The 127,170-nt window shown below is 44.2% G+C and overlaps 1 protein-coding gene, 1 long non-coding RNA gene and 1 pseudogene across 3 annotated transcripts; 1 reads left to right on the top strand and 2 right to left on the bottom strand.

Annotated features, from left to right (window-relative positions):
* Positions 1 to 20,600: 20,600 nt before the first annotated feature.
* LOC144378998 (uncharacterized) lies at positions 20,601 to 119,470 on the bottom strand. Of its 2 annotated transcripts, XR_013440964.1 has the most exons (4): positions 119,122 to 119,470; positions 67,866 to 67,926; positions 23,989 to 24,201; positions 20,601 to 20,772 (listed from the first exon to the last, which is right to left on the bottom strand). It is a non-coding gene; the product is annotated as an uncharacterized LOC144378998 (long non-coding RNA). The 2 variants fall into 2 exon arrangements; XR_013440963.1 differs by lacking the exon at positions 20,601 to 20,772 and having other exon boundaries at positions 23,726 to 24,201.
* Positions 25,348 to 28,254, bottom strand: LOC118551513 (gamma-soluble NSF attachment protein pseudogene; annotated as a pseudogene).
* MUC21 (mucin 21, cell surface associated) lies at positions 29,034 to 40,003 on the top strand. Its single transcript, XM_078055851.1, has 5 exons — positions 29,034 to 29,658; positions 29,919 to 30,209; positions 38,474 to 39,235; positions 39,281 to 39,465; positions 39,815 to 40,003. Exons 1-5 carry the CDS (start codon positions 29,094 to 29,096, stop codon positions 40,001 to 40,003), a joined length of 1,992 nt encoding a protein of 663 aa, XP_077911977.1. The 5' UTR covers positions 29,034 to 29,093.
* Positions 119,471 to 127,170: the final 7,700 nt, after the last annotated feature.

Here is a 127,170-nt window from a genome sequence, read left to right as displayed (position 1 = left end):
GTTTCTTCCCAAACCCAGGTGTCCTGCTCCCCCAGGCACAGTGGTTTTCTAGGTGAGAGATCTGGGTAAGGGGGAACTTTCAACTTTGAATGTTGTGTTTTAGTTGTTCTAAAGCAACCTATCTATTCAGGTGGAGACACAAGTTTCATCAAATATCCTCCCACCCCCTGCCTTATTCACAGTCATCCTCCCAATCAACAGCTGTACACACAGGCACCTCGAATGACGAAACCAAGGACAGATATGGAGAGAGAGTTTGGAGCCCATCTAGTTTACCCTCTTACAAATTAGGAAACCAAAGCCCAGAGAGGCCATATGACTCACTAAGGTCACACAGCAGGTCAGTAGCAGAGAGATTAGAACCCATCCCTCACTATGCCAGACACAGGGACAAGCGCAACAGATTGACACACTCATCACATAAACTCCCCAGAACACACAGAACACATGCCCTTTGTCCTCCTACTTGCATGACTGTGTATTATCGCCCTCCTCCCTCGAAAACCAGTGGGCCCAAGCACAGAGGGATGGAAGCAGTGAGACCACTGGGCGGACTCAAGGAGAGAAGCCAAAAGCAAAAGCAAGGAAATAGATGGAGGGAGACACTGCCTACACCCATAAAAATAAATCAAGTGAGGCATTCAAGGACTCGCAGACTTGCACAAGAGAGCAGGCAGACAAGAATGGAAAGAATAAATGGACAGAAAGATCAGCAGGCAGGGGAGGTATGAGCCGGGGGTAGAAAGCAGGAGCACAGACAGATGCTTTGGGGCATCTGAGTCTTCTTAAGAGGCGAGTGGGGGCACCCTTATGTCTTTCCCAGCTGGTGCCCCCAACTCTTTCTATATAGTCATGGCTGACGCTGCTGTTTGCTAGGAACATTAGAACCCTTATTTCCTTTGATGCTTGTAACGACCCTTTGAAGTAAGTACTAGATCACCCCATTTTAGGGGTGAAGAAACGAAGACTTCGGGCACATGATTTGCCTGAGATTGCAGAGGTTGGGAGTAGTGGATTCAGCGCAGTCTGGCTTCAGAGCTAGGTTTTGAACTTCTGCATTGCACTGTTCCGGAACATGATTCATGTCTTCCCTGGTGCCCCTCTTCTCCCCTTGCCCCTTCTCTGCCAAAGGAATGGAAAGCTTTGTGGGCCACAGCCAGCTAGGTGAGAGATGGCTCAGGTGTTTGCCCTGCCCTGAGGTCTCCCAAAGGTCAGATGCAGGCCCCAGGCTTTGACATTCTCCACCTCCACCCAGCTCCCAAAATCTGCTTCCTCAAGGGACCTGTGTATCCTCACCCCCCCCAGTGGTTGTACTTCTAGGAGCAAGAGCACTCTGGGAGAGGACACCCTTCCTTTGAGGAAGGTCTGGGCTGGAGATTGACTTGGGCATGGGAGATTGGTCCCAAGTCTGGGAAGAGCCTGAGGGCCAGGTAAGGGAGTCCTCAGCCTCTCTCACTCACTCTCCCCCTCACCCAGTGTTTCCTGGGATCAGGCTGGGATAGGTTAATCCCCCGGGGACAACTTGGTGATCTCTCCCTGGGGATGGAGATCCTGGGGTTGATGGAGGCCCGGACACACCTGGCTCTCCTGAGACTTGTAATCAGCCTGAGAGCCTTTAAAGAGCCAGGGAGATGGATCTGGAAAGGCACCATGGATGCTACACTGGTGCTGTTTCTGGGCCTGCAGGAACACCAACCTTCGAAAAGGGGTGTTGGGGTGAAGATGTGGGCTCTGGACCCAGGGACATGGCCAACTCTTCTAACCCCATCACTTCATTTTTCTTCTTCTTCCAACAGCTCAGCTGAGCTTATCGGGAAACACAGTATCCGGATGCATCCTGACTACCTCTGAGAGTCCCTCAGGCTCTCAAGATACCTCTGCCAATCTCCTAACTATTTCTGAGGAGATCTCTGCTGGTCTCCTCACTGTCTCTGCTGGTCTCCCCACCATCTCTGGGAAGATCTCTGCCAGTCTCCCCACTCTGTCGGTCTCCCTGTCATCTCTGCTGGTCTCCCCACCATCTCTGAGGAGATCTCTGCCAGTCTCCCCACTTTGTCTACCAGTCTCCCCACCCTCTGCCGGTCTCCCCACTGTCTCTGCCAGTCTCCCCAGCATGTCCGGGGAGATCTCCGCCAGTCTCCCTACTTTGTCTACCAGTCTCCCCACCATCTCTGCCGGTCCCCCCACTGTCTCTGCTGGTCTCCCCAGCATGTCTGGGGAGATCTCCGCCAGTCTCCCCACTTTTGTCTACCAGTCTCCCCACCATCTCTGCTGGTCTCCCCACTGTCTCCGCCGGTCTCCCCAGCATGTCTGGGGAGATCTCCGCCAGTCTCCCCACCATCTCTGCCGGTCTCCCCACCATCTCTGCTGGTCTCCACACTGTCTCTGCCGGTCTCCCCAGCATGTCTGGGGAGATCTCCGCCAGTCTCCCCACTGTGTCTACCAGTCTCCGCACCATCTCTGCCGGTCTCCCCACTGTCTCTGCTGGTCTCCCACCATCTCTGGAGAGATCTCTGACAGTCTCTGCACCGTCTTTGTGAGTTTCTCAACAGGTGCTTCAACTTCTGGGGGTTTTCCCAGTAGTCCTCAGACTTCAGCTACCACCATTTCTGGGAGCACTGCAGTAACAGTCTTGGTGTCACCAGGTGATATTTCTGTTGCTCAATCCATCTCTGAAGGGCTCTTTAGCTTGGCCTGTGGCTCAGGGCGGGGGCTTCCGGTGCTTGGCCACGGGTAAGTCGACAGTTCCCCAGAAGCTCACCGAAGCAGTGCCCTGGCCTTGGTGGCTATACAAAGGCCCCCCTTCTGCTTTTCAATTCACAAAGTGTTTCTCTTGTAGTTAGTGCCTTTTGTATCCTGCCTAAGACTTTTTTTTGCCTACGTCAAAGTAAAAAAAATATTCTCCTATATATTCTTCTGGAAGCTTTATTATTTAGGCTCTGAAATTTAAGCCTATGATCTATCTTCGATTAATTTCTGTGTATGGGGTGAGGTATAGGTCAGTTCATTTTCTCCCCTTATGGGTAACCAGTTGTCCCAGAACCATTTATTTCAAAGACCCTCCCTCTCTGCCCACCATTGAATTGTGTGAGTACCTTTATCCAAAGTCAAGTGAGCATATATGTGGGGGTCTATTTCTGGACTCTATTCTGTTCTTCTGTGTCTATTCTTATGTCAGTGCCGCAGTACTTAATGACCGCAGTTTTGTACCAAAGTTTCAAGATCTGGTAGGATAAGTCTTCTACTTCCGTTTTGCTTTAAGATTTTTTGGCCATTCGCAGTCTTCATTTTCATAGAGTCAGTTCATTAACTTATACCAACAACTTGCTGGGATTTTGACTGAGGGTGCACTGGATGTAATTTCTGCTTCTGCTCTCACTTTGATCTCTTCTGGCCATTTTCTCTCTCTGCCCTTCTAGGATCTGTCTCCCTCACAGCAGCCCCAGGAACTGTTCCCACTGTGCCTGGCCTTCCACACGCAGCATGGCTGTCTCAGGAGTTTCCACTCCCATAATGGCTAGAGCGGCCGCCACATGCCATGAGCTCAGCCTCCACACCAGTAAGGTGCTCTTATTTGCATTGAGCCATTTAACAGTAAAGGTGTTGGTTGGACCCATTCTCTCTTATTCTTCTGCAGCCAGCCCTCACTCTTGGAGGGAGTGTAGGAACAGGCATTTAGTGCCTGCCTTCAGCTGTGTTTTGAGTATGTCTGAGGACGTCCACAATTCTTAAAGGGGTTTTGGTGCTTCTGGTCACACCAACAGCCAGATGTCTCTTACCTGACTGCTTCCTTAAAAAGTTTCCAACTTCCTTCCTCATGGCCTGATCTGTCTTTCTGGTGCAAGAAGCATCCCCTCCAAGGATCCTATTCCCCCTCCTCCCTCTGTTTCCTCCTCTTCTGCCCTCCATTCCCAGCAGGGGAGTCATGGGCAGCCTCCCCCCAGGTAGCTGAGGACAGAAAATGAGGGGAGGGAAGACAGAACAACAGGCTCTAGCTCCCCTTGATAACTAGCATCAGGCCAGGGGGGTGAGAAGGACTGGGGTTCAGAAGAAGGAGAGAGGCATGCCTGGGCATCCTCATAGCAGACACATCGCAGATTGAGAGAGACATAGACAACAGAGCCGGAGATACTGGAAGAAGGTTCAGAAAGACGGAAAGATGTGGATGTCAGTGAAGAGTTTAGAGACCGACAGACATACGTCCACAGGTGTCGGGGAAGAGGTGGCTGTGGCTTCGATGGAAGCCCTTAAAAAACCCCCTCCACTGAGATTCTGTTCTCAAGATGCGGAGAGAACTCCACAGAGAGGTGTGGTCTTTGAGCTGCATAGACATCAGAGTCACAGAAGGAAAGATGGAAAGCATGGAGGACAGTGGGGAGCTGGGGGTTGAGGTCCCTCCTGCCTTGATCACTGTTCCTCTCTGCTCCTCAGGCCCGAAGCCTCAGGAGAAGAATTCCGTCCGGGACTGGGCCATCGTGCCAATCACTCTCACTGTGGTGGCCGCAGTGGCCAGCCTACTATATGGTATCAAGAAGGTGAGTGAAGCTGTGGCCCAAATGTGTGGGTCCCCAGGCCAGTGGAGCTGGGACCTGGCATTCCAGGACTCTGAGAGGAACAGGGGCTTCAGGGAGGAGGATGACAGCCTGCCACACTTAGGGAGAGGTGAGGGGGAAAGGAAACCTTGTCTGGGTGGCTGAAACACTGACCAGGCAGGGATGGGGACTTGGGGCCACTGAAAGAGAGGCTGGGGAGGGCTGGAGGCTGACCAGCCCAGGGAGACACTAAATTTAGCAGTAGGCAGTGAAGAGCTGTCTGCTCTGTGGATCACGTTAACCTGGGTGTTGAATCCTAGCTCTACTATTATAGCTATATGACCTTGTGCAAGTTACTTAACCTCTCTGTGCTCCAGATTTCTCATTAATAATAATAACTAATACTTCAATAGCATGTATTATATGCCAGGGGCTATATGTACATACATACCCATGTACCTGTGATGTAGGTGATTTTATTACACCTCATTTCATAAATGAATGCTGGATAAAATGAGAATGATAGCATCCATTTCCAAGGGCTGTTGGAGAATGAAATGAGCTATACATGTAAAGCCCTTAGGTGCTTGGCATTAGTAAGTGCTCAGTAAATTAGTCTTATTGATCATTATTATTGGTTTGCTTGGAAAGGAATGCTGAGAACCTGAGTTGTCAAAAAGAGGCAACAGTGCCTGGGGAGAGCAGAGGGCTAGACAGCAGGCTCCTGGGGCCCTCAGTTAACCCAACCTATCCATCCCTCGTCTCCCAGGCCTGTCGGTTCCAGAAGGAAATGAGTGTGGAGTGTGGCTGTGGCTCTGTGAGCTCTTAGAGCTGCCCCCAAGAGGACACCAGCCAGAGCTACCCTGTCAGATGAAAGGGCAGGACCAGGATGGTTGAGTATCCTTCCCCCTTTCTCTCTAAAATAGACTCATCCCCAGTCTCAGCTTCCCATTCAGCTAGCTGGGGCCATTCCCTACAGTAGATTCCTGGGGCTACTGGCCCAGCCAGGTCTCCTCCACCAACATTGTAAGGGGAAGTCCATGGTCAGTCACCAAGTAGGAGGCTGAGATTCCAGTCCCAGTCGTGCCACCAGCCTGCCATCTGGCACCTAACTTCTCTGATGCAGTTTTCTCATCTGCAGAAGGAAGGACCGGAGCTACATTGTCTCCAGGGGTCTTCCAGCCTTCATGGAATCTAGGTCTGGATGGCTGGAACCTTTGCCCCTCACCCTTTCTTCCCATCCCACCCTCTTCCTCAGAGAAGCTCATTAGCTTTGGGCCTCCCATGTTCAGGATGGGCAATTCTCCCTTCACAGCTCCTTTCATATGGAGCCCCTTTGGGCTGGCTCCTCGCCCTCCCAAGACCCCCAATTCTCTCACTTTCTCACCAATTTCTCCTCACAGCCTCCCTCAGGCGGTTCTGTGATGCCCCCTTAGACCACTCTGAGTGGATGAAGGACACAATTCTTGCTAAATAAAACACTAGCCCCTCCACTCATCTCCTAGCCACTGTGTATTTGTCAAAGCACGTGGGCTTTGCCATTGGGCAGGCACTGGCTGAGTCTGGTCTCCTGTTTACCAGGTGTGTGACCTTGAGCAAGTCACTTTCCTGACCTGAGGTTGTTTATTCTCATCAGTAAAAATGAGGCTGACATTGCTAACCTCATAGGTCGTAACAAGGTAAGGTGCTTAGCGCATTCTTTGGTACACAAGAAATGCTCAAACACTAGAAGCCAGTAGGGTTGTTTTGTGACCGGCCCCTCAGCCTCTGGCTCGGACACAACACACTGTACTAAGAAATCAGCTTGAGCCTCTACTGACCCCCCAACTCCTCTAACTCAGACGTGTGGGTGCTCTGGGGCAAGTTGTGGCTAAAAGAGAAGGGAGGATGTTTATTTACCCAACCCGAACAGAGACTGCCAATCTCAGCACTGCTGACATATTGGGCTGGAGGGTTCCTTGTTGGGGGGACCGTCCTGTGCATTATGTATTATGTTGAGCAGCATCTCTGGCCTCTAGCCACTAGATGCTAGTAGCATCCTCCGAGTTGTGACAAGTTGTGACAAGAATATCTCCAGACTTAGCCAGATGTTCGTTGGGGGAGTAAATCTGTCCTTCTCTGTTGAGAAGCACTTTCCTAGAAGCCTGGGTGAGGCTGGGGACTACCGGAAAAAGGGTTGTCAGTCACTCTGATTCCAGATGGAGTTGCAGCGGATGACGTGTTGCGGCTTTAGGTGCCCCGTCTTGCAGGGTGCATTGCTTGGGAGGCAGGCCGCCTAGTTCTGACGTCAGCCTTTGGCCTGACTCCATGCAGCCTCATCAACCTCCCATTAGTCACATTAATGAGCAGTTGGCCTATTCTCCTCTTCTCACTCATTCCAGCCCTGCCTCGGGCTTAGGGACAAGTCACACCAAGTGATGAGAGAAATTCACATGTCCAGTCTGCTGGTCCTCCCATGAGCCCCACTGCCCTGAGGCCCTGGCTTCTTGCCCTTTAGATCTTGACCTTCTCCTCTGCCTCTGCCTACTCTGCTGCCTGCAGAAAGGCATTTGGTGGCCCAGGTACCCCCTCCAGACAGCCGAACAGTAAGTGCTTACTGACTGTCTACTGTGTCCCAGGCGCTGCCTCAGGTGATGGGGAAGCAGCAGAGGTCAAGGCAAAGACCTCACCTGCAGGGTGCTTACTTTCCATGAGAGGAGGCCCATCGTGAGCAGATCAACTGTCATAGCGGAGTGGTGACTCGGACACCTGGACTCATGACTTTCTCTCTCCTTGACCTCGGTAGTTTGTCCCCCACTGCAACTCCAGCCCCAGACACTGTCATTTTGGGAGTCCAGGGAATTAATTTTGACAGTCTTCTGAACTAATGCTTGCTCTAGACAAGGAATCAGGAGAAAGGAAAGATGGAGACTCCAGGAGATCCTAGAAATGAGGTGTCTGCATTTCTGTATAGGGGTGGATGGGGACTTGAGGCAAAGAGATGGCCACTGGGCTGATAGGGGAGAGGAGGGGAGGGTGGGCTGAAGGCCGAGCCCTTGTATACCGGGCACCTCCACCAAAGATAAATCTCAGCCTCTGTGTCCCGTCTGAATCCCTGGTGAGGTGTGCGCTGTCAGGTCCCGGGCTTCTGTATCTGTCTTGTTGCTTGTCCCTGTCACTGCCCTCACTGTCTCCACGTCTTCTTGTGTCATCTCTGAACATCTGGAAGCACCTGTCTCTGCAGTAGTGAGCCATGTGAGGGCTTTCCTCTTCTTTGCTCTTTCACCTGATACTCATGGATGACTCCACCCAGGACAGAAAGACTGACCATGTGTGAGTAAGGGGTGTGGAAAGCAGGGCTGACGTGAGAGAGGCAGGAAGGCAAATGTGAAGCTGGAGAAGAACCAGAATTTGAATCTCTTCCCATAATCTGAGCACCCAATCATCCCCCTCTCCGCTCCACCCATCAGAGCTCAGTCCTTCTAGAGTCCAGCCATTTGCTCCCTACCCCCCCAGAGCCCTGGAGGCCACCCCCACCCAGCCCCCACTCCCTCTGCTGGGGCTGGGTCAGGAGTCTGCCCCCTCTATGTTCCTTTTCTCAGATCCCACCCATTCGGCAGACACCCAGGGGCCTGGCTCCATGACGCAGCAGCTGTGGTCTCCCGTTATCAGGGCACCGCTGTGGGGTGGGGCGGTTCCATTTGCTTAAGGTTTAGGCCTGAGGGGCCCCAGCCCCCATGACGTCAAATATGGACCCATTTAAGCTGAGGGGACCACAGCCCATGGCCCCAAGCAGCTGTCCAACCCCGACATGGCCCAGCCAGCCCACTGCGTTCGCTCCACCTTTGGCCTCCAGTGCTGCCTCCTCATCCTTCGAGCTTCTTGGGAGGCAGGTAAGATGCCCTCAGAGGCAAAGGGGTCACCATAGCACAGGGAGACAGAAGGCTGAGAGGGGTTGTTTCTTAGCACTTATGGGGTTGAATGACCAATGAAAGAAATGAACAGCAGGTGACCGTGCAGTGGGAAGGGGTGTGGGTAAATTGCCTAGGCTAGTCACTGCTCGTTTGCTGGCTAACGGGCAGGTAGGAGATGAAATCCGGCCTGTGCTTTGCTTCTCAAGACATGGCCGGCAAGGCTGCGCCCGCCCGGAGCGGGGCTCCCTCCGGTTTTCAGAGAGACACCGTACAGGCTGCTAGAGCAGGGGCCTGACGTTCGCTAAGTCTGCTGTGTGCAAGGAGCTCACAGGGGCTCACAGTACTTCGTCTCATTTTAGCTCCTCAAATCCCCTAAGGTGGTTAACAATATCCCACTTCATAGTTAGGAGAGTGTGACCCAGAGAGGTAAAGGGACTTGGCCTACTCTCCTCGTGCAGCTAGAGCGTAGCAAACAGGGATTCTGACACTCCACATTGCCTGCTTCCCTCCAGAGGCGTGGGGTGCATTTCTCTCCCAAAAACCCTGTTCTAGTAGATCTTGGTTCTACTCTGGAGTGTGGCCCATTTAATTAGTCTGGACTTCCCCACACCTGGCCAATACCAGCAGATGATGCTTACTGAGCACTTGCTGTGTGCTAGGCATTGTTCTAGGCACTTCATCCACGTTTACTTATTTAACCCTTAGAGCAACTCGATAAGGTATGTGTGGTTTTGTCCCCCTATGTTACGGTTGGGAAACATGCCAGGGCTTCGGTGAGAAAATATATATGGAAAAGTTTAATGAGCAAAACAGAACCTACAAGTTGAAGTGAAATCACCAAATTAGTTCACTTAGTTAAGAAAGAGTTCTGTGACTGACCCCAGGGAGTAGAGGCCAAACACAGGGGCAGCTGGGAGGGGACCTGGGTGATTTGAAGGAGGGTCTTCATAAGGCAGACATACACAAATAGATTCAGAAAGACTCTCTAGGTACTGAATAGGGTTATTCATGGCAACGATGTTGATGATTGCAAACCAGGGCCCAGAAAGTTGTGAGTCTGGATGCTCCAGACAGTATTTGGGGCAGGGAGGGTAGAAGCTTCTCCCTCTAATAGTGCTTGACTGAGGGTGATATTGGAGGAAGTTTCTCCTTCCCTGAGCTCAGGTCATGTTGGGGCCAGAAGGGATGGGGGCAAGGGGACCAAGTGTATGGTGGATGGTAGGGGCAGGGGCTGAGGAATCTTCAAGCTGCCTCTGCTAGGTCTCAGCAGTGCATTCTGTTTGTGCCCTGACTTGATGTCCTTCCACCTACCTCGAGGGTCTGGGGACAGAGGTACCAGAGCCATCCTCAGCCTCCCGACCTCCAGTCACTTCTCTCCGCCTTCCTGTCAGGCCGCTACCCCACCTGCTGCTCTCCACCGCCTTCTGTTGTGCTGTTGCCCAGGAAGAGGGATCTGTAGGTACAGAGCAGAAGGGCATGAGTCAGCAATCAACATGCACATTCACTTTTGAGGGAGATTTGCTCTAGGACACAGACAGGTGCAGGGCAGACTTGAGATCCAAATTCTAGAACAGGACACTCTGGGCTCTGTGTGTATTGTCTGGGGAGACGGCCACTAGAACTTGCCTGGGTGGGATGGAGGGGAGGGCTGAGGGAAGGGCCAGGGCAGTGGACACTCAGATCCTGTAGAGAAGAGCAAGTGGATGATAGGTGGGGAGGGCTTGAGACTGGGATAAGGTTGGGATGGGGTCAGGTTGGAGCTGGACTGTGGGGCCGGCTGGGCACATGACTATGTCCAGCAGGGAGTGAGGCCAGGGTAGAGAGGGAAGAGTGATGACTGGGATGGATGAAGACCTTAGCCCACAGTTCCGGCCCTTCTCCCCCATCATTTATCCACAGGACTAGTCAATACCCAGACTCAGATAACTGGATCTTAGAAACCCAGAGTCTGTGTCATGCAGCCACAGAATCAGAGGTGCAGAAACTAGATTAAATCATCTATGAGGGGAGCACAAGTGGGGCTGAGGTCCTGGAGAGAATCTAAAAAGGATGTTTTCCTATAATAAATGTTATTTAATTTATATGACAGAAATAATATATGCTCATTATAGAAACTGGAAAATTGAAAAAATGAGACAGAAAAATAAAATATCTCCTAATACTCCCCAGTTACCCACCGAGGCAACCATTTGAGTATATTTCTCTTTAGTCTTTTTATTCTGAGTTTTAGGTCACATATTGAGCTTATGTTCTATAGACATTTCAAGCATTTACCCATATTATTACAAATGGAGTAAGCCATTTTCTAGGGGCAGGACACCAAGAAACACCAGATACGCTCCTTTGGGTGAGGCTGCCCTGACAGAGACCCTACATCATGAGTCACCTAGCAGGATGCCCACCTTCTTTTCAAATAAGAGAATGAAACAGATTGAACAGACCTTTGGAACTGCACATAGTTTTGATGTTGTGGATTTGTTTTCATTCTTTAATCCAGGCTGAGCATCCACCTCCAGTGTCTTGTGCTAAATCCAGATTTTCCTCTCTGCCTATCAGTGACCAAAAAAGTTACTTTCAGGCCATTATTATAGTCAGTGAAATGAATATCTCATGGTGAAAACTTCCTAGGGAACTAAAACTGCTATCAATGGTAGATTTACTGGGGAGAAGAGATGGTCATCTCATAGCAGGTGGGGGGGGGGGACGGTGTTAGGCATTGATTTGCTTCATGGCTGAACTCAGAACCAAGGAATTCTTTGAGTTTGACTCCAGATTTTATAATCGATGGTTCCACAATTATGTGATGTAGATCTGGAATTCTAAGATCTAGTTATCTGAGCCTAGTTATTAATTATGTGGCCCCTGGGGTTAAATGACAGCCAGTATCCCAGAACTGGTGTGCTGCAGGACTTCTTTTAACATCTCAGGGGCTTGGGGCACCTGGGTGGCTCAGTTGGTTAAGCATCTGCCTTTGGCTTCGGTCATGATCTCAGGGTCCTGGGATTGAGCCCCACGTCGGGCTCCCTGCTCAGTGGGGAGCCTGCTTCTCCCTCTCCCTCTGCTGCTCCCTCTGTTTGTGCTCTCTCTCACTCTCTCTCAATCTCTTAAATAAATTAATAAAATTTAAACTTAATAAAATAAAACAAATTAAAAAAATAAAAAAAGAACATCTCAGGGGCTCAATTATTTCACAGGGCAGAAATTACCCTTTGGTTTTCCAACCTTTGGAGGTCACAGTTATGTTTGCTTTTTTACTTAATGTGCGTAAGGAAAGGTTGTTGGTCCTGTTTCTGAAGAGTTTTCATCAGTCTTAAAATATTCTCTCAATCACCCATTCAACAAATATGTATAAAGTGCTTCCTCTAGGCTGGGGACCTAGCAATGAATAAAACAAATAAAAATCCCTGCCATTGTGGGAAATATTCATTATATACTAGAGAATGATGAGTGTCATATTGATAAAACACAGCAGGGGAAGTGGCCCAGGAATGCAGGCTGCCCTTTGGAAGAGGTGGTCAAGGCCTCAGAGGTATATGGAGTAGGTGGGTCAGGAGAGATAGCAGGGGCTGCAGAAGGCCATGGGCTCAGGCTCCGCTTACTACCAGGAGAACAGGGCAAAGTATGAGACTCTTTCAAAGACTACAATGTGGATTTAATAAACTCTTTAAAGAATCTTCTATGCTCAAGCTGGTGCCGTCGACATCATTGTTATTTACAGTCGAGGATGTGGAGCTTTTGAACATTTAAGTGACCTAAGCAAGGATGCAAAGCTAGTGAGGGACAAAGTCTGAACCCTAATCCTGTCCTCTGATTCTTTAAGGCCAGTGGAATTTGCCACTGTACCGCTGCTGCTCATTTATTTACTCTATGTGTATTTATTCATCCCTTATCACATTTTAAAGCATCTGGGATAGGGATTTCCTGGGTGGCTCAGTCAGTTAAGCGTCCGACTCTTGATTTCAGCTCAGGTCATGATCGCAGGGTCGTGAGATTGAGCCCTGTGTCAGGCTCCGTGCTGAGTGTGAAGCCTGCTTCAGATTCTCTCTCTCCCTCTGCCCTCCCAACTCTCTCTCTAAAAAAAATTAAAAAGTAAAAAAAGTAAAAGCATCTGGGGTGTAGTGAGAAGCCTGACTTTGCCAATTATTTAATCTCTTTGAACTTCCTTTCCTTACCTATAAAATAGTAAGATCATATATTTGTCTCACAGGTTTGTGGTGAAGATTAAATAAACAAATGTAGAGACAGCATTCTTTAGGGGTTCCACAAATGCCAGTATTCTTCCTTTCCCAACAGCTGGGCTGACCTATAGTTTGTGTAATGTAGTCTTAACCAGTAGGAGCCTGGGCCTGGGAACCCAGAATGTGTGTTCAAACTCTGGCTCAACTTCTTACTTGGGGAGTGTCCTTGGGGAGGTTACTTAACCTCTCTGAACCTTGTTTGCTCATCTATAAAAAGGGGAGAATAGTGAATAGTTCTCAACTTCAAAGGGCTGTTGTGAGAAGTAAATGAGTTAATACATGTCCTCATTCATAAGACCTGCCTGTCTCACAGTAAGTGTGCAAGAAAGCTTGGCCACGGCTATTGCTGTGGGATTGTGTGCAAGTCACCATTCCTCCAGGGTGAAACTTGAAACTCAAGTTTCTTGGCTGTAAGATAGGGAGGCTGACAGCTTCTAAGGCACCTTTTGGGGGAGCTGTGAGATCAGTCACCCTAGAAGAAAATCCAGGAAGAGAATGTCTATGAGGCAACCACCTGAGCTCTTGGCCCAGAGAATGTGGCCAGTGAACAGCGGCTATCATTGGGAATGCTGCTGAGGGAATCAAAGAATGGAACTAACATAGTGGAGTGAGGGCCTGAAAATTCAGCCCTCCTTTCTCTCCCTAATCTCGAATCCCTTCAGAGACTTGGGCTTCTCTAGTACCCTCACCCTCTTCTTTTCCCACCCATATTTCTTTCAAGGAGTTCCCCAGCCCCTTACTCTCGTTGGCAGCAGGGAGGTGGGTGGATTGTGGTTTTCTATGATTGGGAATGGGTCCAGGTTCTGGTTGCCGCCTTGAGCTAACAGACTGGAAATCTCAGTTATGTAACAACGCTATCTCTCTCACTCTTTGGCGATCTCCTGGCTAGGTATCAGAGACATCTCCTCTGTCCCCATTGGTTGTTTTTCCATGTAATTAAGGTCCATATCTGTTCACTGATAGAGGTTTTTTTCTCTCACACCCTGTTCTTAAACATGGTCAGTCCCTTCCAGAATTCAGCTGCCTCGTTCACTCCTTTCAGGACCCCCAACCAGATATCTTTTTCTTTCAGGAGGGTGACCTTCATCTATCCCAGATGGCTTTAGGTGTGTGAAGGGGTGGGGGAGTCATTGGGGAACCATAAGGATTGAGTCATCTCATCTATTTCTCTGCATCCAGACCAAACTTTAACACCAAAATGGAAGTTTCCCATCTCCCTTTTCTATCCACCCTCCTTTCCTCTTCTTACCTTTCTCTCATTCATCATCTATGTCTACTTATTAATCCCTATGGGAAGTTCTGCCAGAAATCTTACCTCAGTCTCTCACACAGTTACATTTGGGATGGAGCTGGAATGTTATGGGAAGATGGAGATTCTGATATTTGTTCCCTTTCCTCTCAGCTCTGTCATGGGAAGGGAACTTCATCCCATAAGTATACAAACTCTAAAGGAGCATTTGTGGGGCAAAATGCCAGTCAATATCTGATCTCAAAATCTTATGATTTGATAGGCATGGCAGGAGGTAGAGGTTGACAGGCACACAAATAACTGTAATGTCAAGTTGAAGGGTATTAACAAATAATTTTTTGAGCACTGAGATGAAGCTAGATCTTATCTGCTTGGAAGGATCTGGAAAGATGCCATAAATCCAGAAAGGTCTGAAACTGAGAACTGAAGAGTAGAGGTGGAAAAGAGGTGAGGTGGCTACTTGCTGAAGGCACAGCCTGAAGAAAGGTCCAGAGACTAGAGGAGAAAGTGGGGATTATATATCATAGTATTCTGAGGATACTGGCTGGGGAGATATATCTAGGGTAATAAAGGGATCCCTAGAAACAGAAGTGGACAGAGAAGCAAGGAAGAACATAATGGAAATTTTTATTTGCTTTTCTTCCTTCACAGGTGCTATCACATTTCAAGTACTTCAGAAAACTGGTGATTCCCCAGCATCTGATCATTTGTTCCCACCTACTTCAGGCCTTGTTTATAGTACACCCTCTGATCATATTGCTCTCCATTCAGGCCACAGCCCTCTAGACCTCAGTAAATCTACAGAAACCCATAAGCTAAAACACCATTGCAATACTACACACCGTTTCAAGCCAACTTACAATCCTATAGATAATTCCCAAAACTCTACAAGTCATCAGGAAGTTCCTCCTACTTCTGAGAAAAACCCCAGCAATCAAGGAAAAGACCCAAATGTCCAGAATGAACACTCTGTTGATCCTACTGACTCTACTAACACACATAAAGGATGGTCTGGTACAAAACATTCAATCACAGCACCCAAGACCAAAACAGCTTGCACTAAGACCAACAAAAACAAAACAGGTCCAGGAAACCAACATAAAACTGTAACACCTTCAGGAAACATCAACACACGTGCTCACTTCGGCAGCACATATACTAAAATAGGAAACATCAACACTACTTTAGACAGTAAAAGCATTACTTCACACAAGACCATAAGTCCTGTCCACAATGCGGTCAGTCTAGAGAGCAATAAAATACTTACACCCTCCTCAGGCAAAAGCATAACAGCCACAGATGTATCATATGAGGCTACAAGAACCCCAGAAATGTCAAAAAGAGCTGAAGATCATAAAACAGTTGCTAGTTCCAGAAATACAGTTGCCTCAGGCAAGACTGTGATGAAGACTACAGAACACATAAACAGGACCACATCAGCCATTGAAAAGACCACACAAATGCCAGCCACACTTACAATAAACAGACATAAGACCACATCAGCTCATATAAATATCACAAGATCACTAGGAAACCCAGTGGAAAATGGAAAAGTGGCCACATTGCCTTATAAGAAGAACCCAGGAGTTCCAGCAGAGCCTACAAAACATGGAGAAGAGACTAAATCAACCGATGAGAAGACCACAACAACCAAAGAAAAGTCCAAGAAACATGGACAGAACAGCACTCCCTCCAGCAGGAAGACCACGAGAGCCTCAGAAGAGTCCAAGGACCATGGGGGGAAGACCACCAGAGCCCCAGAAGGGTCCAAGGACCATGGGGAGAAGACCACCCTAGCCAATGGGAAGACCACCAGAGCCCCAGAAGGGTCCAAGGACCATGGGGAGAAGACCACAGGAGCCCTAGAAGGGTCCAAGGACCATGGGGGGAAGACCACCAGAGCCCCAGAAGGGTCCAAGGACCATGGGGAGAAGACCACCCTAGCCAATGGGAAGACCACCAGAGCCCCAGAAGGGTCCAAGGACCATGGGGGGAAGACCACAGGAGCCCCAGAAGGGTCCAAGGACCATGGGGAGAAGACCACCCTAGCCAATGGGAAGACCACCAGAGCCCCAGAAGGGTCCAAGGACCATGGGGGGAAGACCACAGGAACTCCAGAAGGGTCCAAGGACCATGGGGAGAAGACCACCCTAGCCAATGGGAAGACCACAGGAGCCCCAGAAGGGTCCAAGGACCATGGGGAGAAGACCACCCTAGCCAATGTGAAGACCACCAGAGCCCCAGAAGCGTCCAAGGACCATGGGGAGAAGACCACCCTAGCCAATGGGAAGACCACCAGAGCCCCAGAAGGGTCCAAGGACCATGGGGGGAAGACCACAGGAGCCCGAGAAGGGTCCAAGGACCATGGGGAGAAGACCACCCTAGCCAATGGGAAGACCACCAGAGCCCGAGAAGGGTCCAAGGACCATGGGGAGAAGACCACCCTAGCCAATGGGAAGACCACCAGAGCCCCAGAAGCATCCAAGGACCATGGGGAGAAGACCACCCTAGCCAATGGGAAGACCACAGGAGCCCGAGAAGGGTCCAAGGACCATGGGGAGAAGACCACCCTAGCCAATGGGAAGACCACCAGAGCCCCAGAAGGGTCCAAGGACCATGGGGAGAAGACCACCCTAGCCAATGGGAAGACCACCAGAGCCCCAGAAGGGTCCAAGGACCATGGGGAGAAGACCACCCTAGCCAATGGGAAGACCACCAGAGCCCCAGAAGGGTCCAAGGACCATGGGGGGAAGACCACAGGAGCCCCAGAAGCGTCCAAGGACCATGGGGAGAAGACCACCCTAGCCAATGGGAAGACCACCAGAGCCCCAGAAGGGTCCAAGGACCATGGGAGGAAGACCACAGGAGCCCGAGAAGGGTCCAAGGACCATGGGGAGAAGACTACCCTAGCCAATGGGAAGACCACCAGAGCCCGAGAAGGGTCCAAGGACCATGGGGAGAAGACCACCCTAGCCAATGAGAAGACCACCAGAGCCCCAGAAGGGTCCAAGGACCATGGGGAGAAGACCACAGGAGCCCTAGAAGGGTCCAAGGACCATGGGGGGAAGACCACAGGAACTCCAGGAGGGTCCAAGGACCATGGGGAGAAGACCACCCTAGCCAATGGGAAGACCACAGGAGCCCCAGAAGGGTCCAAGGACCATGGGGAGAAGACCACCCTAGCCAATGGGAAGACCACCAGAGCCCCAGAAGGGTCCAAGGACCATGGGGAGAAGACCACCCTAGCCAATGGGAAGACCACCAGAGCCCCAGAAGGGTCCAAGGACCATGGGGAGAAGACCACCCTAGCCAATGGGAAGACCACCAGAGCTCCAGAAGGGTCCAAGGACCATGGGGAGAAGACCACCCTAGCCAATGGGAAGACCACCAGAGCCCCAGAAGGGTCCAAGGACCATGGGGGGAAGACCACAGGAGCCCCAGAAGCATCCAAGGACCATGGGGAGAAGACCACCCTAGCCAATGGGAAGACCACCAGAGCCCCAGAAGGGTCCAAGGACCATGGGAGGAAGACCACAGGAGCCCGAGAAGGGTCCAAGGACCATGGGGAGAAGACCACCCTAGCCAATGGGAAGACCACCAGAGCCCGAGAAGGGTCCAAGGACCATGGGGAGAAGACCACCCTAGCCAATGAGAAGACCACCAGAGCCCCAGAAGGGTCCAAGGACCATGGGGGGAAGACCACAGGAGCCCTAGAAGGGTCCAAGGACCATGGGGGGAAGACCACAGGAACTCCAGGAGGGTCCAAGGACCATGGGGAGAAGACCACCCTAGCCAATGGGAAGACCACCAGAGCCCCAGAAGGGTCCAAGGACCATGGGGAGAAGACCACCCTAGCCAATGGGAAGACCACCAGAGCCCGAGAAGGGTCCAAGGACCATGGGGAGAAGACCACCCTAGCCAATGGGAAGACCACCAGAGCCCGAGAAGGGTCCAAGGACCATGGGGAGAAGACCACCCTAGCCAATGGGAAGACCACCAGAGCCCCAGAAGCGTCCAAGGACCATGGGGGGAAGACCACCTCGGCCATTGGTTCTTTTACACTCACCACATCTCACATGGAGCTGAGTTCCACCATGTCAGAGACCCCAGGCAACAAAAGCCATCCATATCAGAACAAAGATGGCTCACAGAGAGGTCTTCATGCTGGAGGAATTAGAAAGAATGATTCATTCCCTGCATGGGCCATAGTTATTGTGGTCCTGGTGGCTGTGATTCTCTTCCTGATGTTCCTTGGCCTTATCATTTTGGTAAGGGAGAGGGATGCTACAGGGGAGCGAACCCATGAGATAGGGAGTTGACAAGAGATTATGGATCTGAACCAGAGGGAGTAATTAGCTCAGAAAAAGAGGCATGGTAGTGGGCGGGGGGTGTGGTAATAGAGGGGTAATGGTGGTGAAAACTATGGGGCAAGACAATGATGCATGGGGCATGAACAATGGCACTGGAAAGAAGTCTCTGGCTGAGAAAAAAGGGTGTAGAATAGGGGAAAATTGGGGTTGGAGAAAGAATCTGGGATGTGAGAATAGGGTAAATTAGGATAGGGAAAATTGGACAGAGGAGAAGGAAGCAGGAAGGGAGGAATTGGAGATGAAGTCTGGGACTTAGTGCATTGGATCTGGGGCTGGAATAAGGATCAAGGCTTGGATGGAATCTTGGGAAAGGAGGAAGCTAAATGTCTAGGGTCAGGAGGAATAAAATCAAAGGATTATGGGTGTTGAGGAAAGCAAATGACATAGCAGATGAAACCCATTCCTCCTTTCTCCTAATCACAGGTCTCCTATATGATGAAAACACGCCATGCACTGATCCAGAACAAGGACAATGACCCAGAGGATGATGGGGGTCCTAACTCCTACTCAGTCCACCTGATGGAGCAGCAGACTCTTGGAATGGGCCAGATCGCTTCCCCACGGTGATCCTTTAGAAAGTGCCCTGCTCTTCCATGCCCTTCCTAAGATGAGGAATTACTCACAATTCATATTTCCTGGACTCCAGGAAGGGCAAAGTACTGACAGTTAACAGCATTAACCCTTCATCAGCTATGTTCTTATTGAAACTGATCTAAGGATGAGATGATAAGCAAGAAGGATGTGACTCTGGGAGATATAAAAGAAAGAATGAATAATATGAGCCTGTGTTCTCTGTAGAAGATGATGGTCTCAGAATGAAAAGATGTTTGACGGCCATATGGGGTGGGCACCAATACTGGACACTGAGTCTTGGGAAGGGCAGCCTAGCTAAGGGAAGTCTGGGGGCCTTAGAAGGCAATGCCCCAGATCTGACTGTAAGTTGGGTTTCAGGACCCATCTATAATATTTCTATCTATTACTTAGACTTTGTGTGTAAGCAGGCTTGTCTTTGAGTTCCCAGGACACTTGTCCTCCTCCTTTTTAAAATGGAAAAGTAGGATCTGAGAAGAAAAGAGGACTTACTTCCTTCACTGTCTCTACACCTGGGAGAAAGGAAAATTCCAGAAAAGATCATAAATATCTCTCATCTAGATGGTTCTTCCCTCATCCTTCTGAATCCTTTCATTTTTCTAAGTGTCTATAGTAGGCATCCTGCTGGTTTGGCTTGCTGGGTTGTGGGTGGCATGCAGGGAAGGATTTTTGTTCGGCCTGCAGTGTTACCCATTCATCCCCATCAGGCTTTCCCTGATGGTGTTCCCCACTCATCATTTATTTTCCTGTCTGTTCTACCAAAAGCCAGTCTGGGCTTTTTCCTGGAGGAGTCACTCACCTTCTCGATTGTCCGCATTTTCTCTCTTCTCACACTTTCACCCCAGATTCTGATTTTCCAACTTGTAGGCATCTCATCTGGATTTTCTCTCCAACTTATTAAAGCCCTTCTACCTATTACTGATTTGGCAGAGGGGGAAAGAGTAGACAGATAAATAGATACCTCCCTATCTATTGGTCTTTTTATAATAAAGTATAAAATATTTGTAAAGTGAGAACATCATAATTACTGGACTATCAGTGGGGAGAAGTCCTGGCTGGTGTTCCTGACTCTGGCTGTGACCTTACAGATGACCTTAATCAGGAGTGGTTAGAGAATAGGAATTCTTTGGAGGGTCATGGAAGAGGAGGTTGAATTTCTATTGCTCCTAAGATGAGTCACTCCTGAGCTCCTGCTGGGCTCATTTGCATGGTGACAAAACAAGGAGAAAATGTGTTAATTAATAAGAAGTATAAGACATAGTTACCACCTGAGACACCAATTTAAGAAAATTAAAATTAAATACATAATTCAATAACAGTTATCACAAAGCAATACTACACAGAATAAAACAGGACTCTAATGAATTAAACCCAATATTTATGGGCAACTACTACATCCCAAATTTATGTTAGGACACTAGCCCTGCTCTAAAACCATTCCACGCCCAAATGTCCGTCCCAGCAGAACCACTGCCCATCATCCACATAGCCTTGGCTCTCACTCTTACCAAAGGAGGATCAGCAACTTCCTTGAGCAGAAAAGACACTTCAGTTTGTCACAGTCCTTCCAACTTGAACTTCATTTGGAATCAAAAAGCAGTCACTGTTTGCTACTTTTGGCATTCCCATTTGCAGGAAGCTAGAAGTCTACCACGGATGGTGGTCCTAATGTGGACACTCATGAGTTATCTGCCAGGGTCCACTCTAGGCTGGGTGGGCCCTCAGGCCTCAGGATCTCTCGGACTCTCCCACCAGAGTTCTGCTCTGCTAAAGGCAGGATTGTAGCTTGGATCCCAGAATGTTGGCATGTCAGATGTCAGAGGGACCCCAGAGTTGGGTCCCTGGAAAGAGCCTTGAGGCAGAGAGGGACACCTGGGATCTGGAAGAGGGCTGGGGTGCCTGAGGAAAAAAATGACAAGGATGCCAGGTTTTTAGTCATCTGGGCACATGGCGACTCAGCATGTGGCAACTGTCAGGACAGGAGTGTCACTCTTTCTCAGAAGAAAAGAAGATACCGCCTATCCCTAGCCTCTAACCATTGAATTTTTCCACCCTGGACCCTAATTTAAAAAACAAAACAAAACCAAGCAAGAGCACATCTGCCCACCCCCCAACCCCACCCCCACCCCTGGGGAGTGCCAAACATCCAACCTGACAAGGCAGCCAGATGGAGCCCTGCGGGTCAAAGGGTGTATATTCAGGGAGTGTAGAGGGCTCTCCAAACGCAATAGGGACTATGGGCCCCAGCACAGAGGCTGACTGTCTCCTTTCCCACTTCTCTCCTCCCCTACTAATGCTCACTTTGAAATCTAGGGGGAAGTCCTCTGACAAGCTCCAAGGATGGGCTCTCATTAGAGAAAATTACATAATGAGCGGTAAGGAGGGAATGGCTCCCTCCTCACAAGCTTAACGCCACGCCCCACCCGGACACCCCGAGGACAGATCAGTGCCCAAGACCCCTAGAGCTGAGGTGGGCGCCAGGTGCGAGGGCAGAGGGGTGAGCCCGGGCAGGGCCGGCCAGGATCTGGGGTGAGGGACAAGGGACCAGGGCAGCGGGGACTCCGGTGTCCCTGGGTCCCTGAGTATGCGGCCCTCCCTTCTTCCCTCTAGGCTCCACTTGGCTCGAGGTTCCTGGATCTCGCTCCGTAACTGAGCGGATCAGTGGTTCACAGCCGGCACCCCTTCCCCCCCCCAACCCCGGGGCGCCCCTTCTGCCGCCGCGGACGACACGCGGCCACCAGCCAAACTGTGAGCCTGGCACAGCCCCCGGCTCTCGCGGGGTGCAGTGCCCAGCGCTCCCTTCCACTCGCGCACATCGCACGGTCGGTCAGAAAACGAAAGTCTGCGCGGTGCTTGCTCTCAGCGCATCACGTACTTCCATCCTCTGACAACTCTGCGGGTTCTTTCTTAGTACACTTGTTTGACAGACAGCAAAACTGAGACTCAGAGAAGTGCCCGTTCAAACCCACACAGTTCCTGAGAACAGAGATTTTTCTCCCACTCCAACGTCACTCCGTTCCTTAGTGTAACTTGGCAGCATGAATTGGATGGGTGGGACGTTTCGGGGACCACCTAAGGCACAGAGCGTTATCGAGGTTTGGCAAGAAAGCGTCCAGCTCCTTCTCCCACAGTCCAGGTCTCCCGTCCAGCCTCTTGGACTTCCCAGAGCTTTGTTCTTCTGGCCCCACAGGGCGGGGCTCTATCCTGACAGCCTCTGTCGCCTTCTGAGACTCATTCTCTGGCCTCAGGGTCACAGTGCCCCACCCGACCAGCGCGCAGCCCCCTCCCCCCCCCCCCAGCTGACTGTGCCAGTGCACCTGCTCCTGGACAGTGACTGCCAGCAGGGTAAGAAGATTCAACGATTTGGGACCCAGTCACCCTCATTTTCTCCCTGCTGCCTCCTACAAAGTCCTCTGCTCCAGAAATGAGACATCCCCAGAGAAAACAGATTTTTGCTGACTTCTGGCCCCAAGGGTGGGTCTCCTTTCCTCTGACAGGTTTGATCCCCTTGCTCTCTCTCCCTCCCTGTGCCAGAGATGCCTCTCCCTGGAGAGGGAGGGCCCAGAAGTTGTGGCTCCCCCACACCCCCCTGCCCAGCAGCACCTAGAAAGCCCACGGCAATAGCCAACAGAGACAGGAAAATGAGCCGGGCATACTGTGCAGCAAGTGTTGGAACCCAAGAGTCCAGCCGTCCCACTCCCTGGCTCCCTACTACCATGGAACTTACCCCAACTGATCTTACTCCTCCCACAACCCTGGCTCTAGCAAGCTTTTGAAACTAGGTGATGGACATTAAAGAGGGCATGTGATATAATGAGCACTGGGTATTATATAAGGCTGATGAATCACTGACATCTACCTCGGAAACTAATAATACATTATATGTTAATTAATTGAATTTAAACAAAAAAAATTAACATTAAAAAAAAAAAAAAAGAAACAGGCCTGGGTGGTATTTTTTCTTTTTTCTTTGATATTTGTTTCTTGTGGCCTCCCTCTGGTCCCTCCCAATGACTCTCCCCTGGAGACTGTTGTCTTACACATTCTATTCTCTTCCTTCCTCTCTTTCTGTGAACCCCTTCAGCTTGAACCATTATTACTGCACATGACTTCCAAACTCATCTCTAGCCTGTCTTTGCTCTGAAATCCAGTCCTGTATTTCCAGGCTTATTTTTCCCATAACATCTTCACTTGGATATCACGTCATATTGAACATGACACACATGTATTTGTCCAGCAAACATTTTTGATCATTTCCTCCATGCTAGATCGGAAGATACATCAGTGAACAAAGCAGCAACATGTCCTGCCTTTAGGGATCTCACAGTCCACTAGGAAAGGCAGATATCACAAAAGGAATGACACATAAATACAGAAGAGTAACCAGTGTACAAAAATGCTAGCAGGCACCGCCTCATCTTCCCACCATCAGGTCTTTATAGTTTCCCTCATCTCCATCCATTCTCTCCCTCCCTGCTCCCTCTTTACATTGGAGGAGTCTCACTCTAACCTGAGCTCTGGTTCCCATCCCACACTTCCTGCCTTTCAGTAGGTTTCTCCCCGCCACCCACACACTGTCTACTTCTCCTTCTCCAGGGTCCTTCTCATCAGCATCCAAACAAGCTCTAGAACAGTGTGCACAAGAATCACCTGGGAGAGATTCTATTTGTCTACTTATTTATTAAAAATTTTTATTTTTTATTGAGGTACAACTGATATACAACATTATATTAGTTTCAGGTGTACAACAAAATGATTGGATATTTGTATATATTGAGACATGATCACAATAAGTCTAGTTAACATCCATCACCACATATAACTACAATTTTTGCATGTGTGTGTTGAGAACTTTTAAGACCTACACTCTTTGCAACTTTAAAATATACGACACAGTATTATTAACTATAGTCACCATGCTGTACATTATATCCCCAGGACTTACTTATCTTATAACTGGAAGTTTTACCTTCTGATCCCTTTTACTCATTTTGCCCACTCCCACTCCCTGCCTCCAGTAACCACCAATCTGTTCTCTATATCTAGAGCTGTTTTGTTATAGCTTCCACATATAAGTGAGATCATACAGTATTTGTCTTTCTCTGTTTGACTTACTTCGCTTAGTGTAATGCCTTCAAGGTCCATCCACGTTGTCACAAATGGCAGGATTTCCGGGGGCGCCTGGGTGGCTCAGTCGGTTAAGCGGCTGCCTTCGGCTTGGGTCATGATTCCAGGGTCCTGGGATCAAGCCCCATGTTGGGCTCCCTGCTCAGCGGGGAGTCTGCTTCTCCCTCTGCCTCTGCCTCTCCCCCTGCTTGTGCTCTCTCTCTGTCAAATAAAGAAATAAAATCTTTAAAAAAAAAAACAAAAAACAAAAAACAAATGGCAGGATTTCCTTCTTTTTTATGGCTGAATAATATTTCATTTCATACATAGGAGATTATTTCTAAAATGCAGGTTTGGGCCCTTGTCCCTTGGGGTTCCTGAGTCAGTAAGTTAGGGGTAGGGGCTGAGATCTGCATTTTAACAAGCTCCCAACCTGTGGTCCAGGGGCCACACTTTGAAAAGCTCTGCTCTTCCAGCATCCATCTTAACAAGCCTGTATCTTTCCCAGCTCTGCCCTCTGTCATTGCCAAGTTTCTTGAAATAATTCCCTATAAACACTATCTCCATTCTCTCATCTTCTACTCATTGCGTATATATTTCCTTTGCAGATTTTATCAGAGTAACTCATGTAAATAGTTTTAGAAGTCCAGTAGTCCTACAGGCTCATTACAAAAAATACTCATCTCTGATGCACCCCTCCTTTTCACATCTGATCCTTGCTGTTCAGAGGCAGCAACTCCCAACTTTTAGCTTTTTCTCCTGGTATTTGCACCTACAGACTTAAACATCACATTCGTATTACATTCCTATTCATAGATTTTTAACAAAAGACCTTAAATGAATCTTTTATTGGGCTAAATAATATTGCAAGACTCAAAACAGCTTCTTGTCCCAATTTTGCCTCCAAAAAGACTTAATAATTTATATGTATCCAGTATCATGTGGAATGAATTTTTCAAAACAAAACAAATTTTTAAAATTCGAATCTTCTTATCAGTTAACTTAATTTTTAGCAGCAATTATTAAATAAAATGAAAAAGAAATTCTCTAATAGCAAATTACACAAGCCCAAGAGAGAATTATCCACGTCTATTACCCTAGTGTCTTAGAACATAATTTATCTAGCAATTGGTTTGCAAATTTTAAAATCAACTGCATTAAGACATGACAGCACATTTGCTGTTAACTCCTGCTTGTGTCTTAAGAAAGCTCTTACTGAAAGAAAAAAAGTTTCACAGGTAGCGGGTGCAGACTGGTGATTTAGGAAATTGGCAACTAAAAATCACAGTCTTTATTAGCATTGCCAGCCACAGCTGCAGTGAAGTATGGAATGTTCTTCAACATGCTCCAAGTCCATGAACTGGCATGTCAGAATTCTTCCTTTTCTTTTTTGCAAAGCAGAATATTAGCAGAGTTTTCTGAATATGCACCTTCCTCTTCATCAGCTCTGTGGTGGGGACACCAGCAGGCTCAGCCTGTGGTGTTGTTGCTGATCTCCTCTTCCTCCTCCTCCTTTTTTTTCCTCAAAAATTTTATTGTGGTAAAACATGCATAACCTAAAATTTACCACTTTAACCTTTTGAAGTGTACGGTTCAGTGGCATTAAGTGCATGTGCATGGTTGTACAACCTTTGCTGGTGACTTCTTCCTGAGTCCCCCTCCTAGAATCACCACACTCAGGCCCTGTTTTGCATCCATGCTGTCCAGGTACTTGAAACGTGGGTAGGGGCAGATGTCTGATGCTACAGCTTGGTCTTGCTGCTCATACCCTTCCAGAAGCTGTTCTAGAGCAGCACAGCTCTAACCTCCATGGGCCCCTGGTGTGCTAGACTTTTCCCTGCAGCCATGTAGTCATTTCTGAATAGGTGAACTAAGACTTGAACAACCGTTTTCTCATAACCAGGTGAATAAATCTTAATGTCCTTATAAATGTTTTCTTTTCTGAATAGAGTGCTGCCTGATCAATTCTTGTGCCAGCAATCTAGAGGCTTTCCCTAAGCATTCAACTGCCTGTTGAAGTGGTCCTCATTTTCAAACATGTTGGCTGTTGATAGAATTGTGCAGTCTTTTCCAGATCTACATTTTCTATGAGCTTTCCAGCTAGTTCCAGGGCCTGCTGTGCTGGGAGTGCTGTTCTCATGAGTGGGGGGAGGGGCAGAGGAGAGAATCTTCAAGCAGACCCTCACCGAGCAGGAAGCCTGACATGGGGCTGGATCTCATGACCCATGAGATCATGACCTGAGCCAAAGCCAAGAGTTGGACGCTTAACTGACTGAGCCACCCAGGCGCCCCCATCAGTTGGTAGTTTCTGCATGTCCTTCAACATTATGCCTGTTGCTCAGAAGCTTTGTTTTTCCATATTCAGAAGTGGCACTGTCATAATCTGGCTTCCATTAAAAAAAGCAGTTTTCAGGTGTATCTCCGCTTTGATAAGATGTTAATTTCTCTTTTGAGCCACGTTTCCACAGTCTGTCCCTCACGTGAAGGGCAAGAGAGCCTCTTCCTTTTGGGCCCTGAAAGAGCCCTAGTTAGTGATTCATAGATTTGTTTGTTTGCTTGTTTCTGATGTTATCTATTTACTTATTCATTGTCTTTCTCCCTTACTTGAATATAAGCGTCATACCTATATTTTACCACTATGTCCCATGCCTGGAATGCCACATGCCTTACAGAAGCTTCTTAAGGAATATTTTTGAATGAATGAATGAGAAGTACTGGACACAGAGAATGCCTATCAGAGAGAAACTTAGATCAGTCTCCTAGATTCTTCCTAATCCATTCCCACTGCTACCATTGCTCTAGCACTTTATACTAAAAATTAAATAAAGGAAAGAAAGACATCATCCCAAGGATCTTCCCCTACCGTTTCCCTGCATCTCTTTATTGAGAGAACTTGTACTTACTGCCTAACACATTAGTTCTGACCTTGACTGCCTACAGAGAGCCTGCAACTTCTGGCCTCATCCAAAATTTACAGACTGACTGGCCTTCATTTCATGATAACAACCCATGGGCTCTCTTCAGGAAGGGACAGTATGCTGCAAGTCCCAAAGGGTAAAGGGGGGATTTGCACTTGAGGGTCTCTGCTCAAGTGCCCTCCCATTTTGGTGTGACCTACTCCTTATTTCCACTTAGCTAAGGGAATACTGCTGGGGAGATCTGTCCACATGACCTCTATGTTTTCAAACAACACATTTTCTCCTTCATCCGAGCTCCAATAATCCTTAGTGTTAGAGAGATGATATGCAGTTTCTATTTGTGTTGCCTCCTTAGCATGGGTTAAATAAGAAGATTCACCTAGGCAAATAGAGGACAAAAAAACCCACAAAAACGAAAAAACTGAGGACCCTGATTAGTAAAATTCTTGAGGAAAGAAGAAAATACAGAGGTGATTGATCAAATGATTCATTCATTCAACAGAACATTTGAGTCAGCAGTCATGCCCATGGCATCTGCATAAAAAGAAAAAAAAAAAAGTAAGAGGAGAGAACTACCATAGCTGCGCCCTATAAGGTACATGCTTCCACATGCAGGGTTAACTACAGTCTGGGTACCATAGTTCTGCTGACTCAACAGAAACAAGAATGACAGGTATGTGCAAGGCTCCTAATTAAATATAAAAAAGTGTACAAGTGGGGGGCGCCTGGCTGGCTTGCTCAGTACAGCAGTCAGTGGAGTGTGCAACTCTTTTCTTTTTTAGGACTTTATTTATATGAGAGAGAGAAAGAGAGAGGGCATGAGCAGGGGAAGGGGCAGAGGGTGAGAAAGAAGCAGACGCCTTGCTGAGCACAGAGTCCACACAGGGTTCAATCTCAGGTCCCTGGGATCATGACCTGAGCTGAAGTTAGACGCTTAACCAACTGAGCCACCCAGGCGCCCCAAGTGTGTGACTCTTGATCTCGGGGTTGTGAGTTCAAGCCCCACATTCAACATAGAGATTACTTAAAAAAATATCTTTAAAAGAAATACAAAAGTGAGTGTTATTATTCCTGAATAAAAATTAATGTACTTTAGGGAGGATTATAGCTCCTGGGCCCACTGCAACTTTTGAGCCCTCCACGTCCTTGATCACAGCTTCTGGGCACACTACCAAGACAACCACAGCCTCAGGGGCCACCGCAGAGTATGTCTCTACAATGGACTCCTCCACAGGCCTCAGAGCAACTCAACCTCTCAGACCATCTCGGTCTCCACCACAGCTTCTGAGACCACCACAATCATCACCACAGCCTCTGAGGCTACCATGCCCTCCACCACAGAATCTGTACCTACCATGACCTCTAACACAGCCTCTGATGCCACTATAGTTTCCACTAAAGCCCTTGTGACAATTGCTAAGTCTGTGCTCTCCTCAGTCACTCCCAATAACTGCCGAGACCACCACAACATCTGTGTCCATCACAGCCTCTGAGAGCACCGCTTCCTCCATGATGACATTTGTACCCACCATAGTCTTCACTATGACCTCTGAAATCACCACAGATCCTAGGGCCACCATAGATTTCACTGCAGCTTCAAAAACCACTGCAGAATCTGTGTCCACCACAGGCTCTGAGATCACCATGCCCTCCACATTAATATCTATGCCCACAATGGCCTCCTTCTCTGCCTCTGAAATCTCCATAAGCTTGGACACCACCATAGCTTCTACTACAGCCCCTGCGATCATCACACCTTCTACTACAATGTCTGTGCCAACCACTTCCTCCAACACTGCCTCTGAGACTACCCCAGTCTCTGAATCCACTGTGCTCTTCGTCACAGTCTCTGAGGTCACCAAACCATGTCTTCCATAATAATGCCTGGGCCCATGACTACCCCCAAAATAAGCTCTAAGATCACAAGAGCCTCTAATACCACCATGGCCTCCTCCACCAATGCTGAGAACACTTTTGTTTCCACTGAAGCTTTGGAGAGCGCTCTGGCCACTACAACAGCCTCAGAGATGACTAGGGTTTCCATTAAAGCCTCTGTCACAGCTGTAGAGTCCGTGCCTTCCACAACTGCTGAAAGACCTGTTAAAACCACCACAGCATCTGTGCCCACCACATTCTTCGCCATAGCCTCTGAAGCCATCACAGGCCTCTGAGACCACCAAAGATTCTGACTCCACTATGGTCCCTCCCACCACTTCTAATACCACCAGATCCTCCACCATAGCATCTCTACCCATGACAGTCTCTACTACAGCCTTTGAGTCCACTGTGGCCTTCAGCATAGTCCCTGAGACCACCACATTTTCCACAATAATATCTCTGCTCCTCATAGCTTCTACCACAGGCTCTAAGAACACAACAGCCTCTGAGACCACCATGGTCTCCACCATCACTGCTGGGACCACTATCATCTCCATTGAGGCTTCTGAGATCACTCTGGGTTCTTCCGTAACATCTGTACCCACCATACTCATCACTGCAGCCTCTGAGACCACCAGTGCTCCCAGCACAGCTTCTGAGATAATCACATCCTCCACCACAATGTCCATTCCAACCACAGCCTTCAGCATAGCCTCTGAAATCACCATAAGTTCTTCAACTATCCCAGTCTCTGAAATAACTTCTGAGGCCCTCAAGTCCAGCATTACAGCATCTGTGCCAATGACAGCCTCTATCCCAGACTTCGAGGCCTCTGGGGCCTCTACCAAGGTCTCTGAGACCACCATGGCTTCCACAATTATATGTGGGCCCACAACAGTCTCTAAGAACACAGTTTTTGAGACTACTATGGCCTCTACCACCACCTCTCTGAGACCACCATGGCATCTACTATCACTGCTGAGACCACTAAGATCTGGACTGATCTCTCTGACAGCACTGTGGCTTTGACCATAGCCTCTGAGGCAATGACAGAATCTATTAAAGTCTTTGTGACACTTGGAGAATCTGTGACCTCCACAATAATTCCAGCATCTGCAGAGACCCTGACTGTCTCAACCACAGCTTCTAAGAGCCCCATAGTTTCCTTCTCGGCATCTGGGCCTACCATATTTTCTTCCACAGATTCTGCGGACACCAAAGCTTCCACCTCACCTTCTGGACCCACCACAGCCTCAGAGGTCACCACATCTTTAGTTTTGGCCTCATCACCCACCTTGGCCTCTACCTCTGCCTCAGGGGTCCCCACAGTCTCTATCAGGGTCTCTGGACCTTTCACGGTCTCTTCCATCACCTTGGTGCCCACCAAGGCCATTGACTTTTCTACTCAGTCCATCACCAACACAGCTGTATCAGGTTCTGACCACCATGTCTTCTCTAAGCACACACACTTACCTCCAGTGTCAACCATCACCTTTTTGCCTGTTTCTGTCATTTCTGCTCTAGACTCTAGTCAAGCCATCACTCCTGTTAGATATACTTCTGTTCTCTCTTCTTGAATCCTATTGATTTCTACTCTGGTCTCACCTTCTTTTGCTCAGGGTCCATCATTTCCAACCCAAACAGAAACACTTCTTTGCAAGTTTCTCCCCCCATCCCCAACACACAAGTTAATTATATTCCATCACTTCTGCCTAGAGGGAACTCACCTTAACTCTGTGACAAACACCCTAATTTGTCAGATACTGTCATTTCCGAGCCAAGCACAATCAGCTCTGTTCCACCCACCACCTGTGACACTGCCATCCCATCTTCAATATATTGAGCCCTGGTCCAGGGACTACAAACTACACTTCATGGGCCAAATCTGGCCTGTTACCTGTTTTCCCAAATGAGGTGTTATTGGAATACAGCCACATGTACTCCTTTATATCTATAGCTGCTCTCCAGCTACTTTGCATACTTGTGGCAGAGACTTTGTGACCCAACTAGCTTAAAAACTTACCATCTGATGACCCTTTACCAACCCTTGCTCCAAGTTTGGTTAAGACCAAAAAATGATTTTTTTCATCTCTGGCACATGCTCCGAATAAAACCACCTCTGCACTTGCCATCAGCTCTCATGCTGGATGTGATTCTACCCACTTTGTCCTGAGCTACCCAGTGCCATTCCAGTGACTGACACTGTTCTTGTATCAGTGTAAGCACTTCCAGTCTAAGCACAACCCTTGCTGCGGATGCCACCTGCTCTAGGTATTAGGTCCTCCCGCCTTGTTCTGAGTCCAGCCTCTCCTTCCCTAGGGCCAGCCTCCTCCCTGTGGTCAGGTTCTTCCACATATGTTCTGAGCACACTCACCTCACCTTTGTTGACCACCATGATTGTGTTAGATTATGTCACCTGTGCTCCCAGCCGTGGCCACTGTCTCACCCTCAGTAAATCTGATCCCATCATCCCTTCCTCTAGCAATGGCCTTATACCTTAAATGTGAGTACATTATAAGAATATCAGACCCTATCTCTTATCCCAGCCTACCCTCCCTATTTGGCTGATCACTTCTAAAATTGAATAAATCAATCCCAGTCACGTTTCCTCAATCTTAGTCTCCAGCATCACCAGCACCACCAGTGGACATAGCCTACCTCCTCTTCTCTAAGACACTCACCTCTCTCTGAGGCCCTCATGGTTTCAGGTGAATCACTTTCCACCATCTCTCCTCCCACCACAACAGCTCTTCTCAACTACCACCACCATTAGTGTGTTAGATCAATCCCTCTGCTCTAAGTACACCTGCCTCCTCTTCAATTATTGTCACTATAAATGCATCATATCATGTGATCTGTTTCCTAGGCACCAGGACCACTGGAACCAGACCAACCACCCCCATGTCTGTCACCATGGCCCCTGCAATGGACTCCATATCCCCTGCTACCAGGAATTTTGTCCCTGAGATGGACCCAAATACCTCGGACCTGGGCACATCCATTTTTGGAGCACCATCTATCAGCTCTGTTCCAAATACCAGGAACACCGGGATGAGATCTACCCAGGAGCCAACCACCACTCCTGGAAGCAGTACACTTCACATAAAATAGACTCAGTCACCACGGGCATGGACACAGTTACCATGAGCCAAATGCCAACATGGGACTAAGCCAAGTAGATATTTGTAGCCCTGGGGCATCATCCTCATCTCTCTGTCTGTAATTGTGGTGGGTACTGGTGTTAGTGGGACTGAGTTTTTGCCTGGTAAGTTACTGTGAGTAGAGATGGAGGAACTAATTACATGATGGATCATGAGTAGGAATAGAATAATGAGAATAGGACCACTAGGATGTTCAGAACAAGAGAGCGGTGTGTGGAGAGTCACATACATCCTAGCCCAGTCAACATAAGAGCATCAGGAGCATACCTCTAGCCTCACAAATCAGCTTTATCGGCTCATTGCAACAAGAGAGACTGTACACCAGAGTTGGACTAAGGAGCTTTGTACCAAACTAAGGAAAAGAGTCATTATAGTGTTGGGGGAGTGTGGAGTTTTGGTTAAAAGCAGCAGAGTTAAAAGTTTTGGTTAAATGCAGCAGAGTTAAAAGTTAAATGCAGCAGAGTATTAGTAAGCTTACAACAAAGCAGGATGAGTACAAGGGTCAACAGGAGCTCCAGAATGTGAAGTGGACTCAGTTTCCTTGGAGATAACAGAGTTACAGTAGATGGGGAATGCTGTTATAGTTGACCCTTGAGCAACGTGGAGGTTAGGGGCCCTGACATCCCTCACAGTCAAAAATCTGTGTAATTTGTGTCTCCCCAAAAACTTAACTACTAATAGCCTACTGTTGACTGGAAGTCTTACCAATAACAAACAATTGATTAACACATATTTTGTATGTTATATGTATTATACTGTATTCTTACAATAAAGTAAGCTAGAGAAAAGAAAATGTTATTAAGAAAATTCTAGGGGCGCCTGGGTGGTTCAGTCAGCTAAGCGTCTGCCTTTGGCTCAGGTCATGATCCCGGGGTCCTGGGATCGAGCCCTGCACTGGGCTCCCTGCTCAGCAGGGATCCTGCTTCTCCCTCTCGCCTCCCCCTCCCCCCTGCTTGTGCTCTGCCCCTCTTTCGCTCGTGCTCTCTCTCAAATAAACAAAATTTTTTAAAAATCTTAAAAAAAGAAAATTCTAAGGAAGAGAAAATACATTTACAGTATTATACTGTATTTATTGAAAAACTTCAGTGTATAAGTGGACCAGCAGAGTTTGAACCCATGTTGCTCAAGGGTCTACTGTATTCAGAAACTCTTATCTGCCCTTGGGTTGGAAACTGAAGCTGCTTCTCTGTGTTAAAGTAACTTAGATTCTCCAGACAAGAATAGGACATTTGCTTCTTACGAATATAATTTCAAACAGGAAACTTGTGATAGTCTATGAGTTTAGAGAATCACATTTTTCATTGACAAAATCACTGAGTGAGCAAGTCACTGAAAGAAGGGAGCTGTTATGAAGGTTTACAACTGCAGTGTGTCTTTGGGGAAAATATTTTCCTGTGAACCCTGCAGCTGGCTTTACCCATGTTGTCATCCCAGCCTGAGGAATGGCAGTGCAGACCGTTACTCTCTCAGTCTGGTTTTTACTTTCTCACATAGCATGATATAAAGACCACAAAAGAGAGAAAGACAGAAGTCCTGACTACGGAGTTGATTGGTGAGAGGTACACAACGGGCATTTGGCAAACACCAGCTGGCAGCCTGATCTTCACTGATCTGATGTTCGTCTTTCCTCCCTTCCTCCCTCCCTCACTTCCTCCCTCCCTTCCTTCCTTTTTTGAGGTAAAATTGACATATAATATGATAGTAATTTCAGGTGTCCAACATAATGTTTCGATATTTGTATACATTGGGAAATGATCACCACACTAAGTGCAGTTAATATCTGTCTAGGTTTGTAGCTTCAAATCATACAAACTAGGTAGACAGGAAACCATCTTAGAACCACTCATTGTTTTCCAGGTCTCCTTCATCTTTGGGAAGATTCTTCTTCCCTCCTTCTTTGTCTCTTCCAAATGCCATGTGACAATAAGGAGAAAATTACTGGGATGTGGTACAAATTGAAATCCTAAAATACACTGGCTACTATATATATATGTTTTTATGTTTTTCTTTTTGTTTTTTCCTTTGCCGTTTATAATTGCATGCTTACTATGTGCCAAACACCATGCTAGTGCTTTTAAATACACCATCATTTTTTTCTCAAATCAATCCAGTAAGAACTTAAATTTCTGGCTCTGTGATGCTCTAGGTGTGTTGACTTAAAATACCCTGAAAAACTTAAAATGGTGGACTAATATATCTTTTTTTTGTTTGATTATATGTGGATTTTATTGATTAAATCAGCTTTAATAACCAGGGCATCCATCTTCTCTAAAACGCCTTATAATACACAATGTTGTCAACTTCTAGGCAGTACTTGAATGGGAATGGATGACTATAGATGACTTTCTAAAATATCTTCTTAAATGAGTCAATGAGCTGGTGGAAAAGTAAGGAATGCTAGAATTAAAGACTTAGTTAAGGTAGGAACCCAAGGAGGTAAGAGGAGTACTAAAGTCAACATTTGCCAAACCCAGTGAACTTAATCTTCAAGTAGTACAGCCTCAGTCAGACCAGCGTGGGTGGGGACTCTCGCAGTAGACCCTCCCATAAATCTGAAACCTTCAGGGAGAGTGTAAGCTAAAAATAAACACACTCTTCCTCTAAGGAAATGAAAGCAAAATTACCTGTCTCTAAACTTTGTAAAGGGGAAGGGAGGAGAGAGGGAAGTATCTCTTGAGAAATAACTTGTAACCACAACAATATTTTACATGGTTTGTAGTTCCAAATCATGGGTTATTCAAAAGACCTCAAGCCTATCATTTAATTTATGAGAATCCTCAAATGGTAATGCATCCATATCCTTGGCCAAAACATGCAAATTCTCTGTGGAAGATCATGCCCTCATCTTAGGCTTCAAAGTACTTCTACAGATAACATCACAAGAAAAATAAACTCAGCCATAAACCTCTAGTAAAACCATCTCAGTCATAAAGCATCAGTGAAAGCCAGCAAGAAACAAAACACAAAACAGCAGGATCAGATCCACAAAAACTGGAGGTACTGGAATTATTAAATACAGAATATAAAGCAAGTAGGTTTAAATGTGTGTCATAGCTTTCTGATTGCCCACTAATATCCATTCTCCATCTTTAACAATCATATTCTCAAGTTGTAGTCAAGCACATGCCCACTCGGCTACTCACCATATTCTCCAGTCTCTCAGCTTATTTTGGCTGTATGACTATGTTCTGGCTTATGGTGTGTAAGCAGATAACAATAATCTCTCATGAAATTAAAAACCAAGACAGAATTAAAACACTTGATAAGATTAGGGTATGAGTTGGGAATTGGGTAGTAATTATTAAAGTTCCAAGGTTCTTGTGCTGTTTTGAAGGACAGTAAAGATACTAATTACATATAGTCTCTGATAAGTATGCATGCAAAAAAATTTTAGGATTATGTCTAGAAGGTGGAATCTGGACTTGAATTCAGGACCTCTGCCTCCAAATAATTCTAGAGGGAAAAAGAAAAAAAGGATTTCTTAGAGTGCTTTTGGCCTGTCAGCCATAAAATGCAATTGCTAGGAGTCTAAAGCCCAGCCAGTCATTGAATGGTTCCTCACACTTCAGCCTCAGGAACTGCTTCAGCCTCACAGCCACTAGGCAGATCTGCATCAGCCTTTTCCAGCACACTCCATCCCCTCCTGACTCTCAGACTCACTCATAACTTCCTTCATGTCTCTAGCTACCTCCTGCTTCTTTCAAACAGGTCTTAAATGTCAGGAATACTCGTTCACCCACAAATAAACTATCTGAGATATTGCTTCTTCCACAAAGCTTCTCATTAACAGTAATGAAAACAGCTGACTTTGGTCACACAGACTGTGCACTGAAACTCCCATCTATGAACCCCCTGGCCCTGACCACAAGATGCCTTCCCCATGAACTCCCAAAACCCTCTCCTCATTTGGGTCTGTTCAGTCATACTTGTTTAATTGACTGTGTGTCCTTTGCTGTTACATCCTTGTCCAGACCAGCATGAAGTTTCTAGAGGACTCAGACTATATATCTCCCTCCCCCAACAGACTTGAAGTCTCCTAATGTGTTATCTGTGGTATACCCTACTGAGAGATGTTTCATTAGGCTGATGAGAAGGAGCATCTGAAGGATTCCAGGGCAGAAAAGGTCCCACAGATTTCTCTGAAAACAAACAAGAGGGAAATTCCTATGGTGGAGGATCAGAAGGGGACCCTATACCACCCCTTCACCTGCTATGAGTCTGACAGATGGCTTCTTCTACACATTCAACACTCCCCATGCCCTCAGCCCTCATGCCCCAGAGACCCCAAAGATGCCTTCATCAACCCCTGGATTTCCCTTCCCCTCTTTATTCAATGTGCATTGTTGAGTGCCTACTGCATACCCAGAAATGCTCCATCTGTCTTCTGCCTATAACCCAGAAGCCCAGACCCCTAGTTACTGCTCTCTTTTGAGTCTCCTATTTCCATTTGCTTCAGAGATGTAGGGTACCACCCACTTAGCTCACTTCATTAGGGCTTTTTCCTTACCAAAGTGGGCACACAGAACTTCTTGACCAGGAAACGAAGTCTTGCAGTAGAACAGGTTTCTGGCCCCATCCCTGCCTTAGAGGGTGGGTCCCTTCCACTCTGACAAATTTGATCTCTTCATACCGTTGGACTTCCTGCTCTGATCCAGCCAGTCCAGTGCCCTGCCTAGTGTGATCATGTCATTCTCCTTTCTCACCTTCCTCTTGACCCTAGTCTATTCCTTCTCAAGCTCAGTATTGTTTTTTAACTGCTCATAGTTGGCAGAAGAACAAGTCAACTTCCCAACTCCTCCCCAACACATATGAAGCTATAAAGGTCCCTGCAGCTCTTCCATAATAAAGAAAAAGGCAATAACATTGCATGGAGGAAGCTTAAGGAACCCAGGCTTCCAGTCTTCTACCGAAGCTCAAAGTTCTTCCCAAGAACAAGTACTTAGGAGACCCAAGCTCCCGGAAGCTCCAGTATTTATCTCTTCATCTTGAACTCTCCTTTTTCAAGAATCCTGTTCTTTGCCTTCTAGATCTTGGTCACAGCTGGGATTCGGGCATCATACTTTCCAACAATGAGGCAGATAAAGATGCAGAAAGGAAACATTCTCCTTAAGTATTGGTTACTATTGCATCTCCTACTTTTAGAAACTGGTAAGTGATTTCCTTTAAAAGTGGGTGATCTGAGAACCTTCAAGGTGCTTTGGGGGATGCTGACCACTGCTAGGACTAGCTCTTCCATGGAGTGGGGATCATTGTTTTACCCCAATCACTTCAGTCTAATTAGGTGTCACCCAGGAGGCAGTCAGAGCACAGTGGTTAAAACTGTAGACTCTGGTCTCATATTGCCTGTGTATGGATCATGGCTCCACTGTAACAGTGTGTGTGTACTTCGGGTGAGTTGTTTAATTTCTCTGTGCCTCAGTTTCTGCATCTATAAAATGATAATAACCTGTGTGGTTGGCTGGGGGTTTAACTACTAAGAACGGGAAGCGTTGACTGTGGTGTCATTCTTACTCTTGGTCATCTCAGTTTCTTTTTAGTTTTATTCATGATTCTGATCTTAACGCCTATTTGTACCACACAGCTGATATGGGGGCCTTCCCAAAATAGAGCTAAAACTCTAATCCTATGTTAGTTCAATTAGGCCCAAGGAAAAAATACACGTGTGTGGAATGAATTGATAGGCACCCATGTTCCCGTTAGTGGTAAAAGGAGCCACAAATTAATTTTGGTTATCTGGGGGAGATTGAGTATCTTTGTCCTTCAGTGTTGTGACGGGCAAAAAACAGACACAACCTTAACTCTGTCTGAGTCTCCAAGAAGGTTGAAAAAATTCCCTATACCTTACAGCCCTTTATCCTGGGAGATCTAATACTTTTAAGCTACATATGACTTGTGCTTCTCCAGCCTCTGCCATAGACATCAGGAGCCCCTGGAAATTGAAAGCACATAGACTCACCCAGCCCCTTGTTGAAAGGCCACATCTCAAAATCTGATTCATTTAATCTAGAATGGTTTGCCTTTATTATTAACAAGCTACTCAGACAATTCCGATGTAGATGTTTTCTGAATAACACTGAAAAATATTTTCTTGGAAGGGAGCAATACTACTTTAAGAATGAATTAATCAATATATACTAGTTTCACAGGGCTTTGCAATTCCTTTATAATACTTCTTATCTGTATTGGATCTTATATAGTAGAATATGGAATAAGCTTACTACCAGTAGAACCAGGTTATGTAACCCTGGTATTGGGGCTGGGTGGGGAAGGCAATTTAGCATGGTAGCTGAAAGTGCACATCCAGTACCCTAAGTAAAAATTCCTGCTCTACCACTTACTATCTGCATAAATAAGGGCAAATATTAACATTTCTAAGCCTCAGTTTCTTCATCTTAGCTGTTGATAATAATAGTAGCTAGTTCATAGGGCTGTAGTGAGCATCAAATAGAATTACCCATGTAATGAATTTAAACAAGCATTAAACCAGAAAGTACTTATGCTCCTTATATGTTTGTCATCATTTATGATTATCAGCAGGTGAAACAACCACATCAGGCAAGACTGAACACAGCATAACTTCTAGTGGGACCACTACAACCTCTAACACTAAATCCAGCACAATCTCTGGAGGGACCAGCACACTTGTCAACACTGGATTCAGCACAGCCTCTGGTGGAACAAGTATAGTTTCCAACACTGGATATAGTGTGACCTCTAGGGGAACCAATACAGCCTCCAGTACTGGATCCAGCACAACCTCTGGAGGGACCAGCACAGCTGCCAATACTGGATCCAGCACATCTGGTGGGACCAGTACAGCCTCCAACACTGAATCCAGTGTGATCTCCAGTGGGCCCAGCACAACCTCCAATACTGAATCTAGCACAACCTCTGGCAGGACTAGTATAGCCACCAAAACTGGACCCAGTGTGACCTCCGGTGGGTCCAGCACAACCTCCAATACTGAATCTAGCACAACCTCTGGAGGGACCAGCACCCCTGTCAACATTGGATCCAGCACAACCTCCAGAGGTAGTAGCACACCTATGAACACTGGATCCAGTGAAACCTCAGGTGGGACCAGTATAGCCTCCAGCACTAGATTCAGTACAACTTCCGGTGGGACCAGCATAGTCTCTAGTACTGGATCCAGCACAACCTCCAGTGGGACCAGCCCAGCTACCAACCCTGGATCCAGTGTGATCTCCAGCAGGACCAGTGTAGCTTCCAACACTGGATCTAGTGTGACTTCCAGTGGGACCAGCACAGCTGTTAACACTGGATCCAGTGTGACTTCCAGTGGGACCAGCACAGCTGCCAACACTGCATCCAATGCAATCACAGGAGGCTCTAGCACACATTCTCTAACTGGAACACACACAACTTCCAATAGGGTTGGCACGAGCGCTACCACTCCAGTGAATGATGTGACACCCAGTGGGTCTCTGAAACCATGGGAAATCTTCCTCATTACTCTGGTCTCGGTTGTAGTGGCTGTGGGATTCTTTGCTGGGCTCTTCATCTGTGTGGTGAGTGCCTAATATGTAGGAAAGTGTCTGGGGGAAGGAGTAGCAGGAACATAAGGAAATGGGGTATGAATAGTAGGGCCACCAAGTTGGGGGGTGGGTAGGAAGGAAGGAAAGATCAGGAGAATGTTACTAAAGAGAAGTAGCAAGTTAGAACTGGAAGAGTCAATCAATGTGCTGAGGGAACTATTGACTTGTGGGAAAAGAAGACCAAAAGAAGGAATAAAGTCTAGAGGAAGGAGTACTAGGTGAAGGAGATGATATGAAGGGGAAGAAGATTCCAGAAGGAGTCCATGTTAAGGCTCGGGACAAGGGGATATGATTCTGAAATGATTCGCCCTTCTTTTTCTAGAGAAATTCCCTGTCCCTGAGAAACGTCTTTGACACAGCTGTCTACCATCCCCATGGCCCCAACCTTGGCACGGGCCCTGGAGGGAATCACAGAGTCCACCACAGGCCTAGTTGGAGCTCTAACCGGTTCTGGAGGAGACCAGTATCCTCAATAGCCATGGAGATGAGAAGGGGATACAATGGGCCCTGAATGGCCCCTGAAGCCAGAGTGCCACCTTCTTCAAGGAGAAAGCCAACCTGGGAGACCAGAGACCTGAGTGTCCTTTCATTTGTCCCCAGGGGTCCCCTCCCAGCTTTGTTTGGGTCTCTGACAGCCCTGGGGAAGACACTCCCTGTCTCTTGCTTTTACTAAACTGTGGAAAGAGGAGACTCTATTGGTCATTTAGCTAAGAAATAAACACAAACGAAATATATGACAGAATCTGTGTATGCACATGAGTGAATGTCTACAGCGCCGAGTTGAATTTCCCTGTTATATGAGAGAACCTCCATGCCGGAACCCACTTGGCATTCACAATCTCCACAGTAAAATCCAGAGATTTCATTCCTACCTGTCCCTTTCCTCTAATCCTTCTTGCCCCAAGCAGGAACACTGTGTTTTTGAGACTCACCAGATTGATAGGGGAATTGAATTAGGAGAGATGAGAAGGGATGGCAGGTGCCAGGATTCTACAGGCTCACTGCTTAGGCCTGTGGTACACAGAGATTATGTCATGGTACATGGAGAACCCAGAGCATGATGAGGCAGACAGGCAGACATGTGCCATGGGGCAGGGCATGTTCACTCTAAATCATAGTTTCTTGGGCATTTACATTTGCTCTAGACCTGGCCTACTTGTCAGAATAGAGGTGCAATTTGACATTTTCTCTCTCACAGTGCTCCTTTCAGAAGCAGGAAGAGAGTTTCCTTTTACCAAGGAAAGACTTTCCAGCTTTAACCCTTCTGGCCAAGGTCTAATCTTTCAAGAGGCTCATAGCAGAGACACCTGTGGTAAAGCCTGTGATTCTCATAAGTCCCCTCCCAGAAGGGCTGAACATCTCTTTCATGGGTGCAGGGGTGAGGCCTACCTGTTCCTACAGGTCTTGAAGGACAGAGGGGAGCTACTTTGGAAGGTTGAGTTGCTCCAAATCCACAAGGCAGTGAGAGAAATCCCATCGAGGACAGAGCCCTCAGACAGGATTAGTAGTTTGTTGGGGGATTCACCCCAACTTGTAGCAGTGGAAACTGCTCTGCCTTCTGATACTTACTGGGTTTCTCTAGTGTGAGCAAATCAGTTGATCCTAATCAATGAGGCTATGCTAAGCCCTATGCAGGCCCATCATCATCACCATTTCACTTAAAGGGATTCAGCACCAGAAGGAAAAGCTGAGTTGAGCAGCCTGAAAAGGTGCCTCCCACTGGTGTAAACAGTGGAAAGCATACTGTGAAAGTCAGGCAAGGGAATCCATTTAGATAATTAAAAATTGTAAACATGAATTTTCAAGTTTAAAATTGTAATAGATAGGGTGTCTGGGTGGCTCAGTTGGTTAAGCGACTGCCTTCGGCTCAGGTCATGATCCTGGAGTCCTAGGATCGAGTCCCGCATCAGGCTCCCTGCTTGGCAGGGAGTCTGCTTCTCCCTCTGACCCTACCCACTCTTGTGCTCTCTCTCTCTCTCAAATAAATAAATAAAATAAAATCTTTAAAATTGTAATAGATAAATGGAAAGAGGCTGGCCACTGTTGTGATAAAATTAGTAACCTGGAAGAGCAAGCGGGAAAAATAGCTTAATTATACAAAACAATACAGAGATGAAAATCGCCCAGAAAATAGAAGTCACTTGGAGAATAAATTCAGGAAGACTAACATGCAAGTAATAAGGTTCAAAACAGAGAAAAAACAAAGAGATGGATGAGAGGAAGTAAAAGAACTATAGAGAAGGTTTGAATCTGCATAGTGAAAGGGTTCACCAACTACAGCTCTGTAAATATAATAAAAATCATTGACATCCATATTTTTAAAGAATTTATTTATTTAAGAGAGAGCGCAGAGAGAGAGAGAGAGCATGGGTGGGGGGAGTGGCAGGGGGAGAGGGAAAAGCAGACTCCCTGCTGAGCAGGGAGCCCTACAGAGCTCCATCACAGGACACTGGGATCATGACCTGAGCTGAAGGCAGACGCTTAACCAACTGAGCCAGCCAGGCACCCCCACTGGCATCTATTTTAAACAAATGAACCATAAGGTCTGTATATTCTATTTCAATAAAGTTACTAAAATATTATTACCAGGCATATCATTTAAATAAAAATTTTGATTTCCAAAGATAAACAACAAATGACTCAAAGCAATGAGCACTTCAACATAGAAGAAGATGGAAAGGCAAAAAAGCATAGTAAACAATTTAGCTTGTGATTAATTCACATGGTTAGGCTGTGAGTATCGCTACTCCCAGCAACTGGAGTGTGTGTGTAGTTTGGAAGCATCATTACTTAATTTTCATCACGGAATACACTTACATGGACCACACATGTTTTAACTTGACAAAGTCACAGCTCACCAAGCATGTTTGATCCAAGCAGAGTCTAAGAAGTGGACAAAATTGGGGCGCCTGGGTGGCTCAGTCGTTAAGCATCTGCCTTCGGCTCAGGTCATGATCCCGGGGTCCTGGGATCGAGCCCCACATCAGGCTCCCTGCTCGGCGGGAAGCCTGTTTCTCCCTCTCCCTCTGCCCCTGCTTGTGTTCCCTCTCTCATCGTGTCTCTCTCTCCGTCAAATAAATAAATAAAATCTTAAAAAAAAAAAAAAAAAGAAGTGGACAAAATTAGTGCTGCCCCTTTCCAGATTCCATGCTTTTGCACTGTTGGTCTAACACAACAATCTTTGAATGGAGTTTGTCCCATATCCTTGGAGGTACATGAAGACTTTCTAAAGAATATTTTGCAGGTATTGGATATTTTACAGAATCATTTTTAAGATCCTCATCCTTTGCCTAAAACTGATCTGTCTGAGAAGACCTCTGTGGTCAGAGCATCAGGCTAGTTAGACTTTTCTAATTCCCATTTTACAGCCACCCACCTTTTTCTTTCTAGCTCCCATATTATTATGGGGTGCATTTCTCTGGGTCTCAGTTGGCTCATCTGTAAAAATGAGGATGATATAGTACCCATTTCATGAGGTTGCATGCACTTCATGAGTGTATTGGTAGCACTCTAAATTTTGTTATTGTTTTTTATATTGGGTAAGTTAATGTTTCATATTTTCTTGAAAATATGGAAAATAATTGCATCAGAAAAACTTCTTCATTTACCACCAAAGGGTTATTGGCAACTGTGAAATTTAACCCTTAGAGTCTTAGACGTCACAGGAAATTTTTAAAATGTTTATCAACATTTCTTTTGATATAATCAGCACCACAGAAATACGAACAATTGTAAGAGAATATTATTAAAGATTATATGCCAACAGATTGGACAGCCTAGAAGAAATGGATAAATTCCCAGAAACATATAACCTACCAAAACTGAAGCAGGAAGAAATAGAAAAGTGGAACAGACTGTTTACCAGCAATAAATTGATTCAGTAATCAAAAATCTCCCAATAAACAAAAGTCTAGGACCAGACAGCTTCACAGGTGAATTCTACCAAACACTTAAAGAGTTAATATCTATTCTTCTCAAACTATTTCAAAAAATAGAAGAAGGAAGACTTCCAAATTCATTCTATGGGGCCACCATTACCCTGATAACAAAACCAGATAGACACCACACAAAAAAGAGAACTATAGGTCAATAGCCCCAATGAACATAGATGCAAAAATCTTCAATGAAATACTAGCAAACCAAATCTGACAATACATTTAAAAAAAAACATTCACCATGATCAAGTGGGATTTATTCCCAGGATGTAAGGGTGGTTCAGTTTTTGCAAATCAATCAACATAATACACCACATTAATAAGAGAAAGGATAAAAACTATATGATCATTTCAATAGATGCAGAAAAAGCATTTGACAAAGTACAACATCCATTCATGATAAAAACCCTTAACAAGGCAGGTTTGGAGGGAACATACCTCAACATAATAAAGGCCTTATATGAAAAACCCACAGCAAACATCATACACAATGGGGAAAAACTGAGAGCTTTTCCCTGAGATCAGGAACAAGACAGGGATAACCACTCTCACCACTTTTATTCAACATAGTACTGGAAGTCCTAGCCACAGCAATCAGACAACAAAAAGAAATAAAAGGCATCAAAATCAGTAAGGAAGAAATAAAACTTTCACTATTTGCAGATGACATGACACTATATGTAGAAACCACTAAAGACTCCACCAAAAAACTGCTAGAACTGATAAATGAATTCAATAAAGTCACAGGATACAAAATCGGTGTGCAGAAACCTGTTGCATTTCTATACACTAATAATGAAGCAGCAGGAAGAGAAATTAAGAAAACAATCCCATTTACAATTACACCAAAAATAATAAGGTACCTAGGAATAAACTTAACCAAAGAGGTAAAAGACCTGTATTCTGAAAACTATAAAACACTGATGAAAGAAACTGAAAATGGTACAAAGAAATGGAAAGACATTCCATGCTCATGATTGGAAGAACAAATATTGTTAAAATGTCTATACTACCCAAAGCAATCTACACATTTAATGCAATCTATCAAAATACCAATAGCATTTTTCACAGAAATAGAACAAAGAATCCTAAAATTGTATGGAACCACAAAAGACCCTGAATAGCCAAAGCAACCCTGAAAAAGAAAAGCAAAGCTGGAGATATCACAATTCCTGACTTCAAGTTATATTACAAAGCTATAGTAATCAAAACAGTATGGTACTGGTTGATCTATTGGTATATATGGTACATAGATCAATAGAGCAGAGTAGAAAACCCAGAAATAAAACTACAAGTATATGGTCAATTAATCTTCAACAGTGGAGGAATGAATATCCAATGGGAAAAAGACAGTCTCTTCAATAAATGGTCCTGGGAAAACTGGTCAGCTACATGCAGAAGAATGAAACTTGGCCACTTTCTTGCATCATACACAAAAATAAATTCAAAATGGATTAAAGACCTCAGTGTGAGGCCTGAAACCATAAAAATCCTAGAACAGAGCACAGGCAGTAATTTCTCTGACATGGGCCATAGCAACATTTTTCCAGATATGTCTCCTGAGGCAAGAAAAACAAAAGCAAAAATAAACTATTGGGACTACATCAAAATAAAAAGCTTCTGCACATCAAAGGAAACAATCAACAAAAGTAAAAGGCAACCTAGTGAATGGGAGAAGATATTTGCAAATGACATAAACAATAAAGGGTTAGTATCCAAAATATATAAAGAACTCATACAACTTACCACCCCCCCCAAAAAATAATCCAATTTAAAAATGGGCAGAAGAGGGGCACCTGGGTGACTCAGTCGTTAAGCATCTCCCTTCAGCTCAGGTCATGATCCCAGGGTCCTGGGATCAAGCCCCACATCGGGCTTCCTGCTCCACAGGAAGCCTGCTTCTCCCTCTCCCACTCCCCCTGCTTGTGTTCCCCTCTCTCGCTGTGTCTCTCTCTGTCAAATAAATAAATAAAAATCTAAAAAAAAAAAAAAATGGGCAGAAGACATGAACAGACATTTCTCCAAAGAAGACATACAGATGGCCAACGGACACATGAAAAGATGCTCAACATGACTCACCATCAGGGAAATGCAAATCCAAACTACAATGGGATATTACCTTACACCTGTCAGGATGGTTAAAAACAAAAACACAAAAAACAACAGGTGTTGGTGAAGATGTGGAGAAGAAGGAACACTTAGCACTGTTGATAGGAATGAAAACGGTGCGGCCACTCTGGAAAACAGTATAGAGGTTTCCCAAAAAGTTAAAAATAGTACTACCCTATGATCCAGTAATCGCACTACTGGGTATTTACCTCCAAAATACAAAAACATTAATTCAAAAGGATAACTGCATCCCTATGTTTATTGCAGCATTATTTACAAGAGCCAAATTACGGAAACAGCCCAGATGTCCATCAATAGATGAATGGATAAAGAAGAGGGGATATACGTATACAGTGGAATATTATGCCGCTATTAAAAATAATGAAATCTTGCCATTTGCAATGACATGGTTGGAGATAGAGAGTATAATGCTAAGGGAAATAAGCCAGTCAGAGAAAGACAAATACCATATAATTTCACTTGTATATGGAATTTAAGAAACAAAACAAATAAATAAAGGGAAAAAAGAGAGAGACAAACTAAGAGACAGACTCTTAACTATAGAGAACAGCTAATGGTTACTGGAGGGGAGATGTGTAGGGGGATGGGTGAAACAGGTAATGGGGATTAAGAGTACATTTGTCTTGATGGGCACCGGTGTTGCATGAAAGTGTTTAATCACTATATGGTACTCCTGAAACTAATATAACACTGTATGTTAACTATACTGGAATTAAAATAAGAACTTAATATAAAAAATGCTATGCTGAGGCGCCTAGGTGGCTCAGTCAGTTGAGTGCTTGACTCTTGATTTTGGCTCAGGTCATGATCTCAGAGTTGTGAGATTAAGCCTCCACTCTGGATCACGCTCAGCTCAGAGTCTGCTCTCCCTTTACCCCTCCCCCTGCTCAGGCTTGCTCTCTAAATTAATTAATTAATTAATTAAATCTTTAAAAATGCTATGCATATTAGTTTGTATGTTTTAATTTTGTGATAATACAACAATAATTTGAAAATTTTGAAGGCATAGCATTTTCTTATCATAAAACAAATCTTTTCAATTTAGTATTACTTTTTCCTCTGAAGTTGCAAGCTGTAATTTGTTCAATAAAACATATATGACCAAAAAGTGACAAGTAAATTTCAATTTAGTAGTTTAAATCCACAAGTTCATGGTGTCTACATTCATTAGGAATGATATCTTTTAGTGTGTATGTTTCCTTTTTAAATAAATGACAGAAATCACAAACTGAGAATAGATAGAAAACAAAAAAGACAACGTGAGGAAAAAATCACACAAAACATATCCTTTGGTGCATAGAAGCATGACAGCATGGCCAATAAAACGCCTTCAAGCAAAAAATATTACAGTAGAATAATGTGGGGCAAGGAAAATGTTCACAACGTAGAAGGAACTATGTGAAATTTTGATTGTTGAGGAAGAACTTGCTTATATGCTACTAAAAAGGATATTGGTGAGTATTGAGATGCTACAGAGTTGAGATGCTATTCAGAGTTGAAACATTTATTTTATTTTATTTTTAAAAGATCTCATTTATTTATTTGAGAGAGTGAGTGAGAGAGAATACACGAGCAGGGGCAGAGGGAGAGGAAGAGGGAGAAGCAGACCCCCTTGCTGAGCAGGGAGCCTGACTGGGTCCTGGATCACAGGGCTGGATCCCAGGACCCTGGGATCATGACCTGAGCTGAAGGCAGATGCTTAACCAACTGAGCCACCGAGGTGCCCCAGAGTTGAAACATTTTGTAAAGAGTAGTGAAACTGTTTCATTGTTTCAGTGTTTATATTTACAATATGGTAGAAATTACATTCTTTGCAATTACTACATTTATTATTTAAATGTTAGATTAAACATAAGCAGATGAGGGAATATGCAGTTTTTCAAAATTCTTTTTGAGAGTATATGAGTGGAAAAATTGAAGACCATTGCTCAAGCACACAGAAACATTTCTACACAAACTGTGGTTCAAGGTATTTGATGAAGTCTAAGCAACCTCATGAAAGAGCTTCACTTCTAAATCTGAGGATGACTGCGGCCATCAGGGGACCAGCTTGTAGGAAGATGGGTCAGAGACATATATCCTCTAGGTCTGTATTTCACAGAAGGTTGTGTTTCTTTTTATGTTATTTTCTGAGAAACCACATGTCATACGGAAAGGCGGTTTGGCAACTCCTTATACAGATGAGATCTCTGCTGGAATTGAGGATTCAGAAAGAGAAAGCATACTCTTGTCCAGCCAGTTTGGAGAAGGACACAGTGAAGTTGGGAGACAGGCAGTGAACTCAGGAATTTCCTAAATAAAACTTTCAGCACAAGAGAAGGAAGAATTTCACATCTGCGCTAGGTGTTTACCAATTGCCTACTTTACATAAGTGCTTGGTTCCGGAAATTCCTTACTCTGTGATAATCTCTTACTCTGCAAAATAAACAAAAGTTCTAAGCCCTCAGCCTCTGCATGTTCTTTCCTTCATAGTCATGAGACTATGCGAAACAGGCACTCAAAAAATGACCTCTGACAGTCAGGCAATCTGCCCCTAACGCATTAACTCTTCTGACCTGTGCCTTCTGATGACTATTTCATCTGTTTTTTACTACACCACATGGCTGGGCCTCTGCAGCTTCTGTGGTCATATATTTTAGCTTTCCAACAGCCGCAGCTCCAGAATTTCTGTATTGGATGAGGTTGCGCGAACAGGCAATCTGGTTGGAAGAAGATGGGTATGGGACCAGCCAGACTTGAAGCCTTGTTTGTGCCTGCCACACTCTTCAATGGCGAAAAGCACACGCCCCGAAGCTGGCTTCTTAGTTTGCCTCCTGATTCTAGCACATTAGCTTTGTGAGTTTGGCCAAGTTACTTGCCTTCTCCATGACTGAGTTTCCTCATTTATAAAATGGAGATAATAGTAGCCCTGTGTCTTAGGGTTGTTGGACGCACAGGCCCCAACTGACCAGATGGGGTAAGAGTGAGCTCAAGAGAGACCTGCTTGAAGGGCCTGAGTCCTTTCTACATGCTACCAGTAGGAGATAAATTCCCCCCAGAGAACATGGGGGAAAGAAGTGAAAGGAAGTGAAAGGAGAAAAACAGTGCTGCGAGGGAGCATTGGATTTCATATGGGCTGAATATTAATCTAAAAGAGTCCTCTAAAAGTATTTCTTTTTTTTTTTTTTTTCATTTTTAAAGATTTTATTTATTTATTTGACAGAAAGACAGAGAGGGGGAGCGGGAGAGGGAGAAGCAGGCTTCCCTCGGAGCAGGGAGCCCGATGCAGGGCTCGATTCCAGGACCCTGGGACCATGACCTGAGCCAAAGGCAGATACTTAACTGACTGAGTCACCCAGGTGCCCCACTTTTTTTTTTAATTTTTAAACTAGGGTTACCATATATGCAGTAAAGTGTGCAAAGTGGACACATCATAAGTGTTCAAGTTGTTGAATTTTAACCTATAACACTTTATACCCTCTATCCAGACCCTGCTGTGAAGCATTCCCATCATCCCTAAATGTAGTCACCATACAACGTTCTTATAACATTATTGACCATATTCTCTATGCTGTATTTTTCATCTCTGTCACTTACTTGTTTTATTATTGGAAATTTATATCACTTAATCTTTTTTTTTTTAAAGATTTTATTTATTTATTTGACAGAGACACAGCAATAGAGGGAACACAAGCAGGGGGAGTGGGAGAGGGAGAAGTAGGCTTCCCGCAGAGCAGAGCGGCTGATGCGGGATTTGATCCCAGGACCCTGGGATCATGACCTGAGCTGAAGGCAGTCCCTTAACGACTGAGCCACCCAGGCGTCCCTCACTTAATCTTCTTTAATCTATTTCCCCCATCTCCCCACCCACCTCCTCTCTGGCAACCACCAGTTTATTCTCTGTATTCAATAATGTTTTGGGGGTGCCTGGGTGGCTCAGTCAGTTGAGCATCCAACTCTTGATTTTGGCTCAGGTCATGATCTCAGGGTCGTGCAATCGAGCCCCGCATCAGGCTCTGCGCACTCAGTGCGGAGTCTGCTTGAGATTCTCTCTCCCCCTCTCCCTCTGACCCTCCTCCTGCTCATGCTCTCTCTCTCAATAAATAAATAAATAAAATATTTTTTTAAAAAAGAATGTTTTTGTTCATTGGTTTTGGTTTTTTATATATATTTTACTTATTTTTTTTAATACTCTACTTGTAAGTGAAATTGTATGGTATTTGTCTGTGTGACTTATTTTACTTAGCATAATGCCCCCCTAAGTCCATCCATGTTGTCACAAATGGCAAGATCTCATTGTTTATTATAGCTAAGTAATATTCCATACATATATATCCATATATATATCTTCTTTTCTTAAAAAATTTTTATTTATTTATTTGACAGAGAGAGGGAACACAAGCAGGGGGAGTGGGAGAGGGAGAAGCAGGCTTCCTGCCGAACAGGGAGCCTGATGTGGGGCTCAATCCCAGGTCCCTGGGATCATGACCCGAGCCGAAGGCAGATGCTTAATGACTGAGCTACCCAGGCACCCTCCATATATATATCTTCTTTATCCATTCATCTATGAATGGATATTTGGGTTGCTTCCATATCTTGGCTATTTTAAGTAATGTGCAATAAACATAGGGGTGCATATATCTTTTCAAACTAGTGTTTTCATTTTCTTTGGATAAATATCCTGTACTAGAATTACTGGATTATATGGTAGTTCTGTTTTTAATTTTTTGAGGAAACTTCACTATTTTCCACAGTGGCTGCACCATTTTGCATTCCCACCAACAGTGCATGAGAGTTCCCTTTTCTCCACATCCTTGCCAAGACTTGTCATTTCTTGTCTTTTTGATAGCAGCCATTCTGACTGGTGTGAGGTGATATCTCATTATGGTTTTGATTTTCATTTCCCTGATAATGAGTGATTTGAGTATCTTTTCATGTGTCGTTGCCCATCTGTATGTCTTCTTTGGAAAATATCTATTTAGATTCTCTGCCCATTTTTTAATCATATTGTTTGGGGTATTTTTGGTGTTGAGTTGCATAAGTTCTTATATATTTTAGATATTAACCCCTTCTGGGATATATCATTTGCAAATATCTTCTCCCATTCAGTAGGTTGTCTTTTTATTTTGTTGATGGTTTCCTTTGCTGGGCAGAGGCCTTTTTTGGGGGGGAGGGGCATAGTCCCAATAGTTTATTTTTGTTTTCTCTTGCCTGAGGAGACATATCCATAAATACATCACTAAGGGCAATGTCCAAGAGCTTAGTTCCTATGTTTTCCTTTTTTATTTTTTAAAGATTTTTCATTCATTTGAGAGAGAAAGAGAGAGAGAGAGAGCATGAGTGGGGGGAGGAGCAGCGGGAGAGGAAGAAGCAGGCTCCCCGCTGAGCAGGGAGCCCTACACTGGGCTGGATCCCAGGACCCTGGGATCATGACCTGAGCCAAAGGCAGACGCTTAACTGACTGAGCCACCCAGGCGCCTCACTTCCTATGTTTTCTTATAGGAGTTTTATGGTTTCAGGTCTCGAATTTAGATCTTTAATCCATTTTGAGTTTATTTTTGTATATGGTATAAGAAAGTGGTCCAGTTTCATTCTTTTGCATGTTGCTGTCCAGTTTTCCCAGCATCATTTATTGAAAAGACTGTTTTTCCCATTGTATATTCTTGCCTCCTTTGTTGTAGATAAACTGGCTATATAAGTAAGGTTTTATTTCCCAGAGTCTCTATTCCATTCCATTGATCTATATCATACTCTCTCTTTTTTTAAATCATACTCTTTTGTGCTAGTAGCATATGCTTTTGATTAGTATAGCTTTGCAGTGTATCTGGAAATCTGGAACTCTGATACCTCCAGATTTGTTCTTTCTCAAGATTGCTCTGACTATTCAAGGTCTTTTGTGGTTCCATACAAATTTTGGGATTATTTGTTCCAGTTCTGTGAAACTGCTGTTGGTATTTTGATTGTGATTGCCCTGAATCAAGAGACCTTTTAAAAGAAAATGAAATTGAATGGAGTGCCCAGCTGGCTTAGTTGGTGGAACATGCGACTCTTAATCTCGGGGTTGTGAGTTTGAGTCCCACGTTGGATATAGAGATTACTCAAAAATAAATCTTAAAAAAAAAAAGAAAGAAAATGCAATTGAAACACCAACATTTGGCAAGCTGAAGTCCATATCCTCATCCCTCAACACAGCCCTGCCTGCTATTGGTGAGGACAAGAGCCCAAGAACTAACTCAAATCAGTTATAGCATATCAAGTCACATTTTTTCCCTTGCACTACTGAGTTGCAAGGTATAAATTTTAACCCACTGCTAGTTGTAAGGCCTAGAAATAAGGACCCTTATGAGTTAGGATGCCCTGATCATGCTGACAGAGCCATTGCCAAAGATAGGCTGGGAAACTGGTGATGCTATACCCTAATCACTGAGGGATTCACTCAGTGTCATCAACTGTCCCCACTGTTGGAAAATCCACCAAATATCTCACAACCACGTGTTGCCCCGCATCCAGGGAAAAACACGTGGAGACAACCTCAAGATCTTTACAACCTCCAGATCTCCAGCTTCCCCCAAATAGACACCTATTGACATTTAAGATCCATTTGCTTCCTTCTCTTCTTTCCTTCTTCCTGCTTTTGGAAATGAGACATTCCCAGAGATAACAGGTTTCCAACTGTCTCTGTTTCAAAGGGTGGGTCGCTTCCACCTGACAAGTTTGATTTCCTCATTCTGCCTCCCTCCCTGCTCCTCCTCATGCCTGCACCCATTGATTTGGTGGACTAGCCCCCTCTTCTGTTTTGGTTCCTACAAGGACACCTCTCTCCAAATAGCCCTGAACTGCAGGAAGCAGAGTGCAGAGATGCTCCTCCCTGGGAAGGGAGGGCCCAAAGCTCTGGCCTCCCCTGCCCAGCAGGTACAAATGCCTTAGATATATCCATGAGAAAAAAAGATGACTATGAAGTCAAACTGTGGAGCAATTTGTGGAGCTTCCCTTCTCCCCCACCCCTCGAGGCTTACCCTGGCTCTGGCTGGCCTTCAGTGCTTTTCCTGCAACTTTATTTTCTGTCAAAGCCCTGGGGGTATGCCCCTTGATTCTCTGTCTCTGCAGCCCACCTCTCCTCTGGGGTCTAGGCATTCTAGATGACAACTTTCCATGTGAGTCACTTCAGGATGAGGAGAGTAAAAATCTCTCCTGCTTCAGGGTTCCTGTTGCCGTATGGTTCCTTTACGGTTCTTTGGACTCCTGGAACAGGGTGACTTGTCAGTTCACAAAGGAGAGGGGTATGGAGGCCACAGGTCTGAAGGAGGCAGGTGTGCCAAGCTCAGGCACGTCTCTTCTTTCAGAAGCAAAGATGATTCACCCTTCTGCCCATTTCTGCAAAAGCTAGTACAGACTGCAGCCCCACCGACCACGCCTCTGATGCTGTCTTCCTGGGAATCCATAGTCCTCTCCCCAGGCTGGGACTGTGAGTAGGGGTGTCTCACTTCCCTTTGTATCTGGCATAAATGTTTTGTTTTTGACTGGAACATCCAAGTTCCAATAGCATCCTTAATACCATATTAGAGCCAGGTTCTGAGTCTTAAGTGAAGTAAATATTTTTTCCTCGATCTCAAATCCATGCTTCATCCCTCTGAGTTACCCTGAGATAAACAAATTGGAGGCTGACTAGGAAGCCAGGGCTCCGGCACTGAGTCAGTAGTGGCCATGAAAGAAAAGAGCCTGAAGGAGAAGGTATTAGGGCTTTTGTGTGGTTCCAACTGACTGCCTGAGCCGCTGCCATTGACTCTTGTCTCTGATTTCTAAAAATATCAAGTTTTCTTCCTTAATTATGAGGACAAGGTTAATCAGCTTATCTATTTCCTTTGCCTTTATTATAGGATGACAGGTCAAGAACAGAGAAGTGCAAACTTGAAAGAAAAGGTCTAGGTTGAATGACATAGAGGATTTGGGGGTGATTTTTCTCCTCCTTTCTTCCCCAATATGTAAGTCTCTTGCATCTTGTTCTTGATTTGCTTCCTCACTCTGCACTCCCTTCTTCAAGGGATCCCCCACTGTAGTCCCATTTGATTTCAAACATTAATCTTTCACCTCATCCTGAACATGTCATTTATATAGTCATTCAACAAACACTGATGGTGCTCCTACCCTAGGCCAGGCCATGGTGAAGAATGGTGCTCAGAGCCATAGTCCCTGCCTTTATGGAACTCTTAGTCTACTGAGAAAGATAGACATGAACAACATTTCAGTATGGAAAAGAACAAGTGTGAGAGATGCCGGCAGGCACCCATTTTCCCAGCAGCAGGTGTATAAAGTAACCCATCATTCCCACCCCTACTCCATTATAAGGAATTAGCAAGGATTAACCCGTCCATCTGAGTCCTGGACCCCCTCTCACATTCCTGCTCTCTCAAGGCGTTTTCAGTGAGTTTTCTCCTTTTCCCATCTTTTCTCCCTCCACTTTTCATGGATCCTTTTCATCAGCATCCAAACAAGCTCTAGTCCAGTGTGCATAATTATCACTCAGGGGAATTATTAACCTAGGCTCTGAGGCTCGGACCCCTAGAGATCCTGATTCAGTAAGTTTGAGGGGACGATGCTGAGACCTCATTGATAGCAAGCTCCTTAGGCAAATGAATCACAGAGGTCCCCGGACTAGACATTGTTCTCATAATATCCATCTTTACTCCTCCCCACCCACACCATTCCCCAGCCACTGCCTCGCCCTTCCTTGTCCTTCATACACACTTTCTTGAAAGAGTTCTCTACATTTGCTATTTCATCCCACCTCCCATTCACTTGTTTCTTTTATTTTTATTAGGTAATGCATGTAAGTAGTTCTAAAAAAGAAAGAAAGCTGTAAGACTTGTAATAAAACTTCAGACCTGACCCCTTTCTCCTACTGCTTCTCATTCACGAGTCCTACTCTCTAGGGATTCTTTCAGCATTGATCTTCAGATTTCTAAATAACATTCTTATACTACTTGTTTGTTGGCTGGGGTTCCCCCCCCCGCCCCCCGCTTTTCAGGCATGATTTATTGACTTCCTTCTAATGAAAAGGAGGATTTAGCTCTTAGACTCCACCTAAGTGGGGTATATATACATTTCATGTTCCATGTCACAATCCTCCCAAATGTTTATATCAAATTTTTGATGGTCAATTAGTATTTAGTGTTTACATTATGATAACTACACAAGAAACACTTGTAGCTGGGTCATATCTTGCATTATGATTACTCTCCTTTCTTGTACATTTTTGTTTTTCTAGAAGAACTGCACCAGACTGAAGAAGACTAAAGAGATATGAATTAAAAGCAACACGCAATTCTGCTTTGGATTGGTTTGCTATAAAAGACATTATTGGGAAAACTGGTAAAAATTGAGAGTGGTTTGAGCATTAGGTGGCAGCAATATTTGAGCATGAATTTCCTGATTTTGATGGTTGTATGATAGTTGTGTATGAGAATATATAAGGTATTAAGGGATGATGGGATATCAGATTACCAAATAAATCCCAAATGGTTCAGGGAAAAAAAGTTCTTTGTTCTGTACTTACTACAAAAGAATTTGTGACTTTTTTTCAAAATAAAAACAAATTAAGAAAAATTAACCAGATCACGTTATTACAGTGGTTCTTTACTATATTTGAAATGAAACTTAATCTCTTTACCATGGTCTACAAGTCTCCCTCAAAGCTCCTTTCTTACAATTTTCTCCTTCAATAACCACATTTCAGCCACTTTGGTCTCCTGTTTGTTCTTAGGTGACATTAAGCTCATTAACAACTCAGAGCATTTCACTCTTGCTATCGGTCTGTGACATCTTTCTCCTGGGTTTTAGATGGCCGCTTTCTTATCCTTCAGAGTTCAGTTCATACGGTCAGCTCCTCAGAGACACCTCTCCTGGCTATAATCTCTAAAGCAGGACGCCTGCTTTTATTAACAGCACATGACCTAATGTGTATTTATATTCTTTACATGTTTTATCTCTCTTCTTTACCAGAATATAAATCCACAGCTATTTTGTTGACAGTGGTATGCCCAGAGTTTAGTAAAATACCAGACACATTTGAAGAATTCAGCATTTTTAAATAAATGAGTAAATTATATTGATTATATATTAAAGTAACACTAGCCTAAACTTGCAAATTCATCTATAATCCATTCCCATCACCTCCTTTGGCCTAGCAGATTATTTTTGGAAATCAGAAATACTTTGAAAACCTTCAGCTCATCTAATACCAAGATACATTCTATACATATTTTATATCTCCAGAAAATATTCTTCTTCCTTGTGTTTCATCTTCAAGATCTTCTACTACATGCCTAAAAAATCAACAATAAATTGCACTACTTAAAAGAACCCTTCAAAATCTGGTCATTCATTAACCACAGAACTGAAGGGCTCAATGTTCCTGGGATAGAATTTCTGGGATTCATCGATTTGGTACAGTGTGTTTAATGTCTCTAAAAAGTGACTCACTCCCAAATGTGTCTTAGCTAAAGCTGTTTACACATCTTATCTTACTTCCAAATAATAAAAAATACCCAATTATGGTGAACCTGTCCAGGTGCCATTATCTCTATGAAGTCTCCAGTAACCAAAATTTCTTACTCTTTGGAACACCAATCACCACAGCAAAGAAAATGTAAAGTAAAAAATGTAATGTGCCACAATTGTAATTATCTGGTAACTGCCAAACATGGATAATTTTTTATTTATTTTATATATTTTTTAAAGATTTTATTTATTTGACAGAGACAGCACAAGCAGAGGGAGAGAGAGGGAGAAGCAGGCTCCCTGCTGAGCAAGGAGCTGGATGTGGGACTCGATCCCGGACCCTGGGATCATGACCCGAGCCGAAGGCAGCCACTTAACTGACTGAGCCACCCAGGCGTCCCATGGATAATTTTTTAAATTAAGGTATCATTTACATACAATAATATTCATACATTTTGTTGCACAGTTCTATGAATTTTGACAAATGCTCAGTCATGTAACCACTAATATCATCAAAATATAGAATATTTTCATCATCCCCCAAAGCTCCTTCAGAACCCTATGTAGTCAACCCCTCCCCCCACCCAAACCCTAGAAACCACTGAATTGTTCTGTGTTCCAACTGTTTAGGCTTTTCTAGAATGTCATATAAATGGAATCCTACAATGTGTAGCCTTTTGAGTCTGGCTTCTTTCACATAGCAAAATGCATCTAAGACTAGTCCATGTTATTGCTTGCATCAATAGTTCCTTTTTATTGCTTAGTCTATTACATGGATATACCATAGTGTGCTTACCCCATTACCAGTTGAGAGACAATTGGATTGTTTCCAGATTTTGAATAAAACCTCTAAAAACTGGGGCAACCTGGCTGGCTCAGTCAGAAGAACATGCGATTCTTGACCTCAGGGTCATTGAGTTCAAGCCCCATATTGGATGTAGAGATTACTAAAAAAAATAAATAAACTTTTAAAAATTCCCTTAAAAAAACCCTCTAAAAACATGTACATGCAGGTTTTTGTGTTGGGCTACATTTTAAAATTTGATAAGAATAGGGTTATGCCAAAATAAAGCATTGTTCTGAGAGCAAAATAGAGAATCAAAGACAGTGTAATTACTTGAACAAGTTTTTTTTAAAAATTACTCTAATGAAGCAGAAGGAAAACACAGAGTCACAGAGGAAGAAACAAAACACATGCCAATATAAAGAAGGAATAATAATAATAAACTCTCCAGAACTACAAGGAACTATAGGGTATATGTAATAGAAAGAAGGAATAGAAAATATTAATTTTTAAATCCATAACAAGCAGAACTTGCTTAGGAAAGAGTAATAGAAAGATGGAAAAATACTGTTATATCTCATCACAAAATTCTTATGAATATTCCAGTAAAAAGCTGGACATCTCCAGATGCACCAATCACAACAGGCACAACAGCAGTCATGGCCTCCCCGATCACTGACAGTAAGACGAGTGACAGTGCCTTTCCGGACAACCCAACCATGGCCTCCACCATAGCCACTGCAATTCTGAGACCATTAGAGTGTCCACTAAAGACTCTGGGACTACTGCAGCCTCTGTGTCCTCCTCAGCCACCCCAATACCGATTGAGACCACCACAATAGCTGTGCCCACCACATCCTTCAATACAGTTTCTGAGAGTACCACGACCTTCTGAGAATGTCTATTCCCACCACGGTCTTCCCCATGACCTCTGAAACTATACCTTCCACCACAGCCTCAGAAGCCACTGTGGAGCCTATGTGCAAAATGGGCTCCAGTACAGACTGAGCCCATCAAGGCCATCATGGCCATCTCATCAGTCTCTCAGTTCACCACAGATTTGTCCACTTTTTCTGTACCTACTACAAATAACACCACAGTTTCTGAGGCCCTGACTATGTCAGCCACAGCCTCAGAGATCACCATAAGCCTTTACTTTAGTCTCATCACCCCACCCCGGGCCTCTACTTTTGCCTCTGGGGTCCCCAGAGTCTCCACCAGGGTCTCTGGACCTTTCACGGTCTCTTCCATCACCTTGGTGCCCATCAAGGCCATTGACTTTTCTACTCAGTCCATCACCAACACAGCTGTATCAGGTTCTGACCACCATGTCTTCTCTAAGCACACACACTTACCTCCAGTGTCAACCATCACCTTTTTGCCTGTTTCTGTCATTTCTGCTCTAGACTCTAGTCAAGCCATCACTCCTGTTAGATATACTTCTGTTCTCTCTTCTTGAATCCTATTGATTTCTACTCTGGTCTCACCTTCTTTTGCTCAGGGTCCATCATTTCCAACCCAAACAGAAACACGATGCAAGTTTCTCCCCCCATCCCCAACACACAAGTTAATTATATTCCATCACTTCTGCCTAGAGGGAACTCACCTTAACTCTGTGACAAACACCCTAATTTGTCAGATACTGTCATTTCCGAGCCAAGCACAATCAGCTCTGTTCCACCCACCACCTGTGACACTGCCATCCCATCTTCAATATATTGAGCCCTGGTCCAGGGACTACAAACTACACTTCATGGGCCAAATCTGGCCTGTTACCTGTTTTCCCAAATGAGGTGTTATTGGAATACAGCCACATGTACTCCTTTATATCTATAGCTGCTCTCCAGCTACTTTGCATACTTGTGGCAGAGACTTTGTGACCCAACTAGCTTAAAAACTTACCATCTGATGACCCTTTACCAACCCTTGCTCCAAGTTTGGTTAAGACCAAAAAATGATTTTTTTCATCTCTGGCACATGCTCCGAATAAAACCACCTCTGCACTTGCCATCAGCTCTCATGCTGGATGTGATTCTACCCACTTTGTCCTGAGCTACCCAGTGCCATTCCAGTGACTGACACTGTTCTTGTATCAGTGTAAGCACTTCCAGTCTAAGCACAACCCTTGCTGCGGATGCCACCTGCTCTAGGTATTAGGTCCTCCCGCCTTGTTCTGAGTCCAGCCTCTCCTTCCCTAGGGCCAGCCTCCTCCCTGTGGTCAGGTTCTTCCACATATGTTCTGAGCACACTCACCTCACCTTTGTTGACCACCATGATTGTGTTAGATTATGTCACCTGTGCTCCCAGCCGTGGCCACTGTCTCACCCTCAGTAAATCTGATCCCATCATCCCTTCCTCTAGCAATGGCCTTATACCTTAAATGTGAGTACATTATAAGAATATCAGACCCTATCTCTTATCCCAGCCTACCCTCCCTATTTGGCTGATCACTTCTAAAATTGAATAAATCAATCCCAGTCACGTTTCCTCAATCTTAGTCTCCAGCATCACCAGCACCACCAGTGGACATAGCCTACCTCCTCTTCTCTAAGACACTCACCTCTCTCTGAGGCCCTCATGGTTTCAGGTGAATCACTTTCCACCATCTCTCCTCCCACCACAACAGCTCTTCTCAACCACCACCACCATTAGTGTGTTAGATCAATCCCTCTGCTCTAAGTACACCTGCCTCCTCTTCAATTATTGTCACTATAAATGCATCATATCATGTGATCTGTTTCCTAGGCACCAGGACCACTGGAACCAGACCAACCACCCCCATGTCTGTCACCATGGCCCCTGCAATGGACTCCATATCCCCCGCTACCAGGAATATTGCCCCTGAGCTGGACCCAAATACCTCGGACCTGGGCACATCCACTTTTGGAGCACCATCTATCAGCTCTGTTCCAAATACCAGGAACACCGGGATGAGATCTACCCAGGAGCCAACCACCACTCCTGGAAGCAGTACACTTCACATAAAATAGACTCAGTCACCACGGGCACGGACACAGTTACCATGAGCCAAATGCCAACATGCGACGAAGCCAAGTAGATATTTGTAGCCCTGGGGCATCATCCTCATCTCTCTGTCTGCAGTCGGGGTAGGTATTGGACCATTAGCAGGACTGCGTTTTTGGCTGGTGAGTATCAAGGCTGAGTTAACAGAGGATCCTGCTAAGAAGGTATATTATGAATGGGAGAAGAATTCATGTAAACAGTGCTATTAGGATATCCAGAATGAGAGAGGAGAATAAGTTGGTGTGCTAGGAGGAAAAGAATCATGTAGCATGCTATGAAGACCAGAAAGAATGATTAAATCAGGGAAAGTGATAAAAGTAAAGTAGAAAAAGAGGAGGAAATACACAAAATTGGGGCTAACGTGAAAGGATATTTTGTGAAAGGGGAGGAAAACAGAAGGTTTTCTTAAACAAAATCTGAAAGTAAGACTGTTTTAGCACTGGAAGAAGAATCTCCAGGGAGTAAGGGCTCGTTAGGCCCTCACTCTGCTTACTGATTTCCATTGCAAATTTTAGCACCAGTTACCCATGGACACTTCTTGGCCTCTGATAGTTTTGCACAGGTAGAGATAAATAGTCTACCTTGGTTTTCTTCAGCTTAGCTGCTAGACAGGCAATGTCAAAATATTTCACTAAATCTGAGAGAGAACAGGAGGGAAATACAGAAAGAAAGCAGGAATGGGGGACGCCTGGGTGGCTCAGTCGGTTAAGCGCCTGCCTTCGGCTCAGGTCATGATCTCAGGGTCCTGGGATCGAGTCCTGTGTCGGGCTCCCTGCTCAGCTGGTAGCCTGCTTCTCCCTCTGCCTGCCAGTCTCCTTGCTTGTGCTTTCTCGCGCTCTCTGTCAAATAAAGAAAATCTTAAAAAAAAAAAAAAAAAAAGAAAGAAAGAAAGAAAGCAGGAGGGGTGCCTGGGTGGATCAGTCAGTTAAGTGTCCCACTCTTGATTTCAGTTCAGGTCATGATCTCAAGGTTGGGATATTGAGCCCCATGATCAGCATGGAGTCTGCTTGATATTCTCTCTCTGCCCCTCCCCCCCCCACTTGCATGCTCTCTCATAAATAAATAAATAAATAGATAAATAAATAAATAAATAAATAAAATCCTGGTTTTGTCTGGGCTGGTCACTCTCTGACTTCCCACTGTATCTCTGCTTTCTGGTCTTGCTCTTTCTCCAGATACTTATTTTTCCTATTCTGATTTTTAAATTTATTTACATTTTTCCCGTTTTCTTATAGTTTCTGTCACTAAGCTCACATGTAAGGAATGATTCAGGGTACAAATCTGTGGAGGGCTGGATGTAGGTCATACTGCCTCACAAGACACTGTGCATCTCTTCCCAGCTCTGAGTTCAGTGATACCACACTGGTAGCTTAAAAATTCTGCGGTGGAAGTATTTACATTCTAGAAACCAGCAAATGCTACAAATCATGTCTGTTTCCCTCTGGAGAGTCAGGCGTTAAATGATCACTAGTATACCACTGGTAAAAGTGGATAAGCAAATGCAACACATGCTGCAGCCAAAGGCTGGCATAATATAGTCAATTCACTAGCATTCTTTAGCTCAGAATTTTCAGCCTACCTCCATATGTAGGGTACAAAATGAAGACCATCATCCAGAAATGACTTACTAAATTACCTTATAATTTATGTGCAAGATCAACAGATAATGAGAACTAAATTAACTGAGCTTTTACTAAGTGCTAGGCCCAGAGCTGAGTGCTTAAAATGTGTCGTTTCATTTAATTTGCTCTACAGTCCTGTGGGAATATAATACCCACCTTATAGGTGAGGAGCCTGGAGCTCTGTGATCTTAGTTATTTGTCCCAGCACATGTAGTACAGGGCAGATCTGGGACTCTAACCCAGGTTGGTTTGATCCTGGAGTCCATGCCTATAATCTCAAGGCTCTATATGAATACTCTCTGTCCTCAGCTTCCTTAGCTGACTAATAGAGTGAATGGCTCTGTCTTCTAAGTGAGTCTCCACAATTTCACATAGGGATGTAGATTGACTTTTGTCTCGAAAGTCCAACAGCACATAACCTTACCATGATGCAAAGGATGTACTGCAAAGGTTGTACTAATAAAGTGACAAGGGGGGTGCCTGGGTGGCTCAGTCAGTTAAGCAACTGACTCTTGATTTTAGCTTAGGTCATGATCTCAGGGTTGTAGGATGAAGCCCCACATTGGGCTCTGCACTCAATGCAGAGTCTGCTTATCCCTCTCCTTCCTCCCCCTTACACACTCTCTCTCTGTCTATCTCTTAAAACAAATAAATAAATAGGGCACCTGGGTGGCTCAGTCAGTTAAGGGTCTGCCTTCACTCAGGTCATGATCCCAGGGTCCTGGGATCGAGCCCCGCATCAGGCTCCTGCTCGGCCGGAAGCCTGCTTCTCCCTCTCCCACTCCCCCTGCTTGTGTTCCCTCTCTCGCTGTGTCTCTGTCAAATAAATAAATAAAATCTTTTTTAAAAAATAAATAAAATCTTTAAGAAAAAATGAAGTGACAATGAAAGTTGTTTACTCAGAAAGATTGTGAAACAACAAAGAGAGACACAAAGACACAATAAAGATGGTAAAGAGAGGAGAAAATCGATGATTCTAGAAGTAAAAATTCAATGGTGAAAGAGATGATAAAGTGAGATAAGGGATAAGAGATAAGTTTGCTGATAAGAGAGAAGAGAAATTAATTTTATAATATTCTTTTTTTCTCCTTTAGAGGGACTTTTCCTTCCCCCTGATAAATAGTGACACTTACTACCCTCATGACTATAGCGTTGGCCTTGGTCTGGACTCTGGCCTGTTCCATAGCCTGGAAAATGAACTGGTCCATGGAGGAGCACGGGGCTTTGGACACAGAGTGGGCCATGAATTGAGCCACAGCTGTGGGAGTGGTTATGGCATCAATCATGGCAGGAGTCATGGACACAGAGGAGGCCATTACAATAGCCATGAAATGGATCACAGAGGAGGCCACTAAGGAAACTATGAAGTGGGCCACAGAAGAAGGCCCCAGGAAGCCACAGCAGGACAAGGTGGTTATGGCCATAGACTGGATAATATTATGGAAAAAATTATGGAAAAACTATTATCCAGTCTATTATAGTCATAGTCTATGACTATTATCCAGTCTATTATAGTCATAGACTATGTCACAGTCATAGTCATAGACTATAGTCATAGACTATGACTATAATAGACTGGATAATGTATTAGAAAATATTATGGAAAAAGAAAGCATGGGAGGGCATCATAGAGGAGAAGAAAAGAATGATCACAGAATGATTGAAATGAAGTATAGGGGCACCTGGCTGGCTCACTCAGTAGAGCATACGACTCTTGATCTCAAGGTTGTGAGTTCAAGCCTCATGTTGGGCATGGGCCTACTTAAAAAAAAATTAAATGGAGTATAAAAATGTTCTCAAGGAGTAAGTTTAGAGATCAAGAAAAGGACCAGCAAAAAGATCTCAGAGACCTTGACCAACACTGGGAAAAATCAAGCAGAGACTGGGTTTGGAGGAGATGCACAGCATTACCAGGCTTGGAGATTACTTCAAGGTAAAGCTTTCTTGAATTCTACCTGAGTCTCAGACTCTATTGTAGGGAATCATAGTGATCATCCTCAGGACATTTTCTCTCCCATCTCCCACCATCCAAGTCATGGTCAGTGTTTCTCATCCCTTTTTCCTCAGGGTGCTATAAATGCTACCACACATCTCTAAGGAACAAAAGCATGCAATAAATATATTATCAGGACCACAGGCTTACTTGTTTTCCTATTTGTTCTTTTAGTTTTCATGGAGTTGTTGTTTTCTTTTTTAATGCTTACTATGTCCCAGGTGCTGTCCCAGAAGCCTTTAAATACATCATTTAATCCTTAAAAAGTCTTTGAAGAGACTTTGAGGTAGACAAAGATATTTAAGTAAGACACAAAAAAACACTAACTATAAAGAAAAGTTTGATGATTTGGACTTCATTGAAGTCCAGTATCAGAATGTATCTGCAAGAGAATGAAAAGGAAAGCCAAATATAGGATCAGATACTGTAATACTTACATCTGACAAAAGACTCATATATCCAGAATATAAAAAGTACTACAAATCAATAAGAAAAAAAAAACAAAACAGGGCAATTAAAAATGGGCAGAAGATTAGATAAGTATTTAACAAAAGAGTATATCAAAATGCTTAGTGAACATTTGAAAAGGTGCTCAATATTATTTTTTATCAGAGAAATGAAAATTAAAACCACAGCAAGATACCACCACAGATATACCAAAATGAGTCGAATTTAAATGACTGATAATACCAAGTATTGGCAAGGATGGGGAACAACTGGATTCTTAAACATTGTTAGTGGGAGTATAAACTGATACAATTATTTGGAGAAAATGGCAACACTAAACTTAAACACACATGTATCCTATGACCCAGAAATCCTAATCCTGAGTAACTATATCCAACAGAAATGAATGCCTTTGTCCACCAAAAGACATGTCTCAAAGCAGCTTTACCTAAAATAGTGCTGAGCTGGCAATTATCCAAAGTCTATTAACATTTGCATGGGTAAATACATTGTGACATATTTATACAATGGAATGCTATTCTCTTAAAGCAAATCCATTTTCATCTCCCCCAGCCATGGGCCTGATCAGGGGGCAGATAGAAGAAGCTGATTGATGCATGCTTTATAATGAACCAGAAGATCCTAGTTTTAATTCATCCTCAAGTCCAAATCAGTACAAGGCCCACATCTAAAGGCAATGCAAGTGATAATATTTCTTCCACAAATGCTGTCTAATTTCAAATTGTTACCCTTAATAATCCCAGAAGATGCCCACCTCCAGGGTGACATGAATGCAATTAGTCCGAGGGGGAAGCAAACTGGCTTCCTGTGTGAGCCCAGCTGATGGGCCTGCACGTTTAGCTGACTCCCATCCCTCTTGGAATTCAATGATTTTTAAGTCTTAATCATTATAGACTAGTTTAGCTCACATGTAGCCTCTTTATCTCTATTGTCAAATGAAATTAAAAAAAGAGGGGCACCTGGGTGGCTCAGTCATTAAGCGTCTGCCTTCGGCTCAGGTCATGATCCCAGGGTCCTGCATCGGGCTCCCTGCTCGGGGGGAAGCCTGCTTCTCCCTCTCCCACTCCCCCTGCTTGTGTTCCCTCTCTCGCTGTGTCTCTCTCTGTCAAATAAATAAATAAAATCTTTTAAAAAAAATTAATTAAAAAAAGAAAGGTGGGGGAAATTTAAAGAAAAGGTTTAGGTTGAATGAAGATGAGGGTTTTAGATGACCCCCCCAATCTTGCGCTGCTCCCGGTCTCCCTAACTGGAGTCTCTTCCTCCTCCCGCGCTGGCACTGAGATTGACCCCAACACTGTCTGCCATCAGAGCAGGTACTTCCTTCCCCCCTCACATTCCATTGTTAGAGTAGCAGCTACCATGAAATGCAAACAACCACTTCTGCCCAAGGCATAGTCACCACTGGGACATACACAACTACCCCTGTCTTGGTTACCACCAACCCTAGAACAAAATCTAGTATTTCTGTTTCAGAGAAAATCAACACTGGAATAGAAACAACCTCGACTGACATAGACGCCACTGCCACTGAAGTGGGCACGAGCACTTCTGTGCAAGGTAAAGCACTTCTGGAACAGCTACATCTACTCTTGTCTCAGGTACCACTATTGCTGGAATAGGCACCATCTCCTCCTTCCAAGCGTCACCCACTAAGGAAATAGGCACAACCACTACTGCTCGAATTCGGCCTCCACTGACATACCATCAGTCATCTCCATCTCAGAGACCATCAGCCCTAGAACAGACAGACACTCCTATTTCAGGTAAGGCCAGCACTAACACAAAAATGACCACCTCTGACCAAGACACAACCGCACAAGAACAAGTATCACTTTTGCCCAAGGCATAAGAACTCAAGTGTCCAAAGTACCCACCTTCATCCAGGCACCATCATCACTGGAAAAGGAACAACCACCTCTGCTCAAGGATCAGCAGCCTTGGAGACAGGTATAGAAACTTCTGCTCAAGGTGCAGTCACCCTTGGAATAGGCACAACCATCTTAACACAGTCCTAAGCACATGGGAACTGTCACAACTTCCACCAAGGCACACCCACGTGTGCATCAGGCACATCATCCTTATCCCATATACCATCAACCCATTCACATTATTTCCAAAACAGGTACCATCACCTCTTCCCAAGAATCAGCCACTGCTGAAATAGGATCAGTCTCTCCAGTCCAAAGTTTAACCATTACCAAAAGAGGCATAACCACCCTAATCCTGGACATAGCCATGGTGGGAACAAGCACAACCACTTTTGTCCAGGACACAACCACCCTGGATTGGGCACATCTCTCCTTACCCCAGACAGCACTATGATCAGAACAGGAACCACAACTTTTGCCTGAGGATCATCATCTAGTACTGACAAAGGAACATCAACCTCTGATTGAGCAGACAATCACTGGAGCAAGCACATCCCTAAGTCCACGTCCAACCGTCATGAGAAAAGACAGCCCCTTCCATCTCAGTCACCACAAGCTCTGTCTCAGGTAATACCAGCCCTGGAAGACAAAAACCTTCTCTGGCCAAGGCAAGAGCCCCCATTGGAATAGTGTGAACACTGCTTCTTAAGGACAACCTGCACTAGAACCTATGTCTTAGACACCAACTGTATTCCTGTGGCTGGAACATCACACTCTGCTCTGAGCACGACCCTCACTGAGATAGGCGCAACCATTCCTGCTTCAGGAACCATGGCCCAGGGACCTGCCTCTACCCTAGTCACTGCAGTTGTGAAGTAGTATCTACCCTTGAAACTGTTGGATTCACTGAAAACACCCATGAAGCAGACCAGGTCCTTTCCATTATACACACAGTTTGAGCCCTACTCCAGTGACTGTGGTAAAGCCAAGATATTCATGGCCTGGGGCACATCCTCATTTCTCTGGCTTCAGCTGTAGCTGCTGTCATTCTGTTAGTAGAACTTGGATTTTACCTGCCGAGTATTTGCCACTGGTTAATGAGGAGGCATTGGTGACAACAGATCACAGGTTAGGGTGTATGTGTGGAATGCATGGAAATAGTATCATTTAAAGTTTTCATAGTTAGAAATAATAAATATTGAAGATTGTCGGAACCAAAAAAAACCAAAAAAGACACTCAAACAGAAAGCACTGAATCTTATAGAGACAAGGTAGGAAGAGTAAAGCAGAAAACAAAAAGAGAGATGGAGAAAGGAGATAAAAATAGAGAGGGGAGGGAGGGTTGGAGTCTAGGAGAATGAGAGACAGGGAATAGAAGGAACAAAACTCTAAGATTCCCAAAATTTAGCACCAAAGGGGGCCTTTTTAGGTGCAAAGGAGAGGAGAATTAAGTGTTCTACACTGGCTTCCCTTTGGGTTCTACCCTTTAATTCAGTTGTGCTCTCCAAGAGCACAGTCCTTGCCCTTTAACGTTTCTACCCCATTGGGGGTGAAACTGTGCTTGTATCTTCTTAGCAGAGCTGAACTAGGTTGGCACACAAGAGCCTGTGGCCATATCAAGGCAGAATAACAGGAATAAACTAGAGAGGATGGGAGACAAAACAGTCTCTGATGAAGTGCTGAGTTTGCAGAGCTCAGCCAGGCCTCCCTGGCTCTCCAGCATTCCTCCTTGGGGTTGAGAGAGCGGCATTCAGTCTCAGACTGCAATCTGCATTCAGATATTCACCAGGACTTTCTGTCTTATTCCAGTGTATTTACCTCTTGTTCTGAATTTTTATTTTATATCTTTTGTTATGGAGAGATTACCTTACATAACATGTGGAAAATGGCGAGGTATAAATGATGAAGACAACTTGGACCATAAATGGTTTCTTTACTTTTAAACTATTCCATCTGGACAGCATTACATACAGACTCACATCTACTAATCTCCTAAATGTGCTGGCACTCTCTTATTTAAGACCAAGATGTAATAGCAATAATCATGGCAGGTAATGTTTATAAAGCACTTACTTTGTTCCAGGACTGTGTGAGTATTTTACATGTGCTATTTCATTTTATCTTCCCAATAATCCTGTAGGAAAAAAAAATGTGCTATTATTATCTACATTTCATATACAAGGACACTATTCACATTTCATATACAAGGAGGCATAGACAGGTAAGTAACCTACTGAAGGGCACACAACAGACTTAGAACTCAACCCAGGATTTTTAAAATTCAGGAATCCATGCTCTTAACTGCAAGGTTATATGATGAATTTCAAAACTGTGGCTTTTCCAGATTACTCTTAGTCTCCCAAACACACATTTCTTTAGTTAATACAATGACTGATTCTTGTACTTTGATGGGGTCCATCCTCTGAATATTTGGAGATTGACTGTTTTTGCTTTGTGAATTCTACCATATTGGTACAGCATAATAAATGAAAATTCGTAGGCACAGTAAGGTCATTATTTTATTTGATTTTTGCTTGTTTTGCCATCTTCTCAGAGAGAGAAATAATGAATAACACAACAATGATACAAAGAGGGACACAGAGGAAGTAAAGAAGTTGAGAAGAGATTTTTTTTTTTTTTAAGATTTTATTTATTTATTTGACAGAGAGAGACACAGCCTGAGAGGGAACACAAGCAGGGGGAGTGGGGGAGGGAGAAGCAGGCTTCCCACGGAGCAGGGAGCCCAATATGGGGCTTGATCCCAGGACCCCAGGATCATGACCTGAGCCGAAGGCAGACGCTTAAGGACTGAGCCACCCAGGCGCCCTGAGAAGAGATTTTTTTAAAATGGTTTTCTAAAAAGTAAAAGTCTGTGACTTTAGTCAACCAGGTAGGCTATGAAATGGGAGAGAAGGATTAATTTCTTAAAGTATTTACATTTTTTCCTTTTAGAGGGATACTCTTCTGCTCCTGAGAAACATTAGCATATATTACATCCATGACCTAGGCCTGGGTCCATTGTCCTGAACCAACTGGGGTTAGAGAACATTGTTATTGTTTCAACAATAAAAAGAGCTATGGAGGGGCCCTTGGTTTGGTTCATGAGGAAGCTTTAAGGCAGGCCATGAATGGAGCCACAAGCATGAAGATGATCATGGAATGAGTCTTGAAGTATCCACAGAGGGGGTCAGAGTAGAAGCCACAGACATGGGACCATGATAGAAGTCATGTTAGTGACAACCACAGGGCAGGCTTCAGAGGAAGTCACTGAAGAGGGCATTGCCACAGCCACTGGAAAATGGGAGACATTATAATGAAAGGAGGGGATCATGGAGGAGAAGACAAAGAGCTATAATGGGGAGTGAGTCAAGATGGGAGACCAGGATGTTCCCAGGGAATGGCCGTAGGTGATGGCGTAGCTCAAGAACAGAACCAAGGAAAGCCTCTCAATATCTGACCGACAAGGCTACAGCTCAAGCAGAGCGTGCTTTTGGAAAGATAACCACAATTTATGAGGCTTAGAAATGACCTGAAATAAACGTATTCTCTGGACTCACCCCATAACTCAGCATCTCAAGATCAAGGAGGTTGCTGGCCCTCAAGAGGGGTAGGAATGGGCACAGTGACTGCACTCAACACAGCTGCTTTCCCATTCTCCCTGTGCTCAGGTCATTCCAGTACCCTCCAGAACGTGACTTTGTCTTTGAGAAGTCTTCTTTTCTTCTTTTGTGTCTTCTTCAGATGTCATATGACTAAGAAGAGAATGACTAGACACTCTAAGGAATAAAAATTCATTAATGTATGTGGTATCCAGACAAAATGCTTATCTTTTATTTTTTTAAAGATTTTATTTATTTGAGAGAGAGCATGAGACAGAGAGAGAGAGCATGAGATGGGGGAGGATCAGAGGGAGAAGCAGACTCCCTGCCGAGCAGGGAGCCCGATGCGGGACTCGATCCCGGGACTCCAGGATCATGACCTGAGCCGAAGGCAGTTGCTTAACCAACTGAGCCACTCAGGCGCCGAAAAATGCTTATCTTTTAAGCATTTTTAAATTTTGTCTGTTTTGCTCTTGTCCTTTGTTTCTGAGTGACTGCCTGTGCCACGCAGTGTGCTAAGTGCTTTTACATATACCATCATGTAGTCCTCACAACAACCCAAGAAGTCAAGATTATAATCCCCATTAAGTAAACGAGAAAACTGCAACTCAGAAAAAGGGCTAGTAAGTGAGCAAGATTGTACTGTAAGACAAGTTCTCTAACTCCAATTGGTTCAGGAGGGAAAAAACAAATTTCTGATTTAGAAGTATTATAAGGACTTTTACCCTTAGTGCAGAGTGCTGAGATCCCAGTACCAACATGTTACTGACCACACCACTCATCCATCCCCTGCATGGAACTTCCCGTTGCAGACAACAGGCAGATCAACTTCCAAGTGTAGGGCATCCTAGAATCTAGATTCCTGACCCCTCCCCACTCAACACCTCATTTTCTACCATAGCTCATTCTCTTCCAGCTTCTAGGACTCAGTCATTCACAGTTCTTTCATATCTTAGGATGTAAGCTCTCAAAGAACCCAAATTATCTGTTTTGTTTACTGGGTACAATGTCCAGCACATAGTGGGCAATCACTAAATATTTGTCCCTAACCCTAACCCCTAACCATCTCCTGCTTGTCACCTTACTTCCATCAGGCTTCATATGCCATGAATATTCTTTCACCCAAATGTCTAAATGATCTGAAATGGTTCCTCTCCTAGGAAGCCTTGCCAGATTTTGGAGGGAGTGGAGACAGCTTGTTTTGATTATATATAGTGTAAAATTAAAATTTCCATAGGGTTTATTCCCAATTTGTTTGCCATGAGCTGTGGATGAAGTAACTGCCAGTCCCCTTAGCTCACTACTATCTTTGTTTTATTCTCCTTGTTCAGCTGTCTTTGGGTCATTTCTGTTGGCCTCATCCAAGTGTCTAAACAAAATTGTACTGCAAGCCCTCAGTTCCCCAGCATACTGGCCATGTTTTCCTCGATCATTCAGCTTATCCAGCACACAGCACTGATGAGAAGAAGCAGCTGAGGTTCCCGAGGGTATAAAAGTTCCTATGAATTCTTTAAAAATAAGTGAGGAATACCCCTATGAAGGGGTTTAGAAGCAGGAACATTCTTCTCCAGTTGTCATTACTCCCTGTAGGTCCTATCCAGTGTGTGTACTGGTGAATATTTAACAACCAGTTTTCTGTGGTGCAAATGCTCCCACCATGGCTGATTTCAGGCTATCAATGTGACATCACTGAGCATGAGGTTGAGAAGAGATGTGCAGACACCATTATATACTATTTCCACTAGACAGATACAATAGATGTACATAACTTCATGAACATAGATAATAGTAAATATAGTAAAATAATTGGGAAATAATGAGTTTTGAGTACTTTTGCCATTGTTTTAAATATAATTTAGTTCACTGTAAGCTAATTTAATGTTTAATGATGGCTGAGTTGCAAAAACTGCTGAAATTTTAAAAATTTATGGCGCTTGCCGACAGGTATGCACTGATGCCAATATACCACTGGTCTCATCTCCCCAACAGCCCACAGCCCCACTCCTTCCACCCCCTACTTCCCATGCCCCAGAGATTCCAAAGTCTATCCTTGAGTCTCTCTTCCCCCCTCATTCAAGATGTATTTTACACGCCTACTGTATGCTCAGCAGCTCCCAGAGGTCCAGCCCCCTGTTCCCATTCACATTAAATCTTACTTTATGTGTTCTTCCTGCTAAGTTCTGTTCATGAAGGCCTCCTTCCAGCCTCACTCTCACCCAGGCACTCAGGACTTCTCATCCAGGAAACAAGGTCTTGAGTTAGAACAGGTTTTCAGCCCCATCTCTGCCTCAGAGGGTGGGTCCCCTCCACTTTGACAACTTGATCCTCTTGAACTGTCCTACTTCCTGCTCCTCCTCAGGCCCTGCCTAATGGGATCACGTCATTCTCCATTTTCATGTACCGTCCTGACCTCTGTCCCTTCTCTCTGAGTTCAAGTATTCTGCCTATAGCTGGAAAAACAACAAGCGACATATCCTGCCCCTGCCCAGCCCAGATGATACTATAAAGACTTCCTTTGAAAGATAAAGAGGTGACATTCTATGGAGGAAGCCCAAGGGGCCAGGCACCAGCATCCCCACTCTGCAGCCCCAGGTCCTCCTTCTTGGTGGTCTTCTTCAGATTAAGGACCCATTCTTTGGAGATGCAAACTCCCAGCCCTCCAGCCTCAGATCTCCACCTCTTCTCTCTCAAGACCCTGCATTGTTTGTTTGTTTTTCCTTTTCCTTCTAGGCCTTAGTCTTATCTGGGACTCAGGAGCCCTCCTTTCTAGGCTTCACAGGCAGATTATCTCAAGATGAAGAGAAAAACATTTTCCTTTGCATGTTGGCTGTTGTTTCACCTTCTTCTACTTTTAGGAAATGGTGAGTGATTTCGTTTAAAGAAGGATATTCTTGGAGTTTGAGTAGAGTTTGGGGAAAATTTTGACAACTCCTGGGATGCACACTCTGTCTTGTTAGTTCCCATTTTCCAAAAAGAGGTAAAGGCTCTATTCTCTCCAATTCAACCCAGCATTTATTCTCCATTCTTTTCCCAATAGCAGTTCTTCTGCCCAGAAGACTGGCCTATTTCCTCTGTCAGAAATCAATCTCAAATGGAGATGCATTAGAGTTGACAGAGATCTTAAAGTTAATGTCTGACCACCCACAGTAGGCAGGGATCCATCTCCAATATCTATGACAGCAGTCTCCAAGCCTCTAACTGAACATGACAGGAAAAATACTATTCCATACTTGCATTGCTTTAATTTTTTCTAGAAGTTGCCCCACCATAGCTTTGGTTCATTTGTTTTATGCCCTTGAATAACACAAAATAAATCTATTCCCTCTCCACAAGCCAGGTTTTCATCTTAATTTCTCACTTAGTTTCTCTCTTAACTCTAACCCTAAACCTAATTAGAGGCATTAACATAAGGTTTTCAGATTCTTCCCCCAAATCTAAATTTGCAATTCTTACGTTAGTCCAGACAACACTGAAGAAAAAAAAAAAGAAGAATACATGGATAGGGTGAGGAGAAGAACATCTAAATTCCTGTGGAAGAACAAGGCCATAGATGAGTTGTTGTACATATAGGCATATGGGAGACCAAGTTGTTATTGGGATGGAAAATCAGGATGTAGAGGTAGTCATGAGATAGAGGGGAAAGGCATGGACTCACATTAACTCTAACTCACTAACCAAGGAGGTTTAGCGCCTTTCCTGAATCCTAGGATATCTTATCTATTTGAGCTACACGTGGCTAGTTCTTTGCTAGACTAAGTACCAAGTCCTTTTGGGATCCCTTCATGGATGGTTCCCAAATGTTCATATGCATAAAAATTACCTGATAGTAGTAAAAATGCCCATCACTATCCCTTCCCAAACTGATTCCCTTTTGATTATCTTTCTTCTAGAAAAAGGGTACAATTCTATTTTGAGAGCAGCTCAATATGTATACACGGTCCTATTAACTTTCTCTTTTACATTCTTTATCTAGAGAGTATCACGTATAGTTGGAGGAGGAATAATACCATCCTCCTATGACCCAGGTCATGTGACTCCCCCATATCTAGGATGTGGAATAGTATATGGCCTAAGAACTGGCTCTGTGTCAGACAATCTTAGTTTTAATCCCTGTTCTGGGTCACCTGGCTGGCTCAGTCGGTAGAGCATGTGATTCTTGATCTCAGGGTTGTGAGTTCAAGTCCCATGTTGGGCATGGAGCTTACTTAAAATGAATGAATGAATGAATGAATGAATGAATAAATAAATAAATAGATAAATAAATAAATCCCCATTCCATGATCTGCTAGCTCTTTTAACTCGGGACTAATTGCTTAACTTCTCTAAACCTTAATTTCCCTATCTATAAATGTGAGTAATAACAGTCCCTCATGGGATTATTGTAAGGATTTGAAGTACTCATGGAAGTATTGTAAGGATCTGAAGTACTAATTCATGCGTGGCACCTAGGACAATGCTTGGACACAATGCATAGTGACCACTCAATAAATGATAGCTATTATAATTATCATTATTATTAGTTGTAGTTACAAAATAAAAGTTTCCAAAGGAACTAACAAGTCATCCTTTCTTAATATGCTGTAACTTCCAATGTTAACACTACAGTCACCCACCCTGTATCAACCACACCATCCAGTGAGACCATCAGAAACACCAACCCCGGAACAACGCCACCATCCAGTGGGACAGCTGTAACAACCACCCACCCTGGCACAACCCCATCTTCCAGTGGGATAACAGTCAGAACCACCCATCCTGGCACAACTCCACCATCCAGTGGGACAACTGTAACAACCACCCATCCTGGAACAACCTTACCATCCAGAGGGACAACCATCATAACCACCCACCCCAGCACAACCCCACCATCCAGTGGGATGACAGTCATAACCACCCATCCTGGCACAACCCCACCATCCATTGGGACAACTGTAACAACCACCCATCCTGGAACAACCCCACCATCCAGTGGGACGACCATCACAACCACCCATCTCAGAACAACCCTACCATCCAGTGGGACAACTGTAACAACCACCCATCCTGGAACAACCTTACCATCCAGAGGGACAACCATCATAACCACCCACCCTAGCACAACTCCACCATCCAGTGGGACAACTGTCACAACCACCCACTCCAGAACAACTGCACCATCCAGTGGGATGACCGTCACAATGACCCATCCAGCACAACCCCACCATCCAGTGGGACGACCATCACAACCACCCATCTCAGAACAACCCCACCTTCTAGTGGGATGATAGTCATAACCACCCATCCTGGCACAACCCCACCATCCACTGGGACAACTGTAACAACCACCTATCCTGGAACAACCCCACCATCCAATGGGATGACCGTCACAACTACCCATCCTGGAACAACCCTACCATCCAGTGGGACAACTGTAACAACCACCCATTCTGGAACAACTCCACCATCCAGTGGGACAACCATCATAACCACCCATCCCAGCACAACTCCACCATCCACAGGGATGACTGTCACAACCACCTATCCTGGAACAACCCCACCATCCAGTGGGATGATTGTCACAACCACCCACCCCAGCACAACCCCACCATCCAGTGGGACCATCACAACCAACCCCCCTGGAACTACCACACCATCCAGTGAGAACATCACAACCACCCATCCTGGACCAACCACACTATCCAGTGGAACTAACACAATAGCTGTGCCTCCAATGTCACAAGCATAAGCACTGCCCCTCCATGGAATGAGGAAAAACCTAACAGATACTTCAGGCCATGGGAAATTGCTCTAATCACTTTAGTCTTCATTGCAATGGCTGTGATTCTCTTCACTGGGCTCCTCTTCTGTCTTGTGAGTGCCTGATGTACAGGAAACTCTTTTTTTTTTTTTTTTAAGATTTTATTCATTTGAGACACAGATACAGAAAGAGCGAGAGAGCATGAGCAGGGGGAGAGGCAGAGGGAGAGGGAGAAGCAGGCTCCCCGCCGAGCAGGGAGCCCAATGCGGGGCTCGATCCCAGGACCCTGGGATCATGACCTGAGCCGAAGGCAGACGCTTAATGACTGAGCCACCCAGGTGCCCCAAGGAAACTCTTTTTCTGAGAAAAAGAGCAGGAAAATGAAGAAGGAAATACAGTAGAGAGAGGAGGGTCACTGTAGGGATAATAGGGAATGAGAAATCAGGAGTTACAAAACAAGGCCCAGAAATAGCAGGTTAGAAACAGCAAGCTAGATGGTCAGAAAAGCCAAGACGTATTCAGAGAAAATTGATGAGAAGAAGATGGGATCCAAAAAAAGCCATGGGGAGGAGGAGTACCGGCAGGAAAGGAGGATGCTTGGGACTGGAGAACACTGGAAGAGGGGGCATAACTCAAATGATTCATCCTTTTATTTTCTAGAGAAACTCTCTGGGCCTAAGAAACCTCTTCAACACAGATCTCTACCACCCCCATGGCTCCAACCTTGGTCTCCACCTCACAGCCATTATGGAGTCCACGACAGGTCTGTGACTGAGTCCAGAGGAGACTGCTCTCCCTCTGCAGTCGTGGAGTTGACTGTGAGACACATGTGGCCCCGACTAGCCCTGAAGGCAGAAGCATCACGTCAGGGGGAGGGAGGGAGCTGACCTGGATGACTGGGGGCCTGAGTGTCCCCCATAAGCTCCCAGGCTGCTCCTCCCAGCTCTTACCATCCTCCCTTCCCCTGTTTTTTCCAGACCATAAAAAGGAGGCTGTAGCTGTGACTGAATTATTAAATAAATGTGTTTAATACATGTGGGAGCCAGACTCTATGTGTTAGTGTTTATATATTGCTGTGAATAGAGGTTCCTTGTATTCCAAAGACCTCTCTTTCCTGTATCCTCTCAGCTCTCAAATCCCTAGAGTGACATCCAGGGACCTTATATCTGTCCCATTTTCTTCCCTGTCCTGTCCCCATTCCCTTGAGGCCTCTGGGCTGATGGAAGAATTGAATCGGGGAAGATGGGGGAAGGCAGGTACTGGACTTCACAGATTTGTGTTGCACAATGAGAAAACGAATGGAGCTTAGAGCATGAAAGGGTGGGGCTGCTGTAAGGTAGAGAAGGACTTAACAGTTAATGGGGCTATCCCTAGGCATGACCACATTCACTGGTCACTCATGTCTGCCCTGGGCTTGGACTCTACTGAAAAGACAGGTGTGAGCTGCCACCTTTGTCTCCTGTGGGCTCCCCCGCCCCCAGAGGAGTACCAGGCAAGGAGACCATGCTCCCAGTTTCTGCAAGGGCAGCGCCTGCAAAACCAGGCCTCAGAGCAGGGACACAACACCCATGTGTCAGCACCTTGCTTGCTGAAGGCCACAGCCTTGTCAAGGCTTCTGGTGCAACCTGCTCCTCACACACATTCCACTAACCCTTCCTGGCTACGAAATGAATCATTAGCCTTAATTTAACCCTGCTAAGTCTCTTCAATTTCTATGGTTCTTAAAGTCTGAATCTTTGCCAGAGCCTTCTTAACAGGGCCAAAGCTGTTTATGTACATTTTATAACACTGTTAACAAAACAGTTTTAGGGGCGCTTTCGTGGTGAAGTGGGTTAAGCATCTGACTCTTGCTTTTGGCTCAGGTCATGATCTCAGGGTTGTGAGATTGAGCCCCACGTCGGGCTCTGTGCTCAGCCTGCTTGAGATTCTTTGTCCCTCTCCCTCTGCCCTTCCCACTTGCATACTCTCTCTCTCCCGTAAGCAAGTAAATCTTAAAAAAAAAAACAAAACAGTTTTGGGGTGCCTGGTTGGCTCAGTCGTTAAGCATCTGCCTTCGGCTCAGGTCATGATCCTAGGGTCCTGGGATCGAGCCCCGTATCGGGCTCCCTGCTCCCCAGGAATAAAATATAAAATCTTGATTTTATTTATTTATTTGACAGAGAGAGACATAGCGAGAGAGGGAACACAAGCAGGGGGAGTGGGAGAGGGAGAACAAGCTTCCTGGAGAAGTTGGGGAGACAAGGATGAATGCATAGGTCACAATTTATTAAGGGAAAAAGACTTGCAGACAGGCAAGTTTAGGCCAGTGCATCAAGTACTACTAACTAAAGTAGCCCAGGAAAAAATATATAAAGTTGGCCAAGGCAGGGAGCTGACTCACAAAGAAGATGACTATGATTCGATTATAAGGAGTTGGCAGGAATTTACAAGGAGGAAAAGGGGAAATGTCAGGCAAGCAAGCACCTCGTGCAAGATGAGGTGTGGTACTGCCAGTGAATGGTCAAAAGAGCTGTGGGACCAGATAGGACAGCACAGGGAAATAAATGAAGCCAGAAGGTTAACTGTGTGGTTTTAGATGCCACATCAAGGAGGTGAGATTTCCTTCAACAGGAAGTCAACAGATTGTTTTAAGGCATTGTGGGATTAAATATTTTTCTAAGCAGGGCGCCTGGGTGGCTCAGTCAGTTAAGTGTCTGCCTTCAGCTCAGGTCATGATCCCAGGGTCCTGGTGATCGAGACCCACGTCGGGCTTCCTGCTCCGCAGGGAACATGCTTCTCCCTCTCCCTCTGCCTGCCGCTCCCCCTGCTTGTGCACTCTCTCTCTGTAAAATAAATAAAATCTTCTAAAATATATATATATTTTTTATCTTTAAAAAAATATTTTTCTAAGCAAGAACACTCTGCCTGAGTGAGCAGAAAATAGAGGCTGGCATCCAGTAGGGATTGGAATTCAGAGGCTCTTGTAATATCCCAGCAAAGAAACAAATCCAAGACCACAAAAACATAGAAATAGGAATCAAGAAGAAAAGTGGATTTCAATCAAGAAGAAGTGGACTTCTGCCTAGCAGTTTTTTAAAAAATCCCCTTCTCCACAACCCATGGTCACCATGGTCACTTTCATCAGAAGTCCTGTTTCAAGGAGGTCCTCATTCAACAGCTATGGGCAATTTTCTTAAAATTAATTTATAAAATGATTAATTTATAAAATGATTAATTCAAGAAGAAAAATTTTCTTCTTGCCTTTAAATAATAATCAACATGTCTGGGGCGCCTGGGTGGCTCAGTCATTAAGCGTCTGCCTTCGGCTCAGGTCATGATCCCAGGGTCCTGGGATCAAGCCCCACATCGGGTTCCCTGCTCCGCGGGAAGCCTGCTTCTCCCTCTCCCACTCCCCCTGCTTGTATTCCCTCTCTCGCTGTGTCTCTGTCAAATAAATAAATAAAATCTGTAAAAATAAATAAATAAATAAATAAATAAATAAATAAATAAATAAAAATCAACATGTCTCCCTCCTGCCATAGCTACAGACTGGGGACAGGCACAAAGGAGACTAAAGAATATCTTGTTGCTGGGACACCTGCGTAGTCAGTCGGTTAAGTGTCCAGCTCTTGATTTTGGCTCAGGCCATGATCTCAGGGTCAGGATCTCAAGGTCGTGAGATGGAGCCCTGCATCCAGCCCCCCAGCGAGCCCCATGTCAGGCTCCACGCTCAATGGAGTGTCTGAGATTTTCTCTCTCCCTCTCCCTCTGCCCCTCCTCCTGGTTCTCTCTCTAAAATAAACCTTAAAAAAAAAAAGAATATCTTGTTGCTTATGAAATGTTTTATAGTCAAGAATATACTCAAGAAAATATATTTATGATAATTTTCATACAAAATACCATATTCAAAAGCATATGCAAGAAAAATAGTTTATTCTTTTTTTGTGTGTGTGCTTCACCATAATTTTACTAGGAGGACTTATATTGTAATACTAATTGCCTGCCCTGAATCCTAGTGTGTATCTACAGCTTCTTTTCTTTATTATTTTTTTATTATGTTCAGTTAGCCACTGTTCAGTATATCATTAGTTTTTGATGTAGTGTTCAATGATTCATTAGATACCTATAACACCCTGTGCTCGTCACAGCACGTGCCCTCCTTAATACCCATCACCCTGTTATCCCCTCCCCGCCACCCTCCTCTCTTCTGAAACTCTCAGTTTGTTTCCTGGTCTCTCATGGTTCGTCTCCCTCTCTGATTTCTCCCCCTTTGGATTTCCCTCCCTTCCCTTACGTTCCTCCGTGCTATTGCTTATGTTCCACATATGAATGAAACCATATGATAATTATCTTTCTCTGCTTGACTTAACTTAGCATAATACCCTCAAAAATAGTTTATTCTTGACTGATAATTGCAAATATTATTTCTGTGGATAATATATAGATTATAGTAAAAACAAGGCCATAGACTGTATAATTCCAATCACACAACATTCTGGAAATAGCAAAATTATAGGGACAGAAACCAGGTCTGTTTTGCCAAAATCTGGGAGTTGGGGTAATCAGGGTAGGGCTGACTCATAAGAACAGCACAGGAAGGGTTTGGAGGGTGATGAAATGTTTCAGTGTGGTGAAGACATGATTCTATCATTTATCAAAATCTATACAACTGTACCCTACAAAAAGTAAATTTTACTGTATGGAAATTTAGCAAATCAACCAGGGTGTGGGGGGAGAGGTGGAATGCAGACTCTGACAAATGAATCACATCGAATGGGATGGGGAAGGAGCTGACCTAAGTAACTTTGAAAGGCAGCGTTATGACTGTTAAGCTAAAAACAGAAAGAACTGTGCACAAACACTGTATTCTCATTGGCAAATTTGTTTCTCACATGAGTCTGGATTAGCAATTCTGAAACTACCATCTGTTTAATAAGGATGAATAAATAAGGACTAGCAATGTTGTGGGGGTACCTGGCTGGCTCAGTCAGTGGAGCATGCGACTCTTGATTTCAGGGTTGTGAGTTCAAGCCCCATGTTGGGTGTAGAGATTACTTAAAAACAGAATTTAAAAAAAAAAGAGAAAGAAATATTGCAAATATTACAAGCTATGTCAGAGAAAGAAATTATAAATAAGGGAAGGGGAGAAGCTAGAATGAACTCTGTGTTGCTGGACTGTAGCTGGAGGTTATCAAAATGGATTCATACTTATGTTTAATATATATGCAGATAGATAATATGGAAATAAATACAGGTATGTGTTTAGCATGAGCTAGTATATATACATATTTTTCCTAGCTCTAACTTCTTTGATGTACTGGAAGTAGCAACATCTAATTAGCAATGAGCACACCTAGTGCCCAGATCTTGGTTTCTAAATACTATTCTCTAATAAGCAGAACCAGAGTTACATGGAGAAACTGTTGATTCTAGGGCCTAGGCAGAGAAAATACAAAACGAGCATAGAACATCTTGTGATGACAAATGTAAGAAAATACTTCAAAAATACTATGGAGGGGAGCCCCTGGGTGGCTCAGTCAGTTAAGCATCTGCCTTCGGCTCAAGTCATGATCTCAGGGTCCTGGGATTGAGCCCCTGCATCAGGCTCCCTGCTCAGCTGGAAGCCTGTTTCCCCCTCTCCCTCTGCCGCTCCCCCTGCTGTGCTCCCTCTCTCTCTCCCTGTGTGTGTTAAATGGATGAATAAAATCTATTAAAAAATAAAAAGAGGATGGAGGATACTAAAAAGACACTGGGGCCAACCCCAAAGAGTTCCCAATGGTCATTTTGAGCAACAAAATAAATGGTGACAGTCCTGGACCATAACTCCCAGAACACAATAATTATCTATGAGTTCATAATGATATAAACAAATAACTGAATAAATAAACTGGGGAGAAGACACAAGTTTACCCCATAGAAGAATTCCAATGAATAACTATGGAAGGAATGAGGGACATCATTACAACCCCAGAGTAACGACTGCTGCCGCCAAGAGGTACCAATGGATACCAAAATTAGTGGCTGAAAGTTTAAGCAAACATAGAATATTTGTGGGGCACCTGGCTGGCTGAGTTGGTTGAGCATGTGACTCTTGACCTCGGGGTCATGAGTTTGAGCCCCAGGTTGAGCGTAGAGACTACTTAAAAAAATTAGACTATCAAAACATCTCCCCCCAAATATTTAATAATTACAAAGGGAAAAATAGTAAATTTACAGCGGAGAATCCTGTCAGACACCACCTTAGCAGAGTGGTCAAGGTTAATATCACCAGTAATAGGTCATGTTGATATCATGAGCTCCCTGATACAGGGCCCAGAGAAGGACACAGCATCTCTCTGGTATACCTCCCAATAATTCATAACCCCAATTTAATCATAAGAAATCAAATGAGTGATAAGAAATCAGACAAACCAAAGTCGTGGGATGTTTTATAAAATGTGTGACTAGTGCTCTTCAAAAGTGTTATCATTGGGCGCCTGGGTGGCTCAGTCAGTTAAGCATCCCACTCTTGGTTTCGGCTCAGGTCATGATCTCAGGGTCATGAGATTGAGCCCCATGTTCGGGCTCCACATTCAGTGGGGAGTCTGCTTAAGATTCTCTTTCTCCCTCTGCCTCCCACCCCACTCCTTCATGTATGTGCATGCTCTCTCTCTCTCTCTCTCTAAAATAAATAAATAAATAAACAAACAAACAAACAAATAAATAAATAAATATTAAAACCAAAAATGTCATCATGAAAAACAAAGAAAGTGAGAAACCCTCATAGATTGCAGGAGCCTATGGAGACCTGATGAGTAAGTGCCATGGGGAATCCTGGATGCAGGTGAGAGAAGGAAGGAATATGGGCATTCTCATTCCAGGCCTGACAGAACCTCTGGAGGTGAGCTAATTTCATCTAGTAATTGAGGAAATCTTTGTACAGTGAGAGCACTCGAGTAGTAGGAACAAGGAGGTAAATTTCTGTGCTGCAGATAAGCCAATGAAAAGGATTTGGATGATGATTGAGAGAAGAGAGTAGTTTTCAGATATTGAGATTAGGCATTTTTGTCCCCTCATCAATGCCGCTCCTTTCTGTTGAGGACCAAGGTGCTCTACACCCTCTGACATCTAGTTCTCCTGTCACCGTACACTAGCCCCCCAGGCAGACCTGGCTTATACCCTCCTCGGCCACCCTGACCTTACCACTCCCACCTGTGGACAGGAAGCCCAAGCCCCTCTCTGAACACTGAGACATTGTGTGGAGAACAGCTTTCACCCAGGGTTCCGCACCAAAAAGTGATGCCACCCATGCTGACATGCTTGATACCCTGTTACTGTTCAAATCTGGGCTCTGGGCCTGTTTACACCTGTGACATCTCTCTTCTCCCCTGCCACTCCACTCTATCAGAGCCTCTTCCCTTGATTGACAGAGAGTAATGGAGCAGCCTGCTCCTCCCTGGAAGAAGGAAGACAGAGGAGGCCTGGATTCCCTAGGCAGCAGCACATATAAATTCCACAGCCACTGTGGCCTTAAGGAGAAGAAAAGAGAGACACAGTAGAGGGAAGGAGGCAGGAAAGGCACCCCGGCTTCCAGCCCATGTGAATTCTCTTGAGATGAAAAGAAGAAACTGCTCTGCCACACCCTTCTCCTGCTACTCCTGCTTCCACTTGGGGGTTCAGAGCTGGGTGAGTGAATTAACTTTGGAGAAGATGAGAAGCTCCTCAGGGCCTGCAGAAATGGGGGTTGGAATCTATGGAGAAAAAACATCCTGGGACTCAGGCAGGGCCAGTCTTAAGCAAAGCTATGGAATAAGTGAATGAACTTTGGGAAGTTCTGGACCCTGCTATCTGCCCCCAACCTTCTGTCACAGGGAAGCAGGGTTCCCAGGTCCTGTTCATTCTTTCTCACACCCTCTTTAAGGAAATGATCTGCTTTTGATCATTTACACTTTAAGTTTTCCTATTTTAATTCACCTTAAAAATAAAGGATTTGAGCTTTATTAGCGGAATTTTGGGAATCAGTAGCAGATAGGGAGGCATTCTTTTGGACAGAGGAACCCAAAATTCCAAAATTTATGCCATGTAGGCGGCATTTATTCATAAGAATGAATACTCCCAGTCCTGATGCCCTGCAGGTGGAGGCAGTGGGAGGTGCAGAGGCTTCATGTCTTCCTTCTACTTATGCCCAACTCAGTGCTGCTGTCAATCTCAATCAGCTCACACTTAGAATCCCTCATTAGTCATGCTACCACCAAACCACCTTGAATCTTATCTGCCTCCAATCTTGCACTTCAGCTTCAGAACAGAACCAGGAACTGTCTCGTTCTAAATCATATACCAAACCATGACCTGAATTTAATCTCTAGTATGAATCACAGCTCCTGCCTCATTTGTTTACCCCAAACATAACTGGATGAGAGGCAACACATACAAACATGGGAGTAAGAATACCCAATTTGCTGAACTACTAATTCTGAGGATGGGAGTGGGAGGGGGGTAGTGACACTGAGAAAGAATCGGGTTTAGTGTTCCACAGAAAAAGACCAGAACTGCAAAAAGCAGAATCAAAGCCTGGTGAGCAGACCTTCTAAGGTTATGGCTTAGCTCTGGATACTCCATATTGTAGCACAAGAGGATTCCTTGTGGAATATATTTTATTAGAATGAAACCTATAATACCAGATGATCCTTAACTTGAATAAATCCAACCACATTATATGGGGAGACCAGTCATATAAATGGGAAGGATAAATATTGAAAATATTAAGCAGAGCAGATGATGAAAGACAATCAAAGATCCACATTAATAGAGATTATTTTTGAGTAGGAACAAGCCAGAATGTTTTCACTAAGAACCCACTGAGCAGCCCTGATGACTCACAGACAAGAGAAAAATATACTAGTGATGACCTGAGGACCACTGAAGGCCTAGGCCCCACTGATGACTACACTACTGAACCCCTGGTGACCTCTGAGGACTACACCTCTGCCGATCCAGGGACCACCGAGGACTATACCACTGCCGATCCGGGGACCACCGAGGACTACACCACTGCAGACCCGAGGACCACCGAGGACTACACCACTGCCGATCCAGGGACCACCGAGGACTATACCACTGCAGACCCGGGGACCACCAAGCACTACACCACTAAACATCCAGACACTCGCCCTGAGGGAACAGATCCAGTAACCTCAGTGAAACCCACTGGGCTGCTGACACCATCAGAATCAACCTCATTTCCCTGGCTGACAGCACAGTGGCAGTTGCGCTCTTTGTTGGACTTGGCTTCTTTGTGGTGAGTATTGGCCCGGGAATGTGAAGGACATTATGGGAAAAGGGGTATCTGAGGAGGAGGATGTGGGCAGGAGGAGTTGAGGCATGATAAATTATCAGAGGTAAGGAAACCTACATAGAGAGAACTTTGGAAAGACACACAGAGAGAGAGAGATGGGGAGAAAGGAGAGGAGCAAGAAGCATAAAAAAAATGAGGACAGAACTAAGGAAGAGAGTATGGTGTTAGAGAGAGAGGGGGACGGAGAGAAAGAGAGAAGGAAACGAGAATATGGAGGAAAATAAAGCAGACAGAAAGAGGAACATAAAAGCACAAATACAGTAAGGCATAGTGAGAGCGAGAGCGAGGCATGAACCATTATGTATAAATAGATATAAAAATTTGGAAATTTTCATAAAAAGACAAGAAATTGGTGGTAAGAGGAGAGGAGGAAATAGAAACATTTTGAATGGCCCACTCATGTCAAAAACGATGTTATTTTGTATTGATTACTACCCACTCTGAAATTCTGCAAAAGATTTTTTAAAACCAGGTTTGAGTAGGTTTTTATGAGCATGGCTATTCTATATTGGTGAGACAATTAGTAAGAGCTCTCAAAGCGGGGCTCTGGGTGTTTTTTTTTTTTGCCTCTGAGGGGCCCCATTGTTTCTACAAGAGGAGATAAAAAGACTCCATGCCAGCCTTGTGGCTTGCTCTTACTGACCTTTGGTCTAAGACCTAAGCCTTCAAGGTCTGACTTCCGCTGGATAGGGAAGGGCTGGTCCTTTTTGGCCATCCTGACCTAAGGATTAAGTTCCCATTGAAATCTTAACAAGTGACAGCTTACATGACTAGCCAGCTCATGCAGATCATTAAAGCCTCATTAATTCTTTTGGTCATTGATGCCACTGTGCACTGACCTCTGCCCCAAGAGGCAAACCCATAGCTTGGGATCAGTTTGTAAGTGTGATTTAAGCTGAAAAGAATGCACTATTCAGTTGGGGTGTTCATGTTTAATTCCACCAGAATCACACTATGAAACTAGAACATTCTGATAGATGGCTGACAAGAGGAAAATGGGAATAATAGCCTCTATATGTACTTGATACACACGTGAGTCATATTGAGTATTCACTGGTAGAGGGAGGACCCTCTTGACTTCACTGTTACACAAACAAGGGGACTTCTAATTATGTGGCTCACGATGAAGAGTCAGACACTCTTGCTCCAGGTTGGTGGGTACTGTCCTCCTTCCAAACCAGGCTGTGGGGCGCCTGGGTGGCTCAGTCGTTAAGTGTCTGCCTTCAGCTCAGGTCATGATCCCAGAGTCCTGGGATCGAGCCCCGCATCGGGCTCCCTGCTCCGCAGGAAGCCTGCTTCTCCCTCTCCCATTCCCCCTGCTTGTATTCCCTCTCTCGCTGTGTCTCTCTCTGTCAAATAAATAAATAAAATCTTTAAAAAAAAAAAAAAAACAGGCTGTAAGTGCTGATGCAGAGCAGTCACTAGCAATGGCACCTTCTTAACTTCTTATAAAGACTAAAAATAAGACACGGTTCAAAAGGCTCAGAGTACAGGGAGTAAGAGGAAAGATTTTGTTCCCAAACTTGCTGAATTCTTATAAACGTTTAACCAAAAATGTTTAAAAGAATTATCTATATTTTCATCTTCCCCTCTAATTCCATTTATCAAAATAGTTTTATTTTCCCTACATGACTTCAAAAGTTTTGGAAATTAAGTATCTCTAGGGATAAGTGTCAAGCTGTAAAGAAAATGGTGACATAGGAATGAGTTATAGAGCTGGGAAGAGGAGCTGGATAGATCTTGATAACTCTCCACAAGAGTTGAGAGGAACTGTCTTAAAACTAAACCACTTTCTTGTCCTCTAGAAAAATTGTTTCCTGCAGCCATTAAATCCACCCACCAGGGTTATTTATTTTCCCCATGCCGTGGATTGGAGTGCACCATGAAGAGGATTCCGGCAGTAACTATAATGGGTTCTAGAGCAAATCAGACTGCAGTCTCTGCAGGACCATGAAGCATGATGTGCGTCCTCAGACCTCCACTCTTCTCCCCAATTACAGAGCCCTGGGACCACCAGGGGAGAAAGGTAGCTGGCCCTGGGAATAAGCACATCAAGGACACCCAGAAGGATGCCTGTCTGCTCTGCGTATCCCCTAATTCTGTCTGCCCATAGTTGCTTCCTCAGGAAAATTGCCTTTACCTATCTACCAGGTTTAGTCATGAAAACTATTTGAGGGAGACAGACACAACTCAGGTATAAGAGATACTCATTAATTCTGATCAAAGAAATAAAGCAAATGTTCGTCTGTTTCTGTCTAGGTCTCATATCTAAATTCATTCATTTAACAAAATGGTGGAGTGCCTAGCATGGGCCAAACACTATGCCTTTCTGTCTGTCTAATCTGAGTCCATGTACTTGAAGAATATGGGCTTTCTGGTCTCTCAAGAGCACTACACACAAGTCCTCTGCACACCCAGGCCAAAGGATTATGTTTACAGGATGTAGATAATTGGTCATTCAACAAATATCCAGTGAGCACCTACAGTAGGGACAGGCCACTGTAGCAAATAACTGCGGTTCATCTCTGTCATAGTGTGAAATGAAGGATAAAGTCCTGATCCGATCTCTGACTTGGGAGAATATCTGTGCCTATATGAGTCACACAGGGAAGAATTTCTTTCATGGAAAAGCCTACAAATGATGCTTAAGATGGCTAAGACCACAGACAAGGCCCAAGTATAAAATATAACAGCTCCCTGAGGAGTTCAGGACAAAAAGCAAAAGAGTACAGATATTTGAAGGTTGATTGTTGGTTGCCCACCCGGCCACTATTGTCAGGATCACCACCACCATTTGATCATGGAATTATGGTATTATGGTCTAGAATCAGAAACAAAGAATAAATTATTAGACTCCAGCTTAGATCTGTTTCCAAAATTTACATAACAGCTATTATTCAAGTGCTGTCATTACAATTTGACAAAACACAAATTGCTTACCAGATAATGCTCAAGACAGGTACACTGATCATTTTTATGATATGACCACCGATATGTTTGGTCTATCAGTGTATTAGGGCACCAAGAAGCTAAAAGACTCAGAGATTTTCACCAGCTAACTCAGTACTGTTGGAGCAAGTTCCCTAATTCTCAGAACCTCTTCCAATCTTTCACATGAAAGAACTTATTTAATAAATAATTATGTATTACTTATTCATTTTTGAGAAATAACATTGCTCAAAATTGGTGATTAACTCTTTAAAAGGTAAAGAGATTTTTTTAGAATTCCTCGTGTTGGCTTAAATTATTATTATATTACCTATATATGTATAAACCAGAAAATGAACTACAACTCTTTATGCTTGAGCTCTACTGTGCCAATAAAGTTAATAAATAACTGCAGTAATGTAATGTGACATGTGGTATTCTTTTGCTAAAGAATCCTTTCTCCCAACATTAATATGGTACCAATTCCTACAGCACAGTTAAGCAAATCTCCTTTGCCATGTGATGACTGTTTTTTCACAGATTTTCCCGTACAAACTATCTCAAGACCTTGGGTCTCTCAGTGTGCGATCAGACTGCCTGGCATTCACTTAAGGCAAAGGCACCATTAAATGTTAACACAATCCTTGCTCTATTCTTGTTAGTCTGTGACGATTGTAAAGTCTAATCATTTCTATTAATTTTATGTTGGTTTGATATTTAATAGGATCCAGAAAATGCTTACATTGTGATTTTAAAAGATTACCTTCTAAAGAAAACATATGTGGCAGAAACACCTATTTGCTATCCAAATTCCATTCTTTGTTTCTTACTTGGGGAACCCAAGTTTGTGTTGGGTGGCAATGTGCCCATTTCCCAGTATCCCTTGCAGCAGGGAAGAGATATGGTTCTGGCCAATGAGATGCAGGCAGAAGCCTCTGGGGCCGTGTTCCTTCTAACATGAAAAGGCAGAGTGTGACCAGGAGAAAACACTTCACCCCTTCAGCCTTCACTCTTCTTCCCACCTGGAATATAAGTATGAGACTTAGAGATGCAGCAAGCATGCTGAGACCAAGAGGAGACAAGTGGGAAGGTGAAGGCCGTCACGCTGAGAGTGGAGTAAAGAAATCACTTGGGTCCCCGATGGTGCTGCAATGGCCTGGCTACTGCCCCCAGACCATATACGAGACGAATAATATGCTGCAGCTTAGTTAGGTGGCATTCTGTAATTCCAGCCAAATGGGATCCTAACTGATATGACATGCTTTTAAAATATCATAAAGAACATGTGGACTACCATAGTCCCCATTTGGGGAAACACCATAGTAGGTCCTTTCTAGTGCTAAGTGCTAATGCATATTATACTCATTATGACACTTATGATTTGTTGCATGTATCTATGCAATGCCATCTCTTTAGATATGTAGCCCATCCCTTCATGTGAGTCCAGCCCCGCTCAGCTAATCCTCCTGTTTTCTTTATAAAGTCCAGTGTTGAAAAAAATTCTTTAAGTATTGTTTAGGAGTGGTACCAAATCCAGATGACCCCAACTGGCACATGCTGTTCCTATGCTGCCCAGATTAAGAAGACCAGGCAAGCACACACCTTACAGAATTGTGCCTGAACAGGATTTATGCCTGTTTGGGCATGTCACCCCTCACAAAAATGTCTGTGAATGCACATTTGGTCCCATAACCTGTCTTTTTTTTTTTTTTTAAAGATTTTATTTATTTATTTGAGAGAGAGAGAGCACATGAAAGGGGGGAGGGTCAGAGGGAGAAGCAGACTCCCTGCTGAGCGGGGAGCCCAATGTGGGACTTGATCCTGGGACTCCAGGATCACGACCTGAGCAGAAGGCAGTCGCTTAACCAACTGAGCCACTCAGGCTCCCCCATAACCTGTCTTTACAAACAAGAATGCTTGTGAAGTTATCTAGCAATAGTGATTCAACATCCCCCCCAAAAGAAGTATTGTTTGATACCTGAGTGAACACATAATTATTTTTCAAATCTAGTCATGACCATTCCTGTGATTTATCGGCAACTCCTCTCTGTTGTCTCTGTATATCACTATATTTATTTCCTTTATGGAGCTGATCACAAGCTGAACTTATCTTTACTTATGTTTTAATTTATTTATTCCCTGTCTGTCTCCTTTCACTAGAATCTCAGTTCCTTGAGAATAAGGGTTTTGAGAGCAATACATGAAAGAGTAAACATTCAGCCATCACTGTGCTTCATTAATCCTAAGATGCACATTCCCCCCACTGCGTAGAGTTTAAAATGGAGATGCATCTTACCCCTGATGGCAGGTCATAATTTAGGTGGCAGCACCTTTTCTTTCTTCGTGGGACATAAGGGCTCCTTGCTCAGCGGGGAGTCTCCTTCTCCCTCTCCCTCTGCTGCTCTCCCTGCTTGTGCTTTCTCCCTCTCTCTCTCAAGTAAAATAAATAAAATCTTAAAAAAAAAAAAAAAAAGTCAGATGTTTAACCGACTGAGCCACCCAGGTGCCCCCCAACTGGAATTTAAACAAAAACTTTAAAAAGAAAACCACCAATTACAGTATAATGTGCCAAGTGCTATAATAGAGGTATATATTGGTGTGGAGCCCAAAGGAGAGGCCTCCTTCAGCTGCTGCAGACCCAAGAAAGCTTCCCAGGGAAAGAGATAACTGAGCTGGAATTTATGACATATTTATGGGCACTTTTGCTGCTTTCACTTGTGTTGTCTTTTTTGATCCTCATATCAACTCTGTGACACAGGAAAATGATCCTGTCTTAGAAACACAGACTGAGGTTCAGAGAAGTTAAATAAATTGCCCCCAGATCATATGAATGGTAAGTGGTACAGTAGGGTAGAAGAGGGTGGAGTGAAGCTCAGGTCTTCTGGCTCCAGGGGCATTCGCTTTTTACCTCATTAGAGCTGAATTTCAAGTGATGAACAGCCCCTCAGCACCCTCCTCATAAAAAACCTCCATTAGCTTATGATGAGAGGCCCTTGGATCTTTCCTTTTATCTGTTTTAGGTTTGAGCAAGGCAAGAGAAACCAGACATAGTCCCCATTCCTGAGGAGCCCTAGCTCGAAAATGAGTTGTAGACACACACGAACAAAAGAACCATCTTTGTGTGTGCAAAGGATGGTAGGAAAGGTGTCATCAGTTTTGACATTTACAGTATTTATTTGCTTTGAGTGGTGTGTTCTGCTCTTAAAAATATTTGCAGCATCTCAGACCCCATCCTTGAGAGAACTTGGACCGAACACAAGATGAGTCACTCCAGTCGCTCAGAAGTCCACATAAAGTTTTTGAGGCAGCCCCCGAATCAAGATGGCTTTAAGGTATTTGTGATTTTTTCTACCCAGGAGTGTTTTTTAACTTCTGTACTCTACACATGGGAAGGTGGAATGTGATGATTTGTTTAGCTATCCATCAGGTCTTGACTGAGTATACATATGCAAGTTACTATGTGTGGCTCTGAGGACACAGTGGAAAGCCATAAAACAACTTCTACCATCAAGATGTCTGGTGGAAGCTAATGGACATGGCTGTCATGTAGATGCGAAAGTTGTGAAATACCTCAGTGTTCCACACCCTCTTTGGGAAATTCAAGACTTTTCAGCAATGACATTTATCATCAGCAATGTAACCATACAAGGAAGGTAAACTACAGATGCACCCCTGAGCAGAGGCATTCATGCTGAGACCACAGCTGACGCACTTTCTCATTTTGATTAGTACATACTGCTTGTGTCTAGCTGCTTGCAGTTGATACCTGATTTGTGAATGAAGCTGAGGTATAATGCAGTGTTGGATACTGGGATCACAGAGGCTATAACTATTTTAAAAAACAGATCTCATGGGGTGCCTGGCTGGCTCAGTTGGTAGAGCATGCAACTCTTGATCTCAGGATTGTGAATTCAAGCCCGTCACTGGGTATAGAGATTACTTAAAAAAAAAAAACAAAAAAAAACACCCAACTCACTAGTAAAGTCAAATAAATACCATGAACATTACAGTTGATAAAAAATGGCTATTAGAAGGGCACCTGGGTGGCTCAGTCGGTTAAGCGTCTGCCTTCACCTCACGTCATGATCCCACGGTCCTGGGATCGAGTCCCGTGTCAGGCTCCTTGCTCGGCAGGGAGCTTGCTTCTCCCTCTCCCTTTCCTCCCTGCTCATGCTCTCTCTCACTATCTCTGTCTCTCTCTCTCAAATAAATAAATAAATAAAATCTTTAAAAATGGCTATTAGAAAACTCTGGATATGGTTAAATTGTTAAATTGACATGGATAAAGATTTAAATAGAATGTATATTCAGCATGGGAGAAGAGATAATGAGGAGGAACGCAATGACAGTCAAAATGTCAAAGCAACTGCAGAATCAGCATCCAATGGCGACAAATGGCCTGGATGGAAGAGAGATTCCTGGACTACCTGTATCCTCCTGAAGAAATGGGTTTTAAAAATTGAGATATAATTGACATATAACATTATATTAGTTTTCATATTTGTATATATTGCAAAATGATCACCACAATAAATCTAGTTAACATCCATCACAACACACAGTTATACATTTTTTTCTTGTGTTGAGAACTTTTAAGATCTTCTCTCATAGCAACTTTCAAATATGCAATACAGTATTATTAACTATAGTCATGGTGCTGTTTGTACTTACTTGTTTTATAAATGGAAGTTGGTACATTTTGGCCACCTTCATCCATTTCACCCACCAGCTGGCTTTGGCAACCACCAATTTGTTCTCTGTATCCTTTTTTTTTTTTTTTAAGATTTATTTATTTATTTGACAGAGAGACACAGCAAGAGAGGGAACACAAACAGGGGGAGTGGGAGAGGGAGAAGCAGGCTTCCCACTGAGCAGGGAGCCTGATGCGGGGCTCGATCCCAGGACCCTGGGATCATGACCTAAGCCGAAGGCAGCTGCTTAACGACGAGCCACCCAGGCGCCCCTGTTCTCTGTATCTTTGAGTTCAGCTTTTATTTTGTTTTGTTTTTAGATTTCACATATAAGTGAAATCATATGGTATTTGTCTTTCTCTATCTGGCCTATTTCACTCAGCATAATGCCCTTGAAATCCATCCATGTTGTTGCAATGGCAGGATTTCCTTCTTTTTATGGCTGAATAATATTGCATTGCATTATATACCACAACTTCTTTAACCATTCATCTGTTGATGGACACTTAGGTTGTTTCCACATCTTGGCTCCTGTAAATAATGCTGCAATAGGGGTTTATATATCTTTTCAAGGTAGTGTTTTCATTTCTTTTTTTAAAAAAGATTTTATTGATTTATTTGACAGAGAGAGAGAGCACAAGTAGGCAGAGCGGCAGGCAGAGGCAGAGGGAGAAGCAGACTCCCCGCTGAGCAGGGAGCCCAACACAGGACTCGATCCCAGGACCCTGGGATCATGACCTGAGCCAAAGGCAGATGCTTAACTGACTGAGCCACCCAGGCGCCCTTTCATTTCTTTTTTAAAAAATATTTTATTCATTTTTGCGAGAGAGAGAGCACGCATGAGTGGCAGGGAGGGGGCAGAGGGAGAAGCAGACTCCCCACTGAGCAGAGAGCCTGATGTGGGGCTCCATCCCAGGACCCTGGGATCATGACCTGAGCCGAAGGCAGACGCTTCACTGACTGAGCCACCCAGGTGCCCAGTGTTTTCCTTTCTTTTGAATAAATACCCTGAAGTGGAATTGCTGGATCACATGGTAGTTCTATTTTTAATTTTTTGAGGAACCCCCATACTGGCTGCACAATTTATCTTTCCACCAACAGTGAAACGAGGGTCCCCTTTTCCTCATGTCATTGCCAACACTTGTTATTTCTTGTCATTTTAGCCATTCTAAAAGGTGTGAAGTGATGTCTCATTGTGGTTTTGATTTACATATCCCTGACATCTCATGATTAGTGATGTTGAGCACCTTTTCATGTACATGTTGGCCATCTTTATGTCTTCTCTGGAAAAATGTCTATTCAGATCCTCTGCCCATTTTTAATTGGATTGTTTGCTTTCTGCTATTGAATTATATGATTAATTTATATATTTTGGATAGTAACCCCTTATCAGATATATGGTCTGTCAATATTTGGTCCCATTCAGTAGGTTGCCTTTTCATTTCCTTGATGGTTTCCTTTGCTCTGCAGAATGAAATGTCTTGATGAGCCCTCTAGTGGCAATGGCTGGGTAGTGTCCCTCTGAAAGATGAGCACCTCTTGAAAACTGCCTACTTCTGAGTTCCTCAGGGGAAGTTGGCTTGCCTCACAGGTCACACACCAGCTCACTCCTCATCTTGCACTTGCTGAGGGCTGAGGCACAGGATATGTCCATAAAAAACTACAATTTTTCACTGAATCTAAGACTCCATTAGCTGGCAAACATATCATTATTTCATGCAACATGAAGAAGAAGGAAGGAAGGAAGGAAGGAAGGAAGGAAGGAAGGAAGGAAGGAAAGGAAGGAAGGAAGGAAGGAAAGGGAGGGAGGGAGGAAAGAAGAAAGAAAGAAAGAAGAGAGAGAGAGAGAGAGAGAGAGAGAGAGAGAAGAAAGAAAGAAAGAAAGAAAGAAAGAAAGAAAGAAAGAAAGAAAGAAAGAAAAGAAAAACAGTCAATTAAATGATGACAGGCCAAAACCTTCCAAACTCATTCTATGAGGCCAGCATATTACCTTGATCCCAAAACCAGATGAAGACCCCACCAAAAAGAATTACAGACCAATATCCCTGATGAACATGGATGCAAAAATTCTCACCAAGGTACTAGCTAATAGGATCAAAGGGTACATTAAAATGATTATTCACCATGACCAAGTGGGATTTATTCCTGGGCTGCAAAGGTGGTTCAACATCCACAAATCAATCAATGTGATACACCACATTAATAAAAGAAAAGACAAGAACCACTGATCCTCTCATTAGATGCAGAAAAGGCATTTAACAAAGTACAGCATCCTTTCTTGATTAAAACTCTCCAGTGCAGGGATAGAAGGAACATACCTCAATATCATAAAAGCTATCTACGAAAAGCCCACAGTGAATATCACTTTCAATGGGAAAAAACTGAGAGCTTTTCCCCTAAGGTCAGGAACACACCAGGAATGTCCACTCTCACCACTGTTGTTCAACATAGTACTGGAAGTCCTAGCCTCAGCAATCAGACAACAAAAAGAAATAAAAGACATTCAAATCAGCAAAGAAGAACTCAAATTTTCACTCTCTGCAGATGACATGATACTCTATTGTTGAAAACCCAAAAGATTCCACCCAAAAATTGCTAGAACTCGTACAGGAATTCAGCAAAGTGGCAGGATATAAAATCAGTGCACAGAAATCAGTTGCATTTCTATATACTAACAATGAGACAGAAGGAAAAGAAATTAAGGAATTGATTCCATTTACAATTGCACCAAAAACTATAATATACCTAGGAATAAACCTAACCAAGGAGGCAAAGGATCTGTACTCAGAAAACTATAGAACATGCATGAAAGAAATTGAGGAAGACACAAAGAAATGGGAAAACTTTCCATGCTCATGGATTAGAAAAACAAATATTAAAATATCTATGCTATCTAGAGCAATCTATACATTCAGTGCAATCCCTATCAAAATACCTTCAACTTTTTTCACAGAGCTGGAACAAATAATCCTAAAATTTGTATGGAACCAGAAAAGACCCTGAATATCTAAGGAATGTTGAAAAAGAAAACCAAAGCTGGTGGCATCACAATTTTGGACTTCAAGCTATATGACAAAGCTGTAATCATCAAGACAGTATGGTACTGGCACAAAAACAGACACATAGATAAGTGGAACAGAATAGAGGGCCCAAAAATGGACCCTCAACTCTATGGTCAACAAAGCAGGAAAGACTATCCAATGGAAAAAAGACAGTCTCTTAAACAAATGGTGTTGGGAAAATTGGACAGCCACATGCAGAAGGATGAAACTGGATCACTTTCTTACACCATATACTAAAATAAACTCAAAATGGATAAAAGACCTAAATGTGAGCTGGAAATCCATCAAAATCCTAGAGGAGAACACAGGCAGCAACCTCTTTGACCTCGGCCACAGCAACTTCTTGCTAGACACGTCTTTAAAGGCAAGGGAAACAAAAGCAAAAATGAACTTTTGGGACTTCATCAAGATAAAAAGCTTCTGCACAGCAAAGAAAACAGTCAACAAAACCAAAAGACAACCTACAGAATGGGAGAAGATATTTGCAAATGTTTTATCAGATAAAGGGCTAGTATCCAAAATCTATATAGAACTTATCAATCACAACACCCAAAAAACACAGAATCCAGCCAAGAAATGGGCAGAAGATATGAACAGATATTTCTCCAAAGAAGATATACAGGGGCACCTGGGTGGCTCAGTCGTTAAGTGTCTGCCTTCAGCTCTAGTCATGATCCCAAGGTCCTGGGATGGAGCCCTGTATCAGGCTCCCTGTTCCGCGGGAAGCCTGCTTCTCCCTCTCCCACTCCCCCTGCTTGTGTTCCCTCTCTCCTGTCTCTCTCTCTGTCAAATAAATAAAATCTTAAAACAAACAAACAAACAAACAAAGAAGACATACAAGTGGCTAACAGACACATGAAAAAAATGCTCCACATCATTTGCCATGAGGGAAATACAAATCAAAACCACAATGAGATACCACCTCACACCAGTTAGAATGGCCAAAATTAACATGACAGGGAACAACAAATGTTGGTGAGGATGTGGAGAAAGGGGAACCCTTTTACACTGTTGGTGGGAATGCAAGCTGGTACAGCCACTCTGGAAAACAGTATGGAGGTTCCTCAAGATGTTAAAAATAGAACTACCCTATGACCCAGCAAATGCACTACTGGGTATTTACCACAAAGATGCATATGTTATGAAAAGAAGGGGCACCTGCACCCCAATGTTCATAGGAGCAATGTCCACAATATCCAAACTGTGGGAGGAGCTGAGATGTCTTTCAACAGATGAATGGATAAAGAAGATGTGGTTCATATATACAATGGAATATTACTCAGCCATCAGAAAGGATGAATACCTATCATTTGCATCCACAGGGATAGAACTGGAGGGAGTTATGCTAAGTGAAATAAGTCAAGCAGAGAAAGACAATGATCATATGGTTTCACTCATATGTGGAATATAAGGAATACAGAGGACCACAGGGGAAGGGAGGGAGAACTGAAGGGGAAGAAATCAGAGAGGGAGACAAACCTGAGAGACTCTTGACTCCAGGAAACAAACTGAGGCTTGCAGAAGGGAGGGGGGTGGGGGGATGGGGTAACCGGGTAATGGGTATTAAGGAGGGCATGTGCTGTGATGAGCACTGGGTGTTATATACAACTAATGAATCGTTGAACACTACATCAAAAACTAACGATGTACTCTATGTTGGCTAACTGAACATAATAAAAAAGAAAGAAGAAAAGAAAGAAGAAAGAAAGAAAGAAAGAAAGAAAGAAAGTAAGTTAGTTGAGGAAGTCAGAAAGAGATGGAAAAACATTCCATGCTAATGGAGTAGAGGAATAAACATTGCAAAATGTCTATATTGCCCAGAGCAATCTATGCTTTATTCAAAGAAATCCCTATCAAAATACACATCAACATTTTTCTCACAGCTGGAACAAACAATCTTAAAATTTTATGGAACCCAAAAAGACCCCGAATTGCCAGGGGAATGTTGAAAAAGAAAACCAAAGCTGGGGGTATCACAATGCCTGACTTCAAGCTATATTACAAAGCTGTGATCATCAAGACAGCATAGTATCAGCACAAAAACAGACACATAAATCAATGGAACAGAATAGAGACCCCAGAAATGGACCCTCAACTCTATGTCACTAATCTTTGACAAAGCAGGAAAGAACATCCAAGGGAAAAAAGACAGTCTCTTCAATAAATGGTGCTGGGAAAATTGGACAGCCACATGCAGAAGAATGAAACTGGACCATTCTCTTACACCATACACAAAGATAAACTCAAAATGGATGAAAGATCTAAATGTAAGAGAGCAAGGGGCGCCTGGGTGGCTCAGTCGTTAAGTGTCTGCCTTCGGCTCAGGTCATGATCCCAGGGTCCTGGGATCGAGCCCCGCATCGGGCTCCCTGCTCCGCGGGAAGCCTGCTTCTCCCTCCCCCACTACCCCTGCTTGTGTTCCCTCTCTCGCTGTGTCTTTCTCTGTCAAATAAATAAATAAAATCTTTAAAAAATAAATAAATAAATAAATAAATAAATAAATGTAAGAGAGCAATCCATCAAAATCCTAAAGGAGAACACAGGCAGTAACCTCTTCAACCTCAGCCACATCACCTTTTTCCAAGACACATCTCTAAAGGTGAGGGAAACAAAAGCAAAAATGAGCTATTGGGACTTCATCAAGATACAAAGCTTCTGCATGGCAAGGGAAACAGTCAACAAAACTACAAGGCAACCCATGGAATGGGAGAAGATATTTGCAAATGACATAACACATTAAAGGGCTGGTATCCAAGATCTATAAAGAACTTCTCAAATTCAACACACAAAAAATAAATAATCCAGTCAAGAAATGGGCAGAAGACATGAACAGACACTTCTCCAAAGAAGACATACAAATGACTAACAGACACATGAAAAAATGCTCCACAGCATTTGCCATGAGGGAAATACAAATCAAAACCACAATGAGATACCACCTCACACCAGTCAGAAAGGCTAAAATTAACAAGTCAGGAAACAACAGATGTTGGTGAGGATGTGGAGAAGGGAATCCTCCTACGCTGTTGGTGGGAATGCAAGCTGGTACAGCCACTCTAGAAAACAGTATGGAGGTTCCTCAAGACGTTAAAAATAGAGCTACCCTATGACCCAGCAATTGCACCACTAGGTATTTACCCAAAGGATACAAACATAGTGATTCCAAGGGCCACATGCACCTCAGTGTTTATAGCAGCAACGTCCACAATAGCCACACTATGGAAAGAGCACAGATGTCCATCGACAGATGAATGGATAAAGAAGATGTGACATATATATATATAATGGAATATTACTCGGCCATCAAAAAGAATGAAATCTTACCATTTGCAAGGATGAGGATGGAACTAGGGGGTATTATGCTAAGTGAAATAAGTCAGTCAGACAAAGACAAACATCATATGATTTCACTCATATTTGGAATTTAAGAAATAAAACAGATGAACATAGGGGAAGGGAAGGAAAAAAGAAAAAAAACAGAGAGGGAGACAAACTGTAAGAGACTCTTAACCATAGGAAACAAATTGAGAGTTGCTGGAAGGGAGGTGGGTGGGGGGATGGGGTAACTGGGTGATGGGCATTAAGGAGGGCTTGATGTAATGAGCCCTAGGTGTTATATGAAATTGATAAATCACTAAATTACCTTTAAAACTATCCCTATTTAAGAGATGTTAAGGGGTGCCTGGGTGGCTCAGTCGTTAAGCGTCTGCCTTCAGCTCAGGTCATGATCCCAGGGTCCTGGGATCAAGCCCCACATCGGGCTCCCTGCTCAGCGGGGAGCCTGCTTCTCCCTCTCCCACTCCACCTGCTTGTGTTCCCTCTCTGGCTGTGTCTCTCTCTGTCAAATAAATAAATAAAATCTTTAAAAAAAAAAAAAAGAGAGATGTTAAATGTGGAAGTCAGTATATGTCTTGTAATCTATCAAATACGATAAATGACTTTTGGTGAATCACTTAACATTTCTGGAGCTTTGTTTGCTCACTTATAAACAGCTACACCATTCATTCATCCTACCACATCTACTAAGTGCCAACTCTGGGATAGGACTTGACTTCAGCACTGAGCATACAGTGGTGTGCTGGTGTCCCACCTTGTGGGCTTTTGTTCTTCTGTTCTGCAGGATTTCTGCCAGTCTTTTCTGTACTAAAATTCTGTGAGTCGGTAATTTTATGACCGGATGAGTTACAGAATGAAAACAGAGAACAAAAAAGAAGTCAGGAACCTGGGGCTCTGATCTAGGACTGCCCTTTAATAGGGTGTGTGATCCCACTCAGCCTTAGTTTGTCCATGTATTAAGTGGAGTTATTATTGTCTGTTCTGTCTAGATCTGTTAAATCAAGAAGGAGCTATTTTTCCCATAGCACAATCCTTTGAAATATATGCAGTGGGGGTGCCTGGGTAGCTCAGTTGGTTAAGCATCCAACTCTTGATTTCGGCTCAGGTCATGATCTCAGGGTCCTGGGCTCTAGCCCCTTGTTTGGCTCCTCACTCACCAGGGAGTCTGCTTCTCCCTTTCCCTCTGTCCCTCACCCCACTCATGCTCACTTGCTCTCTCTCTCTTTCTCAAACAAATGAATAGAATCTTAAAAAAAAAAAAATGCATGCAGTAACAGTCAAAATAGCAAAGTAGCTGTGGAAACTGTGTCCATGACAACCTACGATTCTATTTTTCTTTTCTGCTCCTGGGTCAAGAAAGTTCCAGTTTTTGTAACCTTCAGGTATTAAGCAGTATCATTTTGTGCATATAAATGTCTAATCTGGAATAATATCAGACTTGTTCTATTGTCCAGTACGGAGCTTCTTGCTCCCCAGTGGACAGCCTACAATGGCCTAGTGCCTCATCTTCGCCTGGCAAACACAGCTGCTAGGGGGGTGAAAGAGTACGAAGTGAGGCTGGGGTGCTGGTTCCTGAGTTTTTCAGGGCAAGGCTATGTAAGTGTTTCCAGTGGACTGGCTGTAAGCCATGCTAGAAAGAAAGCCAGCGTGGAGCTGAGTTAATCCCGTACAGTCCGTGTGAGCAGGCCTCAATATAGAGAAGCTGAACCTATTTTTAAAATTGTTTTGAATTTATTTTTTGTAGTTTCAATCTTCTTTTTTGTTGAAATATAGTTAACATACAATATTATCTTAGTCTCAGGTGTACAACACAGTGATGCAACAATTATATACATTATAAGATGCCCACTGGGATAAGTGTAGTTACCATCTGTCACCACACAAAGTTATTACGGTATTATTGATAATATTCCCTATGCTGTACTCTTCATCCCTGTGACTTATCTATTTTATAACTGGAAGTTTGTAGCTCTTAATCCCTAATTTACCCATTCCATCCTCCCCCGAGCTGAAGTTACTGCTGCATCCCCAGGGATCTATGGAAGACATACATTATAGAAAGAAGGCCTCATTTGCAATAAGGAACTACAGTTGAGTGGTCTTCAGCAATGACTGTGGGAGAATAAGGGATCTCAGAAGAATCTATGAAAGTACTCAAGAATCAGCTTTAAGCACCTGCCAGTCCCAGACAGTACAGCCCTCTTACCATCCTGCCAGGCAAGAAAGAACTCTCCTACCCCCACTGTCTCTAACCCTTTCCTGTTCTACTCAACCTTGGAGGGTCAGAAATCATCATAAGCAAGCTGGGGGGGGGGGGATAAAAGCTTAAAGTAGAGAAAAGAGGAACTGTGTCTGCATTTCCTCATCTTCCCACACTCAGAAAACACTAATTAGAGAAGATTTAACTCTGGAACTAGACATAAAATTTCCAAATTGACATTGTATTTGGTAATGTAGAATGACCACAGAACTTTTATCACCTAAGAGAGATCAGAAAAGCTTTAATACTGTCCATGTTTCCATCTTGGAACAGGGAAAACTGGTCCCACTGAGCAAGTTAAGGAGACAGTGGAGAATGAAACAGAGTGGCTGTGATTGCGTCCTTCAAGTCATGCTCGCTCCACATAGATGTGTGCAGGCCTGGCTATCCCTTCAGGCTGTCACCTCACCTGGTCTGATGCGGTTTGTGATAGATTGATCTACAGATGTTCAAAAAAGTCTATCGCTCAAGACTAACTCATTCTTGAAGAATATGATCCAAGACAAACATATGTTGCTATAGTTTCTTCATTAAAGGTCATAGGTCCATGCTGTCCAATATGGTAGCCATTAGCCACATGTAGCAATAAGCACTTAAAGTGGGGTTAGTCCAAATTCAGATGATTTCTTAATTATACAATACACATCAGATTTCAAAGACTTAGTACAAAAAAATTCACTAATAATTTTATATTTATTACACTTTACAATTGTATATTATTTTGGATACACTGAGTTAAATAAAATATATTATTAAAATTACCTGTTGTTTGATGAATGGATAAAGAAGATGTGGTATATATATACAATGGAATATTATGCAGCCATCAAAAGGAATGAAATCTTGCCATTTGCAATGGTGTGGATGGAACTGGAGGGTGTTATGCTGAGCGAAATAAGTCAATCAGAGAAAGACATGTGTCATATGACTTTACTGATATGAGGAATTCTTAATCTCAGGAAACAAACTGAGGGTTGCTGGAGTGGTGGGGGGTGGGAGGGATGGGGTGGCTGGGTGATAGACATTGGGGAGGGTATGTGCTATGGTGAGCGCTGTGAATTGTGCAAGACTGTTGAATCACAGATCTGTACCTCTGAAACAAATAATGTAATATATGTTAAGAAAAAAAAAGAAGAAGAAGAAGAAGATAGCAGGAGAGGAAGAATGAAGGGGGCGGAAATCAGAGGGGGAGATGAACCATGAGAGACGATGGACTCTGAAAAACAAACTGAGGGTTCTAGAGGGGAGGGAGCTAGGGGGATGGGTTAGCCCGGTGATGGGTATTGAGGAGGGCACGTTCTGCATGGAGCACTGCGTGTTATGCACAAACAATGAATCATGGAACACTACATCAAAAACTAATGATGTAATGTATGGTGATTAACATAACAATAAAAATTTTTAAAAAAAGAATTGCCAGGAAAAAAAAATTACCTGTTGTTTGGGGCGCCTGGGTATCTCAGTTGGTTAAGCGTCCAACTCTGGATTTTGGCTCAGGTCATGATCTCAGGGTTGTGAAATCAAGCCCCACATCGGGCTCCACGCTCCGCCTGCTTGATTCTCCCTCTCTCTCGCTCTCGCTCTTGCTCTCTCCCCCTCTGCCCCTCCCCCCCCATGCGTACACTCTCCCTCTCTCTCTCTCTCAAAAAAAAAATTACCTGTTGTTTTCTATCTTACTAGAAACTTTTAAATTACACATAACTCACGTTATATTTCTATTAGATATCACTGTCTTAGGCCATAAGCCTTTTAAGTCAAAGGTCATATAGGGCTGGGATATTTCCCCTTCGGAATGGTTCATTTCCATTTTGAACCATCCTAAAGAAGTCAGATCCTGGTAGATGGGCTAGAGTCTGGATTAAGAGAAGAAATGTCCTCCCCTCTTTGGACCAGAATAGGGATAGCGGGGCGGCTTGTGTGTTGGGTTGGGAAAGCACACTCAAGGGTACCTCCAATTGTGGGGAGGTAAACTGGCCCCTGAAACTCAGAGCATGCTGGAGGTGAAGCAGAGAAGCAACCAGTAGGAGAACCCATACAGGGAGGGCCCTGGGCCTGTGAAATCGGATCAGCCATATCTGATTTCCAGTTCTAAGCGTTTCTGTAACTCTCTTCCTTTATCCCAAACTCCTTTTTTTTTTTTTTCAGAGCAGTTGCATCTTTTTTTTTTTTTTTTTTAAAGATTTCCTTTATTTATTTATTTGACAGAGAGAGAGAGAGCACAAGCAGGGGGAGCACAGAGGAGGGAGTGGGAGAGGGAGAAGCAGGCTTCCCTCCGAGCAGGGAGCCCGATGCAGGGCTCCACGACCTGAGCCAAAGGCAGACGCCCAACAACTGAGCCACCCAGACGCCCCATATCCCAAACTCCTTAGTAAAGTCTTATTAAAAGTGAGCCTGGGGGCCGGGGAGGGAAGCTGAGGAGGGGATGCTGCTGTTCTCCCAGTGCCTCTTCTTAGCCTTAGATGCAGTGATTCATTTCTGGGAATCTATCAAATTCTCAATTGTGGGGAAAGCTTTATAAATAAAAAATATTCATTACTATTTATAATCTTAAGGGGCTCCTGACTGGCTCAGAGGGAAGAGCACATGACTCTTGATCTCAGGGTCATGCGTTCAAGCCCCACATTGGGTGTAGAGATTACTAAAAAATATAAATAAACCTTAAAAAAAAAAAAGAAAAATACTGGAAACAGCATAAACACTCAATGGGCAAAACTATAAATTATGGATCACGCACTTCATACACCATCGTGGAGCTGTGTTTGTATTAATAAGGAAGATGAAAATATCATAATAATAAATTTTCAAAAAGGAATAAAGGTGGGGTGCCTGGGTAGCTCAGTCAGTTGAGTGTCCAACTCTTGATTTCAGCTCAGGTCATGATCTCAGGGTTGTGAGATCGAGGCCTGCGATGGGCTCTGCGCTGGGCATGGAGCCTGCTTGAGATTCTCTCTCTCCCTCCACCCCTCCCCCACTCCCTCACTTGCACGCTCTCTCTCTCTCTCAAAAAAAAAAAAAAAGGAATAAAGGAATACACAATTATATATGCAATTGGTGATAAAAAATATACCTCCCCCCCAAAAAACCCCAAAATCTAGCCATAAAGACTAGAAAAAATGTTTGTAAAAAATGGAACCATGATTGTTTTAGTCAGCCTTCTCCACAGAAATGGAACCAATAGGAGATATAGAGAGAGAACTGGCTCAGGCAATTGTGGACGCTGGCATGTCCAAGATTTGCAAGATAGGCTGGCGGGCTGGAGGCTCAGAGAAGAGTTGATACTGCAGTTCAAGTGGGAAGGCAGTTTGGAGGCAACATTCCCTCTTCCTCCGGGGGCAGTCAGCCTTTTTCTTTTGTTTTTTTTTAATTTTATTTTATTATATTCTGTTAATCACCATACATTATTACATCATTAGATTTTGATGTATTGTTCCATGATTCGTTGTTTGCGTAAACACCCAGAGCTCCATGCAGTACGTGCCCTCTTTAATACCCATCACCAGGCTAACCCATCCTCCCACCCTCCTCCCCTCTAGAACCCTCAGTTTGTTTCTCAGAGTCCATAGTCTCTCATGGTTCGTCTCCCCCTCCGATTTCCCCCCCTTCATTTTTCCCCTCCTGCTATCTTCTTTTTTTTTTTTTTATTAACATATATTGTATTATTTGTTTCAGAGGTACAGGTCTGTGATTCAACAGTCTTACAAATTCACAGCGCTCACCATAGCACATACCCTCCCCAATGTCTATCACCCAGCCACCCCATCCCTCCCACCCCCCACCACTCCAGCAACCCTCAGTTTGTTTCCTGAGATAGGCTTTCTCTATCAGGGCCTTCAAATCATTGGATTAGGCACACCCACATTACAGAGGGTAATCTGCTTTATTCAGAGTCTACTGATTTAAATGTTAATTTCATCTAAAAAATAACATCACAAAAACATCTAGAAAATGTTTGACTAAATATCTGGGTACTATGGCCTAGCCAAGTTGACACAAAATTAACCATCACAATGACCTAGGATTTAATAATCTCTAATTTACTTTCTAAATATTTTACTATTTTCCAAAATACATATGGTAATGATGATTTACTTCTATGATAGGAAAAGACCTATAAACACATTTTAAAACACAGTTTCCTTGGAGTAGGCCCAGGGTGTCAGGTGCTGGGTGCTTTTCCAAGCTCCCAATGCCCCTCTGACAGCTTCCATAGCTCTTCTCACCTCCTGCCTTCTGTCATTATTTATGCCCAGTGTGTGTCTTCTTCTGCTAAATGGTAAACTCTTAGAGGTCAGCAACCAAGTCTTACTTTTTTTTTTTTTTAAGTAGGTTCCACACCCAGTGGAACCCACCCAGTGGATCTCACAACGCTGAGATCAAGACGGGCTGATATCAAGAGTTGGATGTTTAACTGACTGAGCCATCCAGACACCCCAAGTCTTACTCCTTTTTGACTTTCCCTCATCATAGGAAGCTCTTTCACTGTTTTCCCATTAAATTAAATTAAATTGAGGGATGTCTGGCTGGTTCAGTGTTGGTAGAACATGAGACTTTTGATTTTGAGGTCATGAGTTCAAGCCTTACATTGGGTATAGAGATTACTAAAAAAATAAATAAATAAACTTAAAAAAATAAGAACTTTAGGATATAATCTTCAAGGGATTTTAGGAACTGGTATTTTAGTTAATGACAGAATGAAGATGTGGAGGCAGTGGGAACCTGCCTAACAGCATTCATTCAACCCCAGGTAATATGCTGTTTCCTAAGGCTGCACCCTCCAGAGAGGCCTAGTTGTGGGCGAGTGCAGGGAACTTGTGTTCCAGCTTCTTTGCAAAGTCAACTTGATGAGATTTTCCTACTCTGTTGAAATTGTTAAAAATTATTATTGATTTTCTCTAATGCTTTCTTCCATTCCTTTGAATTTTAATTTATTGCTCATGGTTTAACTTCCTTTTTACTTCTTGCTAAATGTAATGTTGGTATATCTGCTTTGCTTATTTCTGATAAGTTCCCATAAATGGAGGGAATTTCTATAAACTAAATCCATCTTGCTTTGATTTTCAATATGTTTGGAAATAATTTTCCAAAGGTGAAAAATGTTGCTCTCAAGACACAATTAAAATTTTACTTTAAAATGATGTCAACTCCTTGACATATAAATAAAGTATGGGATAACAGTAACTGTAATACTATGTTGTGATAAAGAACTTAAACCCGGCCAAACATAAAAGAAACTGATTTTTGTGTGGAGGGATGGGGTAACTGGGTGATGGGCATTAAGGAGGGCTTGATGTAATGAGCCCTGGGTGTTATACACACCTGATGAATCACTAAACTACCCCTAAAAATAATTTAATACACTATATGTTAACTAAATTGAATTTAAATAAAGAAATTAAAAAAAAAAAAAGAAACTGATTTTTGAAACAATACCCAGAGGAGAAAATAAAGATGCGCCAAGTGTTGTCTGGCCTTTGAATTTGGTTGGTGGTTCTAGGTCTTTCTTGAGGAGCTTCTCATCTATGGTATGTCAGGTGCTTGGGATTCTGAGGAACTCCCACTGAAAGAAAAATTTTTTTCCATTACATCCTACATAGTGACTTTGTAGTCCTTGCCCAAACACAGAAGGTGGAAACTGAGGGTAAAGAAAGAAAAAAATATATGAACCTGGAAATCTGGTTGCTCAAAGAGGAAAGACATTCAGAATCCACGAAAGCAAGAGGGGATTTGGAGATCAGGAAACTATAAAACTGGGTCCAGAAAAGGTTTTATATCATGAAAGAATTTCTGATGAGACAAATGCAAATGTGGTCTAAGGTGGTGCTGGTGGAAAGTTACTGGCAGGTGTTACAGGCAGGTAGTCCCCATAAATGCTCCACAGCTGAGCTCTTAAGGTTTCTGGAAGAATCTATAAATAACTGAAATGGTTTTTCCTGATGACACAATGAGCTTGCTCAATCAGCCAATCTCAGCTTATGCAAAGAAAAGAAAAACTAAACTCGTTGTTCCCCAACTGCCCGAATCTTTCCCTCTCCCCTCTCCCTTCTTTTATGAATCCTGCTTTAGTCTTTGTATGTCAGCCGTCAGAGTGGCCTGGCTATTCTCCTCTATGTGCACTACTTTTTTCTGCTACCATGGACTTACTATACAATTCCTCTGTTTCCTAACTTTTGAACTTTGCTTTCTCATTCCAAATCAAGGCCCTTCCAGCCTCACACCTAATCACCATCACCATCACGGTCTCCACCACCACTGCATATTGACTACCATCAGCAGCACCATCATTACCATCATCCTCACTACCATTTAGTTCCCGTGAGAGCAAAAAGTACATCTAATCCTCACAATATTCTTTTTTTTTAAGATTTTATTTACTTATTTGTCAGAGAGAGAGAGAGCACAAGCAGGGAGAACAGCAGAGGGAGAGGGAGAAGCAGGCTCCCTGCTGAGCAAGGAGCCCGATGTGGGACTTGATCTCAGGACCCCAGGATCATGACCTGAGCCAAAGGTAGACACCCAACCAACTGAGCCACCCAGGTGTCCCAACCGTCACAATATTCTTAAGAAAGTACTGTGATTCCCCTTTGAGGAAATGAAGTCAAATAACTTGTACAGAGTTACACATTTAGTAAGTCACACAACCAGGATTTAAACCTAGGTTTGTTTGGGGCGCCTGGGTGGTTCAGTCGATTAAGCTGCTGGTTCTTGGTTCCAGCTCAGGTCATGATCTCAGGGTTGTGGGATGGAGCCCTGCATTGGGCTCTGCACTCAGCAAGGAGTCTGCTTGAAGATTCTCTCCCTCTGCCCCTGCCCCTGCTCTCTCTCTCAAAATAAATAAACAAATCTTTAAAACAAAAAACAAAAAACCTAGGTTTGTTTGATTCCAAAGCCCAAACTCTCACCCATTATGCTATACTGCTTTCCAAATTCCCTTTCTACTACCAGCCACTTCTTTATAGTTCTATTTTTTAGTGTGAATTCTTTTTTTTTTTTTTAAGATTTTATTTATTTATTTGAGAGAGAGAGCCCACGAGTGAGCCTGCACACACGAGCAGGGGGAGGGGCAGAGGCCGAGGAAGAAGCAGGCTCCCTGCTGGGAGCTGGATGCAGGACTCCATCCCAGGATCCTGGAATCATAACCAGAGCTAAAGACAGACATGAGCCAAAGGCAGACGTTTAACAGACGGAGCCACCCGGGCACCCATTTTAGTGTGAATTCTTTTTTTTTTTTTTAAGATTTTATTTATTTATTTGACAGAGAGAGAACAGCGAGAGAGGGAACACAAGCAAGGGGAGTGGGAGAGGGAGAAGCAGGCTTCCCGCTGAGCAGGGAGCCCAATGTGGGGCTCGATCCCAGGACCCTGGGATCATGACCTGAGCTGAAGGCAGATGCTTAATGACTGAGCCACCCAGGCACCCCTAGTGTGAATTCTTTTTTTTTTTTTTTAAAGATTTTATTTATTTATTTGACAGAGAGAGACACAGTGAGAGAGGGAACACAAGCAGTGGGAGTGAGAGAGGGAGAAGCAGGCTTCCTGTGCATGACCTGAGCTGAAGGCAGATGCTTAACGACTGAGCCACCCAGGCGTCCCCCTAGTGTGAATTCTTAATAGAAAAAATCCGGTTGGTTTGGCTCAATTTCTAGTACCATGCCATTTTACTAGTCCCTGGCCAGCTTATTGATTAGCTTACCATGAATCAGGTACCCATCTCTGAACCAATCAGCTGTGGCCAGGGGAGGCAGGGTGCCTGGGGCTGCGCTCTCAGCAGAGGCTGTGTGTGGAACAGGTGATATAATTGGCATGGCCAGTGCATGTGTACGTGTCTGACTTCCCCTGGGAGTTTGTTCAAGAGAACAATTTAGGGGCGCCTGGGTGGCTCAGTCGGTTAAGCGTCTGCCTTCGGCTCAGGTCATGATCCCAGGGTCCTGCAATCGAGTCCTGCATCGGGCTCCCTGCTCGGCAGGAAGCCTCTTCTCCCTCACCGGCTCCCCCTGCTTGTGTTCCCTCTCTCGCTGTGTCTCTTTCTGTCAAATAAATAAATAAAATCTTTAAAAAAAAAAAAGAACAATTTATAATGTACATTGATTTATACTTCATCTCTTTCCACAGATTATTTGAAATGGCTTATAACAAAAACACAATTATGAAATAATAATATATAGGGGCGCCTGGGTGGCTGTCGTTAAGCGTCTGCCTTCTCCTCAGGTCATGATCCCAAGGACCTGGGATCCAGCCCCGCATCAGGCTCCCTGCTCCACGGGAAGCCTGCTTCTCCCTCTCCCACTCCCCCTGCTTGTGTTCCCTCTCTCGCTGTGTCTCTTTCTGTCAAATAAATAAATAAAATCTTTTTTTAAAAAAATAATATATAAATACACATGAAAACATTTAAAACATACAAAATGAGGCAAAAGAGATTAGAAATATTCCAAACCTGAGTGATGAAAATATTGAGGTACTTGCAAAAGTTAGTGTTTTAAGCTTTTTGGGGCAACCATCACAAAAAGAAAAATATGGGCAGCCTATAGTACATATGAGGAAAAGAAAAGTAAAGCAACTTTTCCCAGCAGTAAATTCCAAAATAAATTTCTCATCAGGTCTTTAATAAGGACACTAGGTAATGTAAAGCTAAGTCTTCAGCAGGGGCACCTGGGTGGCTCAGTCGTTAAGCGTCTGCCTTCGGCTCATGTCATGATCCCAGGGTCCTGAGATCGAGCCCCGCATCAGGCTCCCTGCTCTGCGAGAAGCCTGCTTCTCCCTCTCCCACTCCCCCTGCTTGTGTTCCCTCTCTCGCTGTGTCTCTCTCTGTCAAATAAATAAATAAAATCTTAAAAAAAAAATAAAAAAATAAGTCTTCAGCAAATTTTCTGTAGCAAATCCAATAATCGATTTCATATGCTTGTTCACGATAACAAACCTAGCCAAGGAGAAGGCAGAGCATTAAGACACAGGGAAATGGAAGAGATTCCAGGAAGTGCTAAAAAAAAGTCCTACAAAGATAAAGATGTCCATGATCCAAGGACAGAATTTGGAGAACTTCGAGAGGAGAAAATTACATGCTCCTTATATAGTCATCTCTAAAATATCCATTTTTTTTCATCTCCATTGGGCTATTATTAGGAACCATATACCAGAAATCCTAGTTTATAGTCTCTGTTAGGTAACTTTAGGATGTATGGTTTCCATTGCTGACTGAGATTGGTTACTTTTTTCTTTTTTTAAAAGATTTTATTTATTTATTTGACAGAGAGATAGAGAGCGCAAGTAGGCAGAGCGGCAGGCAGAGGCAGAGGGAGAAGCAGGCTCTCCGATGAGCAGGGAGCCCAACCTGGGGCTCAAATGCCAGGACCCTGGGACCATGACTCAAGCTGAAGGCAGCCGCTTAAACTACTGAGCCACCCAGGCACCGTAAGTTACTTTTTCTAATGTGTTTATTTTTATTTATTTTTTTATTGAAATACAGTTTACACACAATGTACATTAGTTTCAGATGTATAACATTTGACAAGTCTATACATTATGATGTGCTCACCACAGTGTACCTACCATCTGCCACCATACACTCTATTACAGTATCATTGACTCTATTCCCTACGTCGTATCTTCTATTTCTGTGACTTATTCCATCACTGGAAGCCTGTGTCTCCCACTCCCCTTCACCCGTTTTGCCCATCCCCCTACCCCCACCCTTCTAGCAACCATCAGTTTGTTCTCTGTTTTTATGGGTCTGTTTCTGCCTTTTGTTTTAGTTACCTTTTCTTAAAAGCTCATTTGGGCAGGTAACAGGTCTACATTGCTCCATGGAAACCAAGGCCCTCAGCCTATGCTCCCACCTGGACAGAAACAACGCAGCAGTCTATGCAGAAATGCCAAAGCCAGGACATCCTTCAGGAAACTGTTCTGGATTGCTCCAGCTCATGAACTGCAATGAACCAGCCACATCATGAAGCATTACTACAGCAACACAAACCTAGTGCCTCATCTCATGTTGTTCATAGAAGAGCTAAAATCATTATTTTGAAAAAATAAACCAAAGCAGGTATTACCAGTCACTGGCTACAAACAGAAGTATCTCAGAAATTACTCATGAAATCTTCTGAGAATGACAAGGAACCCTGCAAAATGTATGTAATCAATTTTCTGTATACTTACTTGAGATATCCAAATTAATTGTAGCAAACGTCTGCCAAAGACAATTATTTTAATTCATGTAATAATTAAGACTGTGGCTATTTATTTAGTTATCAGGATCATTCATCTCTCAAAACCAGGATCCTTCCTGGTTAAAGTTAATAAAACCATATCTACAGCCCACTTATATTCTTTTTTAAAAATTTAATTTAGGGGGCGCCTGGGTGGCTCAGTTGGTTGAGCGACTGCCTTCGGCTCAGGTCATGATCCTGGAGTCCCTGGATCGAGTCCCGCATCGGGCTCCCTGCTCGGCAGGGAGCCTGCTTCTCCCTCTGACCCTCCCCCATCTCATGTGCTCTCTCTCTCTCTCTCATTCTCTCTGTCTCAAATAAATAAATAAAATCTTTAAAAAAAAAAAATTTAATTTAGTATAGTTAACACATAGTGTATTATTAATTTCAGAGGTAGAATGTAGTGATTCATCAGTTGCATATAACACCCAGTGCTCCTTACATCACGTGCCCTCCTTAACATCCGTCACCCAGTTACCCCATCCCCCCACCCTCCTCTCCCTCCAGCAACCCTCAGTTTGTTTCCTAGAGTTAAGAGTCTCTATGGTTTGTCTCCCTCTCTGTTTTTATCTTATTTTATTTTTCCTTCCCTTCCCCTATGTTCATCCATTTTGTTTCTTATTTTCCACATATGAGTGAAAATGGTGTTTGTTTTTCTCTGACGGACTTATTTCACTTAGCATAATACCCTCTAGTTCCATCCATGTTGTTGCAAATGGCAAGATTTCATTCTTCTTGATGGCTGAGTAGTCTTCCATTATATACATATACCACATCTTTTTTTTTTAAGATTTTATTTATTTATTTATTTGACAGAGAGAGACAGCAAGAGAGAGCACAAGCAGGGGGAGCAGCAGAGGGAGAGGGAGAAGCACGCTTCCCACTGAGCCAGGAGCCCAACGTGGGGCTTGATCCCAGGACCCTGGGATCATGACCTGAGCCGAAGGCAGACGCTTAACCCACTGAGCCACCCAGGCGCCCCTACCACATCTTCTTTATCCATTCATCTGTCAATGGACATCTGGGCTCTTCCCATAGTTTGGCTGTTGTGGACATCGTGCAGCACACTTATCTCCTTTGGCAGCCCCATGAGTCTAGTCTATTTAAAACCATTTGAATTGTTGAGATTGTTTGAATTGTTTGAATTGTTGAGATAGTGGTTTAAAAAGGAATTGGGAATTTTTTAATAAAGGAAATGATTCGGCTTTTGGAGGGTGTGGTGAGACAGCCCTGTCATATATTAATGAGAGGGACAATCTCTTTGGAAATACTTAGATAACATGTACCAAGAGTTAACACATACCAAAACATCCTTTGTAGATGAGGATGTTTATGGCAGCATTACTTATAATAGTGAAACATTTGACAAACCCAACAAAAGAGAATATCATATGGTGTTACATTAGGCAGCTATTTAAAATTATTTTATGAAGAATTTTTAGGGGCGCCTGGGTGGCTCAGTTGGTTAATCATCTGCCTTCATAAAAAATAAATAAATAAATATAATAAATTAATTATTATTATTATTTTTTAAAAGCATCTGCCTTCAGCTCAGGTCATGATTCCAGGGTCCTGGGATCAGGTCCCACATCGGGTTCCCTGCTCATCTGGGAGTCTACTTCTCCCTCTACCCTTCCTCCTTCTTGTGCATGCTCTCTCTCAAATAAATAAATAAAATCTTTTTAAAAAAGAATTTTTAAAGGTAAGATATTATTTATAACATAAAATTCAGTAGAAGGAGCAGATGCCCATTGAATTTTATAACATAAAATTCAGTAGAAGGAGCAGATGCCCATTGAATGAAAAAATACCAAAATGCTAGCAATATTTGTGGATTGGGTTGAAGATTTTTTAATTTTCTTATATATGTATAATTTCTCCCCTAACATTCCAAATTCAGTAAATGTTATTACTTTTTTAATGAAAAGGGAAGTTATTGAGCAAAAGAGAGTCTCTTCTACAACTCTTTTTTTTTTTTTTTGAGAGAGTGTCTGCATGAGCGGAGTGGTCGGGGGATGGGCAGAGGGAGAAGGAGAGAATCTTAAGCAGGCTCAGTGCCTAGCCAGGAGCCCAACAAGAGGCTCAGTCTCACAACCCTGAGATCATGACCTGAGCCAAAATCAAGAGTTGGATGCCTAACCGACTGAGCCACCCAGGCGCCCCATCTCTTCTACAATTCTTAAGATTGCTGTCAGATCCATCCAAATACCCTTTCTGCAGTCCTTGCTTTGGCAGCAACATAAAAAAACAGGTATTTTATGAGCATCGATGGCAGAGAATGTCTATTAGCCTATTTATTTTGTCTCAGCTTTGCTTCCCGTCATTAGAGGCCCAACTAAAATAAACTGAAAACTGTAAACTCACATTGTTCCCAGAAGATCTCTCCACAGGATGACATATCATTCAGAGTTCTTGGCTGTCTCATCATGTAGCAAAGAATCTTGTTGGAAATGCATTAAGTCATACACCAAAGCAGAGGCCCAAGTGCCAAAGAAAGAAAGGGAAAATAGAAAGAACGGTTTCATGGCATTTGCTTCTACATGGCAAAGTTGATCCATGCTAGGTAGCTCGAGTCCAACACAACCACGCTACAAACTTAACTGGGTCTTCTAACTTAATATGGCTGATTGAACACACACACATTTGTCTCTGCTCCCACCAGAAATCCCACCAAAATTTGGTAAAGGTTTTTTAACAGGCAAGAAACTACAAGGAAGAAAACAACCAGGAAACTATATGATCTATGTAAACATATAAGTGAATAAATCAAGATCTGGCTGGTAAATGGATAAACAGATAAGCAGGTAAGAGAAAAATAAAGGTAAGCTCACAGTGGGGAAAATCCTGGAAGCAGGCTGATTTCCCAGAGCAGAACCCCAGAATTAGTAAGGAATGAAGATAACAAGTACCTCCGAATGTGGGGATGCAAGAGGGCCTGGAAATGGACGGTGAATATCCACGCAAGAAGCCAGTAGAGCCCCAGATCCCCAACTCACCTGCACGGCAGCATGACTCCCCCAGTCCACCCTGACGCGCGCTTTATTTAGTGGAGAGGGAGGTCCAGAGAACTATTCTGAAAATAGGAGAATTAACTAAAAGTTTGCATACAAATTGGCAAGACCTCCAGGTCTTCTTTCCCCAGTCAGTTCTGAGAACTTGGCAGCCAGACTTGCCCTCAGAAAAATAACAGGGAAATCGCCTCTGGAGAGACAGATCAGACCAAGAAAAACCCTGCGAACACCAGCAGAAGGGGGAGGGGGAGGGTTATTAAGCTGTTGTCATGTGGCTCCAATTCCACTCTTCTAGTCTCTCTTTCACCAGCTGCTCCCTCTTAGGCAGAGAGAGAGCCCTCAGGGCTGGAGTAGGAGGAAGGGACTTGCTCCCTCGCTTTTGCTCCCCAACCCCAGTAGCACACACCGCAGCAGTGACAGCTGGTCCCAGTAGAGCTGCTGGTCCCAAACTGTAGTTCTTTCACACTCCCGGCACGAGCCCAATCACACCACCTCAGAGACAGCAACTCAGGGGTCAAGCCCCGCTCAGAGGTCTGAGTTCCAGCTCCATGGGGTCCCTGCAAAAATACATTCTACTCTTTAATGATCCCAAGTTCCTCCCTTGGTTCCCCAGCCCTAGTGATGGGTAGCTGCTTCCTGCACTGTCTGCCTCTGTGGTCTCTCGTTGCTCCTTTTTGCCTTTTTTGGATCTCAGTACATGGTTAGGCGCCTGCGTGGCTCAGTCGTTAAGCGTCTGCCTTCGGCTCAGGTCATGGTCCCGGGGTCCTGGAATCCAGCCCCGCATCGGGCTCCCTGCTCCGCAGGAAGCCTGCTTCTCCCTCTCCCCCTGCTTGTGTTCCTGTCACTATCTCTCTCTGTGTCAAATAAATTTTTTTAAAAAATGATCTGTTTAGGGGCACCTGAGTGGCTCAGTCCATTAAGCTCCAACTCTTGATTTTGGCTCAGGTCATGATCTCAGGGTCATGAGGTCAAGCCCCGTGTCAGGCTCCACACTGAGCGTGGAGCCTGCTTGAGATTCTCTCTCTCCCTCTGTCCCTCCCCCCCCACTTGCATGTGGTCTCTCTCTCTCTCTCTCTCAAAAAAAAGAAAATGATCTGTTTAAATATATGGAGTTTTTTCTTTCACCTGACTGGACCCTGAATGCAGGATCTTCTGGAGAAACAGTCCAGCCCAATCACACTATAGTGAAGCCCACTGAAAAAACCCAGCAACATATGTTGTTATCAAACAGCTTAAACTACAAGCCAAGGATTACCATACCAGTCAAGGTCCAATCAGGAGACAGCAGTCAAGCCCTAATTTGAGCAGGGTGAGTTTAATATAAGGAATTATTGACTTGTAAGGAGGAGTAACCATAAAAACATAAGGAGAACCTAAAGCATAGTCTAGGGCTGAGGGAGCACACATAAAGGATGACCAACCTGGAAGGGCATCCGCTCACTCCAAAGCTGGATTCAGACCTCCCTGGAGAGGATGCGGTTGAGCCCCTGTGTGACAGATAATTTCACTGGGATGCCCAGGCCAACACAGTTGTGGGCAGGCAGGAAACACGCCTTTGGGGTGGAGCAGAGGTACCAAGGGAGTTGGGCACTAAGAGCCCACCCACTGCATGCAAAGCCTGGGGCATGCAGTGTACGTGTCAGGACTAGCTCATTAAGGAAATGCATACTCTCAGCCTGTGGCTGAGTCGGAGCCCAGTAGATATTCCCACCAGAGATACTGATGGGTTGTGCGGCTGGAGCTACAAGAATCAGAACCTGCAGCTCCTTGGAACCAGAAGTCCCTTCCTCCCACAACGTCCCTCCAGTGCCCTCTCCTGACAAAGATTAATCTTGCGCGGCCTGCACAGGAGAAATGCTCACAGCTCTATTACCACAACTCAGGTAAGAGGATTGATTTTCAGTTGAGAGGAAATACACTGACAGCCAGCATAGCGACCATTTGGTGCCACTAAAATGAAAGATGGGGATTGAAAATACAGGAACTGAGAAACTTCAAAGAAATAGAGACAATGCTAAGAACTAAAAAATAAAGCCCACAATATTTTCATAAAAATAAGAGATTGTCTTCATGAAAAAAGAATGAGAGGCTATGAAAATGAACATTTAGAGAACTAAAAGGCAGCATATTTAATTAAAAATATAAGTCAAAAGAATTTTTTAAATATATAATTCCAAAGGCAAAAATGCCCATAGAAGTGTTAGAATTTAAAGTTGATGAAATCCAAAAAGAAGCAAAGAATAAAGAAATTAAATGATATAGAAAACATATGGAAATTAGATTATTAATCTGGGTGAATAATAGGATTTCCAGAAAGAGCAAAGGGAGAGAAGGGAAGGGAAGAAATTATCAAGGAAATAATTCAAGAAAATTTCCCAGAGCTGAGAGCCATAAAATTCCAAACTGAGAGAGAACCTTGAGTATCTAGCAAAATGAATGAGGTCCAAAGTATGTGATCATGAGTTCTAAAAATGCTAGGGACAAAGAGAAAAATTTCAAAATTCTTCCAATTGTTTAAAGAGAAAAAACGAAAAGGATCAATGCTCGGTCACCAGCGACAAGTCAACAAGTGACGGAGGAGGCTACAAGACAACAGAGCAATGCTTTCAAAAGTTAGATGTAAGTTTTCCAACTTGAAATTCCATCTTCAGTACAATTATTAATCAGGTATAGCAGTAAAAGACATTTGTAGACAAAGCCTTAAAAACGTCTATCTCTTGGGGCACCTGGGTGGCTCAGTCGGTTAAGCATCTGCCTTTGGCTCGGGTCATGATCTCAGGGTCCTGGGATCCAGCCCCATATTGGCGGTCCCCGCTTAGTGGAGAGTCGGCTTCTCCCTCTCCCTCTGCTGCTCCCCCTGCTGGTGAAGGACACTTAGCCCTTCTTTTAGAAACCAGAGGACATCAAGGAGTCATGGCACACGTGACAGGACAGGCTACTACACATCCCTGCCTCGCATCTGGGCAGAGTCATTGGGGTCACACATGTTCACTAATCCGGTTCACTACGGTAGGAAGCCACAACAGACTTTGGGCACAAACCTCAGGAATAAAGAGTCCTTTCTCTTGGAATGTCCTCAATTTCTTATTAAGAATTTATTTTTTAGGGGCGCCTGGATGACTTAGTCCATTAGGCGTTCAACTCTTGATTTCAGCTCGGTTATGATCTCAGGGTTCTGAGATCGAGCCCCAAGTTGCGCTCCATGCTCAGTGGGGAGTCTGCTTGAGGATTCTCTCTCTCCCTCTCCCTCTGCCCCTCCACCCCCGGCTCGCTCGCTCTCTCTCTCTGAAATGAATAAATAAAATCTTTTTTAAAAAGAATGTATTTTTTTTAATGTTCTTCTCTTTCTCCTTCTCTCTCTTCCCCTCTCCTCCTCCTCTTTTTGTTTTGTTATAATTACAGATTCACAAAAAATTTTCAAAAACAGTACAGAGATGTCCCACACGCCCCTCACCCAGCTTACCCCAATGGTAACAGCCTGCATACTATAGAAACAGTATCAAAACAAGGAATCAATGCATTTTTTTTTCAGTGCATTGGGTTGCAGCAGGTAGCTTTGGTACTTGAAACCCCAGAAATCCCTTTCCATCTGTCATACTAACAAAATAGGTTCACAGTTTTCAAAGGGCTGCCCTTTGAAGAGGAAGTGCTTCAGGTCCGTTCCAAGCCAGCTTTTATGGTGTAAGAATCTGTAGTTTTCCAGTCTAATTTGCTTGCAGAGAGCTGAAAATTACTGGAGGGGCAAAAACCTGAAACATTCCTGCAGACTCTCACTATAGAGAGCAGTACTGGCAGATGCTAAAAGATAATCCAGGGACACAGGCCCTCAGCAGGAAGGGGGCTAAAGGGCCAGTGCATGTGATTATCTAAGAAGTTATCTGCATCATTTTTTAACGAGAGAGACATTTCTCACTTACATGGGCTTTCTAACGCAATCAGATTTAGGTGGTGGGAAACACCATTAAAATAGAGGAAACGGGGGCACCCAGGTGGCTCAGTGGGTTAGGTGTCTGCCTTCAGCTCAGGTCATGACCTCAAGGTCCTAGGATCCAGGCCCACATCCGGCTCCCTGCTCAGCTGGGCATCTGCTTCTCCCTCTCCCTCTGCCCTTCCACCCCCCCCCACGTGTGTGCTCTCTCTCTCTCTCTCTCTGTCTAAATAAATAAATAAATAAATAAATAAATAAATAAATAAATAAAATAGAGGAAACATCCTATTCTAGGCCTTGAGAGTAATCAGCTCATTTTTCAAGGATGAAGTCCCTTCTAAAGAAATACACTTTTATCTTTTAGGAAGAAGGGCACAGAAGCCCAGGAACTCAACTGTACTCAAGTGTGTTAAAACTCACAGGAATTTGTCTCCTGGGTGGGGGGGGCGGTTCGCTGTGAGGGGCAGCAAGCTGAGAGCAGGGAGACCCCTGTTTCTTCATTCGTCATCTGCATCATAGCCTCGCCCACAGGGGCCTCACCCCCAAGGTCACATCCCCGCTAAGAACGTGCCAGAGAAAGAAAGGCCCCAGGCGCTGGGGCCAGCACGGCCAACACCCCCCAAGTGCCGAGGGTCGGTGTGGACGGGAAGGACGGGAGAATCAGGAGAGCAAAAGAGGAGAGGCAGGGGCGAGCAAAGAGAAGCGCGCGGCAAGGGCCGCAGAAGGGCGTGGTAAAGGGAGGCCGCCACCGAGGAGAGGCTCCCGACCGAAGACCAGGAGGAGGCTGCGCTCCGCTCCGGAGAGAAGCAACACCCGGAGTCCCAGGTCCTCCCCGCCGCCAGGCCCTCCCTGCCCTGGGACAGCCCCAGGCTCAGTCCGGTGCCTTGACGAGAGAGGGGAGGAAAACAGGACCTCCTCAGGCAGAAGCACAGCGGGAGGAGGTGGGGACGAGGGGAGGTGGCTGGGACTCAGGGGGGCCGAACTGGGGGAACTGGAAGCCAGTGCACACCGCTTCCCTAAGAGTAATTTTTACAGCTCTGGGCTGCCCAGCTGCCTTCCGCAGGCCCTCCGGCTTACTAGAAGGTTCTCTCGCGGGCGGCCCCGTGGGCCCCGCCCAGCCGCGCCCCCACGGAGCGTGCGCCCGTGCCCCTGGGCAGAGGGGGAGCGGAGGGGCAGGGCTCCAGGCAGAGGCACTGCCGGAAGTATCCCCGCGAAAATCAAATGTGAGCGTGGGTGTGCGGCTCCGCGGACGCGAAGGGTGCTTACTTGTTGCTGCTCCGCCGAAAGGAGAGCTCGCAGTTGTCGGCGGGGCTCTCAGTTTGCTGTCATTTACTTGTGCGAGTGGAAGAAATCCGAGGGTGGACGAGAGCCGGTGCTTAAGTCTAGTCTGGGGGAGAAGACAGGCTGGTAGTGGCGGCTTTATGAGCCGAGTCATAAGGGCAGGAAGCTAAGACCACAAGAGACCTAGAGCTGGACGGTGGCTTCAGGAGCACAGGGAGGAGCAGACGGAGACGGAGCCCTGGCTCCTACTTGTAGAACTCCGGGGCGCACAGCTGTTTGCCCCCGGTCCCCACGGTGGCCGCCTTCCCCGCTCGCAAAGCTCGCGGTCGTCGCAGCTCCGGCCGGCGGCTCTGCCTCAGGCTGCCCTCTAGTGGGAGAGTGCGGCGGGACAGGGGCGCGGACGCGAGTGGTCCTACCCCCTGCCGAGAAGCGTAGTGAGGGCCATTACTGGTGGCAGGCTTGGCAGTAAGAGCACGGCAATCCTTGTAGACCTATGTGAATCATCTCATTTAATCCACACAAGGAAGGGGTGGTATTTATTAGTAGCTACATTTTACAAATAAAGAAACTAAGACTTAGCGAGCTTCTCTAACCCAACAGTGACTACTGCCAGAATTAAATTTGTTCGTATGATAAACTGTCCTCTCAGTAACTCCTTAGTGCCGGTTCCTTTCTTTTGTCTTCCCCGGGCAAGCATTACAAATGGGTTTACCTCATATAAAATGAAGCAAGAGAATTGGCTGCACTCCGAGTCTCGCCCGGAAGCTCCCTTCCGAGCTTTCGAGCAATCCCCACTCCCAGAAAAGAAACTGGGACAGACACAAGGTATTGCTCGATCCCTGGTTTAGGGACCGCTGAGCTCCTGAGGTGGAGTGCTCTGTCCCAATACCCAGGGATTCCACCTTCTAGAAGCAAGATCCCTGGAAGAGAAGGGCAAAAGCCAATCAGAATGTTGCTTGTTGACCAAGAAATCATAGTCAGGAGAGGTGAATATTTGGGGAACATTTCATCCAGGTCACAGCAAAACCCAGTCCTGAAATAAAACCTCGTATTTATTCATTTATACCAGCCTTGTTTTAAACATAATTGAAAATAGCTTAAACAAAAAATTGCAGCTAGTGCCCGGCTGGCTCAGTCAGTAGAGCATGTGACTCTTGGTCTCGGGGTTGTAAGTTCGAGCCCCACATTGGGTGTAGAGATTACTTAAAAATATAAATCTTTTAAAAAATTACAACTAGGGAAAATGAAAAGTTAGAAAAACCAGGTAAGGGGAGCCTGGGTGGTTCAGTCAGTTAAATGTCTGACTCTTGATTTCGGCTCAGGTCATCAACTCAGGGTCGTGAGATCAAACCCCAAGTCCAGCTCTGTGCTCAACACAGAGTCTGCTTGAGATTTTCTCTCTCTCCCTCTCTCTGCCCTTCCCCCTGCCCGTGCTCTCTCTAAATAAATAAATAAATAAATAATATCTTTTTTTAAAAAAAGAAAAATCAGATAAAAAAGAGTACCAACGTCATGCTGGGAAGAGGACCACACATTTGGAACTGAGCTCTCTAGCAGCCAGTTCAAAGAGGGAAATACAGTCATTACATGGCACCCAACGTCCATAAAGTAAAAAGAGACCAGAGTCTCAGGAGATGGCTCAGCTATTCCTTTTCCTGAGACGAGGAGCAGTGCAATCCGTGTGCCCATGCTGTTGGTCCAGCATAATCCAGGGAGAGATTCCAGAGTAATGCGAAATAGGTGCACATGTATACTTCCCTCAAACTGACAGGCGTTCCTCCCTCCACCCACCTTTTGATATGTAGAGCATGACCATGAGTTCACTTGACATCACGGTCATTTGGGGTTGCTGATCAAAAGTAGGCTACAACAGAAAGAATACTCAGAGCCAGAACAGGCCTGTCTCCCTACAGAGTGATGACTAAATAGTTCACAATTCTTGTCCCGTGGACCCCCCCTTTCCTAGGGGTCACCCCCTTCTGCAGCCACATTCTTTCTTCAGATGGGGTCCAGGACTGTGGATTCCATTTTTTTCTTTCTGAGTTATGGTCTCCATCCAGGCATGCTTCCCCAGGTTACCCTTTGATTGGACTTGATTATTCCCACATTTCCTTAGCCCCATCCTTCCCCAGACAGTGCCTCTCATTCCCTGTGTGCAGGTTCATCACAGCTTCCTCTCGTAGGTGATGAACTTCCATCTAACTTCCCAGAAAGCCCTTTACTAGCTGTGTGACTTTAGGCAAGTTACTGAAAACCTCTCTGAGCCTTATTTTCCTCATTTCTAGCATTGATAATGCCTATCTTGGAAGGTTGTTTGGAATTAGAGTGAATTGTAATAACAGTAACAGCAGTTTATTGAGTTGTTATTGTGCTGGACACAACACTCAGCACTGAACGTGTAATTATTTGATTGAGTCATCTCAACAACCTTAGCGCAAGAGACCAAAAAAGAGACCAAGCTGTGTATCTATATTATTTCCTTTCCTGGGTATCTTTTTTCCTTTCCTGGTTTTCACTGAAAGGATCACGTTCTGTGTTGTCATTTCAGACCACGCAGGGGTTTAAATATGGATCTTTAAGTTCTAGTGGATTTGTGATTACCCTTACATTTTTAACAAAGCTATTTAAACTTATATTTTCATTTAACATCAAAGATTAATCAGTATCTTTAGTCTTTCCCCTAAACCAAACATATTTTCTCTTCTTCCCTCCTCCTCTTTCCCCCACTGTAACTTCCCAGGATTCCCCGGGTTTTGTTAAAATCTTTTGGAACTGGACTCTCCTGTGGTTGGATGGACCATGTAGCAGGCAGAAGACGAGGAGGTAGATGCGAAGCAGGAGCAAGGCCTTAGAGTGGCCACGAGCTTGAGGGCTGGGCACGCGTAGGTGGGCTGGTGTGAGAGCACATGAATGCATTGCTTCTGCAGACACTCTCTGAGCCCCACTCGTGATGCCTGAGGCAGCACAGAGCAGGACCCAGGGGCCAGGGTGAGGAGAAAAGGAAGGCAAAATCCAGAGGGGCAGGTGGCCACACAGAAATGACCTCCAGTGCAAGTTCTAGGCTCTGCAACAGCTGATAATTGAGCAGGGGAGTGGTCCGACTGGAACTGACTTTGTGTGTGTGTATTAAAATATACAAAACCTAAAACTTACCGACGTAACCATTTTTTTTAAAAGATTTTATTTATTTATTCGACAGAGAGAGAGAGAGAGAGAGCGCGAGAGAGGAAACACAAGCAGGGGGAGTGGGAGAGGGAGAAGCAGGCTTCCTGCCGAGCAGGGAGCCCGATGTGGGGCTAGATCCCAGGACCCCGGGATCATGAACTGAGCCGAAGGCAGCCGATTAATGCCTGAGCTACCCAGGCGCCCCTCGACGTAACCATTTTTAAGTGTACAGTTCAGTAATTTAAAGCCATGCACACTGTTGGGCAGCTATCACCGCCATTCGTCCCCATAACTCCTTTCATCTTGTAAATCCGAAAGCTTGCTATTAAACAACAGCTCCCACTCTCCCCTCCCCGCAGCTTGAGCTGCCTGGAGGATGGGCTGGAGGAGATGCAGCTCGTGGGGATGAGGCCAATTAGGAGGTTGCTGTAACCACCCAGGCAGGAGGCCACGAGGATCCCCATGTGAGAAAGAAGAAACAGGAAACAAATTGAATAATTAAACAGAAGCACCTCCCTGTACATGAGGTGTGCCAGACCAGCCCTGCAGAGGAGTCATTTCCCGTCAGGGTGACTTGCCCGGCTGGACTCAGCGCCTGACAAATGCGGAGCGCCCTACCTTGCTGACAGTGCTCTACACAGCCCTTTTCTGCACCCATTTCTCACATTACTGAAGGTCCCCAGATGGTCAAAACCTATCCTTTAGCTCATCCGTGCCATTCCCCTTCAATTCCTTCATCCAGAGGAAATACGATGCTGTTACTCCCCTGCTTCAGACTCTGATTCCCATGGTTCTTCAGATACTGATAAAACCCCAAATCTCTAAGAGGGCCTACAAGGCTCCCCACTTCCCTCACCTCCCCGCAGGATCTGCTCCAGCCCCCCCCCACCTCTCTCCATGGTCCTCAGGCTTCCTTTGGTTGTGCAGATGCTCCAGGTGTCACCACAGAGTTTCACATACCAGAAGGGGCCTGGCCACGGCCACCATTCCCCAAGCCCTTTACACACATACACACACACACACACACACACACACACACTCACACACTGGCGCATCAACGTTTTAGATTCAATATTCTTTGTGGAACTGTGAGATCGTGTCTTTCTCCCCCATTAGCTTGTAAGTCCGTAAGTTCCAGGAGGAAAGGACCATGTGAGTCATGTTCCCTACTATAACCACGGTGCCTGGACATTGTAAGTGTGCAATATTAACAGCGAAATGAGTGAATAATGTAACCTGCTCTCAAGCAAGTATCTTAAAGTCAAATACACCTAGTTGTAGGTGACTAGTAACAGCTTAGGTAATCCTGGAGAGAAGGCTGGAGAAGTAGCAGGTAAAGGAGGTGTATGTTAAAGAATTTGTATTAGTTTGCTCAGGTTGCCACAACAAAGTACCACAAACTGAGTGGCTTACCAGAAATTTGTTGTCTTACCATTCTGGAGCTAGAAGTCTGAACTCAAGGTTTAGCAGGGTTGGCTCCTTCTGAGGACTGTGAGGGAAAATCTGTTCCACGCCTCTCTTCTAGCTTCTGGTGGCCTTAGGCATTCATTCGTTTGTAGGTGACATTATCCTGTGTCTTTACGTTGTCTTCCATCTGTGTGTGCCTGTGTCCAAATCCCCCCCCCTTTTTAAAGATTTTATTTTTAAGTAATCTCCACACCCAATGTGGGGCTCCAACTCACAACCCCAAGACCAAGAGTCGCGTGCTCTCCTGACCGAGCCAACCAGGTGCCGTTTCTCCTTTTTACAAGAGCACCATCCTGATGACCTCATTTTAACTTGATTACCTCTATAAAGACCCTCTTTCCATATAAGATCATATTCTTAGGTACTGGCAGTTAGGACTTCCACATATCTGTTTTGGGGGACACAGTTCAACCCATAACAGGATTGCATATGGTCTCACCCCAAATGAGTATAGCTCAAACAAGCCCTACCAAGTGGAAATATCACTGAGCACTTCATCCTATCCCATATGATGACCTCAAAATCTCTGCAGTAAACTGGCTTCCAATTGCAACCTCAGTTTATCAGAATTTTGCCTAATTCACACCCTTCAACCTTCCCCACACCTACATTAGCTTCCACTTGTGCCTTCACTTCATTCTCCCACACAACCTAGTCCAGAGTATGTTCCCCTCCTTTAGGTTCCTGGTGATGTCAAAAATCTTCATGGTTAATGGCACACATATTTAATAAAAGTAGGCAACAATAAACATACCATGTTAAGTTAGCAAACTCAATGTAAATTGTCTATCTTAAAAGTAGCCGACAGAGGAGGTAGCATTTTTTAAAAAGATTTTAGTTATTTGAGAGAGAGAGAGCACACATGAGTGGGGCGGAGGGAGGGAGCAGAGGGAGAAGCAGACTCCCTCCTGGGCAGGGAGTAAAGAATGTAATCTGACTTGGGCCAGATCACAGGATCCTGGGATCATGACCTGAGTCCAAGGCAGACACTTAACCTACTGTGCCACCCAGGAGCCCCAGGAGGTAGCATTTTTTTTTATTCTTTTTTTTTAAAGATTTTATTTATTTATTTGAGAGAGACAATGAGAGAGAGAGAGAGCACAAGAGGGGGGAGCCGGAGAGGGAGAAGCAGACTCCCCCCTGAGGTAGCGTTTTTTAATCGGCTCTCATATGGATGCCCAACACCTTGCTTTTCAGTTTCTTCCCTGAAAGAAACTAGGACCCCTTAGAATGCAAGGCTTGGATGATAGCAGATTCCATGTCTCAGGGAAGAGAAGAATCAGGACAGGACTTGAATGTTCTATTGTGACCAGAAAGCAAGGATGCTTCAAGAATAGCAAGGAAAATGGGGTGCCTGGGTGGCTCAGTCTTTTTTTTTTTAATTTTTTTTTTTTAAGATTTTATTTATTTGCGAGAGAGACAATGAGAGACAGAGAGCATGAGAGGGAGGAGGGTCAGAGGGAGAAGCAGACTCCCTGCTGAGCAGGGAGCCCGATGTGGGACTCGATCCCGGGACTCCAGGATCATGACCTGAGCCAAAGGCAGTCGCTTAACCAACTGTGGGTGGCTCAGTCTTTAAGCGTCTGCCTTCGGCTCAGGTCATGATCCTGAAGTCCTGGGATCGAGCCCCGCATCAGGCTTCCCTCTCCTTGGGAAGCCTGCTTCTCCTTCTCCCACGCCCCCTGCTTGTGTTCCCTCTCTTGCTGTGTCTCTGTCTGACAAATAAATAAATAATTAATTTTAAAAAAAAAGAATAACAAGGAAAGTGCTAAAAAGGACAGAGGAAAGTGAAGGGATGGAACTCTTCAATAAATGGTGTTGGAAAAACTGGACAGCAACATGCAAAAGAATGAAACTGGACCGCTTTCTCACACCATGCCCAAAAATAAGCAGAAAATGGAACTGTAAAACTCCTAGAAGAAAATATAGGCAGTAACCCAAAGAAAACGAAACCTCTAACTTGAAAAGATACATGTGCCCCTGTGTTTACCACAGCATTCTTTACGATAGCCAAGATATGGAAGCAACCTAAGTGTCCATCAGTAGATGAATGGTTGAAGAGGATGTGGTAAACACCCACACACACACACACACATGCAATGGAAAGTCAGCCATAAAAAACATTGAAGTCTTGCATTTGTAATAACATGGATGGATCCAGAGGGTATAATGCTAAGAGAAATAAGTCAGAGAGAGACAAATACTGTATGATTTCACTCATATGTGGAATTTAAGAAACAAAACATATGAGTAAAGGGAAAAATAAAGAGAGGGACAAACCAAGAGAAAGACTCTTAAATATAGAGAACAAATTGATGGTTACCAGAGGGCATGGGGGTGGGGGGGGATGGGTGAAACAGGTGAAGGGGATTAAGAATACACTTGTCATGATGAGTACTGAGTAATGTATAGAATTTTGAATCACCATATTTTACACCTGAAACTAATATAACACTAGTATAACACTATGTTAATTATACTTGAGTTTTTAAAAGAGGTTAAATAAATAAATAAAATAGAAAGGACAAAGGAGCCAACTTAAAGGAGCTCCCATTGTTCACCTGAAGACAGTTGAACATGAGAAGAGAGAGGATGAGGGGAAGAATGATAATTAGGGTTCATTGAAGTAAATGAGGCTATAGAAGGCCATGAGATCATTACAATACTCAAAAGATAAAAGTTAATATAAAGTGCACAAAAGATGGCTTGTAATAGAAAAGAATGGAGTTCTTAAAAATTTATTTTAATAAAAATGGAATTGTTCGTTTTGTTTCTTCTGTCGATTATGTGTCTGCTTATGAAGCAGAGAGAAGTGTGCTTTCATCTATGTAAGTAGGAAAGAACTCTCAGAAAGCCAAGAAGCCCCACTGTAAATATGAGCTTTAGCAGAAATGAGAAGGTCTGACAAGGTGCGAGGTCAGAAGCAACAATGAAAGAGAAGGTGGTTTCGGGGCGCCTGGGTGGCTCAGTCGTTAAGCGTCTGCCTTCGGCTCAGGTCATGATCCCAGGGTCCTGGGATCGAGTCCCACATCGGGCTCCCTGCTCTGCGGGAAGCCTGCTTCTCCCTCTCCCACTCCCCCTGCTTGTGTTCCCTCTCTCACTGTCTCTCTCTGTCAAATAAATAAATAAAATCTTTAAAAAAAAAAAAAAAGAAAAAAGAGAAGGTGGTTTCAATAGGAGATACAAAGACAATAAATTAACCAAAACATCACTGAAAAAGAGAGCTAATAAAGTCAACCCAGATAGTTCCTCCTTTCCTAGAAGATTCTAGATTGCCCTACTAATTATAATAAAACATAAGTAAGGATTGCATCAGATTTAATAATCCTAATAGATCTAGTCTGTATGTCATAATGAGAGAAAAATGTATTATGCGACACCGGGCAAGAGGGATTTTTTAAG

The sequence above is a fragment of the Halichoerus grypus genome, chromosome 9, assembly GCF_964656455.1.
Source record: "Halichoerus grypus chromosome 9, mHalGry1.hap1.1, whole genome shotgun sequence".
In the NCBI taxonomy this organism is placed as follows: domain Eukaryota; kingdom Metazoa; phylum Chordata; class Mammalia; order Carnivora; family Phocidae; genus Halichoerus; species Halichoerus grypus.
This window is presented reverse-complemented; position numbering and strand designations above follow the sequence as displayed.

Coding starts and splice junctions, on each gene's coding strand:
- MUC21 (XM_078055851.1), top strand. CDS start 29,094: ATGGTCCCTCCCACCACTTCTAATACCACCAGATCCTCCACCATAGCA. Junction 30,210..38,473: donor CACCAACACAGCTGTATCAG/GTTCTGACCACC, acceptor GATTATCAGCAG/GTGAAACAACCACATCAGGC. Junction 39,466..39,814: donor CTGGGCTCTTCATCTGTGTG/GTGAGTGCCTAA, acceptor TTCTTTTTCTAG/AGAAATTCCCTGTCCCTGAG.